At 46.7% G+C, this 144179-nt stretch overlaps 1 protein-coding gene across 1 annotated transcript; it reads right to left on the reverse strand.

Annotated features, from left to right (window-relative positions):
* Nucleotides 1–21308: 21308 nt before the first annotated feature.
* On the reverse strand, nucleotides 21309–105956 carry LOC125436231 (transducin-like enhancer protein 4). The gene is made up of 16 exons (XM_048503066.1): nucleotides 105935–105956; nucleotides 104735–104939; nucleotides 103727–103743; nucleotides 46419–46538; nucleotides 46167–46220; nucleotides 45389–45541; nucleotides 43575–43707; nucleotides 41257–41450; nucleotides 33475–33551; nucleotides 31413–31662; nucleotides 29408–29655; nucleotides 28419–28566; nucleotides 26809–26959; nucleotides 26481–26557; nucleotides 23022–23469; nucleotides 21309–22118 (listed from the first exon to the last, which is right to left on the reverse strand). Exons 1-15 carry the CDS (start codon nucleotides 105935–105937, stop codon nucleotides 23362–23364), a joined length of 1938 nt encoding a protein of 645 aa, XP_048359023.1. The 5' UTR covers nucleotides 105938–105956; the 3' UTR covers nucleotides 21309–22118; nucleotides 23022–23361.
* Nucleotides 105957–144179: the final 38223 nt, after the last annotated feature.

Consider the following 144179-nt stretch of genomic DNA (forward strand, 5'->3'; position numbering starts at 1 on the left):
TATGGGGGGATCCGACCCCATACATCCGAATTGGGCCCGAATCCGAACCGGGGCCGAATTTTTTTCCCATTTACCAACCCTATCTATGGTTGCTAGAAATTAAACTAGATCTTGAGAGACAAAATTAAATGTGACTGTATCAAAGAGTTTCAGTAAGGAACATAAAGGTCCCCCACTAGCAATTTTTTTCATAGACACACTTAATGATTCAGCAAACTTTTGGGTTATGTGTCACATGCATGTTGAGCCATTCTGCTATTAAGATTTTATTCCTCCTTTGAATGGTTGCTTCTACTATCTTTAATTCGTGTTATGTTAGTTTATCCTGTATCTCAGCCTACACAAATATATTAATAACCATATCTGCAAAAACTCATTCCTGAATACATTCCCTATATTATTTTTGGCTGCTGATATGTATATTTAAGAGCTCACGTAAATAGTTGGTTTATGACAGCATTCAATTTAGGGGGAGGGAACATATATAATACCATCTAACTAATTCCAGGGAGTATTCAGCAAGACTGAACAGCCCAGAAAGAGAGAATTTAGGAAGTATACCTGCAATGTTGCCTGGATTCTCTCCTGTTGGGCTGTGTATGAAATCAAGTCAATAAGCCTAAATGAAGTTCAAATGATTTAGAAGGATGTAATTCCGCTGAGGATTGCACTGTTAAATAAGTTAAATATGTGTATTAGTGAACAAAGGTAATGTAATAGAGAACAGATTCACACATGCACATACTTCCTTTGGTATTTCAGCAGGTTCGCACCACTTTGGTTGTTAAATGATTTGAATCCCACCACTGGATATAGCCCTATCTCATCAGCTAAGCAGGGTTAGTACTTGGAAAGGAGACCATTAAGGAAAACTCTGCAGAGGAAGGCAATGACAAACCAACTCTGCTTTTTACTTCCTGGAGTTGACATAAGTCAGCTGTGAATTGACAACACTTTATACACACAATACTTACTGTATTTGACACTTGTATTACTTTTAAAACATCTTGAATTAGAAAACCATTGTACTTGCAGCTGTACATGAACAAATATGAAAGCATTATCTGGGTGATTTGATTTGTGATATGTATCTAATGTTTCTGCTAAATATGATGTTGCATGTATTTTGTGGTGAGCATGAATGTCTGGATAATGCTTTCGGTAATCCTACAGCACTTTTTTGGTCTCTGTGCTGTTCCATATTTGCTCCAGATTAACATGGCTGGCTATAACAGAACTCCACTCGTTCTTTCTAAAATTTTGTTCTCACACACACCCATACTCACTATCTCTGTTGAGACTTATAATTTGTTATGACAATGTTGCTAATAATTATGACAAATCCCTTAATTTTTTGTAAGAGATCAGAATGGCACTCAAAAGGCTTTTTGCAGTAGTTTGAAAAATGGTTCTGTTTGTTTCTTTTGGGGGGATTTAAAAGTCAAATTAGCAAAGTTTTATAACAGGAATGTGGTTTGTAACAGAATAGCAGAAATGAGGAATTTTAGATTGTTATGATTAAGTGGTATATTGTAGTTTCCAAAGTACCAAGGTGGTTGACATACACATGTTTAAATTTTGTTCCTCCCGAGAATGGTTTCCTTGGCGGTCACTGGTTTGTTTCTTAACCTTTAGTTTCTTTTACAGTTGTTCTTTAGTTGGAGGAATTAGAAACATTAACATGCTTTCCCAGTTTCTTTTTTTATACTGGCGTGGGATCACACCTTTCACTGGAACTATTTCCAATTACATTCTTAGGAATCACTCTATCAATCTTAGAGGTATTTTGCTAGATAACTGGTTATGCATTTTCCCTGACCCAGAACTCAGATAAGTTCCTTTTCACTCCAGAGGACAATTCACCACGCAGCTTGTAGTTTACAGTGTATTTATTTATTTTGATTTGGTAAATGAGAATACCCAAAGCACATAATCATGTAACTGAATAAATTGCTTTGGCATAACTTTTCTATCAGTCACTATTGGAAACTAGTAACCGTCTAACAAACACTGAGGTAACTCCATAAGCTACAAGAGAGGTAGTTGGAAGAGACCACATAAAAGTTCATGCCGCTGGTCCTCAAAGTATAGTGTATCTATTCAATTGAAGGAGAGCAGGTCAAAGCAGACACATTGCCTTCTGATCATTTCCTCTTAACATCAGTTTCAGTATTTTAATTATCTGCTTTCTCTTATTAGCTTACCTTTTCTATATCTCATGATTCATCTGGTTCTGTACATGAATTGCAACATTAAGTAACAATGGGGAAAATAGGTCTATCCTCGCAATTTCTTTGTTCTCTATATATTTGGATCTAGTTCACACTTCCAGAAAGAATTGAGCTTCACATTTTCTTAAGTTCTGAGAGTCTTTTTGAGACTTTTTGCATAAGCATCCTATATTAATAACTTATATGCTAACCTCCACTGAATGGGGCTCAGAAAACTTCAGCAAAACTATAACAATAAACCATATTTACACCATGAAAACAGCAGTAAGTCAGTGCTGAAGTCAGTGAAACCGTATTGATGCAAGCACCTGAGCGAAGTTTTTCTCCCCTGCTATGTACTTGTGAAAAATAGCAGCCATCGAGTCACTGGTGGCAGCCATTGCGACAGAGGTGAGCAGCACAAGGCAAAAGGAATGGGGCAGCCAGCTCTGAGGGCGCAGTTGCAGGGAGCTGCAACGATTGGCCCGAGCTGCAAAGGCGGGAACAGCAGAGCGCTTATAAGCGCCACGCCCCGAGCCTCGGCCTTCTTGGCTAGCCGAGGCTCAAGAGCGACGTGACAGTGTTCTAGGAGCGAGTCGCGGCCTAGCTTCGGCACTGGGAGGAATTGCCTCCGCGAGGCGCTTGAATAGAAGTCGTCGTTTCATCGTGCAGTTAAGGCTATGGTCCTGCGTGAGGGGAACCAGCTGCAGTATGAGAGTGGGAACAGCCGCGAAGCTGAAACCCCCCCCCTCTCTGCAGAGAGGGGCGTTAGAATTTGGCAAGTGGCTTTCCCGTGGGAACAAGGGGATTTACCCGGACTTACAATGCCCCCCAAGCGTTCCAGAAGCAAAGGTCCAGCCCCGGGAGATTGGAGGGCTTCAGGCAGGGGCAGAGTCCTGTTGAACAGGGTGCATGCCCAGACAGACCCGTCCGTGAAGCTGACCCAATAGTGGGTAGGCTTGGCGCTAGGGCTCAGTCAGCATAGCACAAGGCGGCGCCATGGCGGGCTCCTGTCCCCACCCCGTCAGCCCGGCTGAGGGATTCCAGCGTCCTGGCCCAGGAATGGAGTTCCGAGGCGCAGCCTAGCACCTCTGCGGGCGCGACAGCCTCGGAGCCGGGACCCAGCAGCAGCTTGATGAAAAGTTTGGCTGACACCTTGCTGCATTTATCCCAAGCACTGGGAGGGTCCCTTCTGGTACAGTTGGACTTTGCCGACCTTACAGGAGCGGGCGGCAGCACCCCATCTCCTCCAGCGGCTGTGGCTTCCTTGGTGGCTCAGAGTGGTATCGGCTACGCGTCTTCCACTTCCCAGCTATCTCCTCCCGCCAGTGGATCGACGTCAGTCGATTTGTCCATGGGCACTACAGAAAGAGGGGCGCAGATGGAAGCAATCTTCATGGTCCTCTCGGTCCTCTCGGAGGTCACCCAGTTCTTTGACTTCGAGTGAGTCTTCCGATGACGATGCAATGCAGGCATTGGGAGAATTCTGGTTTCAGGGTGAAAAGATGCCTTCTTTCCCCCTTTGGTTAGCAAAACGTAGAAAACTGAGCGGCCAGGAGGTGGCACCCTTTGAAGCCATCTCAGATGACGCCGGGAATCCTCCCGGGTCGCATCTACCTAGGAAACTCAGGGAAAGGGCCTTAGACAGTTATTATACTGACGTATTTAAATGTCTACGTCAGGAAGGGGAGCAAGGCTTGGCAGGCGGCCACACAGATAAGACAAAGAGGGATAGTCAGGCAGCAGTCAGGTCCTTTGAAAACTGGTTGAGGGGGTTCGGGGAGTACCTGGCCCTTATAGCCGCTGCATACCCCATTCGAGCCTGGCATTTGATTGCTCACATGACCCATGTCCTTTGGGCTCGGGTTCTAGCTGGTGACGCGGCAGCCATAGCCTATGACGAGGTGGTCAGAAAGAACGCTTCACACAAAAGCCGCTTCCATTGGGACTTGATCCATGACCAGACATGGATGGTGGTGGTGCACCCCTCCATAAAAGGAGCCAGTGACAACAGCTTAAGTGATAAAGCACTGAAGGGTGCCCTGGCCGGAAAGGTCCCGTTAAAAGGGACATGTTGGGATTTTAACAGAGGTTCCTGTCAGCGGCCAAGGTGCAAATACGAGCACATCTGTTCCAGTTGCTCTGGCTCACAAGCCAAGGCTCAATGCATGAGGGGAACCTCTCGGCAGCCCTTTCGTCAGGGCCGGAACCCTGGCTCCGGCCCCATCTGAAGAGACAACAGCAGCCAGGGAGGATCAGCCACGTCCCAGAAGAATTGAGGCTCCAAATCCACTTCAGTCCATGGCCCCTTCACCGTTGGGGAGCCTTCAAGGTCTATGTGCATCCTCACTTATCGCTTTAATCCCCCTCTGCAGTCTCGCCAGCATCACTGCAGACTGCCCGCCGGCAGGTGTGGATCATGGGGCACAGCATCGTCGAGAGAGCTCGGGCATACGCAGCTTCTTCTGGCTGGGGCCCAAACCTCGGGCTGGACCCGGTGATGGAGTTCCGGTGGCTGGGACAAAGTGGCATGAGATGGGCCGAGTTACAATGGGCGGTGTGCTTGGCCATCATCCACAAGGGCCGCCCAGACGTGCTGGTCTTGCAGTTGGGCGAGAACGACCTGCCGGCCATGAAAGGCCTTGAACTGTCCCTGAAAATGGCCAGCAACCTTCAACAACTCCATCACTGTTTGCCCGACACCAAACTGGTCTTGTCCAGGCTGCTGCAGCAGATCCTGTGGAGGGATGCTGAGCGCCCAGGTAAGGTGGATTGTGCCAGGCGAAAGGTGGACAAGGCAGCTGCACAGCTCGTCCTTTCACTGGGTGGTGCTGTGGTAGACCACCCCAGCATCAATTATGACCAGCATGCGCTCTTCTGCTTGGATGGCGTCCACCTTTCAAGGTGGGGGATGGACATGTGGCATCATGCCATCCGGCACACCCTTCTCCAGTTGATTCAGGCTTGAGAAGCTGGGGTGGGAGCTGCGGGCAGCTCGTTGGCGGGTTGGCAACGGAATCGCAATATCTGTGGGGAGAAGCCAAGCTGGACGGCCGGTCTTCTCCATGGTTGGTGCCCTTAAGGAAGGGCCTGGGGGTGGGGCAGGCTGGTAAGCAAGCCGGTAGGCTTAGCTGGTGCCCGCCACCCCAGCAGGAAGGGTTGACACCAAGGGTATCCACCCCGGTGGCTCCCGGCTTCCTGCCAATGCCCCAATAGGGATTGAGGACAGCATGGTCGGGTCAGCAACGGTGCTGACCTGCTGATGTTGCGATCTGTTTGTCTCCCAGCTTCTTGAGTGTATGTTTGTTAATTAATAAATTGGGCTGCGGCCCAGTCCTTGTTGTGTTTTATTTGCTGGGGAAGGGTCTATACCATCTGCACGCAATGCATTTTATTACAAAATAAGAGTTTGTGATTGTCAATGAATCTCTGACAATCTTCTAATTTTTGTTCTACCATGGATTTTTTGGGATGTTGCTAGGCCTGGGTTTCTTTATACAATTAACAGCATCATCTTAAGCAGAGTAATAGCTTTCAAAGTCCATTGACTTCAGTGCTTCAGTTACAGTGCTTGGATAGCATTGTAGAGTTTAGCCTGAAGGTTAAGTTTTAGAGAATCCTTACTGAGGAGCTAAGACAGCTCAATGTCTAAAAGCTTCCCTGTCGTGAGTTTACAAGTTTGGGTATACACTTTATATTTGGGTTTGGATATACTTTATTTTTAGGTTTGAGTATATGTTACTTTTAGAATAATGTTGCATGTGGACTAATGGAGGGGAAGCAATCAGCCTTCCAAAGCTCATCTGTCATTTGTAGCATTTCACTCTAAGCAAGCCAACCAGCACCTCAATGGATCCTGGGAAGTTGTTTAAGTAAGGCCAGGCCTGGAAGAAAAAAATGCTGAAGTGACCCTACTGTGTGCCTTTCATGTTCCAGACCCCCACAATTTCTGCTTAGAATAGGCCTGTAAAATGAGGAATGTCTGTAATGTGGCACAGATGAACCTTTGATATTTTAGTTGTGGAAAACTTTTACCACACTAGAAGAGTGGGAATGATTAGAGCTGGATGTGTGCTTTTCATTGCTTCTACAACAGGGATGCTTTCCTTGTCTACCGGATGCTTGAAATGGAATCTCCTTTTGTCAGATAAGCAATGTATGGGAATTTCACCTAAATTGGGGAAGAAAAAAAATTACACATCTCCCACTGACATCCATGGGAGTGATTACCACATTGATTAACTAAATGGAACACAAGCCATTAAAACAAAACAAAACATATCTGGATCATTGTAAAATGATCTGATAAATCAGTCATTCAGCTATATCCTCTTGTAAAAAGTATTCTGAGAATTATAACACCTGAGAGAAGAGTAGCCAGCAGCTTTCCCCTTAATATATAAATTGACAACATTAGGCGATTACAAGACATATGTGACCATAGTATTATAATGAAAAATGATGTGTTATTGGGAGCTCAAAGAAAGATAGTTTAAGAGCTGGCTTCCCCTCCCATAATAACCTTTCTCTTCCTAGAGCACACCTCAAATGCCCTTTCCCCCAGTAAACACAAGCAGAACCTGCTGGTTCTTGATTCATTTGAGTCAGAAACACTGGAATGCTAGTCAGAAATGCAGAGGGTGTGCAGGAAGTAGGTTCTCTTCCAAAGTGGTGAGAGACAGCATGATGTAGTGGTTACGAGTAGTGGACTGTATCTGGAGAACTGGGTTTGATTCCCCACTCCTCCACATAAACAGCAAACTCTTATCTGAATTTGTTTCCCTGCTCCTACACAGGAAGCCTGGTGGGTGACCTTGGGTTAGTCACAGTTCTTTAGAACTCTCTCAGCCCAACCTACCTCATAAGGTGTCTGCTGTGGGGCAAAGAAAGGAAAATAGTTTGTAAAACATTTGAGTCTCCTTAGATGAGAGAAAGGTAGGGTATAAATCAAAACTCCTCTTCTTCCTTCCTGTCACTTACTCCTTCCCTCTACCACATACTCAGACAAATTCTCCTTATGTAGTGCAATCTAGGACTTCTCTACAGTAGTGAGGTTTACAGCATTCACATTTTCTCTTTTATCAAGGAAAACCATTCACTTCCGTAACATTTATATTCCCAAGCAACTTTTCATTACCAATTTCCTCCAGGATGCCTTTGTCTGCCATATCATATAAACTTTAACAAGGTCTATAGAGTTTGGGATAGAATTGTGCAAATAGCTGTAAGAGGAGGGATGGGACTGGACATGTGTGTTGGATGGTAGGATCACTAAAGCACTGAAGGCTGCTGTAATGGAGAGAGAATCACCACTCTAAGTCACCACTGGTAAAGGTGGCCTAGAGCGGAGAGTGAGCAGGCACACACCTAAGCTCTTCAGGAGATCCTGTCAGGCTTATTCTAGCTGCCAGAGAATATTGTTAGCACTGTGAGGGGATTTTACTTTCCCCTCCAAAACTGGCTATCCTTATTGGGCCGGTTTGGGCACTATCAAATGACTCCTTGAGGCTTACTGACAAGTAAATAAAGATGGAATGTTTATTTACAGATTTACAAGAGTATAAGTTTCAGAGATAGTTAGACTTTTCTTTTTCTTAGGCAGGAATACTTCAATAAATCTTTTAGTTGTTACAGACAAGATCTTTGACTCAGTTTTAATAAGACTTCCTTCACTAAACTACTTTCTTCAGGGAAAATCTTCCTTTCATAGATGTAAATACTTAAATCTCCCACTCCTTTCATTAAAGAAGAGGCACACTAGGCTTCACAGAGCAGACTCTGGGGTATCCCACTTGGAACCCAGTCCTGACTCTGTTAATTAAATAACACACACCCTCACAGATTTCACTGCCCTGTATCTAGGTGCTTTCTCTGCAGAGACTTATAACCAGGCCCTCCATGTGTTATAAGTATTGCCTTTGTTATGATGTTTTCCTTTGGACTTAGGCACATGTATCTCACACCCTTTCCCAGTCCTTCACTACAACTGGCTATACAGCCTCCTGAGCAGCAAAGCGCTATCTCAGCTCTCTGGCTTTCTTTCTGGTCTCCCCTTTGCCTCTGCCTCACACACACACATCCTCTGGCCTTTTATAGACAGCTGCAGTGCGAGCCAGTTAATCAGGTGGAGCTCTGTTTAACTCACTACATTCTTTTTTGCTGTCAGAACTTCTCTTTAAAATTAACCCTTCTTCTGTACTCCGTCACAGCTTCTTTGAAGAGTATGTTAGGTATACAGTTCCAGAATGAAAGGGCACTTGGTAGACACTGGTTCCAGGGTCTCCAGAACATCCTACTTTCTTCTTTCTCAGTATTCTCTCTTTTGTGAATGGAAAAGCGGAAAAATAACTGAAGACACAAATGAAGAAAAATTAACATACTTTTTTAATAATCAGAAAAACAAGATGGAGGAACAGAACAAGGAGAACTAGTCAGGAGAACATGAACTTGCTATTTTTACAGGATCTCTGAGCAGCCTTTTATATTATTGACCATGGTATCCTACTGAGCCTCCTCTCTGTACTGGTATTAAGTGCTACAGCAATAACATTGGCTACCAATCCACTACCAAGCCCAATTCAAGGTGCCAGTTTTGTCCTATATGTCTTGAGACCAGGATATCTGAAGCAATATCTTCTTCAATATGTTCAACTAACCATAGCCCATAGCAGGAGACCCTAGGCAGGTCTACTGAGCCCTAGTACAGCTTTGTTCAATTAATGGTAATAATCTATGCATTTGTCTCTACTGTAACCATGTTGTGGTTGCAAAGAAATTTAACACAGTTCTCTACCCACTCCACAGCTATAATGTGCTTTCATTTCATTTTTCTAATACCACTTTAACATTTACAGCTCTTGAACATATAAAGCATGATCAGTGGCATGAAAGGATTAGTTCATCCTGGGAAAAATACATTTTTTTTGTTTTATTCTTAGAAACGTTGTTAATACAATTAATGCAGGGAAAAAAAGCCATGCCAGACGGGATCAGTGATTGTGTTTAATTGGGTTTCCACGCAGCAGGATTTATATTTCCCAAGCCTAGTGTTATGTGTCTTGTGGTAACAGACTTTCTTTTGTGGATCTCTTTTTCAGAGCTGCCAAGAAACATTTGTCCCCTGGCAAGCAGCCAACATAGATATCAGACCAAATGTAGGAGGCAGCTTTCTAGTGTAGTTTTTTGCTAAGAAAGAAAAATCGAAAAATGTTCACCTAGAACAGTGGTAGTGATTATACTTAGTTTGCATAGCAGGGTCTTGATTAAAAGCAGGATGTGTCAAGAAACCTTGCCTATTCCACTATGACCCACCTGTTTTGATATGTAAAAGATGAACTGTAGATGATATATAAATGGACAACTAAGATGATCAGGATGGAATAACCTCATGTGAAGAAGGCTGAAGAGTCTAATATACTTGATAGAGAAAACTAGTTGATGGGATAAAAATTACAAATCGTGGAAAGGGAGTTAATAGTATACAGATTGACATAAAAAAAATCTGGAGTTCTATTACAATGTTAAAGTGGGTAAGAGATTAGATGTTTGGTTTGGCCACAAGAGAAACTCTTGTTGCACTAGAACTTGTTTTTGTAGGGGTTCTGTCATCACATTTCTCCTTTGCCCCAAATCCCCTTCTTTAGGGTTACTGTCTAGTCATCTGTGACATGTCCATAAACAGGCTATCTCTCTGGGTCTCCATCACAGGAACTAACCAGAGCCAGGGTCAAATCCTGTATTTCAGTACATAGCTGCATCCAGACCCTTAGTTATGCCACCAGGGGCTATGCTGACATCTAACCATTGATTAGTCTCACCCAGTCACCTCAGGGGTTAAGACCTACCTGAGGCTAGTCAATGTGTTGGGACCAGAGCTATTGAGTTTGGTCCTTCCTCCCCCCCCCCCCAGTATTCCTTGGGGCTTTCTATCTTCCTTTACTCACCTGACTCTTCCTTTACTCCCCCTGATGTAGTTGCAAGTGTAAAAACCCCTCCCCACAGCCAAAGATAGTTTTGAATTTCTCTTAGTATCAGAACATTAATTTCATTTATTTATTGGGAGATGGAGAATATCTCACTTGCACAGTTGACTGGATCTAAAATGCCATGCAAAATACCATCATTATAGCTGTACAGACAAAACAAAGCTTTCGGCCTCACACCTTTCATTGAAGTTTACCACACTCTCCCAAATACTGCTGCTGATGGAGAGAACATCATAGACACTAAAGGGGAGAGGCATTGGTGAAAATTATCCCTTCTTCCATCAGCACCCTTAAATCCAATCCAATACAAGGACAGCAAGTGAAAACTTCTTTTCATGTGTCTGAAAACTCTGCAATAGTTTAATACTTCTTAAGATATATTGCTTCTAGAAGCTGTTTTGGTCCACTTAGCCTAGTACAGGGATAGGGAACCTGCGGCTCTCCAGATGTTCAGGAACTACAATTCCCATCAGCCCCTACCAGCATGGCCAATTGGCCATGCTGACAGAGGCTGGTGGGAATTGTAGTTCCTGAACATCTGGAGAGCCACAGGTTCCCTATCCCTGGCCTAGTATTATCAACTCTGACTGGGTCTCCAAGTTTTCAGGCATGGATCCAGAGGTGTACCAGGGGAAAATGGTGCCCAGGGTAACACCTATTAAAGTGCCTCCCGGCCCTGTGCCCTCTCACTCCCCACCTACCAGGGCGACTCAGGTGGGCAGCTGAGGCTGGTGCTGTGGCGGCAGGCTGGCTCCTGCCTCCCTGGCCTCCCTGCCAACCAGCTCCTGCCTTCCCCGGCCTCCCCTGTTTCGGGGGGCCTCCCAGCTGCATGGCAGGGCTTGGCCTCAGTGGCGTGGCTGGCATGATCCCCGGCCTCAGGCACCACCAGCGTAGCCATACAACACTAGCACAATCCCCCAGTGGGGGAGAGACCTCCTGGTCACATGGCTGGACCCAGCCTTGGGTGCCAGTAAGATTCCCCAGTTGGGGAGGGTCCTTCCCCGCTGCGGCTTGCCACAATCCACTCCAGGGGAGCAGGAGGATAGCTCTGGTTGCATGGGGGGCTAGGGTGGCAACTGCAGCCTGCCACGATCTGCGCCAGGGGGTGGCGCTCCTCCATCCCTTGCCTTCCTGCTGACAGTGAGGCTGGGGAGGGCAGGAGCTGGCATGCTGCTGTGGCGCCCGCCTGAGCTGCTGCAGCCATGGTGTGGAGGAACCTGCTGGGCGCCAGTCATGTTGCCATCCCCAGTGCCCCCCCATGGATCCTGCATGGATCTTTCCTAAATCTGTTAAATGAGTTCCTATTAACTAAAACAAGAATTGAAGCTGGGATCTTTTAAGTATAAATCATTGGCTCTGCTCAGAAATTTGTCCTCTTTACCCAGCTACTTCATAACTGAATCAGACCTTGGGATACCCTTTGATGGATAATATACTTTTCAAAATGCTTGAGTTATGTGTAATGCCCTGGAAGTATCATATGATGAGACCTGGAGCCACATCTTCTCATAAGCAAGAAAGAAGAAAATATGCCATGAAAGCAACCAGTCGTGCCTATTTGTAAAATTCTCTTCTAGGCTAATTTGCACTACCACTGTGTGGTATCAGAAAGCAACAATTAAGGTTACTACTAAAGAACTGATTAGGAAGAGAACCATACAAAACAAAATGGCAAAAGATGAAAGGCTGATAAGTCTGCTCCTCATTGAAAATGACCTCGAGTTCAAATCCCAGTTTAACAAATTAGTAATGACAAATTACTAATTTTTAATCTCAGTTCTCTACTTGCAAATTGGGAATAGAGCTGATCAAACTCAGAGAAATAATGAGACAAAGACTGGAAAACACTGTACGTATTGAAAGTGCTATACATATTTTTAATAGACAAAGATTTGCTCATCAAATCAGAACAATTCTAATGAGATTCTTCTAGTTCATCAAGCCGATGATAGTTGCAGATTTTTTTAAAAAAACTAGGAATCATGGCACATTCTCCTAGTCTATACTGTTTTGATCCACAATGATGCAGAAGCCATTACACGAATCTGAGCAAATAATTTTCATGAACAATTTAGATTCTAACCTCACTTCTAACTACTCATTGTTCATATTTTCCTGAACCATCAGATTAATCATCATCATCTTGAATTTTTTCTAATTCTAACTCCAATAAAAACATCCAAACAAAGGAGAATTCCATCTCATTTGTATGAATACACTTTGCTGATGATATTCCCTCTGTCATGCAAGTAAGGGATGAGACAGAAAAATATTACCTTGATAGCTAAATTCTATTTTCCTGGCAGGGCAGATAGATACATTTGGTCTTTTTTATAGCTTGCAATAATTATGGACCCATTTCAATAGATAAGCTAGTTTTAAAGGCTTACATTTCTACTGGTGCAGATATTCAGAGATTTGACCTAATGAATAAATTGGCTTCCAAACGAAGGAAAATGTTATACTCAGAAAAAAATTAAGTTAATTCCATTCCATGCCCCCCCCCCTTCTGCTTCTGCTCTTTAAAATACCTACAGGAAAAGTGACCTTGAGCTTGTGTTCCCCTTTAATCACAATCACCAAAATAAAATTGCTGACTCTATTCTAACAGAATGAACATATATTTTCATTGATTTAACCCACAGTGGCTTTAAGAGAATTTTCATACATGTAATACAATGAAGGATATTACCTACTACATTGAAAGAGGTTCATCTTCAGTCATCATAACTGGAGTTAGGCATTGATACATAAAATTTTGAAATATCACATAGCCACAGAAACAACAGAAGTCTCAGAGATAATTGAAATATATGCAGAACTTACTTTTCAGACCTAAAGTCATTTAGAGCACTGCCAGCTGGAAATAACCAAATGAAAGTCCACTTGCAGACACAGAAGGCTCACTCTTTGAAGGCGCACCCAGTTGTGATCCACTGTTGTGACCCTTTGACTTTCTAGATCAGAGTTTACGAAAGCCATTTCGAATCCTGCCTAAATATGACTAAAGAGTTTGTAGAGGAAGAACAGCAGTTCACAGTTGCTGTTTGTAAGGTATCTATGGCCACTGCAACAAACTGGTAATCTTTGGTGCAGACAATGACATAAACTAAAACTGTGACTGTGCATACAAAAATATTTAAGGAAATTACCAAGTTTCCTTTTATCTTGGCAGCAGTAAGAGTTTTATGGTAAACTTTCATATTCTGAAAAACCGTACACAATTTGTCACCCACAGAAAGTTTGAACCACTTTCATGTTAACAAATCATAGCTTTTCTTCATAAACTTACTAAAAGGCTGAGACCTTTTGTAACTGGCAGAGAATCACAGTGGAGACTTTATCCAGTCAATCTCACACCTTGCTTCCCACCGGCAAACCTCAGTTATACATTGGTTCCAACTTTGAAACCTTAATATTCTCATATTTGCTAATTGACAGCATCTGACACACAAATCTGTAGATAAACAAAGCCTGTGATAAATCCCAACAAAGCCACATAAAAAACCTCAACGGAAGTAGGCAGTCAAAGGTAGTCATCGATTGTATTAAGAAAAGCATCATGGAACTCCTACAGCTTGTGTGTAACAATGTTTTCATTCAAGTGCTGCTTTAATATTAATTCACTGAGCTGGAATTTTAATGGACTGCAAAAGTCATTTGATCAGCAGAAATTTAGAGTTTACAAAACCTATTATTATAAGTGATGAGCATAGACCAGATTGGAGAAGAGACAGGATAATAAATTTGGTTTACACTCACTGTCCTTGTACTCAGACTTCATTAGAGCAGAAATATCTAAATAACGAGCCCATGTAACTTACAAGTCTATATACATTATTCAAGTGATAGCCCATCTGTGATAATGTCTGATAATCCCATACACATTTGTGTGGAAGTGAAATCTGTTGAACTCTGGGGAACTCACTTCATAATGCTTAGAATCTATGTAGCATATTTCAGAGTGTTCATATAAAATGCCTGAAACAGTTCTGTATGGCAGATAAACAGTGTTATCCTCCTACTGCAAATGAGTATCCTTGGCTGAGAGGCTGGGCCCTGCTTAAGGCCATCTAAATGTTGCTTCTAGTTAACAATGTTACCTTCATTACTGATCGTACTACTAAACACCCAGAAACACAATTAGAAATCTTGGGGTTGAAATATATTTTCAGTTGGTAAAGCCTTTCTGAAGTGTGCCACTTCAGGTTGCAGTTGAGCAATTGCTATTCCTTCTCCCCCAGTTTTGCAAAGAAATCTTGCATGTCAGGGAGATTGTTCTAGACTGTTTTTCTCCCTATTGTGCTAGCTTTCTGTGTGCAAGCTGTTTTGCTTGCACACAGGGCATATCCCTACTATCAAGGAGCCCCAGTCTCCTTCTCGGACTGTCGGGTGTTTTTTTTTTTTTCCACTCGTTAAAACCCAACTGATTGCAAATTGGTACTGTATTTACGCAATTTCCTACCGGATCTCCCACATGAATGGTGGCAGAATTGTCCAACTGCACCAGGAACTTCTTGTTGTGCAGGACATCTGCAAAGGAGGTAAGGGCAAATTGTACTGCTTGTAGTTGCAGGATGTTGATATGGAGTGCCAACGCACAAACATCCCAAACCCCTTGAATTAAGAAGTCCATACAGAGGCATAGCTGGGCCAGAGTGCGCCCGGTGCACACTCTGGCTCCCCCCCCCCGCCTGTTCTGTTCTGCAGCCTGCTCGGTTTCCTACAGTAAGTGTGGGGGGCGCCGCATGGGGGCCACTGTGTGGGGGTAATCACGCCGCCCCCCCCCCGCGGCGCCCCCCCACAGCTACCCCACCCACTCCCACTCACTTTAGAAAACCGAGCAGGCTGGAGAACAGGCCTTCCTGTTCTGTTCTCAGGAAGTTCTGTTCTCTTCCTGTTCTTCCTGTTCTCAGGGTCTCCTGGCAAATGTAGTTCCCACCAGAACAGGAAGGCCTGTTCTCCAGCCTGCTTGGTTTCCTAAAGTAAGTGTGGGGGGTGCCAAAGAGGGGGGGTCGCTAGGGAATCACAATCATTCCCAATGGTGTTCTCGGTGGCACTCCCCCCCTGACACATTTCATTTTAGAAAACTGAACAGGCTGCAGAACAGGCCTTCCTGTTCTGGTGGGGGACTACATTTCCCAGGAGACCCTGAGAAATGTAGTTCCCACCAGAACAGGAAGGCCTGTTCTCCAGCCTGCTCAGTTTTCTAAAGTGAGTGGGAGTGGGGGGGGCAGCTGTGGGGGTGCACTGCGGGGGGCCGGCGTGATTACTCCCCACACACAGTGGCCCCCTTGCAGCGCCCCCCCACACTCACTTTAGGAAACTGAGCAGGCTGCAGAACAGGCCTTCCTGAGAACAGGAAGAACAGGAAGAGAACAGAACAGAACTTCCTGAGAAGAGAACAGAACTTCCTGAGAAGAGAACAGGAAGGCCTATTCTCCAGCCTGCTTGGTTTTCTAAAATAAGTGTGTGGGGGAGGCACCGCAGGGGGAGGCGGAGAAAGGGGGAGGGGCCGGGGGGATTTTGCACCCCCACATGACCCAAATTCGTGAGCCCAGTGCATCGCGTCCCCCCGCTCCTTGGGAGCTTCGCCGCTGAGTCCATACAGTGAGCGAACCAGCCCTGTTGAGAGGCATCAATAGTGACCATGGCCTCTGCCACCCACTAACAGAAGAGAATGTCTCTGGAGAGTTTGTCAGCATCCTCTCCTCAGGCAAGGGCCCTGAGGAGAGAAAAGGGAATAAAGAAATGCTGTCTCTGACTCATATTGTATCAGTTGCACCAATGGTTAAACCAACCCTGCAACTTTCACATGTTTAGTCTGACCCATCAATCCCAACATTCTCTGACAGACTACTGAAAAGGACCTGAGGATAGATTCAATCCCTGCTCCCTGATCCTCAGGGAGCACAGCCTTGGGCTGTGAGGAATCTAGCTGGGTCCCGATGAGCTGTACCCGCTTGGTAGGTTTCAACTTTATTTGGCCCAGTTGATGATAAAGCCCAGGGAGGTGCAAAGTGAGGTCACCAGTTGCACTTGTTCTAGCAACATCTCCCTGGACTGGACCGCGAGGTGCCAGTCATCAAGATAGAGGAAAACAGAGCTACCCTGGGTCCGAATGTATGCTACCACAGCTGTCATGCACTTCATAAAAACCCTGGGCACCTTAGCCAGTCAAAAGGGTGAGGAGGCATACTAGAATATTTCATTGCCATAATAGACACACATCTTCGATGACTGCAGTGAATGGAAACATGGAAATAAGCATCTTTCAGTTTGACCACAGCAAACCAGACACGCTTAGGGAGAGCTCTAAGACTACTGGAAAAGTGAATGGTTTGCTGGGGATTTGGCCATCTGCGAGGTCACTATGGCCCGTACTGATATAACTGATGCAGCTTCAGGGGTCTAAGTATTGGGGTGGAGAGAAGTGGCTGCCAGGGTATGCTCCCAAAGGGCTGCTTTAAGTCAGCCCTCACTTTGTAATTAAAGCTCATGCAGATTTTACAGGCCTGCACATTGTGTGTCTCACTGAGACACAGGAGACAGCAGTCATGGCTGTCAGATTTAGTCATCTTTGTACCATAAATGGTACATTTCTTAAAGCCTGACTTGGAGGCCATTTCAAGTGGGAAAACCTGAAGAAGAAAGTAAATTGTAGAAGCATGCAGACAATAGATAGAGTAGAGCTGAACTGCAGAGTAGAGCTGAACTGCAAACTAAGGTGGCAAGAAAGGAACAGAGGGTAGAGGGGACACCCCACCGAGTAGTGATGGAACTCAGCAGGTTTGCACCACTTCGGCAGAACCGGTTGTTAAAATGATGCTTGTAAACAACCAGTTGTTAAATTATTTGAATCCCACCACCAGAACCGGTTGTTAAATTATTTGAATCCCACCACTGCCACCCAGTATATGTGACTCTGAGTGGGAAAATCTCCCACATTTCCTGACTGGGAGAGAGAGGCATCCCCTCCATAGTGCTAGAGCTAGATGGAGATCTGCCAATTGGCTGGCATGCATGCAGGTGCAGTCCCACATGTGTGGCTGCACTGGAAGGCTGAAAATGAAGGTTATTTGGTGTCTTGTTGTCTGAACCTGTTCTGTCTAGTTACTTGTACTCTACTTAAATAAATTAATCAGTCATAAGCCTCGCACTATTTTGTGGCTTCCATACTTGTTCAAGAACCCTTGAGGATCACACTACCCAGTAACTGATCAAGTCTTCCTATTCTAAGTAAGCCTTCCTGATGAGAGACTCTGGTTGCCAACTTTGGGGCAGAGATGGAGTTTTGGCAGCCAAGGAGTTCCGTTTGGTTTAAAGGAACTTCTTGACATTATGCACACACTTACCTTCCTTCCACTTATCCATCAGCCAGGCAAAGAGCTTTCCACTTCAGTTCCAGTCTCTCTTGGCAAATTACCTATTAGTAGAATGACCCTAGATACTTCAAATCAAAAGTGCACTACATATCTAATTTTTCAAAAGCAACCAGTGATTTTGGGTGTACATTAGAGAGAGGTATTAAAAGGCAGTTTTCCAAAAGCACAGGGATCCATAATTGGGGAGTGGGGGGGGCAGGGCACTCTCTTCATATCTAGGTTTAGATGCTATCCACCTCTTGCTCTGAAACGGGCCAATGCTAGGCAACTGAGCACACTTCAGATGATTTAGACTCTGTAAAATTACATACTTGCATAGCACTCTTGAGACATTACATAGTTCTCGTAATGTACTTTTAGGAACTGATTTTTTTAAAATCAAAGGGTTTTTTAAAGTATTGTACTGACTGGTTTTTTTCTTTTGAAAAGGGTTCCATATGAAGACCTTAACTGCTTCATATTAGTAACACAAAGAAAACACTCTTTTTTAAAAAAACTGACTTTTAGTTTCATTTCATTAGTTGGATATTTTTTAAAGTTTTAATTTTTCATTCTCTCTCTCTAAAAAGTGAAGGGCAGTGCATATTTTTTTTTCTTTCATTTCATCTCCATAGCCACCTTTCTGAGGTAAATTAGGCTGAGAATAAACAGTGGGCTTCCTCAAAGAATGGAGGTTTAAACCCTACTTCCCACGGGCACGTCTACTCTCTAAAACAACCTTGAACATTAACATACATAGTGTACAAAAGAGTTTGCTAAAATTAGATTTGTTGACATTGGATATCTTTAAGATTAAATGATAATGATTACCCATTAAATGATGAAAATTTACTGCCTCCACAAGTTACACTGAATGCAACACTTTATCTGTTAAGTGATTGAAGCCCTATTAATATGTTATATTTGCTGTACTAATCATAGCATCCAAGTTGGTCCAAAACTTACAATACTATTTTTCTAATATATTGTAATCTCTGAATACTAGTTTCATATCTTAGAGGGATTCAAAAAAGCTCTTGAGTGATCATATAACTTTACTGTCCTCCACAAAACACATAACAAAATACAAAAACACATAAAAATTAAAAATGCAACCAATGTTTTTCAGCTGGACCCACACGGAGACAGACTTGCTTCACTGTGATTAACAGCAATTTTATGGGCATGTTGTAAATGTCAGGTTATGCCTTTTTTAATAATAAAAAAGACATCATAATACTATTTCCTTGTAACCAAGACAGAAAATCATTGGGTAAAAGTAAAAACATTTACTGGTTTTGACATTAGAAAAAAAAATCACACTGTGAGGTGAAGATGCAGTACTCCAAATACCAGAAGAAATATGTATTCTCAAGGGCTATGTTCACTAACTCAGTTCAAAAGCAGATGTGGCAAGTGCATTATTTAAGAGCTTGTCAAAGATTATCTTCTGCAACACATTTCTTCAAGCTTCAACTCTCCTAGTGAATGTGAAGGGAAACTTTGGAAAATATGGGACTTGCTATTGCCTGACCATTCTGTCCCCATTCCATCACTTCAATACCACCCTGATTACTGTCCTAAACCATATTACACAACCAACAATTAATCAACCCTCCAAACATTAGTGACCAGGATCTTTTACAACTCACTTTCTAATCTGAAAGACTCCTCCCCCTCCAATTATGACTATACACTAGTTACTCTGTATGGTACACAGTATATGAACTGTACAGAGCACAAACATTCACTGGCAATTACTGATGTCATCATAGAGCTTTTGATCTGAGCACATTCATTTGAAATATCTGACTAGATTAAATAAATGGCTCCTCAAATAAAGATACATGAGTCAATAAACCATATTTTATCTCACACTGAAACAAATACTGTCCCCAAAGAAAGGCATCTGAAAGAAAGCAGCAGCATTAATGCTTCGAACAATGCTACTTACTTAAAACATGGCTTAAATTAAGCTATCATAGGCATACACCATCAGTCGGGCAAGATGGACAGCTGACTGCTTTTCATTAAGGGCTGATTAAGACAATCCTGTAGTGCATGGTGGGCTGCTTCATGCTGGCTTCAAGCCCAGATTCAAGTGTGGTAGCATAGGGATTGTATGAGCTTGCATAGCTGATTATGATGTTATTCAGTGTGTCATTTTGAACAGCCCTAAACCAGGGTCAGCCATTGCAAGCCAAATCAGAGCATCCAGATTTTTCGTCACAAGCACATTGCAACCTAGGTGGGAAAAAGAGGCTCATCATTATTAAAGACCTGGTGACCGAGGACTAAGGCTTTTGAAGTCAAGAGAAAGAAGCTCTAAAACATAGCACCATGGTACCCACGGAAACCTTCCCTGTTACCCACCATGTATTTTTAGAAAATGGGGTGGGCCAGGTAGGCTTCTGATAGGCTGAGCAAATTAGAAAAAAAAATGCTTCCAGCAGTAGCTTCCTCTGCCACAGCACAACAGTCTTCACTCTGGCACTGAAGGGAAGCTGTGCACATGTAAGAGAATATTTGTAAACCATACATTAATTTTAAGAAGCTTTCTGAAATGTTTAAGCACGCTGCTAGAATTTTGCATCGCCTCACTCACTGACATATTGTGGTTGACTTTTCCTCTTGTCATAGTCATTTGGTGATTTTGCCTATAGCCCTGTCAGAATCCCAAAGGTGTCCACAGGCTCAAAAAGGAGGGCGCCTGCTCCACATTGGATTCAACACTAAGTATTACTTCCCTCCCTGCAACTGGGGAAAAAAGAAAGAATGAACAGATGAGAATTCTTTCTGACTAAAGGAAAAGTAGTATCAAATCTTGAAGTAAAGCCTAGACAGTTGCATCAACCATATTTGATCAAGGGGTTGCTCTTAAGGGCTTCTAAAAACTATACACATCTTCTGTGTCTTTGTAATGACAGGAAATAAGTCTTGTCAGTGATGAAGAGGAATCCTGTATGCTACTTTTCAAACTAGAGGTAAATATGTAGTTTGAGTAAAAATCTATGCATTTATGTCTTTTAAGTCTTGGAACTTGCAAAACAGCCTAATTGGAAAATAAATGAAACAGAGAGATAAAGTCTAAGGACATATCTACACCCTACATCAGTTTTATATTCCACAAAGCTATGACTATTCCTGAGAATTGTAACTTTTCAAGAATGCTGTGAATTCTCTGGTAGGTACTCCTAGACCACCCGCTCAAACCACTGAACTACAATTCCCAGTGTTTCTTGAGGAAAAAATATATGACTTCTTTAAACATGAAACAAGATAGTTCTGAAAAAGACATGAGTGGGAGATGAGTGCTGAACTGAAATCTTACTTGGCTCTAACAAAGGATCCAGAAAATGCACTTACCATGATAATACACCAGATGTACCTTGTATGGTGCCCATGGAGGCTTTTAAAAAACTGCTTTGTCAGTAGCTGCTGCCCCAGCTCAAAGATCAGTCACTGTGTGGCTGGGTTGACCTCTTGAGGTAGCCATTTTGTGGCAGCCATTTTTTTGGCTATGCCTGCCATGATGTGACAGAACTCCAAAGGTGCCTGCAGGCTCAAAGGTTTGGGGTCTTGTCATATTTGGTTTCTACTAATAAAGCTAGCTGAAAACATACAGATGGATGAAAAAGTGACCTTTACCTACACATTGTTCACTTTGAAGTTTGAAAAAACCTTTACATCTGTCAGGTATTCTAAACTTGCAATGCAGCTGGGAAGGGGTAAATAAGGAAAATGACATCTTACAAGTTACTTATGTTTAATGCTTAAAAGTTTGAATGCACAAACAATAATCTACCATTATAGAAGTACTTGTGGTCAATACAATGCATTAGAACTATGTACAATGACACAGTTTAGTATCAAAATCTTTCTACACTGTAGAGTATTACGAAACTGTTAATGACATCAAACACTGAGCACTTAAAACACTTTTTTTGCTACCACATTTGGAACTTCAATGAACAGTCCATTTCAACTTGCAGCATTAACCCATTTCTAGTATGAAATTAAGTAATTTTCTACTTACACAATAAAGGTTTATCTACACAGTTCTTTTGATTTTGATCCATAGCAGCAAAGGCACTGTACATCAGCAGATCCACAGACTTAAAGATTTTTTTAAAGCATTCAAAAAATATGTCACAGGTCATAGTTTAACAGCAACAACAACAACATAAAAAGATATCACAATGTTTCTGGCACAATGGCTCAGCCTGCGTCCGTTTCAGGGACGTTCAACTAAGACTTGGATAGAACTGGCGGTAAATAAAGAAAGTCCTTCTCCCAAGTGAAAATCCATTCTGTTCCGCACTTCAGAATGAGTGCTCTTCTAAATCCTACCTCTAAGGTCCCCGCTTTTATAGTTTGTACACTTGTAGAAATCCATTCCCTTCTCAGTGCCATTTCCAATGAATATATCAAATATTTTTCTGTAATCTTTGTAACTGCAAAATTGCCCAAAGACACACATCTCCCTTTTCAAAGAAATGTGGTAAAAATGTCCAGGAGGGATGAAGGTGATTCTTTGAGACAGGTTATTGTACTTCTTGCTGAAACACACAAAAGAAAAGTGATATTAAAAAACCTGAACCACGCACTGTATTTATAGGTGTCAAAAGCATAACATTGTATGTAGCTCTGTTTATAAACCACTGTAAATGACAGATTATTATAGAAGTTAAGAACAGCTTTGTGTGAATTTGGTATTCAAGTATTTGGTAACTTCGTTAGATGCATTTATGTGTACATGTGAATTTGGCAACAGTTAAACTTGCCACTGATAGCAAATGCAGTAATCATATTTGCCCCCAAACATGGGCCTCAATAAGTGGGAGGGGAAATATCTTGCACCATCATTGTGCTTTATCTTCATTTCCTGAAGAAATTGCTCAATCAGGCCATGAACTTGTACAGTAATGACTTATTGGGTAAAAAGGAACAGTGCACAGCATAACAGTACAAAAAAGTTTACTGTTATCATTTTTCCTTTGAATTTCCATTCACCGCATGGGTGTTACACTATGTATAACCTACTCATTGGGAAAAGTCTGTATGAGTGGCGCCTATCAGTGTTGGACTTTTTGAAGTCCTGTACATTTTGTTTATTTATTTATTACATTTATACCCTGCCATATCTCAACAACTCAAGCTGACTTACAATAAAAAGTCCATCTTTTAAGTCCAACTTTAGATACTTAGAAGGTTCAGAGACAAGACAGGCAAGCCTAGTGCATAAAGTCAAATAAGATGCTCTTCTTCTGTCATGTACAGCCTTTGCCACTCTAGAGGTTCATGCAAATCAGCCATTTGCCTTTGACATTTATGTATTATTTTTCAAAAAGCACCACTCAAAGCTGGTAAATAGTCTATGTGCACCCTCCTTTTATAATACATTGTAATTTTTCCCACAACCAGCCTTCCCAACACTATAAAAATAAAAAAAACGAACGCACCTTTAAATCCAAGGCAGAAGCAGACTACTTTATTTAGTCAGTTCCTTGTTAAAAATATTTCTTTTAACCAAAATAAATACATTACATCTATAATACATAGTTAAAAGAGTCAGTTCCCTGTTAAGTATGCTTATTCCATCTTCTTCCATGTAGACTGCTGGAGATTTGGTATTATAAGTTCTTAATGAATATTTGTTACTAAATATCAAATTTGGTGGGGAAAATTCCAGGTTTATGATGAATGTTTTCAGTCCTCGGTTTGTGAAGGAGTGAGAGAAAATTCAGCAAATTTTCAGCAAAGTGCTACAAGGAGGAGAACGATTTTCATTCAGATTTGTCTCTAATAAATAACTTCATAGACTGTAGCTTTCTTGTCCCCAGAGCCAGTGACAATGTATTTGTCATCCACAGAGATATCGCAGCTAAGCACAGAAGAGGACTCTTTGGACTATATAATCAGAATGAAAAAAGAGAAAAAGGAGTGTTTTATTAACCATTCTTTGACACATCTGTTCCAATATTTCAACCATTATATACATACTGAAATCTAAGATGATTTAGACACCTTCTGTACTAAAACAAATTCTATCAACTCCATGTCCTCTTCCATAACTGTGTTGCCACTAGGTGCATACCCCCCCCCCCCACCCCCATTATTTTTCAGCTTTGGGCATACTGGATCTAAAAAATATTTCTATCCCCAAGATTCCTGAAAACTAATTACTGGTATGATATTCAGATTTGAGTTTTGTTTTCTGATTTTCAGGTTTATTATTCCCTATGGGAATTTTTTCTGGATAGCTGGGAGTTGTTTTTAAAGGTATAGACTCCAAAATTACACTGGAACCCAAGGAGTCCATTCTATGGACCCCTGAATTAAACCAAGGTGTCCCCAGCCAGCCTCCATGATTTCTTATGGCATGGGGGGGGGGGGGGAAACACAAAACCTGTTTCAAAGGCAAAAGCCATGCCTGAAAGCAGCAATCACTGGTCAAATGTCTCCCATGGAAAAATGAACAACAAACCTAATAGAACCACTGTAGAACCCAGTAATCCCAGAAAAACCACAAGCTTTATGTGCCAAGCCAAACAGAACCAAAATCAAATCAGAGAAAATCTGCAGTGAAAAATTGAGGTGTGGGAGGATATTCTGCAGCCCTGCAGAACCAACTGCAATGTGCAGAGGCCAGAAGAACTCAGGGATACTACAGCAACGCGAACCAAGAAAAAAAAAGTCCTCAGGAGCCTGCAAATGCTGGCTCCTGATCTGGTACAACGTGCAACAGCTTAAAAGTGATTTTGTGATATTTGCATTCAGGAACCACAGTGAAAGCAACCAGAGTTAATTATCACACCGTAAGAACTGGGCAGGAACACAAAGGAATGGGTGTGAAAACATTTCTGCTCAAGAAAAGGTTGGTTCATGGTGCCAAAAGAAGTTCCAGAGGGGTCTCAACTAGCACATGTAGTTTCTGATGTGAGACTGCACAGTGGTCCCAAAAAGTAGTAAGGAAGATCCATTCGGAAAAAGTAACTGAAGGATGTTCAAATGACCTAAGTATTATTGTTATTTTTGACTTGGCTCAAAGTCTGATGGATTTCTTCCATATTCAATGTTCAGCATCAACAGTACAAATTCCTCTCAATATTGCTTTTTAATGTGTACATATCCCAACAGAGAGTTTGCCATTCTACAAAGATTCTATCTGGCTAGATTCTCTCCATATTTTACAAGCAAGACATGAGCGAAATACCTAGCAACATTACTACTCTTGGCTAGTTGCTGGAATAGGTAATTGATTCAGCTCAAAAGTTGGAACCCTCAGAGGTTTGTGAAATTTTAAATATTCCCTAAAAATACCTAAGAATAAATATTGCAACACTGGTTGGAGAAAGATTTAGTTACAGATTACAGCTTTGAGATGGTAAATTGCCACAATCCAAGACAAGCTGCAGGCTTTTTGTAACTTTTCACAGCCTTCATCACAGATCAGGTTGTTAGTCTGACACCCACAGAACCACTATTCTAGTATCATTCTCCAAACTTACTCACTACAAATTGAATCAAACCCAAGTAATAAACACATTGTGGGAAAAGACAGTTCAACATTCCGGCTCAGATTCAAATAAGTTCACCAACCACAATAAATCAATTTCTTTCAACTTCTATATTGGCTGTTAGAGAATACCGGTTTAGCTATGCCCGCTGATTGTGTCATATATCATACATTTGTCCTGCATCCTTCTTCAAGGAATATAGGTTGAGGCACATGAACAAATCCCCATTTTATCTTTGCAATACCCTTGTGAGTAGATAAAACTGGTAACTGGTCAAAGGTCACCCAGAGATCTTAAAGATGGTAGATTTGAGAATAGTTGAAATACATCACTGTCAAGTGCTGTGTGTCTAATAGCACTGTATGCATACAGTAACAAACTAAGTAAAAATCTGTGTGATCTTATAGCTTTCCCAACGGAAAGTTGAAAGTCAACACAAGGCTTAAAGACTTCTTGGCAGCAAAAATTAGTAAAATGCATTGAATATAGCAAAATACATTGAGTTCCTTGTTTGTTTTGTCAGTCTGATTAATCGTGACTGTCTCAAGAACACTCAGCACACAGTCTGGAACCCATTGCATCATGCTAGCTTCATATTTTGTATACAACATTCAAGTGATACTATTCAATGAAACAAGACATTTATCCTAAGGAGGGGGGAACTATGTAGTGAGCATCACTTTGATCATATTAACACATCACATTTTTGTTTTTATTTGCACATATTACATCTTCTATAGATGTATGAACAGAAAGTGGGCATCTTTTCTACCTACATGTACCATGCAAATACATGTGCCAAGGAGCCATGATTATGTACAGCTTTCTGCCACATCTTTTTTTGTCAGTGCAAAGAAAACTGTGTTAAGCATGAAAGCATTTATTTATCTGAAATGGACTAGCTAGGCCTGCTCAAGTTAATATTATTAAGATCTTTGCTTGAGGGTCCACTCCATTTCCTTCCACTATTGAAGATACTATTAGACTGTTTTTAATGTATAATCATATTTTTATTGCACAGCTGTTTTGGTTTGTAAGCTAATTCAAAAGCCTGCATGGACTGAAGAATGCAAGATATACATTTTAAATATATGTATAATAGAACAGGCAACAAAAATCACAATTGTAGTTGTTAATTGAAAATAAACATGATATTTGATGCTTGAACTTGTGAAACTGGGAAATAGCTACGCAACTGCCACCTCACATGGAAAACCATCGAGGCAGTTTTTAGATAGATGGCATTTCTGAAGCACAAACATATATTTCTGATGCACAATGGTGTAGATTGCACAGACTGACCTATTGGAAAGGCTGATGATAGGTACATCTGATCTTAGGTGAGATGGATGGGATGGGGGAACAGTTAATGTTTGAGCTCCCCTGCTTCTATAATTTTACCTGAAATATACTTGCTCCATAAGGTGTTCTCCACGCATTCAGAAGATTATCTTTTCCAGTGCTTACAAACCACTTGCCTGAAATCAGATATTACCATTAGAAGCTGTTGGAAAACAGAGTTTTATATCCTCAGAATAGATTCTCTCTATTCCCCTTCTTGGTGAAAACCACCATATGCACCAGGCCCCTTTATTAAAATATGAGGTATTAAAATTGAATCATGCCTCAAAAATTATACTACATCAAACACCTGGTTCCCACTTCCTATTTTCAGGTGAAACATGTTTGACAAATGAAAGAAACTATTGGTGTATATTCAATTGCTTACCACAGTGAGCAAATTTCAGGGACAACACACAACTCTCATGAAGATGCAATTGATACTTGTCCGGTTTAGTGACATGCAGAACCTCAACATTGCTGTTTTCCATCCCTACAGCCAACCATTCTCCAGTTGGACAATAACCCAAAGAGAAGATCTGGAAATAAAAAGACAATAGCTTAATGATTAAAAGGGGAACATGAGATGCTTTCTAAACAGCCTGTTTTGATACTACTGGAAATGACAAAACTCATTTTTGTCTACCACATAAAATTTCAAAAATGTAAATCAGACTTCTGTAGTATATTAAGATGCAGCAGCTGACATACAAAACTTATCAATTAATGATATTTAACATACGGTATTAACGAAGATGTCAAATTTATTTCAGACTTGAGCAAGATTACCGTATATACTCGCATATAAGTCGACCCGCATATAAGTCGAGGCACCTAATTTTACCACAAAAAACTGGGAAAACTTATTGACTCGCGTATAAGTCGAGGGTGGGAAATGCAGCAGCTGCTGGTAAATTTCAAAAATAGAAATAGATGCCAATAAAATTACATCAATTGAGGCATCAGTAGGTTAAATGTTTTTGAATATTTATTTCAAAGAAAAACAGTAAACTGGCTCTGTAAGTGGAAAAGAGGGTCAACAAGAACAATATGGTCTCAACAATAACTTTAAAAGTACAAAAACCTTAGCTCAACCAGCAACCAAGCTAAAACACAAGAGTTAAAATCCTCCAAAACTGGATTCCTCATCATCATCTGAATGTCCAAATGTAACCCAACTTAGATTTTAAGAGGGATATTATCAGAAATGGAAAATCTACTATTAGCTTCCATTGTAAACAATGGGGGATGGGGCATCCCCTTTGGGGATCAATAACTTTGGATCCCCTGACTCAAACTTCACCAAACCTGGCTGGTGTCATAAAGAGACTCTCCTGATGAGACCAGCCAGGTTTGGTGAAGTTTGGTTGAGAGGGTCCAAAGTTATGGACCCTCAAAAGGGTAGACCCATCTACTAATAGCTCCCATTGAAAACAATGGGGTATGGGGGAACCTCCTTTGGGGGTCCATAACTTTGGACTCTCTGAACCAAACTTTACCAAACTTGGCTGGTATCATCAGGAGTGTCTTCTGAGGGTACCCTGAAATTTTGGTGATGCTAGCATAAAAACTGCGCCCCCTACTGGCCGGCAAAGTAAAAACACACAAAAAATTTTAATGACCCGCATATAAGTCGAGGGGAGCTTTTTCAGCATTAAAAATGTGCTGAAAAATTCGACTTATACATGAGTATATACGGTAGTTGTTTTTAGACATTAGCTTGGAGACAGATCTACAGACAGGACAACTTATCATCAATAGTTGTCATGTAGTTTGACAACCACATTATATTATTAAAAGGCTGTGGCTCCTTACAGAGGTGGTGGGAAAGACTTGGGTTTTTCCAAGCTTGTGATGCTTTTGGGTGGAGATTATTTTTATCCCTTATGAAAATCAGTGAATAAAACAAAAGAAAAGATTCTTCTGTGGATGCCCTTCTTGATCTTTCTATAAAAACAAACACTGTCTAACATGTTATGGTTTTTAGTGGGAAAGCACCTGTGATGTGAAGTCATGCTGCTGTAGCTGTCTTCCTTCCCTCAGATCCCAGGACCTCACTGTATTGTCCAGACCTCCTGTCCAGAGCTTAGTGCCATCATTAGAAATGTCAATGCAGCTGGCTCCATCTGTATGGCCTTGGAATTGCCTGAAAATGCCAAGTTAGGAGAAAAGTGGAATATGGTACAAACACGGCAGTTTAGAAATACATCTGCTTTGAGATGGGCATTTGAAAGTGCTTCAGGTGCAGCAAGGTGTTCAGAAATCAAAACACAAGGGAGAAAGACAATGCTTTCAGAAAACCAAATTAATTTTCTATTTGCTGGGAATAAGCTTTTGAATTACAACAAACCCTTTTTCACAAGCTTAAGTATTGTTCTTGGCACAGGGTCTTAAATTTACCTTCTTACAGCTACTTTAGTTCAGAACAGCCTGCACAGGATTATTAGTCTATGATGTTCCAAACATTCATATACAATTACTGTTCAAATTCTTTACAGGTTATTAGTTTCAACTTTGGGTTTCTTTCCACTGGAGGTAATTGCAAACCAATGTGTAGCTAAGAATTCCCAGTATCGAGCTGCTTTACATCTTATCTGTGTTTAATTAGGTTCAAAGCCTAGTGACCTATCCATGGCTCTCAGAAGTAAGTTACACTTACACATACATACATTGCAACAATAATGGGAAAACAGGGTAAGAAAGTATAAGGCCCAGATCACTATGGGTAGTAATTCCTCATTGCCGTTGGTAGATTACACCTAATCAGGAAATGGTCTCTTCATAGAATGGAAAGAATCCAAGAAAACAAGAGACTACAAAAAATATCACTGGCCCAATAGCACGGTGAGTTCGAAATACTGCATGTAGGCACTCAATTTCTGGCTGCTTTTTATGTATGGCTCTATTGAAGTGGCCCTAGAAAAGCAAATACAGGCTATAGTCAAGAAATTCATCACAGCCAAAGAATCCAAGCTTGGTTGACCTACCTAACTAGAGTCTGATTGTGCAGATCCCACACGGCAATGTTCCCATCACTGCAGCAGGAGAAGCAGACCTTGGAGTCAGGGCTGATTGCTAGAGCATAGCAGGCTGGAGCGGAGGACGTCAATTCCGCTTTGATACGTGGAGTTGGAGCTGCCAGGTCCCAAATGGATAAAGTGCTGGCTTCCCCACCGACAATCAGGGTGCGGCCGTCTGGGAGCAATCTGCAGGAGCGGATGTAGTTATCTCTGTTCTGTGGAGACAGAATCCATCAAACAATTACTCATGAGGAAAGGAAAACAGCATTAACATGAGAGCAGAAATCCATAAAAGTATTGTATTCCCTCTTGGCTTTAATGAGCCATTTATACTTATGACAATGATAAAGTGGATTAATGCCAGAAAATTACATGACATTAGGGAAGTACTTAAACTTGATCTACAAAATTCAGCAGTGAGAGATATTTAATCTTAATTAGCATCAAAAAGCACAGACCCACACCAAGCCCCAAACAGTTTGAAGCTCATGTAGCTGAACGCTTATGTAGCCAGTTACATTGAAAAATAAAAACACAGAACTCACTGCTAACATTCTGTTAGTTTAACCCCTTGAAGGAGATTAATACAGTTTTCAGTAGACAATCCCTTTTTAAGATTTGCTGCCAATGCCAAAGAAAACTCTGAGCATTTAGACTAAGATCAGCAAGTATTATTACTTTATAATATTTTATTTTCCAAAGATTGTCTAACAAACCACTTTGCAGATTACAGCAGAAGATGTTGTACCACAGGGCAAATGACACGGAGAAAAGTTTGTAACAAATGGTGGCTCCGGTAGGCATACACAAATAATTCATATGTTCCTATATAAAACCTTTATGGAGATTTTTGCCTGATCACATGCTAAGAGGGGAGGATAGTGAACCAAGCTTCAGGCTCTCATGCTAGGATAGGATGGTATGTGGGGTTAGAGCTATAAAACCATAATGGCTACAACATAGCTATAAACCAAACAGTCCTGGATTCAAATATTATCTCTGAACTGATTAGTAAGCCTTTGGGAAGTCATTAAAATTCACTTGAGTACCTCACCGCCAATAGGGGGAAAATAATTCTGCCCTTTACAGGACTATCACAAGCAAAACTGAAATAACATAGACAAAGTGCTTGGAACTCTTTGAATAGGTATATAATGGCTAAGCATTGCCCTCATCCTTGGATACATGCTTATCATTTCAGGATTATTGCAAGGGTCTTCCCTAACCTCCAAGCCTGAAAAGAGTCCCATGATTATCCCTCGGGGATAGGGCGGTATAAAAATCTAATAAATAAATAAATAAATAAATAAAATTATTCAGTTATTGAGGCGGGGAAGAGAGAAGAGAAGTAAGAAAGGGGGAGAGTGTACTATATCATTCCATGGAAGCTTACTCAATAAGACTGGAACATCAAAAATGGGTTTGTCAACACTAGCTAAGCCAGCACATTTAAGTCAGTGTAGCCTCACTAAGTTAATGGAAATATGCTGTCAAGAATCAAAATGCTCCAGCTTGATGAAAACTTCCCTGGAGCACTTGCCTGCCTTTAAGTAGTACAGATTTTTGATTCAGGCAACAATTTCAATCTCTATCACAATACGTTATTTTCTCTTGGCTACACGCAAAGCTAAACAATTTTTTTAAATTTAAAAACACACACAGTATATTGCCTAAATTGACATATTCACAAATTATGCCATCAATGCTGAAACCTCTTATCAAAAGGGACAGGTTCCACTGAAACAATTAAATTAAATTCTACAGTTTAAAATAGGTGATAAATGGATTAAGCAGTTGGTAAAATGGAATAATAAATGTTTTTAAGTCCTACTGTAAAAAAAATCACCTATACACAGAAGCATCGAAGTGAGCATGTCATTTACAGCTTCTACAACCACCAATGATGACTAAGCCCTTCTAGGACTGTCTTGTTACCATCACACCTTCTACCTTGATCTGTCTCTTTACTTACCAGACAATCCAATTGAGACACAGGGCTTTTGTTTCCTGGATGGCTGATATCCCAGACCTTGACGCAGCCTTTCCCACCAGTATACACATGTCTTGTAGGATTGCTGATAGTCACTGCACACACCACTTCCCCATGGTTCAAGGTGTTAATCTGCCGAGCATGGCGTGGGATCCCTGGCCCAATAAGGGCATCCGGAGGGAAAGGTACAGGTTGCATTTGCCCATCAGCACTAACATGAAATGAATAAGCTCTAAGAGGAAAAAAAGAGAAAAACATATTTTAATGAGTCACCCCGAAGAACACTATGGCATGTATTAAGGGCATTCTCAAATATTAACTGAGAAAAAACATCCATAGTGATGTATAACTTCTTTAGCCACATGCCACATTTTTATAGCCCTGCATTTACTTTTTCACACAGACTCCAAGGAATTATATTTGTTTCAGAACGGCAGACCAATCAATGCTGAACTGACATGGCAACAGTCAGCCTCACCAAGAAGAACATGTTGTATGAGACTGCCAGTTGGCCACTTGTGAATAACCTATCAACAACTTCATCTCAAACACTCTGCTAGGGAGAGCACTACAGGGGTCAAATTTTTGTTCTAAAATGTGATGTGCTAGAGCACTTTTGTAACCAAGCACAACTTTATTGAAGACACAGCCAGAACATATTATATGGCCATAGATGCAGAGAAACTAGTCTTTTTGTAGCAGTAGTACTCATGTGGAAAACTCACACAGGCCTCTGAAGATAGCTTACAAATCTCTCGGAAGAGATCTGCTGCTGCTATATTTGTAGCATGAAGTTGATGACTGAGCAGCAAGCTTTATTTAAATACATTCTAGCATTTTTAGCAGTACAAAAAATGGCATTTTCTCTTTTTTGTGTATTTTTGCATATACTAGGCTTTTGAACAGGCAAAGCCAACCTGTAAAAATTGGCATACTTATGTTCCATAAAATCATGCCAGAGAACAGAAAACTACGGATTTACTTCATGGCCCTGAAGGTCATTCTTAAATTGGATCCCCTTTAATATCTTGCAACTTTTGTATCTTGCGATAGTTGTGAATAACAGCGTTTGTAATAGTTGTGAATAACCGTGTGTGTAATAGTTGTGAATAGTAGTGAATAGAACTGGAACTACCTTCTCTCTCCTAACCCATGCCAAAATTTTACTGCACCATTAGGGACATAAGAACTCTGCTTCCATTTAACATAACTTCAACTTCCAGGCATGTAAGACAGAAACAGCAAAAAAATTAAACAAAACAAAAGTTCAAAATGTGCAGAAAAAAGAGAAATCAGTATTCCACCTCATGTCAGATTTCTTAGAGGGAGAATTCTGAATAGTTTTCCACTATTCTCAACAGCTCTGTGACTTTATTGAATTATTTCTTTTTTGCTTGCAAAAGGAAGTGTAGTGCCACAAATACACAAACAAATGTCCTGGATCACCATGTTATTTTCTCTTCATTTAAAGGGAAGAGAGAATAAAAACTTCTTCCTTTTAGTTCCATAATACTTTTCTTCCTTGCTCTTAGGGGTCCTGCAAAGCTTGTTACAGTATGTCATGTTTTCCGGTCTATCAAGGATGTATTTGTACATTATGATACCATAATTATTTTCAGTATTTTCAATCAAACAGAACAATTCAATGTTCCTTTCTTTGCACAATGCTGTTTCTGGAATCCACTAAGTCTGCAATTGATTACAGGGCTTGTTTTGTGCACAAAAGAATTATTTTTAAACCAAGAAGCAGAATAGAAGACATGCACACCAGAGACCCATTTGCAATTTGCATTTCTGTGCCAAGTCATGCTACCTTAGTCCAACATGTCCAAGTGTAGAAGTTTAACCCCATCCCCATCCCCTCTTTTATCCACAGCATCTGATACCCTTGGCGAACACTCACCTATGGGAATAACTGCCAAATAGGCTTTTAAGATTAAAACAAGGATTAACCACCCTCTGCCTCTCATGGAATTGAGTATCGGAGGAAAGAAAAAGGAACAAAGCTTAATAACGTGATAGCGTCAGTATGTTTAACACTCACGGTTTTCCTCCTGGGATGCCTGTCAGGTTCGGAGGGATGCCTGGGACTCGCATATGATGATGTGGATCAAAACCAACCTAAAGTTTTTGCACAACAGAAAAAAGTTCACAGCATTAATGGAAAAAGCTGTAATTTCTACATGCTCCTCTTAAATGAGGCCCTGGCAAATGAGCCCCCCCAACATAAGAACACCAGAAGGGTTATGCTAAGAGTCTAGCAGTGCTCAACCCTTTCCATCTCAAAGACCTACAAGCAAGGTATAAAGCCTTCCCCTCATGCATGTTCCAAGCATCTGAAATTCAGAAGCATACTGTCTTTGGGAAGTTTACCTTCTAAAATGGCAACCTGTTCCCCACATATAACTATTCAAATACCTCAAAGTATCAGCTAACAGAGACAATATTTGATAACACCCACTTTCTATTCAATCTGGGAGCAAGCATACAAAGAAACAGAAAGAATGTGACATTGTAAGATCATAGCACAATTTAACATACCAAAATGAAGAGAGGGATGAAAATAATTTTTAAAAAGTACAAAAGAATCTACTCATTTGTTTAATTTATATAAAAATATAGGCAGGACAAAGGGCTAGTCTCCAATACAGTTCTTATACAAACAAAACAAACAACACTTCCCCAACAAAACAAAACAACCCTCCCTCAAAATGCTTTTACACTGTGGTGTTCCTATTCAAGAATCACAATGTAAGGTTGGGGGTTAGTTTCGGCTCCTTCGTCTTGTCCTTGGTGCATTCCACAGTCTGGGCTTCATGCCCGGAATGGTTTCTGCCTTAACCTTGCTACGTTTATCTTGTGTGTTTGAAGCTTGTTTTCACCCTGTCGTGAGAATTCTGCTTGGGAGTTTGGGGAGGGGCCCGGATTGTCCGTAAAAGCGACACCTTAAGCCCGGGAAAGCCAGAATCCGCATTCGGTGTATTGCGATCGTTGAAGTTAATGAAATAAACGAACTGAACTCAGTTACTTTGTTTCGAGTCCTTTGAGGTTCCTTACATTATGCGGATTCTGCCTATTCTATCTTCAGATTGATTTTGGTCAAATACCATCTTTCATCCGTTTTGTGGATTCCTGATGTCTACCAACATGCAGGGATTGAACCCCGAGACTTCGTCGCAAATGGAAGGCGAAAAGACTGTGGTAGCCCCCAAAGAGGGTTCCCTGTCTTCCTTCCATATGACTGTCTCTCTGGAGGAGCCAGCGGAACCAATCTCCCTGGTGACCCTCTCCAAGCCCTGGTTAAGCAGGAGCTTAGCCTTCCTCCAACTGCAGGAGCAGGTGGAAGAAGCCCCCCTGATGGCTCGGCGCACGGTCTCAACCGGATGCCTGGAAGTGCGTCAGGATTTCTATGATCCTGGTGGCGGGGTGTCGATGGATCATGCTCCCCTGGAGCGGCACTTCACCACCCGGCAACATATGGATTACAAACCAGTGATGCAAAGGGTGGAGGAGGAAATCGGGGTGTCGACCATCCATGGGGACACCCAGGAATCCCTGGCAAGATTTCTGGATCAATACCTCGAAGACCCCCCTCCCGAAGATCACTGGCAAAGCACCGGAGCGCGCCCTAAGGGTTCAGGCCAGTCCTCCTTCAACATCCTGGGACTCTGAGGGGTGAAGTGCCGGGAACTACCTACACGTTCCCGAGTCGGAGGCTTACATTCGCGGAGGGATGCCCGCCGCTTCCGCGCAACCCCTCGGACATAGCAGAACTTGAGGGGGCAACTGCCATGCCTCTTGGGGGTGCTCGGGGCCGGGATCCTTCGGACCAGCATGAACCTGGGGGGGCAACTACCCTGTCGACCGCGGATGAGCGGCGTCCCCCCGTTACGGATCTTTGGGAACAGCTCGAAGCCCTTGAGAGGACCAAACGTGACTGGGAACAGGAACGGGAGGCCCTTGAGAGAGAGCGCGAGGCCCTAGAACTGGAACGTGAGCAGGAGCGGGAAGCCTTCGAAAATGAGCGGCTTGCTTTCGAACTGGAACGTGAACAGCAGCGTCGAGCCGTGGAAGCGGAATTATCACGAGAGAAGGGTGTTCTTAGAGACCAATTCCTCAAAGACCTCTCTTCCCGGGACCATGTCCTGGAACACTCCCGGCTCGAGCTCCAGCGCCAACGCGAGTGCCTTAAAGCACTGGAGAGTCAAGGTGAAATCGAAGCGGCATTGCAACGCAGGGAATGCGATAGACTGCAACGCGACCGGGAAGCTCTCACGCGTCAGGAGAGGGAGTTGGCGGCAAGGGAAGCGTTGCTCCAGAGGGATCTCGGAGCGCTGCAAGCGACCCTACCCAGCGCCGGCGGCGCGGCTCGCCCGCCCATTGTCCCTAATCGACCCGCTCCACGAACGGAGGCTCCGTTGTTGCAACATAGAGTCCTACTCCCAGTGCAACCTCCGCCGCCAGTCGCGGTGCAACCTCTGCCGCCGATTCCAGCGGCACAACCACTGCCTGTACAGGTTCCTGCCCCGGCTCCACGAGGGGTGCCGATAGCCAGAAGGGGCTATCCTCGCCCTCACATTCCCGCACGTTTCGATGGGACGGCTTCAAGACTGCCATATTTCATCCTACAACTGGACGCCCACATGCTCGAATTTGACGATCTCTATAGATCCGAGGCTGAGAAAGTGTGAGACATCGGCTCCGTGCTGGACGGGGATGCGGCGGAATGGTTTGTGGAATTACACGAACTGGAAGGGGCCCCTGAACTTCAGAACGTAGCGGCCTTACTCCAAGGTCTGAGACTACACTTTCAGGACCCCGAGGAGGTGAACAAAGCCATTAAAACTATCAAAACACTCAAGCAGGGCAATAAAACCTTTGCAGAATTTGCCCGAGAGTTCCGGTAACAAACTCCCAGACTGGCCCGAATGCATGAAATGCGAATACTTCCACGACGCTATCGATTTTGAAATCTGCACCTGGGCAGATATGGTGCGGGAACCACAAACCATTGCTGAATGGATCACGACCGGCAACCTCATCGCGGCCCGACTCACCCGTTCCAAGACGGGAAAACCCGCAGCCGCCAAACCTCCTGCCAAACCTGCAGCAGCGGCCGCCGCCCCGCCAAAGAAGGCGGGTGCAGGACCGACTACAACCGAATCCACCTCCGATCGCCGACGCCGTCTTGGCTTATGCCTGTATTGCGGGGGCCCAGGCCACATGGCGCCCAATTGCCCAAAAAAACAAAAGGCGCCGGTCCCCACTTCCCGCAAGTCGATGGCGCGAACCCCTCGCAAACCTGGCCCTCGGGGACCCCAAGGAGCTGCGCAAGCCACCTGCGAAGACGAGCCCGAAAATGTCGATGACACCCGAACCAGAAGGGGTGACCTTTTCGCTCTGGGTCCCGGCGGAGGAGATCCCCTGCACCAAATGCGGTGGAGTGAAGCGGGTGCCCCTCATACACCATTCTATGACTCACTCTTGACCAATACCGTCCAGAAGCATACTCATATTATAGCCACGAGCACTTTCGTGGATTCAGGTTGCTCCCACTGGTCCTTATGAGACCCCAAAGTGGCAGAGCAATTAGGAGAGCTGCTTGAACGAGTATAGCACTGGCCAAACCCATCCCTTCACTCAAAATGGACTGACAGCCCATTAGGTACCCGATGGCGATCCGGCTCATTTTCCTTTTCAAAACCCAACCAGTGCTCCTGCGGTGCGCCGAACACTGGGAGAGACGTAGTTTCATTTTGGCTCCAGTCGCCAAACACCCCATAATGTTGGGGACGCCCTGGCTTCTCTCCCATGAACCCACCATCTTCTGGAGGCAACGCATAGTCCGATTCACAGACCCCCCTTGTGGGGATCACATGCACGAGGGTGAGCCACCGGCGGAACCCAAGGAGAACGCCAATGAGCTCCAGCCAATGGCTCTCGACACCGCCCCAAGCCCGGAACTGGCCGGGGTTCCCAAACAGTACTGGGATTTAGCCAAAGTCTTTGAAGAACAGGAGTGTGACCAACTTCCCCCCCATAGGGACACAGACTGTAAAATCCTTTTGGTCCCAGGGGCACAACTTCCCAAGGGTAGAATATACAGGATGAGCCCGACTGAGGAGAAGGAGCTTCGTGCCTTCCTCGATTGAAGAAATCTGGCCTCAAGCATGGTTTTATTCGCCGGGCCACCAAGAGCACTCACACAGCCCCTGCTTTTGTTTGTTATAGGAGAAAAGAAAGATGGGACCGCCTTCTGCCTGCAGGCACTGGATTATACGTGGTCTCTTAAGCAGCTTGTCTCTCTTTTCAATATATACCCCTTACCCCTAATTAAGGACCTCTTCTTCGATGCATTGGGAAGGGGCATTATCTTCACCAAGTTGGATTTGAGGGAAGCCTATTACCGAGTACGAATTGCCGAGGGTTTTGAACATTTAACAGCATTCAACACTAAATTTGGCCAATATGAATACTGTGTAATGCCCTTCGTATTATCCGGAGCCCCAGGGGCTTTCATTTCACTCATTAATGATGTTCTACAGGACTTCCTGTTCAAAGGGGTGGTGGTGTATTTGGATGATGTCCTTATCTATTCCCAAACGGTGGAAGAGCACGAGCGACTGGTCAGGGCAGTGTTGCAACGTCTGCTCGACAATTCCTTGTTTGCAAAACTGTCCAAATGTGCCTTCCATCAGACCTCCATGGATTATTTGGGATATCGGATCTCTCCAGAGGGCCTGGAAATGGATCCGGCAAAAGTGGCAGCAGTGGTGAATTGACCGGTTCCCACCAACCACAAAGAACTTCAATCCTTTTTAGGCTTTGCTAACTTCTATCGAGACTTCTTTATTCCCAGTTTGCCAAACTTCGCCCCAATACCACTCCACAGACTCTACTCAAGCGTACCAAGGGCGAAGGGACCCCCCAGGCATCAAAATCCTTCAGGGGCTTCCCTCTCCCTGGCTATCCCCAGAATGCCAAAATTCGCTTTCCAAGCGCTTAAAAACTGCTTTCACCACAGAGCCCATTTTGAAACACTCGGCAGACCCCACTCTGCCTTTTCATCGCTCATGCGTCGGTAACGCACAATTTCGGATAAAGCCTTGGGGGCTGCTCTCATTGCAGAAAAATAAAAGATAACAAACTTGTGCCGTGGTGCTTATTTGTCTAAAAAACTGTCAGGCCCCTGAACTCAACTGGACAGTTGGGGATAAAGAAACAGCAGCCATCAAGGGAAGCTCTTAGTGCGACGTGGCGACATTGGCTGGAGGGTGTCATGCACGCCCCTTCCAAGTTTGGTCGGATCATAAAAACCTGGCGGCTTTGTCTACTCTGCTCAAAATGTCGGCCAAGCAATTAAGGTGGGCTGATTTCTTCTCCAGATTCAACTTTACGGTCCATTTTTTCCCTGGTAATAGCAACAAGCTGGCTTCAACGCGCTTGTCCCGCCTTGCCTAAGGGGAGGATACCTCCCTTATGCGCCATGCCCTCGCGACCATCCTAACACTCTCTCAATTTGGGCTTGGCGGTAACCCGATCCCAGACAGCTGCATTCCCCGACACCCCTTTATGAACAGTACCAGACATTTGTATCGCCAGTTTCTTCGCTTTATATTGGAGGAGGCGTGGATGACAGAGGAGGTTCCGAAGGAGGAATCCGACCCCCCTTCTACACAATTGCAGGGGGGAGTTTGGAGGAAGGGTGACTGCTGGTACGTCCCACCGGCCCTACGTAAGCAGGTTCTCTTAACCGAGCCATGACCGGCACCGACAAAGCGGGACATTTGGGATTCTTGGAAAAACACTACACTTGCTCAGGAGGCAGTTTTGGTGGTGCACCATGCGCAAGGAGACATTGAAGCCGATACATATTAAGGGGTGCCCGACGTCGCGCAGAGGCTGCTGTAAAGCCATCCCTGAAGTAAGCCCCTAACGGACTGTTACACCCCATCCCTCAGGCTGCCAAACCTTTTGGCAAGTGATTTCTATGGATTTCATCACAGATCTCCCCGAGAGCCATGGGAATACAGTTTTCATGGGTGGTGGTAGTGACCTTTTTTTTTTTCCAAGCAGGCACACTTTGTTCCGTGGTCTCCACCATCCCACCGGTGCCTAAGTTATGCCAAATTGTTTATCCAACATGTCTACCGTCTTCGCACTCGCCGCCGGAGCCAGAAAGTGATTCTCCGTAATCGGGGGCCACAGTTCATATCTAAGTTTTGGAAGGCGTTCCTGGAGATGTTGGGAACAACCTCGGCTGTTGCTGCTCCGTACCACGTGCAAAGTGACAGCCAGACCGAGAAACCGGACCAACAGAACAGTAGAGAGCAGTATCTCACGTTTGCTACGCCAACTATCATCAAGATAACTGGGTGGAACTTCTTCCCTTCGCTGGAGTACACCTATAACGAAGTACGGTTCATAGTAGTACCAATAAAACTCCGTTTGAGGTGGTGTCGAATTGATTCGTTTCCCCCGTTACCCCAACTCCCCGATCATGCGCTCCAACCCCCTGACTTTGGTGACTGGATCCAGTCTCTGGCAGAAGGCTGGAAGCGTTTCTTGCTAACCCGCTTTCACAAGCGCGGGAAGCTCAAAAAACCAAAGCCGGACAAACATATGGGAATGAATTTTCCCCTGCACGTGGGGGCTTTGTTTTACTTGTCCACCAAAAACCTTAGAGATGTGCATGAATATTCCAAGCTAGGCAAGAAATTCATAGGCCCGTTTCGGATCACTCAGGTGATCAACGATGTGACGGCTTCGTTTGGAATTATTACCCAATTCACTCAGTAACATTCACCCTGTGTTTCATTCTAAGCTTACTCAAGTGGGCTCCAGATTCAGATGCCTGTACGCGACCCAGCGGAGGTTCCCATGCCTGTGATGGGTTGGTAGTACAAAGCGTTCACGAGATGCGATGCTATTTTGGACTCTCGCTACATTATAGCGTTTGCAATATTTGGTTTCCTGGGGGGGCTACCCCTCGGGCCATAATCAAGGGGGGTAGGTGGAAAGTGTTGATGCCCCCCCCCCCGATTTCTGCTTTTCATAAGGCTTTCCCTCCTAAGCGGCGGGTGGGGAGGGGGCGTTAAGTAGGAGGAAGGCCAGTGTAAGGTTGGGGGTTAGTTTCGGCTCCTTCGTTTTGTCCTTGGTGCATTCCACAGTCTGGGCTTCGTGCCCGGAATGGTTTCTGCCTTAACCTTGCTACGTTTATCTTGTGTGTTTGAAGCTTGTTTTCACCCTGTTGTGGGAATTCTGCTTGGGAGTTTGGGGAGGGGCCCGGATTGTCCGTAAAAGCGACACCTTAAGCCCGGGAAAGCCAGAATCCGCATTCGGTGTATTGCGATCGTTGAAGTTAATGAAATAAACCAACTGAACTCAGTTACTTTGTTTCGAGTCCTTTGAGGTTCCTTACACACAATGAACAAGTTTCTCACTTTGTGCATTCTCTCCATTGCCTATAATAGGGATTCAAAATCCATGGGGTAAATCCTGCTCCCAAATACTTACAATGCTGACCCACCAGTTGTCAACCTAAAAAAAGGACAGCAGTTGCAGCAACAGGACTTTGGGATTGTCTCTGGAAGTCCCTTCAAAGGTTCCCTCTTTAACTAGGGGTGTGAAACTGTTTATCCCAACAAACATAAAAGAACAGTGTGAGAACAGATTACTGGACAGTAGAAGGGCCCCAAAGGAAACTGATCACCACTGAAACCATTTCTTGTTCCCTAGGTGGGCCTTTCCTCACACTTTGAACACTATCTTGAATGAAAATAAGACCTGACCCATTTAAAACAAGAGAGAGAGCACAAGCACTTACCACAGGAGACCGCCCATAAGCTGCAGCCGCTGCTGCAGCAGCAGCTGCTGCACTCATTTGAGGAGAGATGTTATGCAGGCCAGCATATGCTGCTCCAGGGCTAGTCAGCTCACCATTCATTCCAGCATGTGGTACTATTCCAAATGGGGCTGGATAAGGACAAGGTACTGCCATGGGTGTTCTTAGGCCTGAAGCTATGAAGGAAAAGACAATAGGCTCAAGAATACCAAACAAGGAATTTAAACAATAAGGTTTATAGAATATTCATGGGGAAGGAAATAACAAATACTGTGGCCATGGTCTGTTAGTTTCAGCTCCCAACGTTTCACTCGTATCTATTGCTGGCATCTTCAAAGGCATGTCTGCTCATGACATGGCACTGAAGATGCCAGCCATAGATGCAGGTGAAACGTTAGGAACTAAAATTACCAGGCCATGGCCATTCAGTCCAGAAAACCCTTAACAGCCAGTTGATTCCAGCTGTGAAAGCCTTCAGCAATACAGCAGTAATATACAGCAAGATACTTCAGTTGAACAACTGTAACTTGATGATACCATTTCAGACCACTACTGGGAAACTGTGTGAGAATGCTGCCCACATTTAAACTGCGGAGAGTTCAAATGTGGAACTTCACCAGTAATCGGAACTGGAACAATCTAGGCAAGACTATGGTATGAATCTTCTGGTAATTTCCATGCGTGGAAGAGATTTCCATCTGTGGTATGACTTGGTCATCTCTCCTTTCTCATGCAGCCCAAAATGTCCACTTAAATGCTATTTCTGCTGCAAAGGGAACAGCATGAGGGGAAAGGGCAGAGGTCTTCAGCAGATGGGTAGCTGGCAAAAAAAATCCACCTCCATCCATGGATATATCCTGGTTAATCCAAGCCTAATATACTACTGTTTCTGTTTTTGTTTATTTAAATAATCTTTAACAGAAACAAACTATAACAGAAACTTCAGAGATGACGACTCTATGTAGCTCACTTCTAATGTGCTTCACTCGATGCATTACTTTTAGTTTCACCACAGCTTTGTGAGATGGACTCCACAGTGTTATGTACCCCTTCCACCCCACATCTTAAATCATGCATCCAAGCCATGATATTTATGAATACAAGGTGTATGTGAATATACTGCTGAGTGATATTAAGGCTAACAAATATATATGGTGTGGCGCAGGATAAAATGGGCCAACAGCAAGCCCAAAGAATAGCAAACAGTCAGTAGGAAATAAAACTACTCATTTGCTCCTTGATGTCCACACCCAAGCCAGAGCTACAGTCAATAGAGTTGCAAATGTGAAATATCCCTTGAACTGAGATGCTGCAACCTTCCTTCCCTTCAGCTGTTCCTAAAAGCTCCTAAGTGCTCCCATCCCTGATTTAATCTTGCTGCCTCAGCTAAATTACAATAGCCAGAAACTCGCTCTTCCGACCACCTATTCATGGTGTTGCTAATGTAATCAAGGAAACAATTGGCTACCAACCCCTGGGTTTAGGACAATAGACAGAGCTACTGATTAGCTCAGCCCCTGCAAACCAGCACAGCTGTAAGAAACAAAACCTAATGCAAAGGGTCTCTTTTCCTGCCAAACTAGCGATCCATCCTATAAAAACCCTGCTCACCTTAAGCTCATTGCTCATTTCTAACTTGAACATCCCTTGGTCAAGTTGGTGTGAGACACAATATCATCCTTCTACTGGATCTCTGTGCTGGCATAGAGTCCCTGCCTGCTACTTCATCTGCTGCATTGGAACCATTAGGTAACGTATCACCCTGCTGCCTTCCCAATTCCCTCTCTATCATCCAAACCTATTTTTCTCGGATTTTTATATCCCTAGGAACTTGTGTGTATGTGTCTCCATATCTTCCTGTATGTGTTTTTGAAACCAAATTTATATAAACATTTTAAACTCAATTTGGACTCCTTGTGTTACTCTGCGGAACGTTCCATGCTATATTTCCCCGTATACATCGTCTCAAAGATACCCTCCCAGTCTGCCTCTCGCATAGCCAAGTGAGCCATTTCCCCAAAGCATTGACAAGCCGAGCTATTATCCCCATCGCCATTTTAAAGATATTTGTGTGCTGTTACACTCTTAGCAGCTGGTGGAGATTCCCTTAAAAATACGTTCTTCTACTGTTAAACTGCGTAACAACAGTGATAGACAGAAAATGACTTGCCCAAGATCATCTAGCTTGGTCTAGGACAGCAGGCCCAGACTGTATCCATTGAAAACTTAGTGGCTGTCAGAGGGCAGCACAGCAGGACCCCATTAAAAAAACCCCACCCAGGCATCCAATCTTTACTAACCTAATGGGTCAACTCCTGGAAGCTTGCCAGGTACAGGCCTCAATCCAGGTGTAGAATTACTGCCTGGAGTAGGAGCGTCAGTCCGTGGAGTGGGAGTACTTGATTTAGAAACAGGCGTGGTGGATTTCTCATTCTAAAATGGAAACAGAAAAAAAAATCTTCAGCTATCATACGGGAGGGTTGCCTGACTTGCACAATCATCAAGTGGTGACTCATGAAGAAGCCATAATAATGCAATTAGTATTCAAAGTCTGCTTGCCTGTGGGTCATCGAAACAATTGCAGCAAAAGTAAAATTGCTTATTGACAAACTTGTGTACTAATTCAGTCATTCTTACACAGACTGAGGGACAAATTAGAATGCTATGAGATATCCTTACCCGGATGCTCCCACTCTTACAATGCTAACAGAATTTTTTCCAGAAACCTATTTATGTTAGGACTACATGATGTACAAGGCGAAGGATGGCATGTTTTGGGCCCTTTGATAACTATAATAACATAGGGGATGAGTCAGTTTCAGAAGTTACACAGGAGGAAAAGACTTAAAAGCTTCTTTTCTCATCGGTTATTATTCAAATCAGATCTTCACACAGCTCCTGTTATTATTTTAAGTATGAAGAAGCCAACAAGCTTAAAATATATCTTGTAATAATGATATAAGAAAGGATTTCAGCCAGTTACCATGTTTCAAAATTTTGGATTCAGACAAATGCCTCCTTTTCCCAGCCAAACCAAATAGCAAAAAGTTCTTAATGGAACATAAAGCAGGTATTGGCTTCTTGAATGAACCCAGCACGCAATGGATCCCACAATCAATGCTCATTAAAGAAGCTACACAATTATTAACTGACTTGGTGTTTATGTAAAAGGTGTCTTAAGATAACATATTTAATCTTTATGTCTATCTTACTATGACTTTAAAAATCAATACATGTTTATGAAGAAGAACACTTCTCATCTGAATTCACCCTTTCTATAGCAGGAATCTTCAAACTTTCCTGAGACCCATGGAGCTTAAGTACAGGTAGAATGAATTTGAGATAAGCCTAGGAAGTCTGGATAACTAAGATTTAGATAATACAAATGACCACTATAGGAGACTATTTTCATCACTTCTAAGGGCTTGTGAATAAATTTTGAAAAATATCTGAAAGCTACCATTCCTAATGCTAAATGTACATTTCATTTCTACCATTCCCTAAATAACGGCTTAAAAATTGCAATTGTCCTGAAGAGAAGAGTATGAAAAAGCCATGGAACTTTTAGTCCAGAAAGATGATGAGTTATAGTCACAAAAAGAAAGAAAATAAGGCAGCTAACACCACTCTGGGCATACAAGCAGTCTTTCCTTCTCTGAATTGTGACTAGCTATGCAAGTCAAGAAATGCTCTTATAAATGACAGATTATTTTTTAGATAGAAAGTGATTGCAGTTGAACATAGCCCAGGAATACAAATAAAGCTAAGAACCAAATCAAGTCCAAGAAGGCAGCTGAATTTACTGTCAACTGCCACATAAAAAAATATTCCAAGAACCCCTGTGTGCTCTTATTTATTTACAGAATGGCAAGCTTCCTGATGCCAAAAAACAAAGAAAACACAAAAAAGGTATGTACATCATTTCAGACACTGCTACCTGAACAAACCCTCCTTAATGCCCCAAATATTCTGAATTTCAATTGTATCTTTTTGTACTAAAAGTAGATTTGTATCAAGAAGTGCAACTGGGACTTATCTCATTATTTTCTCTTTTTAGACACCCAATGGTGCATACTGACATATGAAGACAGATGTAGATCATACAGTCACTTACAAGGCTAAGTTCTTTGGATTTGGAGGATGGTGTGCTGCTGGAAGATGCTATTGAGGCTGGGCTAATTGGTGCATCTTTCTTGAGTAGACGAGTCTTGTCCAAGCCATTCTCCCTTGGAGAATGTGCTGGGCTTCCTCGTGGAGAGGAAGGATCCTGAAAACAAATCGCAATTATTATCAAGGTGTGCTGCTTGCTGTGGGGTGGGTGAGAAACCTACATCTCCTTTGGACATTATATTTGCAATAAAACCTACACATGACATCATCGTTTATGGCCACGGAGAGCCAGTGTAGTGGTTAAGAGCAGGTGTACTCTAATCTGGAGGACTGGGTTTGATTCCCTGCTCTGCCACTTGAGCTGTGGAGCTGGTGAACCAGATTAGCTTGTGCACTCCAACACATGCCAGCTGGGTGACTTTGAGATAGTCACAGTTCTTTGGAGCTCCCTCAGCCCCACGCATCTCACAGGGTGGTTTTTTTTGGAGGGGGGGAAGGAAAAGGAGATTGTAAGCCCCTTTAAATCTCCTTACAGGAGAGAAAGGGGGGATATAAATCCAAACTCTTCTTCTTCATTAACAATGGCTAACCATTACAGACATGTTCCTACTCCATAGACAATAGGAACAGCATTGTCACTGGGTTCACTGGAAAAACAACTGATTCTTTCTGTAAATTAACCACACTAACAGCAAATATTATCCAACATATGCACCCAAATTCAGCCATAAACAAGTAGTATGCCCAATAAAGAATAGTACTGAAAGCCCCATGACACAAACCTCATTGGAAACATCAACCACCAAGTTGTCATCACTCTTCTCACCATCACTGTCCTGCATTGAGGAACAAGAAAACGTAAGCATCTCTGTGACAGATCCATTCCAAGCCCACATAAAATTATTGCAAACAAAAGAGGGCAGTTCAGGAGATCTTTAAGAACATGGATTTCCAAAAGATGCTTAGTTATTGAAGTTACTCAGATTGGAATCTAAATTCAAACTAGAAACATTCAACAGAAATCCTTTACTCACGTAACGAGTTGCTATTTCTTTTTCCTCTGTTTTCTGTTTTTTGCTGTCAGAGGAGTAGTCTGTTGAGTTTCTGTGTTTCTCTGAAGCTCTGAAACTGGCTGAGGGAGATACAGATGAGCTCTGAAATGAAACATTAAGGGAGAAGTGATTGTTAGTACAATTATCCTTTGCTTCTGGTAGACCTTTAGTGCTTATACCTTAAGGAGATGATCTACAAGCTGCATGAACAGCTTTATATTTACCTCTGAGGAAAAGAGATACAAGCCCTCTCCCCTGTGCAGTGTCCAATCACAGACCAGAACAAAAATTACTAGGGAATGTGCTGTCTATCACACCAAGCACCAAACTATAGAAAATTACAAAAATATGTGCTCTGTGTGTAGATTTTCATTCAAGTAAGCAAGAATTGTAGTATCTCTCTATGAATAAACTGAACATGTGAATCAGAGAAGATAAAAGTACCCTACATAAAACAAACAACTTTAAAGCTGAATTGGAATGATCTGTTACTTAATCTTTGATACCTGAACAGACACTTGAAGCAAACACCATTGAAATCAGTGACACTTGATTCCAAAATAAAGACAAATAGCCCAGTAAAATAAATTGATTAAGGAAGCAGGTTTTAAGCACATTTTAACTCAGTCAGACTTAAGTATAATCAGGAACCAAATCACTGATTTTATAAGGAAAAAAAACAGAACTATGGAGTACTCATATTGCAGAATAAAAATAGAACATTAATATTGTACTATTTCACATAACACAAATATAAAATAAACATAGGAACTGCAATTCTGAACACACATTCACACTATGATTCATTCATTGCTGTTACTATAGTTTGGTACTGTACAGCTGTGGCTTCCATGTGGTCTGAAGAAATACACTATGGGGTCCCACATGGTTCCATCTTGCACCTCTTGAAATTTAAAACCTATATGACACCACTGGGAGAGTTCACCCAAGGATTTGGCAGTAATAGGCAGATGACACCTACCTCTATTTGTCCTTAACAACTAAGCCAGGTGAATCTGTCAGCTCAATCCATACATGATTAAGGTGTTGCTCCTAAGGAGAAGCTGCTCCTGAAACAGGCGGCTCTCCTCTGAAGCTGCTTGGGAGTGCTACTGAATCCTGACCCATGTTACATACTCAGGTCTCCTCTGTGGGATACAGCACTTTTTATCAACTCTGGCTGGTTCACCAGCTGTGATAATCCCCTGTATAAAAATGATCTGAACCTCATTAGTGATCCTCATTAGCTCACTGTAATGCACTCTACATGTGGATGCCTTTGAAAATGGCCTGGAAACATCAAGTGGTCCAAAATGCAGCAGCCAGGCTATCATCAAAGGTTTATTACAGGGGTTGTATCTCTTCTGCTGCACTGGTTATCCATCTGTTTCTGGAATAACTGAAAGTGCTGGTTTCCACTTCAAGGCTTGGGATCAGGGTATCTCAAGGACTATCTCTTCTCATACTAACAAGCCCTACCATTAAGATCTGCTTCTTAAGCCTTTTTCTTCAGAGGCAAGATAGAAGTTTCTTGAAAGTGGACATTTTCTGTCATGGCACCTAGTCTCTGGAACATACTCTCCCCCTTTCCCTTGGAGGCTTGCCTGATGATTACCTTTTCATTTTTTAAAGACACCAGGCCTAAGCACATCTTCTAATCCTGACTATTAATCAGGGTTTTATCTTATCAACTCTTAAATGGTCAGTTTCTGTTTTATGGATAGTTGTTATGCTGTTTATGTCCAATGGCTTGTGTTGACATTGTGATCTAGCTTTAATACTAAGTAACCTTGAGCAAGACTCTGAAGAGACAGCATAGAAACCTAAATAAATAGTAACATCTGTAAAAAGGAATGTGTGGATCTGGTGTAGGATGCTATCACCTCAGCAATCTATGCATGTGATGTAAGCCTTACTGTACAGACTCACTCCTCAGTTCTTTCATCCTCTTAGACAGCTTCATTGTTTCAATCATTCAATTATGGGATTTATCTTTTGTGAAGGATTCAAGACTGAAAAGAGGGCAGGGCCAATACAAAGTCAACAAAACTCAGAACATAAATTTTTGTGTGTTTCTTGAAGACCCGGAGTGTCAAACTCATTTGTCACAGGGGCCATTAATGTGGCTTGCTTGGGCAGAGCCTGGAGGTGGAGTGGCTGTCTTGGCCAGAAGCATAGCTAGGGGAAATGGAGCCTGGTGAAAAATTGGAGTTTTGCTCTGATGTTCCTTTGTGGGTTTTGTATTTTTAGTGTTTTTTCAGTTTTCGGCCTGCAGGGGGCATAGTTTTTGGCTAGCAGCATCAAAATTTCAGCGTATCTTTAGGAGACTCTCCTGGTGATATCTCCCAGGTTTGGTGAAGTTTGGTTAGGGGGGTCCAAAGTTATGGACCCTCAAAAGGGTAGCCCCATCTACTATTAGCTCCCTATGGAAACAATGAGAGATGGGAGCACCCCCTTTGGGGGTCCATAACTCTGAACCCCACCCCATATTCACCAAACCTGGCTGGTATCAGCAGGAGATTATCCTGATTATACCACCTAAGTTTAGTGAAGTTTGGTTCAGGGGGTCCAAAGTTATGGACCCTCAAAAGGTAGCCCCATCTACTATTAGCTCTCATTGGAAACAATGGGGATGGGGCACCTTCTTTGGGGATCCATAACTTTGGATCCCCTGAACCAAACTTCATCAAACTTGGCTGGTATCATCAGGAATGTCGCCGGACGATATCCTGAAATTTCGGTGCTGCTATCCTAAAAACTGGGCCCTGCTGGCCGACAAAGTAAAAACACTAAAAATATCAAAAATACATTTTTGCTGCCCCTCCCCCCCGGCATGCACCCAGTGTGAAGCACACACCCCTGTCCCGTGGTAGCTATGCCACTGGTCTTGGCTGGCCCCAGAACTGGGGGTGGCATGGCTATCCTGAGAAGGCTTATTGGGCCCACAAGCTGGATGAGGCAACTGCCCTCACTCCCAATCAGGTCAGGTTTGCCTGGCCAGATCAGGAGCAAGTTGAGATTGTCTCAGCTGGCTTATAGGGCTGTAAAGCCCTCTCAAAGGGTCAGATCCAGCCTCTGGGTCACATATTTGAAATCCCTGCTATAGACTTCTTCCCTGTATCCCAGTACTAGTAAAAACTAGCGTTTATTTATTGGATTTATTTATTGGATTTGTTCAACACACAAAATCTTATGTATATCTTAAGAATAACTTATCTCTATTTATATTCATTCCACAAATGATTCTAATTTGAATTCAATTCAGTAGGACTCATCTTTTTTTTAAGTAATTGGCTGCAATAAAGGGGGGAACTAATTACTGAATGACAATTAGAATGATGGCTAAAGAGCCAAACGTAAACCACTGCACTGACTTAAACCAAAGTATTTATTTTCATAAATTCAAAACCACACGGATTCATTTTTCTCAATCTAGTTAGCCTCAGTGCCATAAATACCCTTTTAATCTTTGATTTTGGTGCTTAATAAAGTTATAATTTAGAGCACCCCACTAGCACGAGAAAGAAGCTAATTATGACTAGCTCTTTAAAGGATGATCTGCACTCTGGGACAATGTATACTGCTTAACAGCTAAGTGGCTTTCTAGGGTATAATCAGGTACATGCATACTTGTAATTATCTATCTAGCTGACCCCCATACTGTAGAACCTAATGCCTAATTTTTAAAGAATAATATGCACACTTGTATTTCCTAGAAGAAATAGAGTAACAGCCTATCTATTACTTCAAACAATTGGTTGCACAGCTAACTCCTCTTCCCAGGGAATTATAATCCAACAGATAGGAAAATTCTCAGCACATTCATGAAATGACGAATTCTTGGATTTGGGAGCAACATCATGACAATGTTATCTTTTAAAAACAGATATATGAATGATCTTAAAATGAATTATCTTAAAATAATATCACCTGTTATGTGATTTATCTAGCTTGGGTAATAACGTTTCTTTACGAAGGCACGCTGGAAGCAATTTGCAAAAACTTGAGGACAGTCATCAATCACAAAAAATAACTGTGGCTGTGTTGTTGTCATTAGCTGGTTCATGCTTACAGTTTTCTACATGCTCATGTACATGACTTTTCACAAGGCTCCATCTCAAATGGTTTTAAGGAAAGTACGTAAATATGCAAAATACAAAGTCTTGCCTTAGAAACAGAACAGGATGCCAGATGTTCAGTGACTCCCATGTCTGGAAACACTAAAGACTTCTGAACCTGAGAAGTCTGTTAAGTTTCCAAGAAGTTAACAAGCAGCAGATCTGTATCCCACTAAGCAGATCATCCAACCCTTCCCATGCTTTTTCCAGCCTAACAATTTTGTGTTTCGTGAACTCATGCAGGAAGAGGAAAGGAAATACAGCAAGACAGGCAACCTAACACTGAGAAAAACATGACTGTAAAATTGTCAGAGTATTATCTTTTAATGAATCAGTGCCCATTGGTGTAGGAGTATATAAGCTTTGCAGTTACAATGCATCTTCAACAGACAGTTGGAAGGCTAGCTGAAATCCAGTCTAAATGTTATACCTGCCAAGGGGATTGGCATTCCTTTAGCTAGGCAAGTTTCCTCCCCTGTTATTTCAATACAGCTAAAATTCACATCTTGAGTTTTTCCACTCCATCTGGCTCAAACAATTGACAAAGACATCTACAAGATGATGGTATCACTAAATAATAGCTGGGATTGTGTGTGTGTGTGTGTGTGTGTGTGTGTGTGTGTGTGTGCGTGTGTGAAATAAGCACAAGATATCGACACTCATAGTGAGTGTGGCAGTTTCAGGTATTTAAGGTTAACCTAATAAAAATTAACTGGGATAAAGAAGCAACAACTGTCCACATAAAATAATATTAGTGGAAAAATATTTCAGTTGTGTTGTATATGTGTGGTCATCACAAATATTAGATCATACCTATATGTATAATTGTTTAGGATATTTCTGATGATGTTGCATGTTTCAAGAATTAGTGTCTTTTAGAGTAGAGCTGAAATTTCTTTGAAATGTATACTTTTTCCAACATTGTTCCACACTATTGTGATAAGAAGTTTGAAACTATTTAGATACTGCCTTATTGGCTGCTATAATATTTGCAACTTCAAAGACTAATGCTGTATACCCCTAGGTGTTTCTTCCTTTGTTATCTCAACAAAATCTACTGCTGTATCAGTGACAGCTGCTAATTGTTTCTACATTCTATCAATACAAATATATAATATATTTGCCTTATTAAGAGTTTTCCCACATATTACAGATGAGGAGCCCAGACTGAAAGACACCAGTTCCTTCAGATCCACATGATAATCTTAGCAGCAATTCAAACTTGCTCAATTTTCTACCCACAAGATTTGGGGTATTTGCCTTTGCCTGAAAGTCTTACAGCACATTATATCTACATTTTTACAAATGCACACCAAATACATCCCTATTACAAATTATAGACACAAAACTTAGCCAGCCATTTAAAGTCCATATAAAGACTTTCATTCATCCAACAATATGACTGGAACAGTTTGTAGGCAATGAAGCACAAATGGTGATTTGACTCTGGCCCATTCTGCATGGGCCAATAAACACAGGTTAAGGATGGTAAAAAAAACCATTTTGGGGGGAGGGACTTCACATGAATATGTGAATCTGCCCTGTGTTATTTTCCCCAAACCAGGTTTTTCGAGAATTGCACTATCCATGAGCCTTTTCAAAAGACTCTTTTCAAAAGTTCACTGCTTGCAATTGAACAATTGGGCAGGAGGCCCATTATTTGGCTGCATTTTCCTTTTTTTTTCAAAAAAAATCCAGCTTACATCTGCATAGCCACGCAGGTGAAAACAGTAATATTGTGGTATTGTGAGACATCAGCATGGCTGTAGGGTTTCATTTGTGCTTGCCTGCATAGTTACGATGGGAGGTAAATAAATAAAGACATGCCGATGTGCTAAGGTGCGACATCAACCAGCATTGTGTCCATGGGCTCCAATCACTGCCTGCAAGGACTTGGATAAGGGGGAGTTCTCGGGTTCAACGCCCCCATTCATGTCCAAAGCTCCGCCCACCCGTTTGTGGGTTTTAAAACATTTTTAGTGTTTTTTGGTTTTTGGCCTGCAGGGGGTGCATTGTTTAGGCTAGCAGCACCAAACTTTCAGGGATTGTTTGGGGGAATTGTTAAGCTAGCAGCACCAAACTTTTAGGGTATCTTTAGGAGACTCTCTTAATGACATCACCCAGGTTTGGTGAAGTTTGGGTCAGGGGGTCCAAAGTTATGGACTCCCAAAGGGGGTGACCCCATCCTCCATTGTTTCCAATGGGAGGTAATAGAAGATGGGGGCTACACCTTTGAGGGTCCATAACTTTGGACACTCTGAACTAAATTTCACCAAACCTGGGAGGTATCATCAGGAGAGTCTCTTACTGATACCACTCAGGTTTTGTGAAGTTTGGTCCAGGGGGTCCAAAGCTATGGACTTCCAAAGTGGTGCCCCCATCCCCCATTGTTCCCAATGTGAGGTAATAGGAGATGGGGCTATACCTTTGAAGGTCCATAACTTTGGACCCCCTGAACCAAACTTCACCAAACCTGGGTGGTATCATTAAGAGAGTCTCCTAAAGATACCCTGAAAGTTTGGTGCTGCTAGCTTAACAATTGCACCCCTGACAGCAGGCACCCCCCAAATTTCTCCAGATTCTCTTTTAAATCCACCCCTTTCGGCATGGCTTTAAAGGGAGAATATGAGGTCCTCAATTTAGAAGAAGAAGAAGTGTTTGGATTTATATCCTCCCTTTCTCTCCTGTAGGAGACTCAAAGGAGCTTACAATCTCCTTGACCTTCCCCCCCACAACAAACACCCTGAGTGGGGCTGAGAGAGCTCCAAAAAGCTGTGACTAGCCCAAGGTCACCCAGCTGGCGCATGTGGGAGTGCACAGGCTAATCTGAATTCCCCAGATAAGCCTCCACAGCTCAAGTGGCAGAGCAGGGAATCAAACCTGGTTCCTCCAGATTAGAATGCACCTGCTCTTAACCACTACGCCATATTGAAAGTGATGCTGTTTCACGGTGGGGGATAATCCACGCCAAAACAGCATCACTTTCAATGTTGTTTAACTGGGGACCCCAGATTCTCCCTTTAAGATGGATTTAAAAGGAGAATTTGGGCTCTCTAGTTTAAACACCATTGAAAGTGATGCTGTTTGGGGGTAGATTCCAGCATCACAGCGGCTGCCCCCCCCCCAAAAAAACTCAGATTTTTCACCGGGCTCCATTTTCCCTCTATGCCTCTGCCCAGAGGGGAGGGCAGAAGGAACTGCCAGCTGCCAGCTTGGAGCTCAGCTGGTGGGGGGGCAGGGGAGGGCAGGGCAGGGGAGTCTGCTGTCCCCTGCCTTGGAGAGCTGCTTTTATAAGCGCTGGCCGGGAATGGGGCTTGGGGAGGCGTGGCCATGCCCTAGGAGTGGGTGGGGGTGTGGCCCCATCCCCGAACCCCCCCCCCATAAAAAATCTATACCTACGTCCCTGACTGCCTGCATGGATGCATGCGAACGCGTAAACAGGAATGCGGGTTCATTTATCCCAACTGCAACCCGCTATACATTTGCTATGTGGAAAGGGCATCTGTTGTGTAGTATGCTAAATATTCAGATGGAAACTTTCACTTCACCCTTAACTGGTGTATGAACAACCATGTTGGGAAAGATGAAAAGAGACTCTATGAAATATCATGACCAATATCTGAGAGAAAGCTGGCTTAATTATGTTAGGTTGACTACCACTACTGGAAGTAGGTGCCAGACATGGCATGAAATATCTTCCCTGTCAATGAACAAATTAACTGACCATAAAGAAGATAATAGAAACCATCTCAGAAAGCCATAAATATGTGGCCAGCAAGAGGGCAGCATCAGTGTGCTGTCTTCTTGCAGTAATTAGTACTTCACATGACTTCAACAAGGCAAGAATTATTATTACCCTTCAACCCCCTAGCCATTGAGGATTACTTAAATTAGCATGTGTGGCTCCAAACGCAACAACGGAGGAAAAAGCAATGAAGTAAAGAACAAGCAGAAGCCTTTCCCAAGTTATGCTGCTGTTCAACTAACTGACACAGCACCTTAGATTGCTGACCTCAGATGGGCAAAGAACAAAAAGTAACTCAATGAAATTAGCAGTAGACATAATAACTAAAGACAGCCAAGAACCCTCCCACACAATAAGGCTAAAAACTCTTGAAACCTTTGCAAAATGCAATCGTTCTCTTGTGAAACTTTATAACACTGGGACAATTATATATTTTGAGTGCCATAATTGAAACAATAATTCCCAACAAAGTGGGATTTATGAGATAATTGACCATCCTAAGGTCTTAAGCAAGCTGCAGAAAAAGCTAAGGATGCTCAGAACTAAGGTCAATTATAATACAATTATCTGAATGACATTATTGCCATGATAAAGTCTGCTCAAAGTACAAAAGAAACAATAAAAATGAATAATATAGGAACAGCAGGAAAATGACCTTAGAAGAAAACTACTTGGCTGACTTTGAACCAGTTTTGAGCTCTGCCAGGTATATGAGTGAAATGTGTATTCATTTTCATCCTGAAGAAATTCTGGAAGATAACATACAAACAATTTTGGAATGCTTGGGTGTGACAGTTCAGCATAGCTAACATCACATAGGCACCTATGTACAGCTTATGTAGTTTCCACATCTGTGCTCAAGTCTACCTAGAACCTGGCCATTCAGTACTAATAATAATCATGTAGTACACATGATAATTTTTAGGTTTTTGAACAACATAAAGTGGGTCAAGCCAACAAGTTGGGGGGGGGGGCCTGGGGGAGAGAGGTAGCAAATGCTAATAGTGAGCCTTAAAAAATTCAGGCACAAACTACTTCCAATCACATGGGCCTTCTCAAATAATTAGATTGTTAATATTCCAAGGGTCTGATCACTTCTTTTTAAAGGAAATAATGGTTCTAAAAGGGAATGTTTGATGTTTTTATTGCATTTTACCCACTAATTAACTTCACTAATTGTTGATTAAATGAAGTTAATTAACATCACCCTTATAAAACACAGCATAGCATACATGTGGTTAATAGTGAACAGTCAAAAATGTACGACATAAAAACTATGAGATGTTGCTTTTAAAAAAAACACATAAAATTAAGTCACTGTCAAAATGGATGTATTAGCAGCATTACGTAAAAGAAAACATGGCAAGGACCTGACAAGCTATGCATTCTAATTCTTCTACACAGAAAAGGGGATATCTGCCTATTATTATTTGGATAGGTATTGGAGTAGAATACAGTGGTTAAAGTATTGGAACAGATTAACAAAGTCCTTCTTGAGTTTTAAAAAGGGAATCATCCTCAGAAGGCTATGTTTTCAGTGGAAAGGAGAGGCAGGTACATGCACTTAACCCCCTTTTGTTTACTGTTCAATAATTTCTGCTCAGTGGTGAAGTGTCTGTCTGGGATCAATGCAATTAACTTTGTCTTTGCATTCCTTGTTTATTTTGCCTGTCTGTCGCTGTACATTTATTGTTCCTCCTTGCAGTCTCTCACTTAACACTGTCTCTTCCACACTGCAATTTTAAGAAGAGCTCCATCCCTACATCTTAGGCTGATGACTCTTATCCAGGAGCTGCTGGATCAAATGGTTCCTGCCTATTCCAAAAGTCTTCTAAGAGGCACAGCAGGAGCTGCTAGCCTAGTTTCTTAAGTAGCATTCCTTGCCCCTCAGGCAAACTGTTAGGAAAACCATGCTTAAAAGACAAGGGGTGCAGTACTACCTTAAAGGATGTACTGGCAACTCCAATTTGGTTTTCAAGAATGGATCTAGCCCTGCCTCTGAAGAATGGCTTTTGGCATATGGGAGCTAGATCTATCAGGCCATGGGAAAGGCTGGGAAAAATTGTAGGCACCATGGCAATTGTCCAGATGCCATGGCTTTTGGATTTTTCAACACTTGGTATGAAAACCTGAAAATACACACACACACATACACACGTCACTTTTTGAGCATGGATCGCCCAGAGGGTTTCCCTGCCACAGCGTGTATTCCCTCTTCACAAATTAGTATGTATTCCCTCTTCACAAAGATACACATTATGGGGATAGACAAGCCATCCTGTATACTCTTGAACAGCAAATTAAACTAATGAGACTATTCTTATCTAAAACTAGCGTGGCCCGGCCACGCGTTGCTGTGGCTTATTGTGGTGAAATGGGAAAGGAACAGTAGCAGCAAATCAATTGCAGAGGCCAGCAGTACATGCTCATGCAAACATGCAGCCTGATACTGTGCGATGTCAATGATGTGTATGCCCACATTCCTTGGGGGGGGGGAATGGAAAGGCACCCCTCCCACACATCTAGGCTGGCTGGTCATGATCCTTTACCTGGGAGTAAGTTTGGTTGGTGGCAATGGGTGTCGCTTCTGAGGAAACCCTCTGACGGGTGCGACGCAGCCATTCAAAGTATGTCATGGTTGCTGTACTGAGCTTACTCCTGAGTAATGCATGCCTGGTTTTCTTAACTGTAACTGCAGTATTCAGGGAATCTAGGGTGCCTGGCCCCTCCTTCCCGTCCCTTCCAAGTTGCCCCTCACTCTCTTCCCTCCATCCCTTCTCTTCCTTTGCATGCCACCCCTCCCCCTCCCTCCCTTCCCTTTCCCTCCGCTAGGGTGGGTGGGTCATATCAAGATGCTGGGCCCCTGCCTCCCCTCCCTTGCATGCAACCCCTCACTGTCTCCCCTCCCTCACTTCTCTTCCCTTGCATGCCACCCCCCCCCCTCCCCCCCTTCCCCTTCCCCCCGCTAGGGTGGGTGGGTCATATCAAGATGCTGGGCCCCTGCCTCCCCTCCCTTGCATGCCACCCCTCACTCTCTTCCCTCCCTCACTTCTCTTCCCTTGCATGCCACCCCTCCCTTCCCTTTCTCTCCGCTAGGGTGGGTGGGTCATATCAAGATGTAGGGCCCCCTGCCTCCCCTCCCTTGCATGCCACAGCTCACTGTCTCCCCTCTCTCACTTCTCCTCCCTTGCATGCCTCCCCCACCATCCCTTTCCTCTCCCTCCCTCTCTTCCCTTGCATGCCACCCAGTGGTGGGATCCAAAAATTTTAGTAACAGGTTCCCATGGTGGCGGGATTCAAACTGTGGCGTAGCACCAATGGGGCTGGGCGGGGCACGGCGGGGGCGTGGCCGGCCATTCCAGGGGTGGGGCATTCCTGGGCGGGGCTGTGGCAAGGACGCAGCCGCTTTGCCGGTCCTTGGGTGGGAAACGAATGCACGCAGGCGCAGGCTTCCACGCACGCTGGTGCACCTCCTGCCAGACTGCTTCAAGTTCTGCGCGCTACTTCTGAGAGAAGGGGCGTAACTAAGGCAAAAATCACATGACAAAATCACCAATTAGTAACCCCCTCTCGGCACACACAAATAATTAGTAACCTACTCTCGGGAACCTGTGAGAAACTGCTGGATCCCATCTCTGATGCCACCCCTCCCTCTCAGTGGCAGTGGAGGTTAAGAGCTCGTGTATCTAATCTGAAGGAACTGGGTTTGATTCTCCGTTCTGCCGCCTGAGCTGTGGAGGCTTATCTGGGGAATTCAGAGTAGCCTGTACACTCCCACACACGCCAGCTGGGTGACCTTGGGCTAGTCACAGCTTCTCGGAGCTCTCTCAGTCCCACCTACCTCACAGGGTGTTTGTTGTGAGGGGGGAAGGGCAAGGAGATTGTCAGCCCCTTTGAGTCTCCTACAGGAGAGAAAGGGGGGATATAAATCCAAACTCCTCCTCCTCCTCTTCTTCTCCTCCTCCTCCTCCTCCTCCCCTCTCCCTCATGTGTATGTGTGTGTGTATGTGTTTCACTTCCACTCGAGCTACTGCCTATGTGCTGTTTCCACTGCTCATCTTTGGCCATCTGAGTGAACATTCTAAGGGCACGAACATTCTAAGGGTGACAGTTACACACAGGCCCCTCCCTGTCCTTCACCAGGGAGCGCCAGGAAAAAGGCGTTTTTACCTGGGCCAGGTATGAAATTTCAGGTATGTGAACATCTGAAAACACTCTCGCCTGACTGACTATAGTGGCTGGGAATTTTCAGAGGAATTGGCCCAGCAGTTACTGAGGTACCCTGTCATCAACACATACACGGTTAGCTTTTTATATATATAGATGAGGCAGAGGACTGTGAAAAAAAGCTAGAAGTGTAAATAATTAACCATACGTAAGAATAGCGATATATAAACATTTAGCTCATTTGAAGGGTCTTGCTAAAATTTCTGTAGGTTTATTTCTGTGCCTTGAGGTTAAGAAATATGTGAGTAGACACCAATCATGCTAGCCTTTGTAAAGACATATCAGGTTTCACAGCAGAAGTCAAAGATACTAGCAATTTTGAAGCATAATTCTGTCAGCATGGGCTGCTCAGTTCCTGGTCCCTCCTGATGCACAAGTGTACAAAGGCCCACTTAACAGGAATTTAAAATAATGGAAAGGGCTGCTGCTTACTGCCACACAGGTGGATGTTTAAACTTAATCCTGTCACTTAGAGTGCCCTCTGCAAATCACTGACTGAGGAAGTGTAACAAAGGGAAGGCCTTGCTGCTACTGAACTCACAAGGGTCAATGGAGAGAAAAAGTAACCAGCCATGCTGAAGTACAACCACTGCAAGTTATTGAGAAGCACAACACATATAGTAAGAGGAAGTATAAGCTCAGAAAGAAAGATCACTGGAATGCCATCCTGGGAAGGCATATGAAAATGAAGGCCCACGGCACAACAACAGGCAGCAGGAATATAGAGAGGATGACACAAATGTAGGGATACTTCAGGTCCACAGTTAACAGAAATGAAACATCACTGGAAGTTTATAAGTCAAGAGTCACAGTTCAGGTCCCAATGCAAACAAGTGCTAGAAGACTCCCTCTTCTATTCACGAAGGAGCCAGTACTCTCCATGCATACACCTAAAGCAGGTTTTTCAATGCCTATACTTTGGTGATAAAAGGCTATTTCCTCTCTGAAAGTCTGACAAATGAAGGCAATAAACTCATTAGTCACTAGAGGGTTGGCTATTGAACTTTCTCTACTGGCAAGTAAGGGAGCATGACAGGGATGTAGGTATAGATTTTCTATGGGGGGCTTGGGGGGGCATGGCCACGCCCCCACCTGCTCAAGGGGCCCTGGCCACACCTCCCCAAGCCCCACCCCAGCCTCAGTGCTTATAAAAGCACTTCTCCGAGGCCAGGGATGACAGACTCCCCTGCCCCACCCCCCACCCCCAGCTGGGCTCCCAGCCAGCAGTCCCTTCTGCCCTCTCCTCCAGGCAGAGGTGTAGCTAGGGAAAATGGAGCCCGGTGCAAATTCTGAGTTTTGTCAACTCCCCACCCCCCAGTGGGCTGCTACTGTGATGCTGGAATCCACCCCCAAACAGCATCACTTTCAATGGTGTTTAAACTAGGGAGCCCAGATTCTCCTTTTAAATCCACCTTAAAGGGAGAATCTGGTGTCCCCAGTTAAAACCAAGTTTAAAGTGATGCTGTTTTGGGGTGGATTATTCCCCATCCTTAAACCTCATCACTTTCAATATTTAAACTGGGGTCCTCAGATTCTCCCTTTAAATCCATGCTGACGGGGGTGGATTTAAAAGGAGACTCTGGGGAAATTTGGGGGGAGGTGTCTGCTGTCAGGGGTGAAATTGTTAAGCTAGCAGCACCAAACTTTCAGGGTATCTTTAGGAGATCCTCCTAATGATACTCCCCAGGTTTGGTGAAGTTTGGTTCATGGTGGCCAAAGTTATAGACCCTCAAATGTGTAGTCCCCATCTCCTGTTAGCTTCCACTGGAAACAATGGGGGATGGGGAATGCCCTTTGGGTGTCCATAACTTTGGATCCCCTGAGCCAAACCTCACCAAACCTGGGTGGTATTATCAGGAGAGTCTCCCAACAAATCCCTAAAATTTTGGTGCTGCTAGCTTAAAACTGCATCCCCTGCAGGCCAAAAATAGAAAAAACACTTAAAAATACCAAAAACCCACAAACGGGGGGCGGAGCTTCATACATGTAATGGGGGGGGGGGTTGAACCCGAGAACTCTCTCCTTACCTATTTCCTTGGAGGTCTCCTTACCTAAGTCCTTGAATGTTTGGAGGTTGCCATTACTGCAGGTAGGAGCAGGGCAGAGGTATTCTCAACCTTATTGATTGTTGCCAGGATTTGCTCATTAGAGGAGCCTGCAGCTGCCTGAGTTAAATTGTTGCTGCTTAATCCTACCATGCCATCTCCTGACCTTGTCGGTCTAGGGAAAAGAACCTCTTTCTGACATCTCCCCTGACCTTTCTCACTCAGCTTCAGGATAGACCAGACGGGTTCCCAGGTGAGATTGACCACCTTCACCATCCTCGTAGCTGTTATAAGTAGTCAGAGGGGTACTGCTAGCTCTGACTCGAGAGAAAGCTGTCTCTCATGCCATTCCTGGCCAGGAGAAAAAACACAGACAAGAAGGCTGCCACAGCTGAGGGCTCTGAAGTCTTCTTTGCCCTAACAATCTCCCTGGCTCCAAAATAAGCAGAAGAGGAAGAAAAGATATAGGACAGAGGTATATCTACAAGAAGGGAAGGAGGAGGTAGATAAGCAAGAAAAAGCAAGAATTTAGAACAGAATAACAGATTTAGGTAACAGTCTAATCCTAGCTCTGCCTTAAATGACTGAGGCAGGAACAGAAATGAAATGGGCTGACTGCCACCAAGGTGACAGGAAGTGGATGAATTTTGTTTCCTGCCTTCATGAAAGGAGGGGTGGGAATCACCCATACAAGATGTCCTCCTGCTTCAGAGGGAGAAAGAAAGATGTCACAGAATCCCCCACAATGAGGTTTTGAAGAATTTATTTAAATTGGAGAAGAGAAAATAATGTAAAATAATTTCAATGGTCTTGCTTGAACCAGTATTAATAGTGGTAAATAACAGAGGACCAGATTTCTTTTGATCCTTATATGAAAGGGATAATCAAATATTTCACAAGGGGAAGTTTTAGTATCTTTTACTTCTATGTCAAACTCTGACTTAGCAACCTTTTTAATAATTTCATCACCAAAGATGTCTCAATTTGTGAAAGAAGACTTCTTAATTATATTGGTAAAAACCTGACATAAGGGCCTCTACATATTAAGACTTGAAAAGAAGGAAGCTTAAAACTTGTATTGCTCACCTCATTTGAAGTTTGGTGATGACAAGGAAAATACATTACAGAGGCTGAGGAAACAGTTGCCTGTGGAGGTATTTAACAAGTATCTGTGGCAACCAACTAACTTACAGCTGGATTGGCAACAGTTACAAATTACCCAATACCAAGGTGCCTAGCAATACTGTATTAATCTAAGAACTGCTGCTTACACTGGCTGAAGAAAGATGTGCAAAAGTGCAAATGTGCAAAAGAACGTTACTGTTTTCAGACGAAATAGCTAGTGAAGAACAAGAATATGAGAAGGAAAGAATGAGGCAGGGAAAGGGGAGGAGATGTGGGGTGTTGTTAGAAGAAGGGAAAATAATGTGAGCAGGAGGATATGGGGAAAGTGATGTGCCCCCTACAAGTCCTGGAGGGTCCCCTGCCATGCAAGTGGGTCTGGTCCAGTGGCTGATACCACACATCTGTACCATAGTTTTCCTAGACTGGGGCTGGGGTGGGTAGGAGGAGTGAAGCTGAAGACAGGATAGGGAAAGGTAGGTTTGGTGGGAAATGTCAAGCAGTGGCAAATTTCAAGCACTGGCATAAGTGATAGTCATAGGTAGATCCACCCATAGTCAGGGTAAGCAACTATGGTAAATGTGAGAACAACCATTTGGCAATTGTTAGTGCCATAGACTCTTACACTTCTAAACATTTTCCTCTCTGAAGCTTTATTTCTCTCTCCTTATTCTGGTAAAAGATGGGGTACTCCATTAAATCTTCAGATGTTAAAAGCATGATCAAGACTGTCTGGCTAGAAATGTTTTAATGTCAGCAACAAGCAGCCAATAAATTTTTAATCCAAGCTAGAGCAGCTGAAAAGTAGGCTTCGTTGTCTAGTGCTCTCTCACATTCTGCCAACATGTAAAGTGTGATAACTGATATTCAAACATGTAACCTTCTGTTCTATTCAAATGAGTTATCTTCAGATACACTGGGAAGCCTTTTTTGTCAGTACTTCATAATAGAATCTGTATTTCATTTTGTTTTTTGTTAAAGACAGACTACAACAATCCTTCCAAAACAGTGTTCTGGCATACACTTCTAAATTATGTAATTCACCAGGGTCAACTCAGCTGTTACAATCACTTTCAAGGAAAAGGGGTATAATACATTATCATTACTGCTATACAATCTGAATTGAGCTTTCCTTGGCTCTATTCCTAACATTTTCATGCTGAAATTTATCTGTTTTAAAAACATCAACTGAAAGGTTTTTAACACTATACATGTTCAAGCTCTTCATTTTAAATGGTTTAGAAATAAAATGATATAAACGGAAGGAGGAAAAAACACTTCTTTTCTCTAATCTCGCATTAAGCACCATTTTAAAGAACAACAGGCATGTTTCCAAACAAACTATTGCAGTGTACAAATTACCCAGCAGGGATGGAGATAACAATGTCTCTGGTGTCGGTTTAGATCTTTGCGAAAGCTAACATTTCATCAAGGTTGTCTAGGAAACCACATCTTTAGATATCTATCTTCAGATGTGAGCAGTATTATCCTAGTTTGGGATGCTTCTTGTGAGGATACTGACTACAATAGGAATTTAAGGTTGGTTATTAGTTATAATGCAAAAAAGATGCCAGTGTTTAATTACCGGGAAAGAAGACTCTATCAATATGTTGATCTTCTGAAAGATTCATATCCCAAAATTTCCTTTATACCTACCCAGATGACACAAAGAGAAATTGTAAATTTCTGTCCAGCTTTTTACAAAAAGAAGCATTTGAAAGGTGGAACTCAGGATTAAACCGGTCAAGTAAGCCTATTGGTTAGTAAATACCATTTCAATGAATCATGTTAATGAGACTTCAACAGCCTAACAGGAATGCAATTTCCAACCTAAAGCTGGTTTAGCCAGGAGATGGTGGTCCTAATGGCTGATAGGCAGAAGTAGCCCTGCACTAAACAGCAATTCTACCATATTGCATTAAACAGCAATATCTGGATTTAAGGCTTATGGGTGAAAATAAGGTGGAAGAACATTACTGGAGAAATCTGTAACATAAGAAAAAGATAAATTCACAAGATCAAGGGGTGGGAAGGCTACAAATAGGACTCATCAATTGATATTTGCTGTACTTGAGCTGCATTTCGGCTACCATCACCTGTTCTGAAATACTGTGAGAATTTGTACAAAGCAACAAGCGCTTGTGAAAGCCATCTCTAGGCTTCACAAAATCTTGATAGAAATCAAGATGTCGTCAATGTAATGACAATCTCTACATTGACACTTCAGTGCAGAATCAACGAACATGTATGTGAGGGTTTTAAGTGCTTTTTTACACCATGTAATGTTGTGGGGCGGGGGAGGTTTAACAACCTACCAGCAGACCATTTAAAAAAACTTTAGGCTTAGCCTAGCAATTTCACACACACATTTCTATGGCTCCCTGCCATCACTGTGCTGTTTGGAACAGACACAGTTGAAAAAGATCAACAATCTCAGGGGAGTATTCCTTTGTGTTATGAATGTGCGTCCAAATGTGTTTGATATATCCTTTCTCTGAAGCACTATTTTTTCTGTTTGAAATCCACCAGGTCTACCAATTTTCCCAACAGACTACCACTCTGAGCCTTTTCAGCAGGTCCCTGGAGAAAACCTGACTAATCTTGAACAGGTTTTGTACTAGTCCCCTCTGACTTTGTGAAGTGTATAAGATAGGAGGGCAAATGAGAGGGGAACAAATTTCCCTCTCTTTAGAGAGCCTAAATGAAATCATCATGCAGAAAGACGACAGCCACTTCCTCGTATTCAGTCATTCACAGTCACACTGTGTTGTCTAGTAACTTGCATTGATAATTCCTCATGAATAAAAATACCAGTATTATCATCCACAGCTACGTTGTTGACATGGTTTTTTGCTATTTCACTAAAAATACCATTAATTTTCTGGCTTCACAACAGCTGAGCTGCTCCATATTTGAATATACAAAAGAGCATTTTGTTTAAACCAAATTAAAAGTGTTCCAGTAAATGACTTCAATTTTGCTGGCTATACTTTTCCAGTGGATACTAGTTTTAATCCTGCAACACTCCCCCCTACATACACACAATCCTCCAGCTCCTCCTTCACTTTCCCAATTTTTTCCTCTTGCTTCTGCTTAACCCTTTCTTGTCAGTAATCCAACTTCCCCAGGATGGCAGCTATAGCAGAGACTCCATTAAAGCAAAACAAACATTCAGTGCTAAACAGTTAAGATGAAGTAGAATCACTTCTTTGTTTTAGTAACACCTTTGTTTGCAAACAGCAATTGAAACTGGGGGGGGGGGGGAACATTCTGAGGCACCTTCTAGATATTTTCCCAGCCAGATAAGTGTCGACAGCCCTCATTTCAGTCAGCCTGTAAACCACCATGTCTGCCAAGTCCTCCTGGCACCTCACTGCTTTATTTGTTCCCATTTGTATCTAATGCTTTTGTCAACAGTTCAACACAAGGCAAAGTAAACAACGCACTACAAACACTGGGGGTAACAGTGAGGAGCTTGAATCCTTCATAATTATCCAACCCCAGCTGCTCAAGGCCTGTCCAGGCTGCTTTCATTTACAACAATGTAAACAAAAGACTGAAACCCAATAACTAGGGGTAGGTCAATACTACCACTGTAAAACCCTCTGGAGGAGGAAATGCTCTTCTCCCGCTTTACTGCTTCAGCAAACATGCAGAATAATTCAGCCAGATAGACGAGGGCTTGTCTAATCATTTGTTGTGCATGAATTATTCAAGGCTCGTCACGTAAACTGTTTAAAGGATGGCTCCTCAAATATTTCAGAGGAAGTACCAGCTGTCCAATTTGTTAAACGGAAGATGCATTAGGCAAGTCCTGACACAGAGGACAGAACTAAACTTAGGTCGGAAAAAAAAAGACTAATGCCATAATGTTCAATTGATTGATTCTATTTTTACCCAAAGGGTTCTGGCACAATCACACAAAGAGAATTCTAATACATGCTACAATAATGAATAACTAAGACAGCAGCTCATGCCTCTGAGATCATAGTGATATGTTACAGTTACGTGAGAAAAACGTATGTGTTGTTGCAGTTATAGAAATGCTAAATCTATAAAAATTACTCCTCATATATTTATACCAGTTTCTAGGATTTAAAGAAGAATGTATTAATTGATATTAACTTACCATTTCTACAACTGTGACTTACATCAACACATATTAAGATGAGATATAGGCTACCTATTCAGTCAGGATATGACAGAAAATATAAAACAGTATGATTGGCAGTGGAGGAACTTAACAATAAACATTACTTAGGCAAGAAGTGTTCACACATTGCATAGAAGAGTTGGCAATTATAGACATTCAGTGAAAAGTAAATACATGGCATAAGACTTACCTATGCCACTGTTACTGCCCAGAGGGCTGCCCCTCCCCTCCCCCAGCCACGTGCAGCCCAGAAGGACAGGTCATTAGAGGCTGGCCGGTGTGGAGTGGTGAGTCAGCTGAGGTGGGTGGAGCCTGGGTACACAGCCAAATATGGTTGTATGGAGTGGACCTCTGCCTCTCTTTTTGGCTTGGATATAACTGACCATGGCATGCACAATCACAGAAGTTAAGAAGCAATCGATGAGAACCGAATAAATTATCTAATGCCTTCAGAAGACAGAATAAAATGAAACTTGACTATCGAGACAACTAGGTGTTTGCAAAGCCGGGTGTCTGTAACATCTCCATAAGTGAGGCAGACTCACATGCAATTAGAAATACATGAATCAAAACAGCAGGAAAATGCTCATCACCACTTAGTAAGATGTTACAAATGAACTTCCAGTGCACTCATCTGGACACCACAAAAATAACCACTTGCTAAATAGTCACCAATCAGTTTTTTTACCAAAAAGGAAAAACCATTATAATCAATATTGGAGGTCAGTCATTTGTATCATTTGCCCAAGTTCATCACTCTAGTATTTTTTAAATTCCTAACTGGGTGCAGTCATTTGCTAAAAATTTTCCCTTACACATGGGATGAAGCTATAGCCAGCTTCTCATTTTGATGTGTGCTCAATATAACAAGTTACTAATTTTGTTACCTGTAGTGAATTTAAAATTAGCACAAATATGTAGAAAAATATTAATATTTTGAAATGTAGCATCACAAACTATTCATTCCAAAGGGTGTACATACTGAAGGTTTTCATGCAGTACAATATTTTGTTTTCCTTAAAAGTCATAATGTGAAAAGTACAACTATGGACACATGTGCACATGTGTGACATATTCTCATAAACATAAAATTCCCTTCAATACTTCCTGTGACACTGACTTGGATCAGAAAATTCTCCAACCATGGTTTGGACTTTGGAGGATTGTAAGCAAGTCCTGGATCTGCATGTTCTCTCCTCCTTCCCTCCTCAATACAGTTTGCCTTTCAATTTCCTTTTAAGTGCTAATAACCACAGTTTGCTGTAGTGCCTAAACTGGCTGCCTTACATACTGCTGACTTAAATATAAAATATAAAATATAAATATTTTAATAAAATAAACAGTGTTAGCTAAATATAAAATATAAATATTTTAATAAAATAAACAGTGTTAGCTGAATTACAAGGTGGTTTCGGTTATGTTTTGGAAAGAAATCACTAATCCTAGTTTTCAACATGGCAAACTGCTGTCAGTGCCAAAAAGGGTCTCCAGTGCCTTTAAGAAATATATTTCTTGGATGAGCATCTGGAGGAATGGCATTAGATAAAAGCAACCAGCCAATGCCATGGTGCTGGGGTTACATACAACAAAGCCTCCCCTCTTCCAGTCCTGTGGTGAGGAAAGTGCAAAAGCAGCCTGCATTGGGGCTTGGGAGGAGTGTCTGAAGCTGGTGAATGGAAGGAGCTGCAAATTACTGGTGAAGAATTCGGGAAAGGGATGCAGCCAAGGCCTTGCTGAACACATGCATGCACATGCCTGCATGCTGCACCACATTCTTGAGAAAGAGGTAAGGGCAACCTGGCCTTCCCTTCCCCTGTGCAGGCATGGGGTTTTCCCCACACACATACACACTGTAGAATGTCCTCTGACCTCTAGGTGAGTGGTGACTGATCACACTGCAACAGGTGAAGATAGCCTCACAATGACCTATCCAAAGCCCTGGTCTCATGTAAAAAATGAGGGGAAGAAGTGGAAACACATATGGAAAGTTGCATTCACCTGCAACAACCATCTGGAGTGTGAAAATGTAGTAGGCAGCAGCACAAGCAGCATTTCACACAAAATGTCATGGTGTGTCATTTTTGACACATGGGCCACAGGTTCTCCATCACTGACCTAAGTCATAACATGCATTGTGCAACGTCCAATGAAGTATAGTGGTATGACATTTCAGGTATTTAATAAATATTCGATATACAATAAGTGACCAAGTGCTTAGTAGGTATCATTTGAAGGGTTACACGGATTTCTAAGTCTTGTACTTAAGGCAATCCTGTACTGGCAATCCTGTATTTCTATTTCACTTCAACATATTCTTTACAAAGACATCATATTAAATAACCAAAGAGAAGACACTACATACCTTGATTATTTGGATATTATACAAAGAAAAAGCCTAGCTACCACTTGAAGCCACTGCATTTGCTTTATTGGCAGCTAATCTAATTCTCCATTTGACCTAGACATTTTCATATATTTGCTTGTAAGTTCATATGCATTTTCCTATCTGAGTTGACCTTAAGGCTGCTTTAATGCATCTCACTGATGGCAACATAAGAGCAACATAGATCATCACATTGTGATTCTTCACTGTAAGACAGTTAATCAGGGTATAATAATTTAAGTTTCATCTGGAGGTAAAATTCGATGTATGGGATTTTATATGCAACAGTTGAATTCCTATATACTGTAAACACATTCTGTAGGCATGTATATCATTGGTGATTACAGAGAAAAAGAAGCAAAGCCATACTAATGGAAAAGTAAGAACAATGCAGAGTACTGATGTAATGGAGAGAGATTAATATAATGGTACAATAATGTCTCTCACTGAAAACTACCTATATCACCCACCTACCTCACAGGGTGTTTGTTGTGAGGGGGAAGGGCAAGGAGATTGTAAGCCCCTTTGAGTCTCCTATAGGAGAGAAGGGGGGATATAAATCCAAACTCTTCTTCTTCTTTACTCTTCAAGATGTATCATGGTATAGACCAGGGGTAGGGAACCTGCGGCTCTCCAGATGTTCAGGAACTACAATTCCCATCAGCCCCTGTCAGCATGGCCAATTGGCCATGCTGGCAGGGGCTGATGGGAATTGTAGTTCCTGAACATCTGGAGAGCCGCAGGTTCCCTACCCCTGGTATAGACAGTGGGATGAGGAATGTGAAGACTGGAGTTTAAGCCCCCCCCCCCCCGAAACTCACTGGATAACTTTGTCCTAGTAATTTTAACCTAAAATGTCCAACTACAAGGTGTTGTGAGGGTAAAATAGGAGGGGGAAGGGAAGAAAAAACTACGTATGTTGCCCTGAGTTACAAGATGATATAAAACTCAAACACATAATCCCGAAGACTAAAGTTTTTGAGACATTGAACATCATTGCAGATTTTCAGTTTGTACACCAATAAAATGGCCTATGCACTTTCAGTATTCTATTTGAGGGAAGTAGGAGTGACAGGTTAACTGATTGCCATCTAGAAGAGGGGAAGAGAAGACACTCAGAGATGATACAGGCATTTGGGAGAGCAACTGAAAACCTATTCTGAGGGAGAAAGTGTCAAGCCCTGGATCTGAGACCAAACAAGACTCTGAAACCGCTGGTTCAAAAGACTTTATTGGAAAGCATCAGTGGCTAGCAGAAGAAAAGTCAGTTCTAAATTGTCTTTTCCCAAACCCCAATATATCAACTCCAGTGCTCATCCCCCCTCCCCCCTTTTCCCACGCTACCCAACTACAAAGGAAAGATGTGAAATGGTGAGACAGAACTCCAAGGCGAAGGAAGAGATAAGCAGCCATCTGGCCTGGGCACCCCTACTTGTTTCAGTGAAACAGAAAAGAAAGTAACTTTCCATCCAGATTCCTCGCTCCCTCTCCCAGTTGCAAACAGGTTTCCCCAATGCCAGGCTCCCACCTGCCATTCCGCCCTCTAAGGCCTTCTTCCCCCCTGAGGCCGATCGGGATAGGCATGATGAAAGGTTTTCACCAGGCGAGGGGGCATTAACATGTTGAGCGTCCACCCATTCATTAAACCCAGCTGGTTGGTTAGTCCAGGAAACCAAGTGCTGCAACTTCTTGCGGTGCAAACGAGAGTCCAGAATGGCATCGACCTCCTGGTACCATTCACCCCGGATTGGGATGGCTGGTGGAACCTCGACCAGCGGGTGCCACTCGTCCAGGGGTGGAGCCTTTTTTAGCAAGCTGCAATGAAACACAGGGTGGATTTTTCATAAGTTCTTAGGGAAGTCTAATTCTACAGTCACTTCATTGATCTTACAAACTATTTCAAACGGTCTAATAAACTTCTGCCCTGGTTTTTTCCACCCTTATAACCCTCTCAAGTGCTTGGTAGACAAATACACTTGCTCCCCTACTTCCAAAGTGATAGCACGTCATTTCTTATCCACTTGTGCTTTCTGAGAAACTTTGGCTCGCTGCAAAGCTTTCTGGATGGGGGACCATGCTTGATGAATGGAAGCCATCCACTCTTGCAACTTCTTGGACTCCGATACTTCCTGGTCCCCAAAGGGGAAGGGTTTAGCCGATTTATCTGACAAATTTCAAAAGAGCTCTGCCCCATGCTGCTATGAACTGCATTATTGTAGGCATACTCTGCAAGCGGCAAGAGGTCTACCCAATCATCCTGGTGGTAATTAATATAGCAACACAAGTACTGTGCCACGACAGCATTAGTCCTCTCATACTGACCGTCCATTGCCGCATGGCAAGCCAAGGATAAGGCTTGCTCCACACTGAGCAACTTCAAAAAATGCCTCCAAAATTGAGAAACAAACTGGCTACCCCTATCAGAGATAGTCTTCTCAGGAATGAAATGTAGCCAATATATGTGTTACAAACATGTGGGCCAATTTGGCTGCTGAAGGGAGAGAAGAGCAGGGAATGAAATGGGCCTGCTTAGAGAAAAGATCCACAACAATCTTCACGCAACGTGTGATTGGTATTTGGAATATGCTGCCACAGGAGGTGGTGATGGCCACTAACCTGGATAGCTTTAAAAAGGGCTTGGACAGATTTATGGAGGAGAAGTCGATCTATGGCTACCAATCTTGATCCTCCTTGATCTCAGATTGCAAATGCCTTAGCAGACCAGGTGCTCAGGAGCAGCAGCAGCAGCAGAAGGCCATTGCTTTCACATCCTGCATGTGAGCTCCCAAAGGCACCTGGTGGGCCATTGCGAGTAGCAGAGTGCTGGACTAGATGGACTCTGGTGTGATCCAGCAGGCTAGTTCTTATGTTCTTAACAACCCAAATCACTAATTTGCTTTTACTGGATGGGAAATCCATAATGAAATCAATTTAAATCGCCTTCCAAAGGGCTGCAAGGGCTGGCAAAGGCTGAAAGAGGCCAGGGGCCTTTTCAGGGGCCTTCTTGGCCATATGACAAATGGGGTACCCCTTCCATGTCCTTACACAACAAGCACCACCAAAACTGCCTGAGCAACAGGTACAGTCTTAACAAAGCTAAAATGGTCAGCCAATCGGGCATCATGGGCCCCCTTGAGGATTTCAGAGTGAAGAGCAGGTGGTGCATACAATTTCTCACCTTTCCACACACACACACCCCATTCCAAGTCAGGAGAACTCTCCAAGAAATCAACAGGGTGTTTTCCCGCCTCAAGCACAGCGGATTCCAAGGAAGGGGGAAGCGGAGGGAGCGGAGGTTTAGGAGCAGCCTGCAGAAGTGACTGAAGGTGGGCAGTGACACCCAACCCCAACTGGGTGGGACTGAAGATCGTGCATGGAGAAGAGGGCATCCCACCCCCAGGGTGGGGAAGTCAGGAAAGAGTGTCCGCCAAACAGGTTTACCTTTGAAAAATGGAGGGTAAAATCAAACTTCATTAAAAAGTCTGCCTACTGCAACTGCTTGGTAAACAGTTTCCCTGGTGCTTTAAGGGCTGCCAAATTCTTGTGATCAGTCCAGGCTTCAAACTGTAGGGGTGATCTTTCCAGCCAATGATGTCAAGTGGCCAAAGCTCTCTAAATAGCACCAGTCTCTTTATCCCCCACTGTCCAGTTCAATGCAGAGCCTGTAAATTTTCATGACAAATAGGCACAGGGGTGGAATTTACTGTCTTCTCCTTTCTGCAGGAGAGCAGCTCCAAGGCATCAACATGGACCACAAAATAGTTAGAGGGGTTGGCATGACAAAATACTGGATCAGAGGTAAAAGCCTCCCTTAATTTCAGAAAAGCAGTGTCACACTGAGAATCCCACTTCAGTGGAGTGCTGGGCTTACTGGCCGCTGCCCCTTTATCCTTAGTACGGAAGACGCTGGTGATGGGGAGGACCAACTCTGCAAAATTTGGAATGTAGTCACAGTAAAAATTAGCAAATCCGAGAAACAATTGCAATTGTTTACACATTTTGAGGGCTTGCCAAGCTAAGACATCATTGACCTTATTTGGGTCCATTTCAATCCCCATTCCCAATACTCGATATCCCAAAAAGGTCAAGTTTATTTTTGTGAAATTCACACTTGAATAATTTTACATATAAGTCATTGTCCAAAAGCCTCTGTAGCACCTTCTGGACCAGCAATATATGCTCCTCTATGGACTCCAAGTAAATCAAGACATATCCAAGTACACTACCACTCCTCCAAACAGTAAGTCCTGGAGGACCTCATTGATCAGATTCATAAAAACTCCTGGGGCCCCATTGAGGGCATGACCCAGTACTCAAACTGACCACAGTGAGGGGTTGAAAGTCGTCATCCACTACATTCTCCAGGCTCATGGTTTTCTGCAGTATTAGGTTCATCTCACACCTCCAGATAGGAACTGCGGGGGTGTCTTAGAAGCGAATATGTGATGACCACTCGATCGAAGGATTGTGGTTCACTTACCAGGGTATTCCCAAAACCACTGGATATTTGACAGCATTGGCAATAATGAAACTCTGCCGCTTCCTGTGTTGGCCACATTTCAGCAACATCTTTTCCATTTTGTGTGTGGCTGAGGCACCCCCCTTCACTTTGCCATCCATCTGTTCGAACTGGATTGGTTGTTTCAGCAGGATTCTTGTTAATCCCAAGCTATCCACTACAGTAGGATGCACTTGGAGCAACCAGTTCAAGCAATTAGGGCTTGAACTAGCATGCAGGTCTCCGCTGCCCGGTTCATCAACATTAAGGGGAGATGTCCAGAGTGACTCACCCTTTTCTGTGTGACCTTCTGAGGGACCTGTCTGTGGGCACTATCTAGACCAGATCACTGTTGTTTCCTGCCAGCTGTGCCCTGGAATCACTATCTGATGCCTCCTCAGAGGTGGATATATCCTCAGCTACCTCCAGGCTCAACCCTGTCCCCTTGTGAACTCTCTTCAAGCCCGATTTCTTAGAGGGAACCTTCTTCAGGTTATGTTCCTTGGGAGCCGAGGCAGGCTGACTCTTTTTCTCTGGGCAATTGGCAACCATATGTTCCACTTCTCCGCAATGCAGACACAGCCCTAAATGTCGGCGCCTCACATATTGGGACTCGGGTGCCTCACGTTTTTGGACACTTCTCTGGGCTGCCTGATATGTCAGTGGCAACTTTCATTTGGAGCTGGTCCTGCTCTTATATTTCTGTATCAAATGTAAGCACGCCTCAGTCTCCAGCTAGAACCCCATAGAAGTATCGTGGTTATCCGTAACTATAGCCCAATGGGCTATCTCTGGATCCAACAACTCCTTAAACATATACACCAAAACATGCTTGAGTTAGTCATTGATGCAACTGGCAAGCTGCCAGAATTTTGCTGCAAATTCAGCCATCGAGCAATTATCTTGCTTAATACGTTGTAGTTGCTGCTTAGTCTTCTCAGCTAAGAAGGGGTCCTCGAACCTCCTGCGCAGTCCCATCATGAATCAGTGGAATGACTGCAGCTCTGAGGAATCTGCAGCTCTGGGGAATTGGTGAAATGACTGCAGCTCTGGATTCCAAAACAGGCCCACATACCAGTAAGGCCACCACATAGTGTATTTGATCTGCCTCCCGATCATACTCTGCAGTATTACTCTGCATATAGGTTTCCATATGCACCAAGAAATATGGGCGGGTCTCAGGGTCCCCATCAAATTTCACTTTCAACTTTCTGCGCTGCCAGAGCAGGCGTGGACCCCGGTATCGGTGACCCTGACAGTGGTGGTGGCGGCCCTGGAACTGGGGGAATGGGAGGTGCTGGGATTCCACCAGCCCCAGACCTTGGACCTCTAAGAGGAACCCTTCCTGGTGCCAGCCCTGGTACTCCCGTACCTTCCTGTGGTGGAACAGGTGTGTGGGGTAGTTCCATGGTGCTCACCAGCAGCAACTCCACCTGTTGTTGGAGGACCCAGATCTCTTCCTGCCTCTTCTCCCTCTCATGCCTTCAGAGGTCATGTTCCCTCTGTGGTGCTTGGAATCCCGGATGGTCGAGCTCGCTGTCTGACTCGTAACCCGCCCGGCTGAACCAGTTGGACTCTCTGCGGTCAGCATGGGAGGGTCTTAAGTCCTCCCGCCTCGCTTTGAGGTAGATGGGCAGAAGCGAGGAGACCAACATCAGTGATCTGGTGAGGCTGGGGAGAGAGCTCTTGATTCATCTCTCTCCTGCTGGGTCTGTTGGTCCAACTGGCTTGTTGACACTACCATCAGGCTGACCAGGGTCGCTCGGCGTTGAGCTGTCATTCTTCTGATCATCATTCAAGGGGTCTGAGGGTTGGAGGAGTCCCCCAGCTCCATTGGTTCTGCCTGTGGCTCCATCTGCTGAGGTGGACATGGAAGCAACTGCAGAACTTAGGGAAAATTGACTTAATATCAAGCCCTGGATCTGAGACCAAACAAGACTCTGAAACAGTCAGTTCAAAAGACTTTATTAGAAAGCATCAGTGGCTAGCAGAAGAAAAGCCAATTCTAAATTGTCTTTTCCCAAACCCCAATATATCAACCCCAATGCTCATCCCCCCTCCCACCTTTTCCTGTACCCAACTACAAAGGTAAGCTGTGAAATGGTGAGACAGAACTCCAAGGTCGAAGGAAGAGATAAGCAGCCATCTGGTCTCGCAACCCTACTTGTTTCAGCTAAGCAGAAAAGAAAGTAACTTTCCATCCAGACTCCTCGCTGGAAGAGATATAGCCTCCCCAAAATCTACTCTCCTGAGGAATTGCTCCTGCAAATTTCCTAGCATTGATCACAAAAATAGAAAAAGGGAGAACCACACATGTTGATTTCAGCGCCTTGGATATAATAGACAAGTAAAGCAATTGTGTCACACCAACATGGGTACATTTCCTTGTCAATGGTGAGTGACATAACCCAACCTACTTTCGGGGTGGAGAGGGGAACAGCTCACTTTTAATCGTTTTGTGCCACTGTAGTTACAAGTCCAAGTGAGTGGAGTTACATCAGTAAATACAACTACAATCATTGGTATTAGAATCTGGGTTCTGCACCATTGTGGGCAGCGCTACTGACAGGGATATATGCAGAGGTCGGATCCAACCAGTTCTCACCACTTCTCTAGAAGTGGTTACTAATTTTTTCTGAGTGCTGAGAAGGGGTTACTAAAGCAACCTCCCTGCCCAATAGGGACTGGAGGTTCGTGTGTGCAGCGGCACCACTGTTTGAATCCCACCACCATCGGAACCTGTTATTAAAAATTTTGGATCCCACCACAGGATATATGGAAATATCCCAGATATAATCTCTGGCAAAAGAATTTATTGATATTTTACCAGATATGGCTGGGACAAGATTTTCAGCCTATGGCCGGAAAGGTATGGGTTTGGATTCAGCAGAAGAGTTGACAGAATGAGTTAGTGTCTGATTCTCCTCATGCATTCCCACAGCATCTAAAAACGCATCTCCTGATGGGAAACAAGCAAAATGTGCAACAAGATGGAGTGCTACTGCTAAGAGTAGCAACTGGGAAAAATGGCCTCTTTGTCTTCCATTTGTGGCCTGTACCGATGATCCCCACTCTCTCTATGCTATAGCACCCTGTCCTATAATTTGTACTTTGTTATCCCAATCGTCAGAGGAGTTTTGGAACAAACTAAGGTGCTTCGAGAAGAAAGGGAAAGATTCACTGTGCCAACTGCATCTGTTAAATCTTCTGATGGATCCAGCCCATTTACTCTAACGTTAAAATTATTTAAATTGTTTCATGATTGTCAAACCTATAGTCTATGATCTTCAGGGGCCTGTCATATAGTTCAACTATGACCATGGACGTAGGTAAGGGTTTTTTTTCCTCAGGTTCGAACCCCCCCCCCATTCATGTCCGAAGCTCCGCCCCTCCGTTTGTGGGTTTTAAAAACATTTTAGTACTTTTTCGGTTTTTGGCCTGCAGGGGGTGCATTGTTTGGGCTAGCAGCACCAATCTTTCAGGGATTGTTTGGGGGGAGTTCCTGATGATACTACCTGGGTTTGGTGAGGTTTGGTTCAGGGGGTCCAAAGTTATAGACTCCCAAAGGGGGTGCCCCCATTCTCCATTGTTTCCAATGGGAGCTGATAGAAGATGGGGGCTACACTTTTGAGGGTCCATAACTTCAGACCCCTGAACCAAACTTCACCAAACCTGGGATGTATTATCAGGAGAATCTCTTATTGATACCACCCAGGTTTTGTGAAGTTTGGTCCAGCTTTGGACCCCCAAAGGGAGTGCCCCATCCTCCATTTTTTTCAATGGGAGCTAATAGAAGATGAAGGCTACATCTTTGAGGGTCCATAACTTTGGACCCCCTGAACCAAACTTCACCAAACCTGGGAGGTATCATTAGGAGAGACTCCTAAAGATACCCTGAAAGTTTGGTGCTGCTAGCTTAACAATTGCACCCCTGACAGCAGGCAACCCCCAAATTTCCCCAGATTCTCCTTTTAAATCCACCCCCATCGGCATGGATTTAAAGGGAGAATCTGAGGTCCTCAGTTTAGAAGAAGAAGAAGAGTTGGGATTTATATCCCCCCTTTCTCTCCTGTAGGAGACTCAAAGGGGCTTACAATCTCCTTGCCCTTGCTCCCTCACAACAAACACCCTGTGAGGTGGGTGGGACTGAGAGAGCTCTGAAAAGCTGTGACTAGCCCAAGGTCACCCAGCTGGCGTGTGTGGGAGTGCACAGGCTAATCTGAATTCCCCAGATAAGCCTCCACAGCTCAAGTGGCAGAGCAGGGAATCAAACCCGGTTCCTCCAGATTAGAATGCACCTGCTCTTAACCACTACGCCACATTGAAAGTGATGCTGTTTCAGGGTGGGGGATAATCCACCCCAAAACAGCATCACTTTCAATGTTGTTTAACTAGGGACCCCATATTCTTTCTTTAAGGTGGATTTAAAAGGAGAATTTGGGCTCTCTAATTTAAACACCATTGGAAATGATGCTGTTTGGAGGTGGATTCCAGCATCACAGTGGCTGCCCGGGGAGGGAGGGTGCAAAACTCAGATTTTGCACCAGGCTCCCATTTTCCCTCTATGCCTCTGCCCAGAGGGGAGGGGCAGGGGAGGGCAAGGCAGGGGAGTTTGCGATCCCCAACCTCGGAGAGCTGCTTTTATAAGCACTAGGCCAGTGGCGGGGCTTGGGGAGGCGTGGCAATGCCCTAGGGGCGGGTGGGGGTGTGGCCCCCCAACCCCCCCCCCATAAAAAATCTATACCTACGTCCCTGAATATGACAAGAAATTAAGTAGCCAATGTGATGTGGTTGGCAGGTTAACTTAAATCTATGGAGACCTAGATTCAAATCCCTATTTAACAAGCAACTCATCCAGTGATCTTGGCCCTCATCAGGTGATCTTACCTCAAGATTGTTGTGAGCTACATGGAAAACGAAATAATTATATATGTTACTCTAAGCTCCTTGAAGGAGATGGAGGATAATGATAAACATACACATACATCTCTTACGCACTTGCCCCACCCCCCTTCATATTCTATAATATGGGCTTAGTGAGCATTTGTACAAACTTACCATGGTCAGAAAAACCAAGAAGTGCAGCTGTAATCACTTAATATTTGGATACAAAAAAGAAATGGTTGACTGGATGCAACATGCATAATTTAAGAGCACCTCAGTATTCTTTGATAAGCATATAGCTCTAAAGGAAGGAAGAAAAATGGAGCAATCTATTTTCTTCTTAATGCAATTAGCAGATTAAAGCAGTATTTCACTTCATTATGATACTGACTGCATGTAGCATTAACTGATTATATGATGTACACAGTGTTCCCCCTACAGTCCTCTCAGAGACACAGTGGAAAACAACAAGGGTAAGCCAAGCAGTTTACAAGTGAGCATCTGGTATTGACATTAGGAGCTGAACACAAAATCTACGCTGTAGTTTGCCCAAGGGGTGCAGTGAAAGAAACACTACATATCAACAGTCAAATTCATCAGTGAGAACCGAAGTCCAACTGATTTTGCTACCGTGTCATAATTACTGAATGTTACATTATAGTTTTCACCTCCCCTCCCAAATCTCCACTATTTCAGCTCACAAATTACAGATACAACAAAATATCTTACAAGTCGATTAGTGCTACAATACTGGTCCTTGCCCTTCATGTTTTCCATTTGGATTTGTTCTAAATCTTTTTTCCTCTCTCCATAACCCAATGAGAGCCAAACAGAGAACTGTAAGGTCCAGTAAACTGTGGTATAAACAAAAGCGATTATTTCAATTTTCTCCTCAGATAATTCTTTCGTGGCAGACCAATAAACCCAATAATGCCTAGATTTACTAGAAAATTTTTTATTCATTTCCCCAACGTAGCAGAAAGTAAGCTAATAACGTCCCACCGAGAGGGCTGTCAGACTAAATCCCTCAACTACTGAAAGCACTGCCTGGATAAATCTCACTTCACTTTCCATTCTGCCAACCACTTAGGGCAGGGCCCAGGGGAACTCTTCAGCTTATCCGTCCTCACGCAATGTCACAAGCGCAAGCCAGAGTGGCCCAATCAGTGCCAAGAAAAGAACAAACTAAAAAAGATTAATTCACAGATGTTCATGCATTTCACATACACTATGCCCTATGGCCCGTTGCTAGGGCAACAGGAGACCACCAGTGTGCGCTTTATTGGCTTTATGAAGTGCGTCTCAGGGACTATAGTCCGAGAAATGCTGCATGATAATAGCAAGGCTTTTCAGAAGCCTTGTTTTGTGTTTATCCACATTTAACCCTCGGAGTATTATTAAGCACATTGCTATGCACAGCCATGGTGTGTGTGAGTGCACCCCCTCCCCCAGCCAGCACCACAAAAGCAAGGTGGGAAAGATGATTAGCTTCCAGTTCTAAAATGTGCAGACATATTTCCTAAGATCTGGCTTCAGACAGGTTTAGGATAAAATTCAGCTGCAAGCTAATAAACTCTTATGAAATTATGTTGTCTCAAGATTCACTCAATGTTCCTCTTATTGCATATCTCCCTCAGCCCTCCAAGTCCTCTAACCTTAACCAGGTAATAATTAATCCAAAATTGAGGGGGGGGGGGAGGTGCCAATTTTCTTGAAAATTGGTTCTCTGTATACAGCAGGGGAAAAAGTGGGGTTTCCCTAAAGTCTTGCATGAACAGTGTTAAAAATACAATAAACTCTACAAATTCACACAAACCTAACATCATACGTTTATTCAGAACCCCCTACTGTGCTTCATTTGCCCTTTCATTTCAACATCTCTCTTAGTTCAAGTTTGTTCATACTCAACAAATGCGTAAGGGTTTTTTTTTCCTTTTCTTTTTTTGGTTAGGATCCTTTCCCCTCCTTGAGGGGATGGGGGTCAAAATCACCAAGTGTCACAAGTCTCAGAGCAGTAATACATATCAAGTGTTAATCTAAAATGATAGTGGGGGGGGGGGGGCACTAGCAAAATAGATCAATAGAAGAAACAGTTTACATTCAGATTCACAGGAGAAATAACAGGCCAAAACAATCATTTCCTGGGAAAGCTGAAGCCTAATGAGAATTTACTCTGTCTCTTTTCTTCAGACAACCAGCCCTATTGTGGCAAGGGCTTCCTGACTGACAGGAACTCAGGGCCCCTTAATAGGATTTCCATATTATTTCCAACACCTGCCTAGAAGTTATTTGTTTACGTTGAAGGAGGCAAATTCTCAAATCAGACATCTGCTTCTAGTTCAGGCATATCTTAGGAAGTCATCTAGAAAGCAGCTTTGTTACCATGGTGACATTTTTATTTTTCTTCCCTTAGTTGGCTGAAAAAACATAGCATTTGCAATTTTATTTTGTTCTTCAAAAGGCCAAATGTTGCTTAAGAAAACACAGAATTTCCAAAATTGCCACACTCAGACGGTCATCCAAGGTCTATGTGTTTATTTAGTTAATTGAAAGAATCAGGCATAAAAAGGTGAAAGAACAGCAGCTTAATTTCCTTGAAACATTTCAATAATTGGTTGATATCCACAAACTTAAAAAAAACAGATAATGTATTTTGAACATATTTGTTCTGAAAAGCAACATACAAGCAAAATATTAACTCATGCCAGAACTCCACCTGGCATAGTCTTAACAACTATTTATCTATAATTTACAGTAAGAAGAAGAGTTTGGATTTATATTCCCCCTTTCTCTCATGTAAGGAGACTCAAAGGGGTTTACAATCTCCTTTTCTTCCCCCCTCACAACAAACAGCCTGTGAGGTACATGGGGCTGAAAGAGCTCCAAAGAACTGTGACTAGTCCCAGGTCACCCAGCTGGCATGTGTTGGAGTGCACAGGCTAATCTAGTTCACTAGATAAGCCTCTACAGCCCAAGTGGTAAAGCAGGGAATCAAACCCAGTTCCCCAGATTAGAGTGCACCTGCTTTTAACCACTATACCACGCTGGCTCTCTTTGGTTTAAAAGAGAATATACAAAGTAAAGGGAAAAAAAATTCTTGCAATTTGGAACATTTTATATGTTGAGTAGGAAATTTTACAACTTTAAATTGCATCATAAAATCCTCCTTTGACAACTCATTTGCCATTGCAGGACCAAGAAGAATCAAAAACCTATCTGAGGAATAACGTACGATCACCCCAGCCCCAGTCCAAAAAACCATAATATCGTTGTGCCACAGATAGCAGAGGCACTAAATGTACAAGGTGCCTGAAAAACTAAACAACTCAAGCATTGGAGATAAGTCATATGCCTTAGAGAGTATCATCCCTCAAATCACAAGTTCATAAACCAATGCAAACTAGGAGCAAATTATTTCATATTGAAATAGATCAAGAGAACAAGCAAAACCAATTCACTAAATCCTTTGAAGGGCAACTGAGTAGCATACTATTGCCACAATCATACCAATATCTCATTAAAATATTCTACAATAGCCCCCGAGTGAGCAAGAAGGTGATAACTCAAAAACATGTATGCAAAAACAATGCTTTCTAACCCAATGGGTCACACAACTGAGGTCAATCTACATATGGTGTAAAAAAGCAATATTCAGATCTCCTGAGGCATTTTAAACCTTTAAAAAAGCAGTCCGGTGACAAACCTAAATTGGGGCCATGCTGCTGGGGAAGAAGGCAAATTCTTCCCCTTTTCTTTTACAGAAGTTTATGTCCCAGGTTTTGGTTTAAAAGAATGGGAAATATTAAAAAAGGGAAAAGCCGAACCTCTAAACCACTATGGGCTGTTTTCCCAGCCTTTTCTGATTTTTTTTAAGTTTAGGGGAAGAGGTCTATTAAACCTAATCCCCCCCAAAAATTCAAGCCTCTGAAGTCCATGTGGGTTTTGGAGGCATGGATGTCGGAGGTGGGACCAACGTGGAATTTCGAGGCAGCGGGGCAGAGTTGCATACTGGACTTGGATTGCCCAAGCCCAGCATTCAGCTCTGTGCTGCATCTGAAATCCATGTGTCCTTTAGAGGCAGCAGTACAGAGATGAATGTTGAGCCTGGCTTGGCTGAGTTCAGGATTCAACTCTCTACCATTTCCGAGTCCATATGGAGTCCGGCAGAGATCAGTGGGTAAGTAAGGGGGAGGAAAAAAGAGGGAGAATTGTTCCCCATGTTCTAAATATTTTTGTTAATTGCAAGAGGGCCAAAGCAGTCCAAAATATGCTACCATTTCTGGAGGAAGAAAAAAAAAACTCCTTGAAAAATACCAATAATGTATTGGGGTGGGTCGATTCAGCTTTGCTGAATTCACAACACCACAGAAGACCCTATATTTTGCCAAAGTACCATATATACTCGTGTATAAGTCGACCCACATATAAGTTCAGGCACCTAATTTTACCACAAAAAACTGGGAAAACTTATTGACTCATGTATGTCAAGGGTGGGAAATGCAGTAGCTACTGGGAAATTTCAAAAATAAAAATAGATACCAATAAAATTACATTAATTGAGGCATCAGTAGGTTAAATGTTTTTAAATATTTATTTCAAAGAAAAACAGTAAACTAGCTCTGTAAGTGGAAAAGAGGGTCAACAAAAACAATATGGTCTCAACAATAACTTTAAAAGTACAAAAAACTTAGCTCAACCAGCAACCAAGCTAAAACACAAGAGTTAAAATCCTTCAAAACTGGATTTTTGGTCAGGGGAGGAATGTTTATGTTAGCAGTACTAACATTTCACAGTATCTTTAGGAGACCCTCCTGATGATACCACCCAGGTTTGGTGAAGTTTGGTTCAGGGGGTCCAAAGTTATTGATCCTCAAAATGTAGCCCCATCTACTATTAGCTTCCATTGGAAACAATAGGGGCTGGGGCACCTCCTTTGGGGGTCCATAACTTTGGCCCCTCTAAACCAAACATCACCAAACCTGGCTGGTATCAGAAAGAGATTATCCTGATGATACCACCCAGGTTTGGTGAAGTTTGGTTCAAAGGGAGATTTGATAAGAGATAATCCTGGAGATTTGGAGGTGGTTCTGAGGAAGATGGAGTTTGGGGAGAAGAAGGTGGTCAGTGAGAATGTGAAGCTGCCTACTTCTACAGGGGAACTGAACTCTGCATTGTGGAGATGTCGTAATTATATGACAACTCCAGGCCCAATTAGGGTCGATTCCGCATGGTCCAAACATCCCAGGTTGAGCAAGGGAAATACCATGGTTTGGCCAAGAAGTTTGCATGGCTCCCGATCCTAAAGCGGGTTTGTCCTGCAATATTTCCCTCAACCTGGGTTTTTCAAAAAGTGCTTAAATGTCAATCTTTTCCATAAATCCTGCATTGAATCACTAAGGCCACAGGAGCAAAACCAATTTATTTTTCCACGCAGCTGCCTGATCTCCCCACCTTACACCATGTCAGTTTCATTTCTGCTGAGTTGCAGCTCGCTCTTTCCAAAACATTCCCCAAACAAGTTTTCTGCCCTATGATAGCTCTTCCAGGAACCAAGCAATGGGGGGGGGGGGGGTTTGGAGAGCCAATCAGAATGCAGCACACTGGGGATGTTCGAGCATGCGTGATGCATCTGTGCTGTAAAAAAAAAGCCTGGCGCACACAAAACAAATCAGAGCATTTCCTCCCAGTCTTAACTCGATTCCTTCACAGAAACGGGCACCCATGCGAAGGGAGAAACCGGGATAAAACAGACCTGGATTTTTAAATACTAAATGTATCCTGGTATAATTATGCTGTGCCGAATTGACCTAAGAGGCTGGCAACCCTAATTAGTAGTGTTGAATCCAAGGAAATAAGGCAGAAGACAGAGTATGCAGGAACAGACAAATGCAGCTCAAATCTCATTGGATGGATATGGGCATGTTACAGTGTCTTGGCCAAACCTACCTGACAGGACTGTTGAGATAATAAAACAGGGAAACTGTAAGTATTCCATCTACACTGTGTTCTTCAGATATGTGATAAATGTATCACACAAATCAGGCTCAAGCAATTAGTAACATATGGCACCTTGTTCAAATATTTTAAGTGACAAGTTCTTTAAATATCTGAATCTGAAGCAGTGCTATGCTAACCTAGAATACATTACTCAAAACTAGTTACAGTTTTGAATACTCTTTACAATTAAAGTTTATCAACTTTTTTTTGGGGGGGGGGGGAAGAGAAGAATCTGCAGCACAGTTAATGAAATGGGAACAGTAAAGATATTCTCCAACCCCCCACCCCTGGTAAAGTTTAATATAATAAAGTTTAATCCACAGTCCCTTCCTCTTGCTCTAACCCTTAGGCTAGAAATTTTGAAGCTGATATAATGTGTGTATTATGTAAGTATGCTATTTTCATGCCATTTTCGTTCACTATGAATAAAATGTAGCACTTCTTAATATCATCACATAAAAAACTAATTGTGACAGTAAAACTATATGACAGCTTGGGAAATCACAAGCACACAGTTCTGTAATTTCTTTCCCAATGTTTTTAATGTAAGATACTGATGAACAATATGGAGAGATCTGGGATACATCACAGCTTAAGACAGCTCTTTTTGTTTTTTTAACCAAGCCCCTGTTTTTACTTTGTGGCATAGAATATCTGGTTCTCACTCCGATAGTAAAACTGTACCTGGGCAATTCCTCTACAGAATGCATAATAGAATGCTTCTCCATAGGAAAAAAACTTCTGCACTTAAAAAACCAACATGTCAGGGAGAAAGCAAGGGTAGTTTTCTATATGGAAGGATATTTTTTGACAGAGGTCCATTCAGTAATGTGAACCTCCACTTGTGATCTGACTAGTTCGGTCTAGGCAGATTTATCATCTCTATGAAAATTAGGCCCAAGTCTCTTACACACAACGTCATGATCTGTTCCCACAAAATTATTTTGACAAGGCAGCTCAGTGTTAGAATTTATAATCAATGTAAGATTTTTGCTTTCTGAGTGTGACTAGAACATCTGGAAAAAAGTGCAAGTGTAAGTTTAACAGTTAAAAATGTAGTACAATAAGCAATGGAAAATTTTACAAGGTTACATAAAACAAATCAAGTAAACTTAGCAGAAGATACTTTTGCAGCACAGAACCAGAGGGGCAACAAAATGTATCTGGTATGCAAAGCCATCAAGACAGACAGAAAAACTAATTTTTTGAAACAAGAATACATGCTGTAATTTTTAAATGAGCACTTCACACTGATTGAAAATGTACAGAATGGCTTCATTAAAAAGGAAATGATAAACAAAAGATAAACAAAACTTAAGAATGAGTTCATCATAAAGCATTTACCAGTATATAGTGCATGTTATATACAAGAATATAACATATTTAGATAATTAAAATACAAGGAAGAAGAGTATTGTACAGTGCTAAACATCAACCAGTTAAGATCAACAAAGGCAAAAATGGAGTTCTGCTAATGAATGTTTCTTTCGCTTCAGCCATGACTAGATGAGATTGCAACAAGCAAGCTCGTCTCACCCAATCAAATCAACTATCCACTCATGTTCTAACATCCAAGGACTGGTTGTGCCCGCCCCCCCCCCCCCAATATTTATTCATCTGATTCACAATTACAACATTTTCTGGAATTAGAGCATCTGTTAACATTCACTACAGCTTACATAGCCAAAGATAGAATAAAAGAATCACAGAGTTGGAAGAGACCACAAGGGCCATCAAGTCCAACCCCCTGCAATGCAGGAACACACAATTAAAGCACTCCCAACATATGCTGATCCAGCCTTTGTTTAAAAACCTACAAAGAAGGAGACTCCACCACTCTCCGAGGCAGTGAATTCCACTGTCGAACAGCCTGACGGTCAGGAAGTTCTTCCTGATGTTTAGGTGGAATCTCCTTTCCTTCACCTTGAATCCATTACTCTGTGTCCTAGTCTCTGAGGCAGCAGAAAACAAGCTTGCTCCCTCTTCGACATGACATCCCTTCAAATATTTAAACATGGTTATCATGTCACCCCTTAACCTACAGTTCTCCCGACTAAACATCCCCAGCTCCCCAAGCCTCTCTTCGTAGGGTATGGACTCCAGACCCTTTACCATTTTGGTTGCTCTCCTCTGGACCCGCTCCAGCCGGTCAATATCCCTCCTGAACTGCAGTGCTCAGAACTGTACAGAAGTCTAACCAATGCAGAATAGAGAGGTACAATTACATCCTTTGATCGTGACACTATACTCCTATTGATACAACCCAGAATCGCATTGGCTTTCTTGGCCGCCGCATCACACTGCTGACTCATATTTAGTTTATGGTCTACTAAGACTCCCAGATCTCTTTTGCATGTAGTGTTGTCAAGCCAGGTGTCACCCATCCTATATCTGTGCATTTCATTTTTTCTGCCTATGTGTAGTATCTTACATTTATCTCTGTTGAAACTCATTTTGTTTGTTTTGGCCCAGCTGCCTAATCTGTCTAGGTCATTTTGAATTCTGACTCTGTCCTCTGGGGTATTAGCTACCCCTCCTAATTTGGTGTCATCTGCAAATTTTATTAGCATGCCCTCTATTCCATTATTCAAGTTGTTGATAAAAAAAATATTGAATAGCGTTGGGTGTTGGGCCCAGGACAGAACCCTGTGGCAGCTCACTCGTCACTTCTTTCCAAGATGAAGATGAGCCATTAATTAGCATTCTTTGAGTTCGATCAGACAACCAATTAGAAATCCATCTAATAGTAGCATTGTCTAGTCCACATTTCACTAGCTTACTTGTGAGAATATTATGGGGCACCTTGTCAAAAGCTTTATTAAAATCCAGGTATGCTACATCCACAGCATTCCCTTGGTCTACCAAGCTCGTCACTTTATCAAAAAAAGAGATAAGATTGGTCTGGCATGACTTATTTTTCAGAAGGTAGGTAATCAATTAATTGTGTATTACCAAGCCTACACAAGTTCCTAATTAAACTGCAATAAGCCTTTGTCTCTTGCTAAGGACTCCTGGGAAAATAAGCACACTTCAATAAAGTGTAACTCACATTAAGCTTCTTTACAAAAATCCATGGTCCTGACATAACTACCTGTAAGCTAAAACCGGGGAAAGCCCATGGCCCACACAATGTCTCCTTAGCAAATATAAAAACAGGCATTCTCTGATAGTCACAAACTCTAAGAACCCTAAACTTTTCTGGCAGCTAGTTTCCAGTGAGCCCCAATCAAATGCAAAATCCATCACCGCCGTCATCATTGCAGATACTTGGTGGTCCCATTTCCATAATATTGGCTATGATCCATCAGTACTCCCAGCGTTAATCAACGTGCCACTGTTAAAGGACATCCCCAAGTGGCCACCGGTGAATCTGTCTAAAAGGCAGACTATTTAAATGCCTAGAGCAGTCTGCCCCTCAAAATTGTTAACTTACTGAAATAAGCAGTGGCACAGATCAGCCATTTAAGCAAACTGAATACATTCGGATAAATAAATTAGTTAATGCTTGGTTGTCTTGTGTCATAATTTGGGGGTGTCGAGGCAATCATAAAGCATGGCAACAGTGAATGGAGTCTGTAAGCTCCATGTGTTCCATAGACTGTGTGAAGGAATAAGCTGATGAAGAGTGGCCATGTACCAAATGATTATCAATCCCACATTATATACCTTAAAACAGGAAGTCCAGGACTGAATTGAACTGATCTCATCAATCACTGCTGAAATGAAGGGTTTTTGAGGTATTTCTCTTTCACCTAAAATGTGATTGTGGTTATACAAACTGAGTTGTCTGTTTCTCAACAGAAATATGTTTGGAATATAGAACTATTAACAAATTCTCCTATACTCTGGAAAATATAACAATATTCATTTTTTTTAAAAAAAACTGGCAGGTTGCCTACAAAATTAATGTGCTGAATAAATATGCACAGATTCAGACAAGTCTATAATTATGCATACATGTACCTTTTAACCTGTGTGCAGTTACTTTCTTCTATTGCTTCTCATTTCAGATCAGCCCCCAAGTCCTGCTTCTGATTTCTCAATACAAAAATTTTTGGGATTTAAATTAGAGTACCAGTGAGGGAAGCCTACAGAGAGATTGTGTTAGTTCTAAACTATGCAAACAAAACAAAGTGAAATATCATTGAAAGTGTAAAGGATTCAATGGTGTTGATGAGCGGGTCAGCCGCCTGGCCTTGACTACATTCCACAACCCGGGCGATGGGCCAGCTTCTGCAGCGGAGACCTTATCTCTGCGAGGGAGATGAGACCTCCGTTCCCATGGGAATCCGGGAGGGGGGATGGGATGGACAGAGTTATAACCTGTGTTTCTGGCGGGAGACTTTATTCCTGCCACGTCGTGTACGTGAGCTTTCTAAGATGTCTGAATAAACGGTCTTTTACACCAAAAAAGCCTTTTATTTCTGCTTCTATGGAATTCCTTACATTGTGGCAGGAATCTTAGTTCATCTATCTTCCTAGTGCAGTGGACCTCTGGTGTCTCGGCATGGAGAGGTTGAATATTTCTGTGGAAGGTGCGGTAGCCCCCAAAGAGGGCTCCGAGCTTTCCCTTCTGGATTTGGAGGAACCCGGCGGAGAGCGGGTCTCGCTGGTAACTCTTTCCCGTCCTCGATATCAACACGAGTCTTCCCTTACTTCGTTGGGACCGAGGGGCGAGGAGACGACCATGGGGACTTACATGAGTCGTTTGGGGCGCTGTCTATGGATCGGCGCCTGTGGATCGGATATCTGCCCGTTTCCGTATGGATTACAAACCTCAGGTGCAACCTGTCACGGAAGAGACGGGCCTGACCACCTTTCATGCGGCAACACAGGAGGCCATTGACCGATTCCTGGACTCGTATTTTGGTGATGCTCCCAAGAATCCACCGTGGCATAGCACTGGGGCCCGTCCGAAGACCACCGTTGAAACCGGGACTATATCGGGGATTGGGAGGGGTATCCGTTACCAGATTCGATCAGACCCCCCAGATCCCGGATCAGCAGCGGCACCTGAGGTGCCCGATGGAGCCACGGTGGACACGATGTCCCTACGTTCAGATGAAGAGGAATCCGAGGAAAGCCTGCATTCCCATCCGGATCTATTCCCCCTCCCATCAAAAGAGAGCTGGGATGAGGAAGTGGGCCGACTGCGAGATGCCCAAGAAGCATGGGCCCGTGAACGCCAGCTATGGGAAGAGGAACGAGAGCAGCTGCAGCAAGAGCGTGAAAACCTGCAAAGGGACCGGGAACAGCAGCGCAAGGAAATCCAACTCGAATTGGACCGTGCCAAAGACGCGCTGCAACGACAATATGTGCAGAACCTGTCAGTCCACGATAAAGTCCTGGAACACTCCAAACTGGACTTACAGCGTCAACGCGAAAGCGTTCAGGCCTATGCGTCGCCAAAGTGAACTAACTGCAGCTGTTCAACGAGACGAACTGGCCAAACTGGAGCGAGAGAAAGCAGCTTTGCATGCGCACCAGGATGCATTGACTCGCAAGGAGAGAGAGCTAGCCGCCTTGGAGAGGGAACTGAAGAAGCAGCAGAACAGGATGCCCCAGGTTGGAGTCTACGCTGTCACTGGTACAGCCAACGCCAGAGGGACGACGCTGCTGGGTCCTGCTACCACCTTCCAAGGACCGGCTCCCACCGGAACACCAGCAGCGCCGGCGTTGGTACCCCCACCTCCACCGATTCCGGCCCCCCCTGCGCCGCTGCCTCAACCTGCGCAGCCGCCCCCCCAGCGGGCGCCAAGGGCCGTGGAGAGAGGATATTACAGACCTCCAATACCTGCCCGTTTCGATGGGACCGCTTCCAAAATTCCCTACTTCATCCTACAACTCGATGCCCACATGGAGGACTATGACGATTTATACCGGTCTGAACGCGAAAAAATACGGGACATCGGTTCCGTCTTGGATGGGGCGGCAGCCGACTGGTTTGTGACTCTTTTGAATCTGCAAGATGAGGATATTTTCGCCGCGGTGCGGTGTTCCTCCAAGCCTTAAGGGCTCGCTTCCAAGATCCGGGTGCTGAAAATGAAGCCATCCGCACCATCAAATCCATTCAGCAAGGCAACCGCTCGTTTGCAGAATTTGCCCGTGAATTTCGTGCGGCGGCTGCTCGACTCCCTCCTGAGTGGCCTGAGCGTATGTACTGTGAATACTTCCCGGATGCTGTCGACGGCAAACTGCGTGAAACGGTGTTTCTATTGCGGATTTCCCGCACTATTGCTGATTGGATCGACTTGGGGTCCCAGGTGGCGTCTCGTTTGGAATGCGGCTTCGTGCGGCCGCCCATGCGCCCCAAACCCGCCCTTCGACTCCCAAGCCAAGCCCAGCAGCCTCTACCGAGACCACCTCCGGCGCCCGTCGCCGTCTGGGATTGTGTCTTTACTGCGGAGGACCGGGTCATCTAGCCGCCAACTGCCCGAAAAAACAGAAGCCAACCGCTCGACGCCGCGACGCACCCCATCTGCCAAGCCACCACGCAAATCCGGGCCGCCCCCAACGGGCTCGTCTAAGGGAGTTACCGAAGGCAACCCAGAGGAGGATATGGGTTCGACTCCAGATGCGGTGAGTGAAGGCAGCTTCCCATTACGATTCAAGCGTTTCTGGCCAACCCCGCTAAACATACTCGGATTATAGCCTCAGCCCTTGTAGATTCTGGGTGCTCCCATTGTTTAATGCGGCCCCAGGTGGCGGAGGAACTAGGTCTAGACCGAGTCCCCCTGGCTAAGCCCATACCATTCACCCAAATGGACGGCAGTCCTCTCGGGATCGAAGGACCGGCCCAGTTCAAAACGCAACCGGTTCTCCTCTGCTGCGCTGACCATTGGGAGAAAATTAGTTTTATTCTGGCGCCAGTGGCCAAACACTCCATAGTTCTGGGCATGCCATGGTTGTTGTTGCATGGACCAAAATTCATTTGGAAAGAAAGGATCTTAGAATTCACTGACCCTCCCTGCGGGGAACACATGAATTGGGGGAAACTTCGGCTTCTCTGACATACCCCGGGCTTCATCAGCGATGCGGCTCTAATTGCTCTCGATTCTACCGGCATTCCACCGGCTTACCAGGATTTAGCCAGAGCATTCCAGGAGCAAGAATGCGATCAATTGCCACCCCATAGAGACACTGACTGCAAAATCGTAATACAGCCAGAGCAACTGCCCAAAGGTAGAACCTACCGCATGAGCCCCAACGAGGAGAAGGAACCTCGTGCCTTCTTAGACAAGACCCTCGCCGCTGGTTCATACGGTGGGCTACCAAACACACGCATGCTGCTCCTGTATTGTTTGTGAAAAAAAAGGATGGGTCTTTACGGCTCTGCACAGATTACCGAGGACTCAATGCGGTCTCCCTGTCCAATAAATACCCTTTGCCATTAATCAAGGACCTTTTAGATGCATTGGGCAAGGGACGCATTTTTACTAAGTTGGACTTGAGAGAAGCTTACTACAGAGTCAGAATTGCGGAAGGCTATGAACATTTGACTGCATTTAACACGAAATTTGGACAGTTTGAATACTTAATAATGCCATTCGGGTTAAGTGGGGCCCCTGGAGCTTTTATGGCCCTTATCAACGAAGTCCTCCATGATTTATTATACAAGGGAGTAGTGGTGTACTTAGATGACGTTTTAATTTATTCACAAACCATGGAAGAGCATGAAGCATTGGTTCGGGAAGTATTAAAACGCTTGCTCAACAACTCCCTCTTTGCCAAACTTTCTAAATGCTGTTTCCACCAAACCTCTATCGACTATTTGGGTTACCGGATCTCTCGAGGGGGCTAAAAATGGATCCTGCTAAGGTTGATGCAGTCCTCCAATGGCCTGCCCCTACCAATCGAAAGGAACTCCAATCTTTCCTAGGGTTTGCTAATTTCTATCGTGACTTTATACCCCAATTCGCTGAACTCCTGCTCACAGACCTCTTACGCACTAAGGGTAAAGATCCTCAGGCTGCCAAGCCCGGGACCCCCCTTTCCTGGTCTAAAGAATGTCAGACAGCCTTTCAGCTTTTAAAATCAGCGTTTACTACCGAACCTATCCTGAAACACCCTGACCCAGATCTCCCGTTTGTGGTTCACATGGATGCCTCGGACAAAGCGCTTGGGGCAGCCCTGTTGCAGAGAAATAAAGATGATAGGCTGGTTCCGTGTGCTTATTTATCAAAGAAATTCTCCGGTGCTGAACTCAACTGGACTGTAGGGGATAAAGAGACTGCGGCCATCAAAGTAGCACTTTCCACTTGGCGCCACTGGTTGGAGGGGGCTAAACACCCCTTTCAAGTTTGGTCGGATCACAAGAACTTGGCCGCCCTCTCCACCCCCCCTCAAGATGTCCGCGAAGCAACTCCGTTGGGCCGATTTCTTTTCTCGTTTCTCTTTCACTGTCCATTTTTTCCCCGGAAAAACCAATAAACTGGCTGATGCGCTCAGCCTACCCGAGGAGGGTGGAGCTGCCTTACGGGATATTCCGCGCACTGTTCTCTCCCCTCCCAATTGGGGCTGGCTGTCACCCGATCTCAGGCGTCCACTCCTCCTTCTCCACCCATTCCCAGCCTGGTCTCTCCTTTCCTACGGGAACTTCGAAGAGGCGGGGCTGCGCGAGCCACCAGCGGAGGAAGGTGACTCCCAATTGCGCCTGGAGAATGGTGTTTGGCGGCGGGGGGATTGTTGGTACAATGCCTCCCCTCCGTAGCAAGGTTCTCGAGGCCTGTCATGATGCCCGCTCGGCTGGACATTTTGGCTTCCTAAAAACTCTGCATTTGGCCCGCCGTCCATTTTGGTGGCGCGCGATGCGCAAGGAGCTTGAGGCATAGATTAAAGGGTGCTCTGTTTTTGCGGGAGCCAAGAGCGTTCGGGGAAAACCCCATGGTCTGTTGAAACCTCTCGGTGGCCTCCCGCCCTGGGAAGTCATCTCCATGGATTTTATTACGGATTTGCCAGAAAGTCAGGGCAACACGGTCTTGTGGGTGGTGGTGGACTTATTTTCTAAACAAGCCCATTTCATCCCATGTGCTTCCATCCCCTCCGCTCCTAAGTTAAGCGCGTCTGTTCATTCAGCATATTTATCGTCTACACTCCGCCCCGTTAAGGTGGTTCTCCGACCGCTTGGGCCCCAATTCATTTCAAAGTTCTGGAAAGCTTTTCTGGGTTTGTTGGGGGCCGCCCGGCGGTTGCCGCCCTACCACGTTCAAAGTGACGGTGAGTCAGAGAGAACGAACAGAACCCTGGAGCAGTATTTACGTTGTTACACCAACTACCACCAAGACAATTGGTGCGAAGCTAATTCCGTTTGCAGAATACGCCTATAATAATGCGGTTCATAGTAGTACAAAAAAAGACCCTTCGAAATTGTGTCTGGTCGGTCCTTCCCTCCGTTGCCGCAACTACCTGCGGAAGCGTTGAATCCCCGGAGTTTCAGCAGTGGATTTCATCTCTGGCCGAGGGGTGGAAAACGGTCCAGACTGCCTTACAGCAGGCTAAAGACTCCCAAAAACTTCAAAGCGGATAAGCACCGCCGGATTTCCCTTTGCGTGTGGGCGCCTGGGTGTATTTGTCTACCAAAAATCTCAGAGACGTGCATAAATTTTCAAAACTAGGCAAAAGATTCGTGGGACCTTTTCAGATTACTAAAGTGATTAATGATGTCACTGCCCGATTGGATTTGCCTAATTCTCTAAGTAATATCCATCCTGTCTTCCATTCCAGTTTGCTCAAGGAGGCTCCCGTTTCCGATGCCTGGCACGACCCGCCGGAGAGACCCCCACCGACTATAATTGATGGCCACAAGCATTACGAAATTGACGCCATCCTGGACTCTCGTTTTAATCGCAAACGCTTGCAATATTTAGTCTCTTGGGAGGGGTATTCCTCTGGGTATAATCAATGGGTTTATTCCGAAAATATTGACGCCCCCGCCCTCATTTCTGCTTTCCATCGCACCTTTCCGCACAAACCTGGGGGGGAGAAGTCTTTTTTAAGGGAGGCAGAGTGTAAAGGATTCAATGGTGTTGATGAGCGGGTCAGCCGCCTGGCCTTGACTACATTCCACAACCCAGGCGATGGGCCAGCTTCTGCAGCGGAGACCTTATCTCTGCGAGGGAGATGAGACCTCCGTTCCCATGGGAATCCGGGAGGGGGGATGGGATGGACAGAGTTATAACCTGTGTTTCTGGCGGGAGACTTTATTCCTGCCACGTCGTGTACGTGAGCTTTCTAAGATGTCTGAATAAACGGTCTTTTACACCAAAAAAGCCTTTTATTTCTGCTTCTATGGAATTCCTTACAGAAAGTCCTAGTAGGTGAAACTATTCCGACCTAACTATGAGGGTTGCTAGTGAGCCAAGAAAAAGCCAATATAGTGCCTGTAAAGGGCATAATTTCAACCTTATAAATGGGGCATACTTGACATAGAAAGGCAGAAATGGGGCACACCCCATCCTCATTCTAGCCCACCAGATACAAGAATTCTGTATCTTATAGTTGCCCTCAAAAAGTCTGGATGCCTTGATCCAGCAGCACTCTACCTATACCTCTCTGCCTATCCATTCTTTTTCACACACAGTCTTCTTTCATCTGATACCTGAATAGTTTTTCCACAGCTTTGAAGAGCAGCAGAACACCAGTCCCCTTGTTAGAAACAACAAACTATGGTCATTTGCAAAATGTGTATTATTTAACTTTTGATCATTTAGGTTTTTTAATAGTTTACAAAAGTATTCCAACAAAGTTGTTCTCAGTACCAGCGTTGGGTGAATTCCATGCTTTTTAATTATTTGTATGCTGCTTCTTAATATCTAATTCAGGTGAAGATCTTCCATTCCAGAACACTATTTTTCTAAGTCTGATGTCCACACTAGGCTTTGTAACAGCCCTCTGTAACAGCCCTCCTGCACTAGCCATTTGTATGTGTACTGAATGTATGTTATCACCACATGATGCTAACACCCCTTGCTTTTTGCTGACCCTAACCCACAGGTGTCAAACTCGCGGCCCTCCAGATGTTATAGACTACAGTTCCCATCATCCCCTGCCAGCATGATAATGGCAGGGGATTATGGTAATGGTAGTCCATAACATCTGGAGGGCCAAGAGTCTGACACCTATGCCCTAACCCCTCTACCTATCACTGCCTGCCTATCCAATCTTGCTCCAGTTTCCATTAGCATCTACCCTTTAAAAACACCTAGAGAATGAGAATGAAAGAACAGTTGGGCACTCCAGCTCCTGAGCGGGGAGTAGGCAGTGCCTGGCAACTGGTGGAAGAGTTGTGTGTTTGGGAGGTGGGGTAGCAAGGTCCCAGGGAAAAAAATTAGAAAGAGAACTAAGGCGTGGTCTACTTACAGGAAGTTCTTTCTATACAGTTCTAAGAGTCTTAGAACTACCCAGATGTGACAAAAGGTAACTCTAGGAATTGCCAGAAACTCTATGATAAGAACTTCCTGTAAGTTGACAAAACCTTATTTTATTTTTTAAAAAATTATTCTGCCACCAATTCTAGCAGAAGTAGGCAATGGGATCTAGGGGGCCGGGGATTACCCATCCACACTGAGGCTTAACAGTTGTAAGGAGAAGTGTGATGAAGGCAATGATGGGGATTAGGAGATAGAAGGGGCATCTCCTCCCAAATCCACTAAGAGCCACAATCTCACACAGCCTTATTGTAAAGCCAGCCATGGCTACTTGCACATCAATAGGAAAGTGACAATTTATGATACACCATATTTTCTGCACTGCAGTTAAAATGGAACCATTTTATCAGTTCTATGAACAAAGTACAAATACAAAATACAAGATGATCTGAATCCACAGGGCTGAATACTAATTTCATTAATCCATTTTAGAAGTGCTTTAAATAAAAAAAGGGAGGGGGTTGTTTTTTCAGCACAAAACATCCAGGGCAATGTTATACCTCATCTCCCCAATGCAAAAAGGATCCTTCCAAATGGCATTTAGTTCTATGAATTTACTTAATCCTTTCATCTCAGAGAACTAAAAGGGGAGAATAAGGATGCAGTCAGTGTAATTGTGTCAGAAAATAAGGAAGACAGAATGATGAAATCTACACTACCTGGAAGCAACAGCACTTTTTTCAAAATGGGAATAAAAATACTATTGGACATATTTCTTTTCTCTTCACAACAATGAGTTGGTTGCCTTAATTATCTCATTCTTACAGCGACACCTACATTTACATTTTATGAGCTATTCTAAAATCTGCCCTGCTTAATAATCTGTATCTTCAAGAAAACACTTGAAAGCGTCTCTCACAATTAAACCCAGCCACAACCTTGTATAAATCAAACTTTTGCTACCATATCAAAACGTTACACTGGGGCTACATAACGTTGCCCACATCCTCATTACATGGTACACTAATTACTACTAGCAGATTCAGAATTTTCTGCACATTAGAGGCTTTTAGAGGAGCTATAAAAAATTTCAGGCACCATTAATTTAAATTTGTATTGAAATTTCCTTTTGACAGATGGCCAAAAATTACTTATTATTTAGAGCACCAGAGCTGCCTGTTTGCACATTAGAAGAGGAAAGGGAAAAATTAAAAGCATGGAGGACATTTATGTCACATTCATTACCTGTTAAATGTTAAGGAGCATTATCTTGCATGAATAAATTATTATATACAAGCACAGTCTCCAGCTGCTGGCAACTGGTATTCTAGCTGATAAAAACCATCTCAAGTCACACAGCAGACAATCATAAAAAGCCACTGTTAACCAGGAGCCACTTAAGAGAGGGCAGATCAATAGAACAAGCAACTAACTGCTTCTCTGGGCATCACGGATAACATTTAAGGAAATTAGCAAACCATTTCACCTTGCAAAGCTGGCAAAAAGCCCTAGATGCTGACACAATTCGACTTGCGACTCAATGACTGTACAAGACAAACATTTATAGCCACCACCATCTAATAAATTAGTGCAAAAGAGTTGCACCTTGCATGCTGTTATCCCAGATGCATACTTAATGGTTTAGAAAAAAGCAAACCCCCAAATAATTGCACAAAATTAGTCTCCTCTGCTGAAAAATGACATACCTTACTGGTTACTCCGTATTGCCCTTTCCTCCATTTTTTAAGCAGTGTAGCAGAATACCGCACTGGTGTACAAGATGTTTACACATGTTCATAACCCCTAGGACTTCCTTAGCATTGGGCCTCAAAAGCATCGAGGTCTCTCTGTGTTCACACGGTGTTTTTAAAAAATCCCAATTTCCCCCCGAAATAAAGACTGCAACAGAGTTTGAGATTCTAATAAGGAAGTCATATAAATAATATTATGAGAAAGAACAGCATGTTCATATGGAAGCAAACATTGTTAACATATCATAAACCACCACCACAACTGCAGAATCTGAGATCTATCAAATCTGATACATCCCACTAGCGATTTATTGCAAGCCGCCTGACTGCTGCTCAAACAGCCCTGCGGTCCCAAGCAGACATAAAAAACAACAGGCTCGTCAAGCCCCTAAAGGACCATTAGTGGCTACCTTGGCCAGCAATCTAAACCTGTATGATGTGTCACAAGAATTCAGCCATAACATATGATTTATGCTAGAATATACCCAAGGGAAAAATAAAGAGGCACTGAGACTGATGGCATAATGCTAAATAGATTTTAAGAAATGGCTGAATACTCATGGGAAATTCTAGATAAATGCATGCAATTCCCATTATACATTTCCATTCATTTTACAGTTTATACTCTGCCTTCTAGATGAAGTAGATCTTTGATACAGTTTACAGTCATATAAGAAAACACAGCTGAGAAGTAATTAGATTAAGTGTTGTTCTCCCAAACAGAGCAACAAAAACATGAAGACATTCCTGAAATCATGTAAGCTCACTACTCCCAAAGACATCTAAAATTTAAAAATATGCTTGATAGTTTCCTAAAGACCAAAGCAAAATGAATCCAGGGAAGGGGTCCCATAAAATTTAGAAAGGGACCATGGCTCAGCCATTTGCTTTGTATGCAGAGGGTCCCAAGTTCAATCCCAGACATCTCCAATTAAAAGGATCAGGTAGAAAATTACAATATCTCTATATGGAGAGCTGCCACCAGTTAAAGTAGACACTACTGATCTTGATCAGTGGTTTAACTCAGTATAAAGCATCATCATCATTCATGCGTGTTTATTTCTTGTATCCAGAAGTCTGCCTTCATAAAACGAAAGCACTAAAAAGCAGGGTCTCATCAGATGAACTGAGCATATGAGAACACACATCGGGAAGAAAGCTGTTCCTAAGCCTTTTTTAAAAAAAGAAACAGGGCAGGATCAATCTAATTACTGTGATTCCAAAGGGGAGTAGGGAAATATGTCAAGAGGGTTAGCACCAATTTACACAGATTCTAAATGGCTGCCTAAAAGGAGCTGCAAGTTTCTAAGTCTTTTTGTTTGGAAACTTGAACCAAGTGTAAATTGATTTAGAACTGGCTCTTCAGTCTACGGAAAGGTAGTTCTACTATCTCTGCTGCATACAGGGAAAATTACAGAAGATGGGAAACTGACAGTTCTTGTCATTTTGCAGCTGTTATTAGGAACCCTGAGGGTAACTGTGAAACTGACAAGAACAAGGTCAATTTCACTGTGTTGTGCTATGACAAAGCCAGAAGCAACTCCAGCCCAAGACAAGAGTAGGGTTCAGGCTTAAGAATATTCCCATTGCAGGAGGGAGCTAAGGATGGTTTTAAATATGAAGCCATCCAATGCATTTGACTACATGTGTGAGTGTTCATGTCCACAGCTGCAGTATTGCCCAGGGCACATTCCCAAGACAGAGGTGCAATGGTCTCATTTATAGGACAATATGAAAAATACTGCTTTTTATGTTATATATTCTGCTAGTAGGAAAGACATATTTGGATACCTTTCTCTATGCACAACAGGACTATTGCTTTTGCAGGACAAAGCCACAGATATAGCTGATCAAATGCAAACTTGAAACTATCATGGTACTCTCTAAAGTCCCAGAGGTAAACAAAATAACTCTGGGATGGAGAGAAAGAATGTGAAATATATGCCTGGCAGGGAACACAAAGTAGAAGTTTTGCAAACAGAAAACCTATGACTAAAATTAAATAGGTTGATATAACTTGTGAATGGTGCAATGGCTGCCATTACTTGGTGCCCTTCCCACCATCATAGGTTCATATCCTCAAAGTGCTCACTATTGTATCAAGATCCTCAGGCTGTAGGTATGATCTGGAGTATTCTTCTCCATGTTTATTTCTGGATGAACACATCAACCATCATACATAACTTACAAATTTGATTGGTTTTGACTGGAACAGTGATTTGCAATGCAGAAGAGAGTACACTGCTATGGGAAATGACAGCTCCAAAATTGCAGTTGTCCCCACTACCCCAAGGCTAATTTACCCAGGACTGTAACATTATTGTGAGTACAGTTAAAAATGCTGGTTTCAACCCATCGCTTATAATATATTTAGGATTTTATCTCAATGCTTATGTACTGTCACAATCTCAACTGAAAGGAGCACTTTTATTGCGTTCTTTGTACATCAAATACAAACAACAAGAGATGCTATGAATGGCTGTTCTTCAAGTTAGGAACTGACATCTCTGTATGTTTAATGGAGCTTTTGCATCTTCTAAAAGCAATGATCTTTTTGTTGAGTGGACACTGAGTGGGCCCAGCAATGTGCATTATTTTAAGAATGGAATTAGTGAAGTTGCCTTGTCTCCATACTATATCACTACAATATGCTCTACATGAAGCCACTTGGAAGAGTGTTTGGAAATCAGCTTGCCTAGAATAAAGCAGTCAGATCATTAACACAAGTTGACCCTGAGAGAACATATTCCACTCACATTGAGAGAGCTGCACTGCTTCCACTGAATGCTCAAGCCCAATTCTAATTATCTTTTTTGACCTTTAAAATCCTAACGCAGGATATCAGAACTTGAACCTTTTCCCCATATATGCCTGCTGGGCAATGAAATAAGTGGAGGAGGAGGGGGACTGCATACTGGGTGCTATAACCATCTGAGCAAAGGTAAGTAGGGATATCAGAACTTGAACCTTTTCCCCATATATACCTGCTGGGCAATGAAATAAGTGGAGGAGGAGGGGGACTGCATACTGGGTGCTATAACCATCTGATCAAAGGTAAGTAGGGCTGAGGAATCAAGCCTGTCTCTAAGATGGCCGTTTCCTTCTGGAACCTCCTGTCATTGGGTTTGAACTCTATGCCACACCAACAATCAGAATCTGGCTTGAAACCAAGCTTACCAAGAAGCAAATCCAGAACTTTCTGCTTTCCAATAGATTTTTGGCCCTTCCTAAAAAAACACATGAGCAATTAGTGGTGCAATATGGCCTGGACCTCGTCTTGTATTTCTGAGGCCTTTGATGGCAAGAAGCAAGGACATAGGTGGGGGGGGGGGTTCTCAGGTTCAACCCCCCCCATTCATGTCCGAAGCTCCGCTCACCTGTTTGTGGGATTTTAAAATATTTTTAGTGTTTTTTTGGTTTAGGCTAGTAGCACCAAACTTTCAGGGATTGTTTGGGGGAATCTCCTGATGATATTACCCAGGTTTGGTGAGGTTTGAGTCAGGGGGTCCAAAGTTATGGACTCTCAAAGGGGGTGACCCCATCCTCCATTGTTTCCAATGGGAGGTAATAGAAGATGGGGGCTACACCTTTGAGGGTCCATAACTTTGGACACTCTGAACTAAATTTCACCAAACCTGGGAGGTATCATCAGGAGAGTCTCTTACTGATACCACTCAGGTTTTGTGAAGTTTGGTCTAAGGGGTCCAAAGCTATGGACTCCCAAAGGGGGTGCCCCCATCCCCCATTGTTTCCAATGTGAGGTAATAGGAGATGGGGCTACACTTTTGAAGGTCCATAACTTTGGACCCCCTGAACCAAACTTCACCAAACCTGGGTGGTGTCATTAGGAGAGTCTCCTAAAGATATCCTAAAAGTTTGGTGCTGCTAGCTTAACAATTGCACCCCTGACAGCAGGCACCCCCCAAATTTCCCCAGATTCTCCTTTTAAATCCACCCCCTTCAGCATGGATTTAAAGGGAGAATATGTGGTCCTCAGTTTAAAAGAAGAAGAAGAGTTGGGATTTATATCATTCCTTTCTCTCCTGTAGGAGACTCAAAGGAGCTTACAATCTCCTTGACCTTCCCCTCTCACAACAAACACTCTGTGAGGTGGGTGGGGCTGAGAGAGCTCCAAAAAGCTGTGACTAGCTCAAGGTCACCCAGCTGGCATGTGTGGGAGTGCACAGGCTAATCTGAATTCACCAGATAAGCCTCCACAGCTCAGGCGGCAGAGCAGGGAATCAAACCTGGTTGCTCCAGATTAGAATGCACCTGCTCTTAACCACTACGCCACATTGAAAGTGATGCTGTTTCAGGGTGGGGGATAATCCACCACAAAACAGCATCACTTTCAATGTTGTTTAACTGGGGACCCCAGATTCTCCCTTTAAGGTGGATTTAAAAGGAGAATTTGGGCTCTCTAGTTTAAACACCATTGAAAGTGATGCTGTTTGGGGGTGGATTCCAGCATCACAGCGGCTGCCCGGGGAGGGGGCGCCCGCAAAACTCAGATTCTGCCCAGAGGGGAGGGCAGAAGAAACTGCCAGCTGCCGGCTGGAAGCCCAGCTGGTGGGGGGCAGGGGAGGGCAGGGCGGGGGAGGCTGTCGTCCCTGGCCTTGGAGAACTGCTTTTATAAGCACTAGGCCGGGGGCGGGGCTTGGGGAGGCATGGCCATGTCCTAGGGGTGGGGGCGGGTGTGGCTCCACCCCCAACCCCCCCCATAAAAAATCTATACCTACGTCCCAGGCAGGAAGGCGGTGATATTGTGCCTTTGGAATCTCAAGAGGTATTTGGACTGTCTGAGGCAGGTTGGAGAATCCATCCCAAAGTACGGCAGCATAGATTTGTTTTGCGCATTATATTGCAGAACACTGTTCCACTTATTCTTAGATCACTTGCCGGCTTTTTTGCATCTCCTTGAAAATGATATGTTGATGGGTTCTGACTAGTTACTAGTATGCTAGTTTTAAAATGAGATATGATATACTGAAGCCTATTTGACTACCTTCAGTATTTTATAACTTACAGAATACCAGCCCGTACAATAAATAATTACACTTTTCTTTTTCCCATTTACAATGTGCTCACTGTTGTACATGGTTTTCCTTGTCATAAGTCCATCCTGGGTCTATGTCCATTTACATGTGTGCGACATGTTTATGTGCATGTAAGGCACAATCCTTTCTTTTGCTGCAATTATTCCAAGTTAAAATCCAGCTTCCTATGTTACTGAGTGAGTTGGGGTATACTAATCAAGGTTGCCCCTGAGCAAATACAAAGGGCAGAATTTCTCAGTTACTTCAACCCTTATCCTCTCTGTATATGTGTGTGAACATGAGTGAGGGGCTATGGTGCACAAGGAGGAGTTTGAAAAATGGTCTGGTCTCTTTAACAGAAAAAAAACTTTATAGCTACCGGTTATCAAACTAAAAACAGAAAAAAATAACTACCATGCCTACTCGTTTACAGTAGCAAAAAGATCAGGAAGAAATCTTCTCACTTAGCTAAACTAACAATACAGAAGATTTACTTCTAATATTCCTCTCTGGATGCCTGTGGAGCAAATGCAAATCCTGACCCCATTTGCTCCATGCAGGGGAATCTGAGCTTTTGAATTAGTGGTGTAACAAGGATGGGGAATGATTGGGGGTGTGTGGAGTTCCAGGCACCACTTTAGTAGCTCATGTGGGGGTACTTTCCACGGGCCACCTTCCTCACTTCCCCTGAACTTCATAGCCAGCATTCAACTGGCTTTCCCCATTCCTAACTCCACATGAAGTTCAGGAGCAGTAGGTATGTTTGGGCTGGGCCTGGTCCAGCTTTAAATTGCAGTTTTGAGCCTGCAGTTTAAAGCTGGACCCAGCCAGGCTGAGCCCAGCCTCAATCTGAGCATTCGGTCCGACCAGCTTCAGATCTATACTGCTTGCTCTGCCCTGCAAGCTCCACCTCCTGACAGGTGGAGCTTCAGGGACAGAATCAACAGTATAAAGGACACTTATGAAAGCATATGAATTGGTGATAAAGGAGTCTGTCAGCCCTGCCTGCAAGAGAGCCTGCTTACCTGCCAACAGAACAAGACCTGTTGAGCTGTGGCCTGCACCTGTGGCCAGGTCCAAGATAGTGGCAGCAATGGAGCAGAGCTAAGATGCTTGCTCCAAGTAATATTAATGTAACAACCTGAACCTGCTTACTATAGTTTATTATAGCTTCTTAGTAGTAGTTAGTTAGACAGTCTTAGTTAAGATAGCTGCAAGTTTGGGTTAGTCTAATCCTCAAAGAGTTGTTTAACATTGTACTATTAGGTTGTCATAGGAATTTTCTACTGTAAGAGGGGAAGAGAAGGATAAATAAGGGATTAGTAGTAGTTATGATTAATTCAGTTGATGTGCTAGAGTGTGGCTCCTGCTTGATAACAGATGAACATTCAGAGGTTGCCTCTGAGACCCAAGGATCTGAAAGGTCATGTTTTTGCACTTCATGGTGCAAGCATTAACTCTCTAAAAAATCCAATACTAGACTCATAACTCAGATAACAGTTTAACAGAAGGATGAAAAGCCCACTGTGCATCCCTTCTGCCACATCAAACTTTAGAAAAGTATAAAATGGAATAGAAAGTTACTTGGGAATTTCAAGTTGGAAACATCCCAGATGTGATATTTCCCATTTCAACCAAAACTTCTTGCAAAACGGCCTGCATATACCATCAAATCTCTTTGTCCTATTTTATTATGAGATCCTAATTCTGAGGAATCATACCTCAAGAATGTGAATTTAAACAATATTCGCTAGTTGATTCATCATCTAGCAGCAGTTGACATTTTTATTAGAAACTGTCTTTACATAACACCTTTGCAAAAATCTACTACTCGTGATGTCAGTCAATCAATATGAATGTCACCAACTAGTTACAGTTAGCACAACATTCTTACTCATCAGCACAACTGCAATAAAAAGCACTGAAAGTAGCTGAGGCTACTCTACCAGTGGAATGGAGTCTTACCTTTATAGAGTCTCTGTCTTCATGCAGAACAGCAGCAACATGAGAAGGAGAGAGAACATGGGAAACAGAACAGTTAATTTATATAAGACGCACACACTTCTTACCATTACAAAAAACACATTATCCCCATTAAATAATACAGTCATTCTGGTGGGACTCAGAAGTAGTCTAGGTGGGACACAGGGTTTTCATAACAGTTACATAGAATTCACTCACCCTGAATTCCTATGATCATGTGTAAGCTTGACATGTCTTCTCCCACTGACTCTACTTGCCATGGATAATCCATTTGCAAATTTTTGGAATGCTTGTAGTAACCTTGAACACTCGCTTTTCTCCTAATACTCTCTTTTCCCCTTGCCCAAAGCAAGAGGCTTTGATGTGCTGCTTACTGCCAACCCACTGGGTTTCTGCAATTCTTTATGTCCTTAAAACTTACTACACAGGGTAAACAGAATGCTTAGAAACATATAAATGCCCCTCTTGGGAAAAGTGGGCTTTTAATGTGTTATCAGGTGGTATTCAGGTTATTTGATAGAACAATTTTTGGAATGTATGATACAAAAGATTGAGAACCACTAAAATAATCAATTGCACAGGTGTTGATTTTAAAGTACAAGTAGCTTTATATACTTGAAATTATCATTTGAATGTGTTCTTTAACTACAGTAACTGCAGATAAACAATAATCAGTCTAGCAGTTACCTTGAGTCTGTGGTGCAAGACACAGCAGAACTTTTTTTTTCTCCCAAGGTGGACGCAGTTGTGAAGTTTTTAACTGTTGCTTTCCATTATGGTCCCTGATCATTATGCTCTGCTGCAATCTCCACATTTTACCATAGGTACCTTCCTTACCATGCTATTCTTGCACATTTAGAAAGTAAGGCTATGAAATATGTGTTCTGAGTGAGCTGCCCATGAATCTGAAATGCCAGCGTTTTGGAAACTATGTAAATCTTTTGCTACCCACTCCCTCCTGTACCTTTAGATCAGTGAAAGTTCTCATACCTCTTTGGTGATCATTATCATGATGCTTCTTTTCATCTTTAATAGGGAGATGGGACTGTCCCCCAAGGGCGCTTGACAAGGCTAGGAGGCCGGCACTGCTGCCAATAGGTGGGATGGCTGGTGGTTGCAGTCCTGAAGGGTGTGGAGTGAGAGGCACTGGGAGACCATGACCATGTGATAAATGCTGGGCCTGGAGTTGCTGCTGCTGTGAAAAATCAAACACAGATATTGAACTTGTTCTGAGAAAGATGTGCTTTGGGCATGCTTAACTGCATGCTGGATTGCACTTGCATATTTTCAAGGCCTGTCACACCAATCAACAGCCTTGCTTTCTCAAAATTAATCTACCAATACAAATGGGACCAGTTAAAAATGATATACCCAATCTCAGTTATAGGTGATAATGTCTGATGAATGTTTCTCTTGGCTGAAGTGCACAATTGTTTATTATTTGGAAACCATTTTCTTAACACATAGATCAAGCACTAACTGTAAGTCAAAAAGGGGAAGAAGTTGCACACTGTACAGACTTTATTAAATCTCGTTTTTACTGCAATGTTAATAAGACAAAAAATCTGGATAGCAAGGGCAGCAACTCCAGTATTAAATTTCTGGAACAGTTACACCCAGATACACATGTCTAATCAAAACATATGAGTTAACTATAAACGCAGTAATAAAGGTTTTTTTAAAAAAAGAAGAAAGCTGAAAATTGAGGAAAATTAGCGTTAAACAGTTCTCCCAGAGCTACTGCACAGCATGCAGCAAGAGTTAATTTGAAAGAGGAAACCTGAATTAACAATCCAGAAAAGGAAACTGGTTGCAGCCACCGTTTTAAGTCCTTTAAGTGTCCTCAGCGGTACTTGAGCAAATTACTAAAGAAAATCTAATGTAGCAAGGCTTGGGTCCTCCTGTAGGCTTGCTCAATAATGCTGAAATAATTGGGCACTCTGTGCACGTTTAGTGATGCTCGAATGAAAAGCTAGAGGCCTGCCCTCGTACTCTTCTCTAGCTGCTGACTCTGTGTTGTGACAGGTTTATTTGAGTGGGACTGTGATGCATGCACCAGTAACTGCACTGACAAGAGTTTAAAGTCATTTTTACCAGAACACTGGCAACACATACAGAAAGCCCTTGAGAGGTTAGTATTGGAGTGCTTGACCTCAGCCAAGGCTGCATCAAGCTTTCTGCTATACTAACCATTGTGGGGTAGATGGTTTGTTGATGCTGTTGAATGAGGGGGGAGGGAGATGAGGTGGTAAGAGGGAGGGGGAGAGAGAGGAAATGTGTCATGTTCAATCTATCCCAATAGGGAACTGTTTCACTTCACACTTGCACCAGAAACAGACCAATTTTCCCCCTCCCGCCTTACAGAGAATTCACAAACTGACTCTGAAGCTTTTATTTTCACCAACCAGAACAATCTCCTTTCGAGCAAATTAAAATATTATTTTACCGCTTGCTTCTTCTTTATATGTACATTTTTTTAAAGTATAGGAGCAATATGGTTCCTAAATATCTCCTTTAAAGTTTTCTCTTTGCCTGCTTTCTCAATTGCAGCTCTACATTGCGTAAACCTTGCTCTTATATATATAACATAATATATATAATTACGTACATGTAATTAGCTTTCACTTTGTCTCTGGGGCAAAACCATGCACAAGAGTGATTTTATTTACAATTGTGTAATCTGAACAAAGCACATCTAGTTTTAAAAACTAATGGTCAACATCTAGTGTCCGTTTAAACTAAAATTAACATTTTAATCAGGAAAGTGTATAAATCAAAATTTCAATATTAACTTTTATTTGGGTTCTTCACAAGCTAAACTTAAAGCTACAGTAGGTTTACCAACATAAAAGTCAAAATAAGGACTCTTCCTTACACTTTAGTCAGAGACAGTCTTTTAAATAAAAAGTGTGATCCAACAATTCAGATCCAACAATCCTGCACCCCCAAACTTTGGTGGGGAAGTGTTAATTTGCCACAAACAGCAACGTAAGGTCAACTCATGAAAATTCTGTACCACAGTCAAGGTTCTCAGGACAGGCAATAAAATAAAGAAATGTACAGCCTTCTACAGAGAGCTTAACACTTTTCTCACCTGAGACCACTTCAAGCTCAAACCTTGATTTTAACCCATAACTAAAGAAGGTCAGAAGAATCTCCCCACACCTCTTCTGATAACTCAGCCAGTAAACTTTTCCAAATGTTATGAGCAATAAGACAGTGAGATAAGAGTTCTGATCACCTACAGTGCCTTTTTAATTCTCTTCCCTAACTTGTGAAGTGAAAGAATGCCAAAACAAATTTCAGTTTATGTGACCATTAACTGCCTAATTTAAGGACACTTGCTTTATTAAAAAAAATTGGGGAATGCTAAAACTGTATCAACACCTTAACTGAGCCACACATTGGTGCAAGAATTTGAGACTCTCCTGCAGCCTAGCCCCATCCTACCCTTGGGTAAAGGCTATCACTCAGCAGAAGAGCCACTCTTAGAACTCAGAAGGTTCTAGGATCAACCTCTGGAATCTCCAGTTAAAAAATCCAGGCATCAGATGATGTGAAAGAACTCAGCCTGAGACTCTGGACAGCCACTGCCAGTCTGAGTAGATAATCTTGATCTTGTTGGACCAAGGGTCTACTTCAGAATAAGGAAGCTTCACGTGTATTTAGGTGCCTGCCACATGGAAAGTAACACAGGATAAGAGGATATACTGGGCAATGTTGAGCAACATAGTATGTAGGAAGGACTGTGTGGTCCAGCATGCTCCTGATGGGTTCTGGATCAAATTCCTCTGAAAATTCAAATTACTTCAGAATCTGCGACAAGCAGATATGAGAGTGTATGTGAGAATAACACAACCATAGCCAGAAGTCGCTGACTTTAAAAAAAAGTAACGTTGACCTGAGCAATGTAGTCATTCCTGTTCTCTAACCCTCCAGTTCATTGATACAACTTCTGCAAATTATATCAGAACTGAAGTACCCAGTAATAGGGGTACTTCATTATGGCATTACAATTTCAGGAGCTTCACACGCTTTGCAACTATGCTACTTTATATATATAAAATCCTATTCAGTGGCTCACCCAATGAACATTTCTGGATCCCAACCCTGCAGTTATGTTGAAGCAAAGGGCATTGATATATTATATTGCAAAAGCACTCTCTTTTAAAAAGGCAAGTGAAAAAAATGAGGCAGCCATTTACAAACTAGTTTTCTGGAATCAATGACAGTGACCAAGGGGGTTGTGGGTTTTCCAGGTTGTATGGCTGTGTTCCAGTAGCATTTTATCCTGATGTTTCGCCTGCATCTGTGGCTGGCATCCTCAGAGCATCTGGTGGTAGTACTGACAGTACTGACAGATCTGACATTGACCAAGTTTTGTGAATGTGACCAAGTTTTGTGATGGCCCTTGCTTTGAAATGGATATTGGTGCCTCTCCTCAAATAGAAAGTACATGCATGTTTAAAATGTGCCATCTTTCCTTTAAAGTTCAATCCAGTCTCTCCCTGGTGAGAAACACATCAAAAGTGACATACATGCATCCTTGACATTTGACAAGGGGTGTGTGTGTCAGTACTTTGCATTTGATTACATTTTTTGTACCTAGCCATAAATAAAGTAAGAATCAACCTGAGTTTACATTTAACAAAAAAAGAGGAGTGGGACATGAGCTGTCACACTGATCTCATTGCCCTTTCCCAACAGCAAGATCTCACACATTGATGGCAAAATGAAATCTCCTCCCTACATATCTAAAAAGTATCAAAAAACACAATGTGCTTAAATACGATGGACAAATTAGCTACTTCAGTTAGAATCAGCACATTCAGAAGACTATTTTCCTGGAAAGGATCCAGGTTTCTACTGAGTGTAGCTCAAGCAGTGCCCATGCCAGAGTAATCTAGCATTTTCCCCTTACGGACCTTGAAAAATCACTGCCATTATCCAAACAGCCCTAACATCCTCCTCCAACTCCAAGAGATTTCTAATGTTAACTGACAAATCAGTTTCTCACAGACCTTGCTTTATATTTCAGCCCGCATGTATGCTCTGTGTACTTCCTTTCCAAACTGCGCCCCCCCCCCCCCCCGGAAAAAAATAGAATCAAGATCCAAATAAAGTATTCTCATTAGTGTTACTGTTGAAATCACATGAGAAGAAGAATGGGAGGGGAAGAGACAACTAAGCAGTTAAAATGCAAGGGAGAAAAGCAGCAAGTCTTATGGGTGGATTAGAATGAATAATACACACTACACTACTAAACACACTAACTTAATATGTCTAATATGAAACAAAATTAAAATGCTAGTTAAGACTCATTTTTCTTACTCTACCCACCTCATTTTCTGTGGCCATTTCCACACAGCACAATTATACTGGGTTACAATCAGTATCTTACAATCTGGATCTATTTTATCCCAGTTTCTCCCTTTGCATGGCTGCCCATTTCTGTGAAGGAATTGAGTGAAGACTGGGAGGAAATACTCCAGTTTGTTTCACATGAGCCCAAGGCTCTTGTATTTACACCACAAGCATATATGCGCATGTGCAAACACCCCAGGTGTCCCATGTTCTGATTGGCTGTTGTTTTAGGCTGGCAGATTGAATGAATGCCTCTGCCTTGCCTTTTGAATTGCTGGGGCCCATCTTTACACCTGCTCTGCGTTTTTCAGGTAGGAGCATGTTTTGTGAGCTGGGAGATCTGAACCTATTGAGCATGGATCCGGATCCAGAGGTGGCACAGCTGCTGGGTGTGTTTGTGGTGCTGGTGGCGCACCTCCTCAGCCTCATGCACAGTGCCCTCGCTGCGTGTGCCCATATTCCTATCAGGAATCCTTCCGATGTGCCGAGGCAGTACATGAATCAGAAAAGCTTTAACTCCATTGTACTGATGATGGTCTGCGACCACAAGGGATGGTTCTTCAAAGTCGAGGTTGGACATCCAGGAAGGAGTCATGATACCCACATCTTCAGGGAATGCTCCTTCACCCATGCCATGGACAGGGAATGCCATTCCACCCACGTCATGGACAGGGGTGTGTTTACTCCAGGGAATCTGACACTGACCGTGGAGGGGGTCGCCAGTGCCCCACTAGTTGTGGCTGATGGTGTGTTTCCCGGCTTGCGAACCCGTATGCTCCCCCACATGATGCGAGAGAGTGTAAATTCAATTACAGACTTTCCAAGGCAAGGAATGTGGTGGAGCAGGCATTTGGGAGACTGGAGGCCAGGTGGCATTGCCTTCTTATGAGGTTCCAGGTGATGCCTCGTAGTGTCAACCTGGTCATGGGAGCATGTGTTGTGCTGCACAACATATGTGAGATTGAGGGTCATGATGCTCCAGAGAGGAAGGCCTGGGCTGGAGTGCTGCAGATGTAGTTGGAAGAGCAGTGGGATATTTCAGTGAGGGCACAGAAAAGGAGGCAATACAGCGCCTGTGGTAAGATCAACCTTGCAGAGGGCAGGGCTGTGCATGGCCTTTGGCGACCTACCTGCACAGGAGTGAGAGCCAATGACACCTCCTCCAACTGTGGGAAATGGCTGTAAATTGATAGGATTGGGAACATGATCATTGACTGCCTCATCCAAGGTTACTTCTTGCTCCTACCTCTTAACGTTTTGGATGCGGTCTCCTGTCTGTACAGGCACTTTTTATTCTCGTCATATCCAGTGTTGAGTCAACAAATGGGAAAAACTGTTCTTCAAAAGAGTGTTTTGAAACTGCATAAATAAAAAACAGTGTTTTCTGGAACAATGGAAACATTCACTTTTCTTCCTCAACAGTCCCTTGGTTGGTGGGTAGGGTGGTTCAGGCTGCAAGGGGACAGGCCCCCTCAATGGCCTGCCAGCCACCTCCTGTTGAACCAAGGGCTGGGGGTGGCTGCTTATGTACTGCCTGGCTGTATGGGAGCTTCCACCATTTGGTGGCTGTTCTTTCTTTCACAACATTGGGTGGGAAACAGTTCTCTCAGAACCAGGTAATTATTGCTGTGCCAGCAATGGGGTGCAATGTTCAAATGTTTGTTTAAAAGCCGAGCAGGATGCACGCCTTTCGCTACGAGCCCGTGGTTGGGGATTTAGCCTCGTGTGTCCCACTCTGGACCATGAATTGTCAGTGCTGATAATTATCCATAGCCTACATTGCCTTGCCTCACACTAATGAGCTGATCTAGCCGGCATGACCATCCTTGGCTACATGCTTCCCTGGCTGCCTATAAGTCCTGGAAGCCCTTGGCAAGACTTGTGGGAGAGAGCGGAGTAGACCGGGGGGGGGGGGGGAATCAGGTGGCTTGGTGGGAAAAATAAACTGGTTCTGCTCCCATGGTGTTTTCATGGTAGCAGGTTCAAAGCAGAATTTTTGAAAAGAATCGCCAAATTGGTGATTTTTGAAAATCCCGGGATGAGGAAATACCGTGGGACAAACCCGCTTTAGGACCAGTGGCTGTGCAAACTTCTTGGTCAAACCGGGATATCTCGCTTGCTCAACCCAGGATATTTGGGCCATGCAGAAATGACCCATGACTCCTTCCTAAAAGAAGCCAGAACTATTCAATACAATGTTGGATATTGGGAACATCAGTCATTTGAAGGACTCTATAAATGTGATCCACTAAATAATAAAAACTGTCCTCTCCATTCTGAAGCAGAAAGGCAACTTTAGGAATTATGAAGATTTATACATTTTTTTCCTACTACAGTCATATTTCTCAAGGATCCTCTTTTTAATCATGTGAACTGGCTAAAATACAGTCTTGGGGAAGGCCCCTTCCCTATGGTCTCCCTTGACTCGGTTTAAAGGGATTGTCTTCATCTTTCCTTGCTTGACTCTTCCAGCCTTTTTTCCTGTTCATTAAGCTGTAGCTTTCTTTAACTGGCTTTAGTTTCCTTTACTATGGAAACACAATCACTGTTAATCACAGCTAAGATGAGAATTTTACTTTGCTGCTAATGGGCTGTCAGGTGTTCAGTGCTGCTCTCAGAAAATGACACCTGTTTCTTCTTAACCCTGCAGGTGGGAGGGTGGGGAACTTACAACTGCTCACTGTATTTATTATTTCTGTAACTCTGCTATGTCACAAATGGGTTGGCACTCGAAAAAGGTCCACAACTATAAGACGGGTGGAATGAGACTCATAGACACTTACAACCTCTACCCAGGGGGGTCGCGGCAGCTAGAAGTGTCCAAACCAGAAGAAGGCTGATGAATCCACCTGGTTTCCTGACATTTATTGGAATTTTCTGGTTGGCAAGGATGGTGTCTTGTCGCAGCCCTGGTTAATTGGTAGAATACTGAGATGATCCAGGTTATGGACACAATCATTCTGGAGTATCCTATACCTCATGTAGAGTTCAGATTGTTCCTTGGTTCACTGAAAAGTTTGGAGTAATGAAGTGGTTGGGCAGATAGTTGTGGTGCTATCAGAGGGAACTCAAAGTGAATGTGACCAACCACAGGTAAGAGTACTTTATTGTCCCTACTCTGTGGCAGTGAAGGTAGCAAAGGAAGCTCATTTCTCTGTCTTTTTTCCTTTATGTAATGCCAACCAGAAGAACTTTTCTAGGTTGTGAAGGGGTCTTATCCAAGGCACCTGAAAACGAATACCTGGGGGGAAAAAATATCCCCCCCCCCCGGTCAGGCTTTTGTGATGTATTTTGTAGATAATATTGCTTTCATCTGCTGTGATTTAGACTGCACATTTGGCGCAGTTCATTTTCAAGGTGCCAGTGGAATGCATAGAATTCTAGTTATATGGATGAGTTTTAGTCAGCAAGGATTGTGATAAATGTCTCACTGCAGGATGATATAGGCCCACCCACCTTTAAAGAGGCACTCATGCATCCCCTCCTGAAGAAGGGATCCTTGGACCCCAATGCCCTGAACAGCTACTGCCTTACTGGCCTAAATCCCATTTTCAGCAAGCTGCTGAAGTAGGTAATGGCCATGCAGCTTCAGGTACTCATGGAAGAGATGGACTATCTAGACCCATTTCAATATGAATTCAGCCCTCAATTTGGGACACAAATGGTCTTAGTCACTCTGACAGATGATCTCTGCTGACCCAATGATGGAGTGTGTCCCTGTTGATTTTTCTGGACCTCTCTGTGGTATCTGATACCATCAACCATGGAATCCTTCTGGAGAAGCTGACTGTGTGGGGAATAGTGTGCTTTTGTGGTTCTGCTCTTATTTGATTGGCTGATTCTAGAAAATGGTGCTGGGAGACTACTACTAAGCCTTATGATATTTATGCTATAGGACCCCACAAGGCTTTTCTTGACATGCAGCTTAGGTGAGTTCTACATAAAACCACTGGGAGAGATAACTTGTGGATTAGGAGTAAGGTGCCACCATTTTATATGTGTGTGGGTGTTGGTGTGAGTGTGTGTAAAGTGCTGTCAAGTCACAGCTGACTTATGATGACCCTATAGGATTTTGAAGACAGCAGACTGACAGAGGTGGTTTGCCACTGCCGCCTTCTGCATAGAAACTCTTGGTGGTTTCCCATACAACAACTAACTAGGGCTATGTCCATAACATGAGTCCTGTAAACAACAATAAGATAGATGAGGGCTGATAAACTGAAGCTCGAAGCAGACAAGTCTGAGGTGCTGCTGGTCAATGAAAAAGTTGCTCAAAGACTGAGCCTATTTATTTATTTATTTAATAAATATTCTGGGGAGGGTTGTATTCCCCATGAAGGAACAGGTTCATAGCTTAAGGGTAGGGCTGGATCCTGACCTCTAGTTGGAGGCCCAAATTTTCTTTGTGGCGTATAATGCCTTTTATTAGATTCGGCTGAAATGACAACTGTGGATGTTCACCAAAAAGCATGATCTGGCCACATGATCCATGCTCTGACTACATCTACAGTAGATGACTATAATGAACTTTACATAGGGCTGCCTTTGGAAACAGTCTGGAAACTTGAGTTCATACAAAATGCAGCAGTAAGGTTATGTTCAAAGGTGGGATACACTCTCATCACCCCAGTGCTGAAGCATCTGCATGAGCTTTTCATTCATTTCTAGGGAAAAAAAATCAAAGTACTGGTTCTTACCTTCCAAGCCCTAAATAGTTTAGGGCCAGGAGTCTTGAAGAGCCATATTGTCCAGCCTGCCAGTGAAGGTCTGACCCACATGCCCTGCTCTCTGTACCTCTCTCTTCAGAACTGAGGTGGGAGACACCCAGATACAGGATGTTTTCACTAGTAGCACCTTGCTTGTGGAATACCCTTCTCCTTGATGGTTCACCAGGCTCCTACATTGCTTTCTTTTTAACCACAAAGTCAAACCAATTTTGTTGACTCAGGCTTTTAATTAAGATGTTGATTTTTAAACACTATTTTAGCCTGTTTTAACCTGCCTGTGAGCTGTATTTATGATGTATGTTTTTAAGTTTGGTTGGGGCTTTTTTAACACAGGATTTTAATTAATATCTTTTAATGTTTAGTTTCTATTCTGTAAGCTGCCTTGAGTGGACTCCTGGAGAAGCAGCATAAATGTTTTAAATGAACAAGTAAATAATGTCTGCCATATGTACAGCAAAGCAAGAGAAATTCTCCAGCCCATAGCCATCACCTTCAGATTGATAAAGCAGAATCAGGGGAAGAAATTGTCACAGCCTGTGCTAAGATTTAGCAAGAATAATTGAAGACCATTTAGATGGGTCCTGAGCTTTTACATGAAGTGAAATAATAACTTAATTCAAATGGTCAAAAATGGATAACATACCAAAAAAGTTCAGACTATTTGAGCCAAGCCATCTTGCATGTTTGGTACATAAATAAATGCAGTGATTAAGATGTAGCATTTCTTGCTACTCTTGTAAGATGCAAGCAAAGGCAACGTGAAACAAACACACCACAGAGCGAGCCTGCTCTTCCACCTTCCCACCATAACAATTTGTGTATAGTATACAGCAGGTGGCCAATTTGTTGAACAGCCTTTAAGCTCCAAGCACAGCTTAATATAGGCAGAGCCTTTGATCAAATAATAAAAAGCCACAAAAATAAATGATGGCTGCACAGAGGTCACAGTCTATTACTAATTTATACAACACCCCACCCTGGCTCTCAGAGGTTGGCAGCTCTAACACAGCATACATTTGGGTGGAAATGACTTGACTTTACTAAGCAAACTGAAATGGCTACCATCCATAATTTACAAAGAAAACGCTCCTCTTCCCTTCATGGGCATTAAATCAAAATGTTCAGAATTGAGGGGGACAGCCAAGTCTTCTCCCCCAGTACAGAGTCAGAAGCAGACACTCGCAGCTGGCATAAATCAAGGTGTCAACCAAGATCAGTGGAGCTGCGCCAAATTATGCCAGGCGAAAGCATAGCTCTTGTTTCTTAACCTTTGTTTCAGATCAAAGACCCAAAGAGTAAACTCATTTGAAAGGCAAAAAGCAGCCCCTTCACACACAATTCCTCCCTGCGTTAAGCACCAGTGCAAAAATGCATTAGCATTTAGCAGCATGAGCCACGGACCAGTGGCGCCATGGGGATAATAGCATGCACTGATGCTAAATTTTTATTAGAAGTTGTATGTACTTATCTATACCACATGGCTATCCAGAGAATTCTCAACATCTTCCAAACTCCCAAATATTTCATGATTTTTTTAAATTGACAGTTTGTACAACTGGCACACCTTGTTATGAAAGCTGTGGCCCATGGACTCCAAAATGGAAATGCCAGTCTTTTCAATCTCACCGTGTAACAAAAAATTTGACACCCAGCATATTAATGATACAAATTTAAGGGCAGTTAATAATACACTACTCCGAAGGAGCTCCCCTCCCCCCAAAAGCTTCTTGTTTGTTTTTAACAACTTCTTATTTTTTTCAAAGCAAATATTATAAACATCCTCATTCAAATGCTTAAAAATTAACCAGCTCTGTATGCCTGGAGTATACTTGAATGTATATGTGTTGTGTGTGTGTGTGTATGTGTATGTGTGTGTTTGTGTGTGTGTTATACAGACACATCTGTGTGTGAGAGAGAGAAAGAGAAAGTTCAGGCAAAATCATTTAAATCATTTTCTTAGTAATACAAGTAATATTTAAATATATTTAATAGTACTGCTCCAAACCAGTGAATTATGAGTTTAAAACCTATTAAAATGTAATGTTTTTTTTCCAGAGCTGAGGGGAGAGAGATTTAAATCCACTGAATTTTAATATTTCAGCTTGAGCTGCAGGAGGTAGAGAAAGTCCAAATGAACTATTCCATCAGCACCATTCAAGCATGAACATTTTAATCAGTTTTACTTCCTTGGAGTTCTCTAACACAGTTTACGCTGTCATTCTGAAAGCACTTAACACAGAGAGTGTGAAAAACCACCAAGGCTTGTTATTGCCTTCACAATTGATAGCAAATAATTTTGCAGGCTTCCTATCATTAAAGTGTCACTGCTAAAAATTGAGGTTCAGCATTTCTTGTGCTAAACTGTATTTTTGGAACATCACTGCACACCTGGTTTGTACATTTTTGCTACATTTCTTACTGCGATAAAGAGGCACACAAGTCCTATCTATTTGTATGCCATAACGTAAACACTGCCATGCATTAATACTGCATGGGATGTACATACAAAACATGCCCATTTAAATATATACATTTAAAGATGAGTGATAATAAAAATCAAATAATTAGGGACATGAATTAATTATCTTTTTTTAATGGTAATGCATCTTTTCCCTAAAACTGCCACAAGAAACAGTCCATGTCATTGTGTTGTCCTGAACCAGATTAAAAAAGGTTCCTTGAAAACCAATCAGCATATTCTGGATACCTATCAAATATTAGGGTGTATTAATAAAATGCAGAATTTGTACCTATTCTACAATTCTATTTGAGGAATCTGTGTCACAAAGATATTCTGTTCTTATGAATTCCAGCATATGAATAAACTCAGTGAAGTCCAACACTTTTGCTTACATGCTGAAATTTAACCTTACATTAATCACTAGTGCAATTACTGAATCATACTTTCTGCGGCTTGTGGTGGCTGAGGTCCAAAGACCTAATGCTGATGTAACCAAAGGAACAGGTATGCCCACAGTCATTGTGGACTTATTTCCTTTGAAAAACAGATCCTAATATTGGGTCACAAATAGCTTTTGAAACTTCCTCTGACTTTCAAAAGTAATTTGCTGATTAGGTACAGGAAGTCCAGATTTCAGAAAATTCAGAAGCTCCCTGAACATGCAGAACTACTTGTGTGGCTCCTTAAATCCAGGCCAGTACTGGCAAACAAAACCTGTTATCTTCCATTTTCACATCTAACCACCCCCTGTATTATCCTCATTATTTGTCTAAATCTTACCCCTTTTCCCATCTTTTCATATAGTATTTTTTAAAGGCAAAATACTTCTATGCCTAAATATTTTTACTTTAAGAGAGTACCATTTTGATACATATATTTTGAAAATGTCAGTTAATTGTGTTTCATTTCTACTCCAACACAGAAAAGAAAATATAGTTATTTCTGAATGTGATCCTAGACAAAGAAACCAAGAAGGAGCTATTTCCTAAATATAAGGTGACCAGATTGTCACCTTTGTAAGCCGGGACCCGGGTGGGCAGCTGCGTGCCAAGACAAGAGATTGGTGTGAGTCGCAGACAGCCTTGGCGCTCCCGTTTCCCGCCCTGTGACAGGGTGGGAAACGGGAGCACCCCAGAAGGCAGTACGCTCCTGCGGCCATGTGCGGAGGAGGCTGCCGCACTGCCTTCTGGGGCGTGCCCCAGAAGGCAGTGTGGCAGCCTTCCAAAAACCGGGACAGTTCAAAAAACCCGCGGGACGTGGGACAAATTGTTTTAAGGCAGGACTGTCCCGCCAAAAGCGGGATGTCTTGTCACCATACTTAAATAGAGTCTTCTCTGCCAACTCCAGCACATTGGATGGCATCTCTCCTTGATTATATTACCTGTTCCTACCACACATACAGATAAAAAGAAAGGAATTATTTCTCTGAGTGCTCAAAATACTCATCCACTACCTACAGTAGCTGGCTCCACTAGTTATAATCTCTCACAAGTACACACTTAACTTATTTGACTCTATGCACAGTGTTCTGGGCCTTTAGCCTTCATTTCTGTACCCATTTCCTGACCTAAAATGCCATTTCCTGAGCTAAAAATGCCACTATTTGGCCTCTTAGGGGAACTCACCTCTACACATGGGTAACCTAAAAGGCCACACAGTATGTGTACCCCAGGCCAATTTCAGGTCAGGAAAATGTCATAGGGGGTTAATGCCTTCTCTCACATGAACCACAACTGCAATACAAATCAGGCACTGCATGCCTGGAAATTAAGGCAAGCCTGCAAGATCCAACTGAGGTACTTTTATGATGTGTCAGTTGGCTGAGATAGCTAGCATTACCAAGCCTTTGCTTTCCTGGCTTTGTACCCTGGTGTCGAGGAAAATATTTCCATCCCACCCATCTCTCCTAAACTCATCATAAAATTTCTGTTCTCAGACAAGCAAGCATTCAAGGCAGAAAGGACTTCATTCCTGGGTAGGCAGGCAGATTGGTCAGCTTCAATCTGAATGTTCAAAGCAAACCATACCCTATCTGATCTCAGGTGTTTTTTTTAAAAAATAACATAAATAGGTTCCAATCTTTTCCAGCAATCCACCAGAAATCTGAAAAATGTTCAGACTGGTTTTCTTCCCCACTGTTGGATAGGCATCCCATTTATCCCAGGCAGAGTGGCCTTTTCCGCTCAGTAAAGCAGCAAAAAAAATGCTTAGGTTTCTAGCTCCAAGTAGGAGACTTCTATTATGTGCACAGAAGAGAGTGAAGAAAGCAAGATCATTCCGTTCTAAAACAGACCATATTTCAGATTTAAGACAAACATTTGTATATTATTCCAACAAAATGTTCATGTTTTCCCATGGGCATAATTCAGACTAAGATACAGCTTAGCTGGTGTTGGCCTATTTTCTGTTATTCCTGTTTTGATGGCATTGGTCTGCTTTTTAGTCCTGTGTTTTCATTTCTTGTTTGTTTAATGTTGTGTTTTTAATTAGTTTTATTTTACTAGTTTTTAGTAAAATAAAAAATGATGTGTTTTTAATTAGTTTTATTTTACTAGTTGTAAGTCAACTTGAGCAAGTCTCCTGAAAGGCAGCTTGTAAACTTTCTAAATATCATTTTTAAAAAGATGAAGTATCAGATCAAGTTAGGTACAAATAACCTTTTTCTCCTGGGTCGTGAGTGTAATATTTGAAGTCCAACAGATTTACCCACTAGAGACATGAAATGACACCTTTATATTGGAGGGCCTTCTAAAAAGGTACAAACAGTTTGGAAGAGTAGACATTAAATGCTGCCATATGAGAAACTTAAGAACTCTGGAGGATATGCCATTATACATTGTATATTTTATTTTATTTTAATTCAAATATTAAATTTGAATTACATTATTTTAATTCAAATAGTTTGTTACAGTTAGGATAGTAAAGCATTTTCCATCAGCTTCATCCTTCCCACTCCCTCCTATCATTTTTTTCTTCAAACCAATTTTTTAAAAAAGACGGATAATATTTAACTTGTGTCAATCTGTAGGTAATTTTCAATGGATCATGACCTGTGAAAGAAGTCATTATAAGTGTTTCATTCCATTAAACACAACTAGTTTACTGTCAGGAAAACAACTCATCTTTCCATGTTTCAAGTTCATGCAGCATTCTGCATTTAAATGGCATGAATCAGTAGTTTTGTTCATTTACCAATGAAGGTAGAATACTGCAAAGTTAACAAGGTATTTCATGAGATTTCATGAAATTCTTGCTGGAGAATCTACTTGGTATCATATACATACATTCAAAGAGAAGAACTACATAGTAGTTCTTTTACTCAATCCTTGATCACTTTTAGTTATTGTGTATCCCCTGTGAACACTTCACAAAGAATCTCCCTTTATCGAGAAATTACTGATTTATTTCATCTCTTGAATGCATCCAGGATATTTACCTAAACAAAATAGTACAAAGGTGTGTGTGTGTTTAAATGGATGAAAATGGCCAGGAAGAGCTAGTGAAAGAAATTATGCTCTGAACTTCAAATTCAAGTGAAGATGGCTACTCAAACAGAGGTTAAGTACCTATTGTCTCATGTGATTAACTATTTATACCCTATCTTTCCCATAGCTCAAGGTGATCATTATTAAGATTTTTAAAATACAAAATGCAATAAAACTTCACAACCGTTTATTCATAAAAGTATATTATTTTTGTGTCATATTAGTTCCACATTTCTTTTTTCAAGTACATTTCCTTATTTAACTATACTCTTTTATGCTAACTTAAATAATACTAATTTAAAGGAGTTTAAATATATCAAAACAAGTGTGTTTAACAGTATAAGGCAGTATAAAGATGTAGCACAGACTACAACTATTGGCAATACGATTAATTTGAAACTGGATAATGTCTATCAGTGTCCCATTTCTACTTTCTTTTATTCAAGATGTCAAGATAGAAATATTCTAAATTAATAAAATAGAAATGCCTAAAGAAAACACTTATATGTTGAATCTTCTACACTTTGGTGGAAACTGTCATCATGCTACAGAAAACTTGCAGTGGCCACCAAGAGTTTTCAAGGCAGAAGACAAAAACGAGGTGGTTCACCATTGCCTCCTCACTAGCGACCCAGGACTTCCTTACTGATCTCCCATGCAAGTACTAACTAGGCCTGACATTGCTTAGCTTTTAAGATTTATTGAAGGTAGGCTAGCCTGGGCCATGCATTCTCCACTACACTGTAGACTTGTGGGATAGACTTCACTGTATAAGAGAGCCTAAAGGGCAAATCTATCTGTAGATAGAATGGGGAAATAAACTCCCTAGGAAGAACCCTGATTGGCACGTTAACTTATACTCTTATTGATGTAGCAACCAAATTACTCAGAGAGGTGGGAGGTTATCTCTCTAGCAGAAAGGGTTTTAAGAGGCCTTTGGATTTTGATTCCTAAGATTGAACATCTATTAACTGTGTGTCAAAACATATCTGTTCTGAAGGAGTATTTGAGCGCAAGCTGAAGAAGCAAATAATACCTAGATAAGGAGAACTGGTTGTTTTATTTAGTGATTAGGCTGAGGTAGTAGAGCAGTTATTTACCACAGGTGACATAAACATAAACAGGGATAGGAATGATCTTCTGGGATAGAAGAATTCCTGTACCAGTTAGTGTGGGATTATACACATTAGGTGGATCCCATCTGGTGTATTAGGGTTTTGCTTAAGTTTTATCTCAGGAGTGACATTTATGCTAGAAATGGGTAGCTAACAAAGTCAAGGCCATATATGTGTACTGTGAAAGGGTACCATTCTGTTAGGACCCAAGATGAATTTCAATCTATTAGCCAGTAGCATCAAACTGTAACATCTGAAGTAAAATCCCCCAAAACATCTAAACAAGTGAAACTTATAAAGCCTAATTAAGATCTGTGCCTGTGTCTGAAAACTGAAGTTGTATTTATTTATCTCCTGCCTCCTTTCCATCCATTTAAATTTTCTCCTATCCCATCTCATCTGTTTGATACAGTTTACTTCTGTTTGTAGAAACTGCATAATTATTCTTTAGTGCCTTGGTAAAAGGGAGTTGCCATTGGTTAAATAACAGGGTTCAGTCACCTCCTGAAGAGTTATACCACTGAGGAAAAGAGTTTCAAATCAGCTCATGCTACCATTCAAAACAGCTCAGTCACTAAGAAAAGATGGGAAATCTACCCAGCTCAATCAGAGTACGTTTAGCCTGCCTTGGAAAATTAGGAGGGTGAGGAGGTCCATTGCAACATGCATTGCGGGCTGAGGTGTGGACCCTTTCAGCTCCGGTTACCTAATCCATGACTAGAATAACAACACATCACACTCATTTATGGATTGAAAATTGGCCATAGCCTGAGGTTTATTGAAATGGAACAGAACAAAGCAAGTGGAACAGCACGGGAGGGGCGATCCAAGCCTCTGGGAAGCCTGAGTGCTTTCCCCGAGAGTCAACCATTAATTCCTCAAGCACTCCTGCTGGAGGAATAGACTGCAGCAGCAAAGTTAGAGAGCAGCAAAGTTAGACAAAGTTAGAGTAGAGTCTAGGAATAGACTGCAGCAGCAAGCCCTCCCTTGAATGCTATCCCTCACTCACTCCCTTCCTTCACTCCCCTTTCCTTGCATGCCACCCCTCCCTCCCCTCAGTGAGGGGATAAAACATCGATCCTATGCCAACCCCTCCCATACCAAAATCCAACCATGTCGATGTGCCCCTGTCTGATGCCCCTTTCCAACTGCCGCTAGGGGTGCAAGCCACCTTAGCCCCCCACGGGGCATTCCAACCACAGGCTTGCTCCACCCCTACCTCTTAAGGAGGTGTAATAACAGGGGAGCTCCCCCAGCTCCCCTTTCCCACTGGATCACCCCCCAGGCGCAACCCGCAACCAAACTATGACAAAGAATGCAATACAAAAATCTGAATTTTAATTAAAGGGATTCGGGCTGGTGGGTCACTGGCATCCCAAGGCAGAGTGGGCCTAGCCCACTTTGATGACATGCTCATTCCAGTCCTTACAAAAGCACGCCTCCAATCGGCTCATGGCCCTCGTGCATGAGCAAGCCGGGACCCAACACTGCTCCCTTGCCCTTAACCAGGCAAAATAGCCCTCGCTGGGGCCCACCCTCCCACAATGGCAGCCGCGGTGCAAGTGCAGCCGAGCTTTATATAAAAGAAGAAATTAAGTCAAAACAATAAGTGAATCTCAGACCACCAGAAAGCACACTTCTAATCTGCTGCAATTTAGTGGTCTAAAATAGAAAGTGAAATGTTTACCTAAGGGTTCTCAAAATAATTTAACAAACCTATACATTCTTACACAGAGAATGCTGGACCTTTGATTAAATCATTATTCAATCTTTAAAAAGACTACACACACATACTTACAATCAGAATAAAGGATAAATTTAAGTTACATAAACAGTGTGTGCTTTAAAAAAATTAAATCAGGCCTTTGTAATTTATTTCATCTGAAGAATATTTTAGACAGCAGTATTTTTTATTAGGTAATGAAAACTAATTGGGAAATTATTCATCTTCTAGTCTCCCCATTGGAGCATAAAAGACATACAACAAATGTTATTCATGATTGTGCACGATCCACTCTGTCTGATTCATCTCCTTCTTTCTAAGGGGCACTTCAGAGGAAATAAAGGTTGTTCTTTCCCATTTATATATTTTAATTGACTGCTGGTATTTTCTGTGGTCAGAAGGATAGGAAAGAGCACTCAGAATGCTAGCCCTGTGTGGGAGTTATAACTCACAATTCTTCCACTGCTTCTACTCTGGCTGTCTAAAGCAAATGATCAGTGAGTGCTCCTATTTTCCTTTAAGCTAAAGATAAAGACAGAAGCATAAATGAAGGAAGATCTTCACTACAGATTGATTATTCGGCAACCCTTATTCACAACTTCACTTAGCAATGTGAATTTTAATGACCATAAATGGAATAATTAGCATTTCAAAGTGTGTTTGATACACTGACTTTTAAGAAAGAGTATTATGTATATTCTATGCACAAAAAGGGAAAAAACATTTGGAAGTGGGCAGAAAAAGGGAAGGTGCATGGTGAGGTCTTCATTAGAGTAGCTTAAACAACTGTTTGTACTAACTGAATAATTACCGATGTGAATCATGAACTATTAGCAATTTTTCTCACCTTGATTTTATATGGTTCTGAACACCCAACTGTTTTATCAGCTTTTAGAAGTGAGTCATAACACGTTTTTTTTTAAAAAGAAGACTGCTATTAAATCTTTCAGGATTTTGGTGTTTTGTTTATTAAGTATTGTTTATTAAGTATTGTCTTGATACACAAGAAGTACATATATTTTAGTCAATGAGGAAAACATTAACATTTTGTAGAAAATTCAGCATGACTGGATGGACCAAATATTGTCCAAGTGAATGCCAGATTTTCAATGTTGAGTTTTTGCAACAATTAAAGACTATTAATGCTATGGCAAGCTAAAATGAAACTTTGCTCCTAAGCAGATGTGAACAGATGCAGGGTGATATCCAAAACTAGATCCTATACTTGAGAGCAAAGTACTTTCATAAATATACAAGGCAGTTTCCATTTGAGCGCAGCCTGTTTCACTACATCATTCTACAGGGTCTCCCAACCTCTGGAACCTCCTTGTAGAGGGCTACAACTACTTAGAAAGAATCCTCTTTCAGATTATTGTTCTAAACTGGATGTCATCCATTGTTGGCCAGTTTCTGAATAAAGCAATATAGGGATGGGAGTTCACATAGCTCATTTCAGTCTCTTCATGAGCCTTTTTAAAAGCACTCTGGCCAGTTCAAGAAGCACCACTATTGTTTTTCCATCTATTTCCATGCTGTGCTCTTTTTCAGCTGCAAAGACAAGCACTTTAATGGTACTGCTACAGCACTATAACACAAATCTTAGAATGTTTTTTTTTTAAGGCTGTTAAAGAATGCCACACAGAAAAAGGTGGAAAAAATAGTGGTCTTTTCAGAAGCATTCCAGACAATTCAAACAGCACATTGGAGCAATGCAGAGGTGCAAGGAAGAACTGAAAACAGGAAAAAGCAGTTTCCATAAAAGTGGCAGAAACCTGCGACACCAATGGGACACAGACAACTTTGAACAGGTTAAAAAATCTGTAAGCTGTTGAGAGTCAAAACAGTTGTTAGCAACCTGTTTCTCAACCAGATTATAAGGGCAGTTTGAAAGGGGGTACAGATTTATTTATTTTCTTTTCAATAAAGTTCAATGGCATACTTGGGTTAGTCACTCTCTCTACCTTACATATTTATAGTGTGAGGCAGGAAAGAAGAGGAGGCAGGGCAGAAATGTATTCAAGGAAAGGTGAATAATAGTGTATTAAAAATAAAATGAGAAATGAATGGGAAAATGCATAAGAACTATGTATTCTAGCTTCAGAGGAAAGAATGCAATTATTTTATGGCAACACATTTGTAAAGAAGTCAAAAGGTTTGTTGAATCGTAAGAGAAGATGACAAAGATTCATGCTATTTTGAGGAACAAATAAAATAGTCTCTGGCTTTATTCTACTGATTGATATATGAATATAATCATAAGTAGCAGAATAATTTCACACAGCATTATAGCAACTCAGCCTGGAATAACTCATTAGCATGCTTACAAGATATATGTATATGGCTGCAGCAGCATGTCAGTTTCTTGCTTGAAAGGTCCATTTTACTTATTCTTATACAGGGAATTCTTAAAATAGGGAATTCTTTAAAAGTGCACAGAGAAATGAACAAAGAACAAATTAGTCAGATAGAAATGATATGTGTCTGACCAGACACCTTTGAGAGCTTCATCTGGCACACATATGTGTGCTTGGGCAGATCCTACTTGTAGTCTCTTTCTTCATTCACAGAAGACAGCCATGGGCCATGGAGCACAGAAAACCCCCGGATCTATCAGGCAATTGGAATAGACTTACTGATGGCTCTTGGAAGTGTATTGTGTTTGTGTTTTCTAAGATTTCATATTGACATTTAATTGCCAACTATTTGAAGAGCTCTGGTTGACAGGTGGCTATAATTTTGACAAATAAGCTCAAAATATCAAATAAATGGTTTGCAGAACCACCCAAGACATGTGGCTTCAGCAAGCCCTACATCTTCTGCATTGTTTTGCTTGGTGTTCTGACACAGAAAATTCTGCATCTTTAGAAAGGCATGTTTTGGATTTTGGAAGTGCCTCAAGCTGTGACTGACAGAATCTCAGCTCACCCATTACATGAAGCAGGAGAAGAACCAAAGAAATTCAACATGACATGATATGCAGAGCCGAAGATGTGTACCTTATACCACTACAGTCTGCTTTCTGAACTTATTCTCATTTAAATAATGTCAATAGGGAAAATAAAAGTGAGTAGCGGCTGCATGGTCAATGAGAAGCCTGTGCACCAATGGTTATTAGGATGATTCAATAGTATTAAAGTATAGGAACAGTATGAGAGGGTAGGTTACAATGAAGGGCCATCTTGATCAGTTTGCAGTAGCACAGGCTAAGCAGAACAGCAAGGTTCACTGGGTACCTAATATGTTTTGACTAGCTGAAGAAACTAAACAAAAACAACAAAAGCCAAAGTTTGAAAAAGAAAAAAAGAAAAGAAAGCAAACTAAATGTTTTTTTAAAAAGAGACTATTAAAGCTAAAATGGAAAGACCACATACCCCAATGATTATGCCTAGTTCTGCTACATATGGTCACTTTGTTTGGCATCGCTCCTACAGCCTGCACCAATTTGTTAAGCCAAAGTAGCTATAAATGAAGATCAGAGACAGAATAAAATTATTTGCTTTCTAGTGAATTAAGCACAGAATTTCCTATTGGTTTTTCTGCTTTAAAAATAAACTTAAAAAACCCCTTCAGATAGCATGCAAGTTTGAAATAAAAGATGTCTTAAAGAACTAAGTTCCAGAACAGATGCAAAGGAAATTCAGGTGATGGTTTATTTTATCCAAAAACAATTAGTTACCTGGGAATCAACTTTGATTCATTGTTCCCACAGGAACAAAAATCCAGTCCAGAGCAACCCTGACTCCATAACAGCACTGCTGCTAAAAGTGCAGTATCTTTTTGGAGGTTTTAATCATCAGAATATTCTGAACACAATGATGTGGTGAGGTACCCACTCTGCTTCCTCACTAGACAAGCAAATGTTAGTTCCCATTTTCTGTTGACATGGTTGCTTACTTTGATGTAAATACCCTGCATTTGCTTGAGCACCATTTTTTTAATGCTATTAAAAAGATTCAGACAAGCTGAAGCAGCTTAATGCAAGGGAAAATAGACCAAGTAGACAGAGAAAGTGGCATATGCGTTGGCAGTGCACATACAGCTAAAATTAACTAAAGATAAGATTCAGGATTCCTGCCACCTGGTTGTAGAACTAAGAAGTTTGCCTATAGGAGGATGAAGGATGTGCATTTATGTATTAGCCAATCAAAAAATAGAAAAGTTCAACTTATATAATGAAAACAAACAAGACACAGGTTAACAGTCAGATGGTATCTCTAGAACCTGAGTGTCTAGTTTAGAAAGTTTAAGAACATTTCAGAATGAGAAAGGAGACAACAAAACTGTCAGGGACCTTTCAGATCATCAACTTAAGCTGATTTGGCAACATAACGGATTGATTCTGTTAGATCTTCAGTTCCACAGTATTTCCATCAACCATCAATAGCTTGGGGAGGATTTCTGCCATTTGTATAAGCAGCCTGCATGAATTATTCTATTCTTTTTGATAAAGTAGAAAAACCTTCATTCTCTTTCCTTTAGAACGGTAAAGATTAATGACCCATGGGGTGACATCACATTATGATGTTTACTCAGCAGACTATGTTTATGGGGTGGTTTGCCATTCCCTTTCCCAGTCACCTGCACTTTACCCCCCAGCAAGCTGGATACTCATTTTACTGACCTCAGAAGGATGGAAGGCTGCGTCAGCCTTGAGCTGGCTACCTGAAACTGACTTCTGACAGGATTGAAACACCGGTCATGAGCAGATCTTTGACTGCAATACTGCAGCTTACCACTTTGTGCCACAGTGCTTCTTTCCTTTTACTCATAGGTTAATACTAGGTTAAGATTCCCTAGGCTACAGAGGGATCCCAGAGGCAATTGTTTCACGTGCACTTTAGGATTCCAGGCAGCGCTGCAGACAGAGAAGGCACAGAAGAAAGTACCCCCTCCCAGATGACAACCAACACTGCAAGCTGGAAGGAAACCACAGAAGTAACCAAGCATCACATTTCCAACTCTGGATGCCGTTTCAGTTTATGCACATCCAGGCAGGCAGACAGACTCATAAATTACTAGAGTGCTACTATTTATTATTTATTTAATTAATTTAATATACCGCCCCATCCCAGGAGGGCTCTGGGCGGTGTACAGCATAAAATCACATAAAATCATCATAAGCATCCATAGTTACAATAAAAACAGCAGTTATTATATCCAAGATGGCGTCCCACCTGAACCTAATCCTCCTAGAAGGAGGAGGGAGGGGATAGTGGGTCCTGATGGCCAGGACCCATAAATTCCAATAATGGGTCCCCACTGATGTTAAGGACCCCTTAACCTGGGGAGGCGGGGGCACACCTCCAGCTGCTGGTTTCTCCCAAAAGCCCAGTGGGAACAATCTTCTGGTCTTACAGGCTCCCATGGAAATCACTCAAGGGTCCTGCAGGGCCCGGACAGTTGGAGGGAGAGTGTTCCACCAGGCAGGGGCCAGAGACGTAAAGGCCCTGGCCCGAGTGGAGGCCAGCCGCATCATTGAGGGGCCAGGGATCTCCAGTAAATTGGCCTCTGCCGAGCGCAGAGGCCAAGCTGGGACATATGGGATGAGTGATCAGAAGGTATAAAAAAAGTGAGCAGAAGGTATAAAAAAAAGGGGACAAGAATGGAAGAGAATCTCAGATACCCAGGTCACAATGCAGGCAAAGCTTTAATCCAAGAACTTCTCTGGGTCATGGTCTGCAACTGTTCATCATCTTCAACCACTGAGAAACATCACCAACACAATATGTAATCACCTTTCTATTATGCAGTTGGTTGCCTAGAGAATGTTGGCAGATGGATGATTCTAGTGAAGAACATGGACAAAGGTGGAATCCACTTTAACCCTGTCATCATCTTGTGAACTGTTCCTGAAGGATTCTTCCCTTTATTAGTATAGCTGTGCTTCCAACTTTCACCCTATGCTTAGATCCAGTACAGTGTTTAAAGGGATGTCTGTGGAGCACAACTTTTTACACTACCTTCCTCCTACTGAATCCTGAAAAGCCCCCTGAAATGCAGTTCCTTGGGGAAGGGGTGCTCCCCAGTAATAGCATTTTGGGAGTCAACTGGGGTCACAGCTGGCAGAGGAAGGGGAAAATTTACACTCCATCTACCTAACATGCTGCACTGAATCCATCTCTCCCTGTAATTTCACTCACTATCTCAAAAAAAAAACCCCCACCTCTGCCTCTGTATTGAAGAAACTGGGCTTACATGGATTATAGCGGAACCAAACACTACCACTTAAAATCAGAACATTGCACAGCAGCCTTAAGCCAACTTTTGGAAAGTCAGCAGGTGCTGAAAAGCCCTCCTAAAAATGCTGATCCATACACTCTATGATCTGAAAATGAAAACCAAAGTGGACAGGAATGATGCAGAAATGAACAAGAAATGGCTAACCTGACAAGTACAAAGGGGGGGGGGGAAGCTATTCACAGATTGAACATTTTAAAAGAGCAATATTTTATGCAAATTCCTCTCAGGCAAAATGAGTTGGCTCTACAGATTTATCCACCAATTCATTCTCACAAAAAACTCTTCACCTAAGAAGTCTCCTTGTAGAGAAGCAAGCAGAGAGAATATATAAGTTATTTGCAGAAATAAGCCAGTGGATAGACCTTCTGAACCCAATTCTTAACCAGTGCCTAAAACTGAAACAGATTACAGATACAGCAGACAAATCAGAACCCCAGTAGAACAGAGAAGATCAATGGGATACAGTTATCCCTGGATATAACAATCTGTAGGAGAGGAAGAATAGGCCATGAAGGGAGCACTGTACTGTATGTCAAAGGAAGAGATCCCATGAACTTCTGGAAAAATAGTTCTATCCACACAAACACTGTTGATAGAAAATCAAGCTAAAGAAGAGAAAAGCAATCCAAGGCTATTCCTGTCTTAAGATACCTGACAAAAATTATAACTGTGATCTTGCCATGCCAAGACAAGGAAGAAACAAAAGTAAAAAAATATTATAAAGGGTATCTTTAACCTGCAAGTCATGCTGAAGATAAATGTAATCCCAAGCTTTAAGGCAGACAAAACATGCCCAATATAGCCATTTATAAGCCTGCAGATGGAGAGGTACCTCTTGACTTAAGCCTCAGTAGTTTCAAGAATCTGAAGACAAACACTGTTAATTTTCTAAGAAACAATGTCCATAGCACTATAACATTAAACAGATGTGACCAGAAAACTTCCCAGAAAGCCAAACTCAGTCATATTTAATTTCCCTGGAGTAAATTCCTCAAAATCTACAAGACTAACTAATTGGTAGCTAGAGGATATTGTTAGGAAGGTCATCTCCCTTCAACAGTTGTGAAGGGTATTAAAAAGCCACTGTAACAAAGGATTGCATACAATACATACTGAATATTAGAAATGGGTTACTAATATACATGTGCCAAATATCAAAACAATGTGGTGGGGGGGGGGGAGGGGGGAAGGACTAGCAATCAAGAAGTGAATTCATTTGGAATGTATTTGCTTTCTATTATTTTACCATTTTTGTGCATGGTCAGAAAGATCACCTACAATTTTATAGGGGAATTGCCCACTTTTGATAACTTTTACACTTGGATTATATACTATTTTAATTTCTTGTATGAACCAGTTAAACACAACTGAGGCAAAAAGCAAGTGTCAGCAGCAAAACATTATCATTTATTTTAATGTGGCCACAAAACAGCATCACCACATCCTGAGTGTAACTTTAAACCATATAACTGTCAAGCTTTTGAGTGCACCAGAGTTGTAATTAGATTAGTTGAAGTTTTGTAACTGGAAACTGAAAAAAAACTGTACTTGGAAGCCTCTGCATGCAAATCAGGTATTCCAACACTGACCCAGTGTGCCTTCTTGAATCACTTCAAGTCTTGCACCCCTCCCCCACTCACTCCAGTGACTGTAAAGTGGATGGTGGCTGATGCAAGTGGAAGGGGTGACTGATGCAAATGGAAGGTTGGCCATATGAAGCAAGGGGGGTACCCTTTCTGCCCTTGTGGTAGTTTTTTAGGATTCTTTTATTTCCTTTTTTGTGAAATGCCTGTACCTGGATCAAGCTGTGAACTGCTGAGGAACACCAAGCTTCTGACAGGCTTCAGGAGGGAAGAAGAAGGTTTATATACAAAGTAACTATGGGCTTCTAAGCCACATGCATCCTACTCGATCCAGCCACCAGGAATCAGAGACATCAGGTATCATAAGGCTCACTTCACATGTACTGGTCAACTGCCCACTGGCAGTAGGAAGAAACAGAACACAAGTGTGTCTCCTCCCTAGAACTATGGTCCCATCCATCTGAGCTGTGTGACAAAAGAGCTCCACCCCAATCTATTAAGCCTGGCACTGAGTATAGTGCCACAGCTCAAGACAAAACCTCCCATCCACCCAGAGTCATGATACCAAGAGATGTAATTGTTCAAACTCTCCAGATATAGTGGCTGGGTCAATTGCTCATAGCCCAAGTATGAGGTTCTTTTGCCTTGTCCAGAAATGGTAAAACAGGCAGGCAGCAGTGCAATGGCTTAATCAAGATTCATCTTCCTGAATTATTATTAATAATGTATACACACAAACTTTTAATTGAAATTTCCCTTTATACCAGAAGCCAACTTAATAAACTTCAAAAAAAGCATCTAAGCATTCTGGTATAAGAACATAGTGAAAAATCTAACAGCTGTCCCAGACCCTTCTATATTTGAAAAACTATGTGCAGTTTGATCACCAAGCAAGCTGGAGAAGGGACTAAAGAAAAAAAATAACTCACAATCCACACATTAATCGGTTGTAGTGGTTAGTCTGATCTTAGAAACTCAAGGATGATCCCAACTCTGCCATGGAAGCCACTGTCTAGCATCATAGCTTCCCCAGGCTTATTGTCTTGGGGGACTTCAATGTCCATGTCGACACCGCCTCATGTGCAGTGGCTGCGGACCTGGTGTCATCCATGGCGGCACTGGGCCTCTCCTTGGTAAATTCTGGCCCCACTCATGAGGCCGGACACACATTGGACTTGGTCTTCGGGTCGGGGGTTAATATGGTCATGTCCTCTATAGATAGAGTGCCATGGTCTGACCATTATGCCCTGAAGGTTCGGATGGACGTGCCGCAACGCCCCTGTCTAGGCGACGGGCGTATTTTTGTCCGCCCGCGGAGACTCATGGATCCTATTGGTTTCCTGAATGCTCTGCGTGGACTCTGAACTCCACCGCACCTTTGATGAGCTAGTGGGAGACTGGAATTCCTGCCTCTCCGGCGCTATCGAGGAGATTGCAATCCGGCGCCCTCACGCTTCGGCGGCTAGCCCCTTGGTATACCGAGGAGCTACGCCATATGAAGCGGAACTTAGACGACCAGAGCGGTAGTGGTGGAGGAAAGTTCGTGGACGGTAACGGCCAATGGCTTAACATCTTATAGGATCGCTTTATGAAGGTTTCCTAGTGAGATGCATGCGACGGGCGGAGGCAAAGAGATATTTCTTCTCCTCCTCCCTCGCGTCTGCTAGCTCTCGCCCGCACAATTGTTCCGTGACATTATTCGGTCCTTGACCTCATTGTCTGAGTGGGTCTACCAAATTGTCAATTGGCTATTAGCTGTGGGAGAGTAGCATCTTCATGAGCTTTTTCGCTGACAAAGTCAAGTGTCAGCCCGCCAAGATTTACCTGCCACCTTAGAGACAATAAGCTTAACTGATAGTTCCCTTGCCGCCTTCTGGCCCTTTGTTTGGGCCCAAAGTTCTCCCTGCTCTCGGAAGCCGCTGTTGACAGGGCCCTGGCTGCTGTTAGACCTACTACCTCGTCCTTTCTGGATCCGCGGCCCTCCTGGCTTGTTAAAATGTACGCCGGGCGGAGTTACGACTCCCCACCTGTTGAAAGTATCATCAATAGCCCTTGAGCAAGGAGTTTTTCCTGGTGGGTTGGAAGGAGGTGCAGTGGTCCGCCCACTCTTAAAAAAAGACCATCGTTAGATCTCAGGATCTACGCCACCGCTTCCGCTTCTCGGAATCTTCGCTTCTGGGGAAGGTAATTCGGAGAGAGCGGTGGCATTGGAGCAGCTTCAGGGTTTCCTGGAGGACACATCGCTTTTGATCCCTTCCAGTCCGGGTTCCGTGCTGGGCATGGGACGGAGACCGTTCTCGCCGCCATGCCACAGATCAGCCTCCGCTTTACAACTAGACCGAAGTATGGATCGGCAAGGCTGCTGGTTTTGTTGATCTAACCGCAGCCGCCGGATGTGGCCGATCATGACCTTTTGACCCACCGCCTGGCCGCCTGCGGGGTACGAGGCACTGTCCTTAAATGGATTGCCTCGTTTCTCCGGGACCGGACACAGCAAGTGTGGTGTGGGGATCAAGCGCCCCGGAGGTGCTCACTTCATTGTGGGGTGCCTCAGGGAGCTTCGTTGTCCTGCCATTATTTAACATCTATATGCGACCCCTTGCTCAGCTAAGGTTGGGTGCTGGTTTTGGCTGATCGTGGCTACCACACGCTTGATGGACACTCAGCTCATTCTGTCGATGGAGGGGGGAGCGGCCGCTGCCTCCTGCTGCTCTCCAGCATTGTTTGGTAATGCCGTGGCTGGGTTGGTTGAAACAGAGCAGGCTGAAACTGAATCCAGCAAAGACGAGGATCCTCTGGCTGGGACGGGGAGCAGGTTGGGGATTTTCAGCCGCGGGTGGGGGAGGGGCCTATATTGGCACCAGCCCCCTCTGTCCGCTGACCTGGGGGTCCACCTGGATTTGTCTCTTTTCTATGGAGACCCATTGGGGGGGGGGGGGGGTGGGGGGGGGGGGGGGTGGGGGGGGGGGGGGGTGGGGGGGGGGGGGGGTGGGGGGGGGGGGGGGTGGGGGGGGGGGGGGGTGGGGGGGGGGGGGGGTGGGGGGGGGGGGGGGTGGGGGGGGGGGGGGGTGGGGGGGGGGGGGGGTGGGGGGGGGGGGGGGTGGGGGGGGGGGGGGGTGGGGGGGGGGGGGGGTGGGGGGGGGGGGGGGTGGGGGGGGGGGGGGGTGGGGGGGGGGGGGGGTGGGGGGGGGGGGGGGTGGGGGGGGGGGGGGGTGGGGGGGGGGGGGGGTGGGGGGGGGGGGGGGTGGGGGGGGGGGGGGGTGGGGGGGGGGGGGGGTGGGGGGGGGGGGGGGTGGGGGGGGGGGGGGGTGGGGGGGGGGGGGGGTGGGGGGGGGGGGGGGTGGGGGGGGGGGGGGGTGGGGGGGGGGGGGGGTGGGGGGGGGGGGGGGTGGGGGGGGGGGGGGGTGGGGGGGGGGGGGGGTGGGGGGGGGGGGGGGTGGGGGGGGGGGGGGGTGGGGGGGGGGGGGGGTGGGGGGGGGGGGGGGTGGGGGGGGGGGGGGGTGGGGGGGGGGGGGGGTGGGGGGGGGGGGGGGTGGGGGGGGGGGGGGGTGGGGGGGGGGGGGGGTGGGGGGGGGGGGGGGTGGGGGGGGGGGGGGGTGGGGGGGGGGGGGGGTGGGGGGGGGGGGGGGTGGGGGGGGGGGGGGGTGGGGGGGGGGGGGGGTGGGGGGGGGGGGGGGTGGGGGGGGGGGGGGGTGGGGGGGGGGGGGGGTGGGGGGGGGGGGGGGTGGGGGGGGGGGGGGGTGGGGGGGGGGGGGGGTGGGGGGGGGGGGGGGTGGGGGGGGGGGGGGGTGGGGGGGGGGGGGGGTGGGGGGGGGGGGGGGTGGGGGGGGGGGGGGGTGGGGGGGGGGGGGGGTGGGGGGGGGGGGGGGTGGGGGGGGGGGGGGGTGGGGGGGGGGGGGGGTGGGGGGGGGGGGGGGTGGGGGGGGGGGGGGGTGGGGGGGGGGGGGGGTGGGGGGGGGGGGGGGTGGGGGGGGGGGGGGGTGGGGGGGGGGGGGGGTGGGGGGGGGGGGGGGTGGGGGGGGGGGGGGGTGGGGGGGGGGGGGGGTGGGGGGGGGGGGGGGTGGGGGGGGGGGGGGGTGGGGGGGGGGGGGGGTGGGGGGGGGGGGGGGTGGGGGGGGGGGGGGGTGGGGGGGGGGGGGGGTGGGGGGGGGGGGGGGTGGGGGGGGGGGGGGGTGGGGGGGGGGGGGGGTGGGGGGGGGGGGGGGTGGGGGGGGGGGGGGGTGGGGGGGGGGGGGGGTGGGGGGGGGGGGGGGTGGGGGGGGGGGGGGGTGGGGGGGGGGGGGGGTGGGGGGGGGGGGGGGTGGGGGGGGGGGGGGGTGGGGGGGGGGGGGGGTGGGGGGGGGGGGGGGTGGGGGGGGGGGGGGGTGGGGGGGGGGGGGGGTGGGGGGGGGGGGGGGTGGGGGGGGGGGGGGGTGGGGGGGGGGGGGGGTGGGGGGGGGGGGGGGTGGGGGGGGGGGGGGGTGGGGGGGGGGGGGGGTGGGGGGGGGGGGGGGTGGGGGGGGGGGGGGGTGGGGGGGGGGGGGGGTGGGGGGGGGGGGGGGTGGGGGGGGGGGGGGGTGGGGGGGGGGGGGGGTGGGGGGGGGGGGGGGTGGGGGGGGGGGGGGGTGGGGGGGGGGGGGGGTGGGGGGGGGGGGGGGTGGGGGGGGGGGGGGGTGGGGGGGGGGGGGGGTGGGGGGGGGGGGGGGTGGGGGGGGGGGGGGGTGGGGGGGGGGGGGGGTGGGGGGGGGGGGGGGTGGGGGGGGGGGGGGGTGGGGGGGGGGGGGGGTGGGGGGGGGGGGGGGTGGGGGGGGGGGGGGGTGGGGGGGGGGGGGGGTGGGGGGGGGGGGGGGTGGGGGGGGGGGGGGGTGGGGGGGGGGGGGGGTGGGGGGGGGGGGGGGTGGGGGGGGGGGGGGGTGGGGGGGGGGGGGGGTGGGGGGGGGGGGGGGTGGGGGGGGGGGGGGGTGGGGGGGGGGGGGGGTGGGGGGGGGGGGGGGTGGGGGGGGGGGGGGGTGGGGGGGGGGGGGGGTGGGGGGGGGGGGGGGTGGGGGGGGGGGGGGGTGGGGGGGGGGGGGGGTGGGGGGGGGGGGGGGTGGGGGGGGGGGGGGGTGGGGGGGGGGGGGGGTGGGGGGGGGGGGGGGTGGGGGGGGGGGGGGGTGGGGGGGGGGGGGGGTGGGGGGGGGGGGGGGTGGGGGGGGGGGGGGGTGGGGGGGGGGGGGGGTGGGGGGGGGGGGGGGTGGGGGGGGGGGGGGGTGGGGGGGGGGGGGGGTGGGGGGGGGGGGGGGTGGGGGGGGGGGGGGGTGGGGGGGGGGGGGGGTGGGGGGGGGGGGGGGTGGGGGGGGGGGGGGGTGGGGGGGGGGGGGGGTGGGGGGGGGGGGGGGTGGGGGGGGGGGGGGGTGGGGGGGGGGGGGGGTGGGGGGGGGGGGGGGTGGGGGGGGGGGGGGGTGGGGGGGGGGGGGGGTGGGGGGGGGGGGGGGTGGGGGGGGGGGGGGGTGGGGGGGGGGGGGGGTGGGGGGGGGGGGGGGTGGGGGGGGGGGGGGGTGGGGGGGGGGGGGGGTGGGGGGGGGGGGGGGTGGGGGGGGGGGGGGGTGGGGGGGGGGGGGGGTGGGGGGGGGGGGGGGTGGGGGGGGGGGGGGGTGGGGGGGGGGGGGGGTGGGGGGGGGGGGGGGTGGGGGGGGGGGGGGGTGGGGGGGGGGGGGGGTGGGGGGGGGGGGGGGTGGGGGGGGGGGGGGGTGGGGGGGGGGGGGGGTGGGGGGGGGGGGGGGTGGGGGGGGGGGGGGGTGGGGGGGGGGGGGGGTGGGGGGGGGGGGGGGTGGGGGGGGGGGGGGGTGGGGGGGGGGGGGGGTGGGGGGGGGGGGGGGTGGGGGGGGGGGGGGGTGGGGGGGGGGGGGGGTGGGGGGGGGGGGGGGTGGGGGGGGGGGGGGGTGGGGGGGGGGGGGGGTGGGGGGGGGGGGGGGTGGGGGGGGGGGGGGGTGGGGGGGGGGGGGGGTGGGGGGGGGGGGGGGTGGGGGGGGGGGGGGGTGGGGGGGGGGGGGGGTGGGGGGGGGGGGGGGTGGGGGGGGGGGGGGGTGGGGGGGGGGGGGGGTGGGGGGGGGGGGGGGTGGGGGGGGGGGGGGGTGGGGGGGGGGGGGGGTGGGGGGGGGGGGGGGTGGGGGGGGGGGGGGGTGGGGGGGGGGGGGGGTGGGGGGGGGGGGGGGTGGGGGGGGGGGGGGGTGGGGGGGGGGGGGGGTGGGGGGGGGGGGGGGTGGGGGGGGGGGGGGGTGGGGGGGGGGGGGGGTGGGGGGGGGGGGGGGTGGGGGGGGGGGGGGGTGGGGGGGGGGGGGGGTGGGGGGGGGGGGGGGTGGGGGGGGGGGGGGGTGGGGGGGGGGGGGGGTGGGGGGGGGGGGGGGTGGGGGGGGGGGGGGGTGGGGGGGGGGGGGGGTGGGGGGGGGGGGGGGTGGGGGGGGGGGGGGGTGGGGGGGGGGGGGGGTGGGGGGGGGGGGGGGTGGGGGGGGGGGGGGGTGGGGGGGGGGGGGGGTGGGGGGGGGGGGGGGTGGGGGGGGGGGGGGGTGGGGGGGGGGGGGGGTGGGGGGGGGGGGGGGTGGGGGGGGGGGGGGGTGGGGGGGGGGGGGGGTGGGGGGGGGGGGGGGTGGGGGGGGGGGGGGGTGGGGGGGGGGGGGGGTGGGGGGGGGGGGGGGTGGGGGGGGGGGGGGGTGGGGGGGGGGGGGGGTGGGGGGGGGGGGGGGTGGGGGGGGGGGGGGGTGGGGGGGGGGGGGGGTGGGGGGGGGGGGGGGTGGGGGGGGGGGGGGGTGGGGGGGGGGGGGGGTGGGGGGGGGGGGGGGTGGGGGGGGGGGGGGGTGGGGGGGGGGGGGGGTGGGGGGGGGGGGGGGTGGGGGGGGGGGGGGGTGGGGGGGGGGGGGGGTGGGGGGGGGGGGGGGTGGGGGGGGGGGGGGGTGGGGGGGGGGGGGGGTGGGGGGGGGGGGGGGTGGGGGGGGGGGGGGGTGGGGGGGGGGGGGGGTGGGGGGGGGGGGGGGTGGGGGGGGGGGGGGGTGGGGGGGGGGGGGGGTGGGGGGGGGGGGGGGTGGGGGGGGGGGGGGGTGGGGGGGGGGGGGGGTGGGGGGGGGGGGGGGTGGGGGGGGGGGGGGGTGGGGGGGGGGGGGGGTGGGGGGGGGGGGGGGTGGGGGGGGGGGGGGGTGGGGGGGGGGGGGGGTGGGGGGGGGGGGGGGTGGGGGGGGGGGGGGGTGGGGGGGGGGGGGGGTGGGGGGGGGGGGGGGTGGGGGGGGGGGGGGGTGGGGGGGGGGGGGGGTGGGGGGGGGGGGGGGTGGGGGGGGGGGGGGGTGGGGGGGGGGGGGGGTGGGGGGGGGGGGGGGTGGGGGGGGGGGGGGGTGGGGGGGGGGGGGGGTGGGGGGGGGGGGGGGTGGGGGGGGGGGGGGGTGGGGGGGGGGGGGGGTGGGGGGGGGGGGGGGTGGGGGGGGGGGGGGGTGGGGGGGGGGGGGGGTGGGGGGGGGGGGGGGTGGGGGGGGGGGGGGGTGGGGGGGGGGGGGGGTGGGGGGGGGGGGGGGTGGGGGGGGGGGGGGGTGGGGGGGGGGGGGGGTGGGGGGGGGGGGGGGTGGGGGGGGGGGGGGGTGGGGGGGGGGGGGGGTGGGGGGGGGGGGGGGTGGGGGGGGGGGGGGGTGGGGGGGGGGGGGGGTGGGGGGGGGGGGGGGTGGGGGGGGGGGGGGGTGGGGGGGGGGGGGGGTGGGGGGGGGGGGGGGTGGGGGGGGGGGGGGGTGGGGGGGGGGGGGGGTGGGGGGGGGGGGGGGTGGGGGGGGGGGGGGGTGGGGGGGGGGGGGGGTGGGGGGGGGGGGGGGTGGGGGGGGGGGGGGGTGGGGGGGGGGGGGGGTGGGGGGGGGGGGGGGTGGGGGGGGGGGGGGGTGGGGGGGGGGGGGGGTGGGGGGGGGGGGGGGTGGGGGGGGGGGGGGGTGGGGGGGGGGGGGGGTGGGGGGGGGGGGGGGTGGGGGGGGGGGGGGGTGGGGGGGGGGGGGGGTGGGGGGGGGGGGGGGTGGGGGGGGGGGGGGGTGGGGGGGGGGGGGGGTGGGGGGGGGGGGGGGTGGGGGGGGGGGGGGGTGGGGGGGGGGGGGGGTGGGGGGGGGGGGGGGTGGGGGGGGGGGGGGGTGGGGGGGGGGGGGGGTGGGGGGGGGGGGGGGTGGGGGGGGGGGGGGGTGGGGGGGGGGGGGGGTGGGGGGGGGGGGGGGTGGGGGGGGGGGGGGGTGGGGGGGGGGGGGGGTGGGGGGGGGGGGGGGTGGGGGGGGGGGGGGGTGGGGGGGGGGGGGGGTGGGGGGGGGGGGGGGTGGGGGGGGGGGGGGGTGGGGGGGGGGGGGGGTGGGGGGGGGGGGGGGTGGGGGGGGGGGGGGGTGGGGGGGGGGGGGGGTGGGGGGGGGGGGGGGTGGGGGGGGGGGGGGGTGGGGGGGGGGGGGGGTGGGGGGGGGGGGGGGTGGGGGGGGGGGGGGGTGGGGGGGGGGGGGGGTGGGGGGGGGGGGGGGTGGGGGGGGGGGGGGGTGGGGGGGGGGGGGGGTGGGGGGGGGGGGGGGTGGGGGGGGGGGGGGGTGGGGGGGGGGGGGGGTGGGGGGGGGGGGGGGTGGGGGGGGGGGGGGGTGGGGGGGGGGGGGGGTGGGGGGGGGGGGGGGTGGGGGGGGGGGGGGGTGGGGGGGGGGGGGGGTGGGGGGGGGGGGGGGTGGGGGGGGGGGGGGGTGGGGGGGGGGGGGGGTGGGGGGGGGGGGGGGTGGGGGGGGGGGGGGGTGGGGGGGGGGGGGGGTGGGGGGGGGGGGGGGTGGGGGGGGGGGGGGGTGGGGGGGGGGGGGGGTGGGGGGGGGGGGGGGTGGGGGGGGGGGGGGGTGGGGGGGGGGGGGGGTGGGGGGGGGGGGGGGTGGGGGGGGGGGGGGGTGGGGGGGGGGGGGGGTGGGGGGGGGGGGGGGTGGGGGGGGGGGGGGGTGGGGGGGGGGGGGGGTGGGGGGGGGGGGGGGTGGGGGGGGGGGGGGGTGGGGGGGGGGGGGGGTGGGGGGGGGGGGGGGTGGGGGGGGGGGGGGGTGGGGGGGGGGGGGGGTGGGGGGGGGGGGGGGTGGGGGGGGGGGGGGGTGGGGGGGGGGGGGGGTGGGGGGGGGGGGGGGTGGGGGGGGGGGGGGGTGGGGGGGGGGGGGGGTGGGGGGGGGGGGGGGTGGGGGGGGGGGGGGGTGGGGGGGGGGGGGGGTGGGGGGGGGGGGGGGTGGGGGGGGGGGGGGGTGGGGGGGGGGGGGGGTGGGGGGGGGGGGGGGTGGGGGGGGGGGGGGGTGGGGGGGGGGGGGGGTGGGGGGGGGGGGGGGTGGGGGGGGGGGGGGGTGGGGGGGGGGGGGGGTGGGGGGGGGGGGGGGTGGGGGGGGGGGGGGGTGGGGGGGGGGGGGGGTGGGGGGGGGGGGGGGTGGGGGGGGGGGGGGGTGGGGGGGGGGGGGGGTGGGGGGGGGGGGGGGTGGGGGGGGGGGGGGGTGGGGGGGGGGGGGGGTGGGGGGGGGGGGGGGTGGGGGGGGGGGGGGGTGGGGGGGGGGGGGGGTGGGGGGGGGGGGGGGTGGGGGGGGGGGGGGGTGGGGGGGGGGGGGGGTGGGGGGGGGGGGGGGTGGGGGGGGGGGGGGGTGGGGGGGGGGGGGGGTGGGGGGGGGGGGGGGTGGGGGGGGGGGGGGGTGGGGGGGGGGGGGGGTGGGGGGGGGGGGGGGTGGGGGGGGGGGGGGGTGGGGGGGGGGGGGGGTGGGGGGGGGGGGGGGTGGGGGGGGGGGGGGGTGGGGGGGGGGGGGGGTGGGGGGGGGGGGGGGTGGGGGGGGGGGGGGGTGGGGGGGGGGGGGGGTGGGGGGGGGGGGGGGTGGGGGGGGGGGGGGGTGGGGGGGGGGGGGGGTGGGGGGGGGGGGGGGTGGGGGGGGGGGGGGGTGGGGGGGGGGGGGGGTGGGGGGGGGGGGGGGTGGGGGGGGGGGGGGGTGGGGGGGGGGGGGGGTGGGGGGGGGGGGGGGTGGGGGGGGGGGGGGGTGGGGGGGGGGGGGGGTGGGGGGGGGGGGGGGTGGGGGGGGGGGGGGGTGGGGGGGGGGGGGGGTGGGGGGGGGGGGGGGTGGGGGGGGGGGGGGGTGGGGGGGGGGGGGGGTGGGGGGGGGGGGGGGTGGGGGGGGGGGGGGGTGGGGGGGGGGGGGGGTGGGGGGGGGGGGGGGTGGGGGGGGGGGGGGGTGGGGGGGGGGGGGGGTGGGGGGGGGGGGGGGTGGGGGGGGGGGGGGGTGGGGGGGGGGGGGGGTGGGGGGGGGGGGGGGTGGGGGGGGGGGGGGGTGGGGGGGGGGGGGGGTGGGGGGGGGGGGGGGTGGGGGGGGGGGGGGGTGGGGGGGGGGGGGGGTGGGGGGGGGGGGGGGTGGGGGGGGGGGGGGGTGGGGGGGGGGGGGGGTGGGGGGGGGGGGGGGTGGGGGGGGGGGGGGGTGGGGGGGGGGGGGGGTGGGGGGGGGGGGGGGTGGGGGGGGGGGGGGGTGGGGGGGGGGGGGGGTGGGGGGGGGGGGGGGTGGGGGGGGGGGGGGGTGGGGGGGGGGGGGGGTGGGGGGGGGGGGGGGTGGGGGGGGGGGGGGGTGGGGGGGGGGGGGGGTGGGGGGGGGGGGGGGTGGGGGGGGGGGGGGGTGGGGGGGGGGGGGGGTGGGGGGGGGGGGGGGTGGGGGGGGGGGGGGGTGGGGGGGGGGGGGGGTGGGGGGGGGGGGGGGTGGGGGGGGGGGGGGGTGGGGGGGGGGGGGGGTGGGGGGGGGGGGGGGTGGGGGGGGGGGGGGGTGGGGGGGGGGGGGGGTGGGGGGGGGGGGGGGTGGGGGGGGGGGGGGGTGGGGGGGGGGGGGGGTGGGGGGGGGGGGGGGTGGGGGGGGGGGGGGGTGGGGGGGGGGGGGGGTGGGGGGGGGGGGGGGTGGGGGGGGGGGGGGGTGGGGGGGGGGGGGGGTGGGGGGGGGGGGGGGTGGGGGGGGGGGGGGGTGGGGGGGGGGGGGGGTGGGGGGGGGGGGGGGTGGGGGGGGGGGGGGGTGGGGGGGGGGGGGGGTGGGGGGGGGGGGGGGTGGGGGGGGGGGGGGGTGGGGGGGGGGGGGGGTGGGGGGGGGGGGGGGTGGGGGGGGGGGGGGGTGGGGGGGGGGGGGGGTGGGGGGGGGGGGGGGTGGGGGGGGGGGGGGGTGGGGGGGGGGGGGGGTGGGGGGGGGGGGGGGTGGGGGGGGGGGGGGGTGGGGGGGGGGGGGGGTGGGGGGGGGGGGGGGTGGGGGGGGGGGGGGGTGGGGGGGGGGGGGGGTGGGGGGGGGGGGGGGTGGGGGGGGGGGGGGGTGGGGGGGGGGGGGGGTGGGGGGGGGGGGGGGTGGGGGGGGGGGGGGGTGGGGGGGGGGGGGGGTGGGGGGGGGGGGGGGTGGGGGGGGGGGGGGGTGGGGGGGGGGGGGGGTGGGGGGGGGGGGGGGTGGGGGGGGGGGGGGGTGGGGGGGGGGGGGGGTGGGGGGGGGGGGGGGTGGGGGGGGGGGGGGGTGGGGGGGGGGGGGGGTGGGGGGGGGGGGGGGTGGGGGGGGGGGGGGGTGGGGGGGGGGGGGGGTGGGGGGGGGGGGGGGTGGGGGGGGGGGGGGGTGGGGGGGGGGGGGGGTGGGGGGGGGGGGGGGTGGGGGGGGGGGGGGGTGGGGGGGGGGGGGGGTGGGGGGGGGGGGGGGTGGGGGGGGGGGGGGGTGGGGGGGGGGGGGGGTGGGGGGGGGGGGGGGTGGGGGGGGGGGGGGGTGGGGGGGGGGGGGGGTGGGGGGGGGGGGGGGTGGGGGGGGGGGGGGGTGGGGGGGGGGGGGGGTGGGGGGGGGGGGGGGTGGGGGGGGGGGGGGGTGGGGGGGGGGGGGGGTGGGGGGGGGGGGGGGTGGGGGGGGGGGGGGGTGGGGGGGGGGGGGGGTGGGGGGGGGGGGGGGTGGGGGGGGGGGGGGGTGGGGGGGGGGGGGGGTGGGGGGGGGGGGGGGTGGGGGGGGGGGGGGGTGGGGGGGGGGGGGGGTGGGGGGGGGGGGGGGTGGGGGGGGGGGGGGGTGGGGGGGGGGGGGGGTGGGGGGGGGGGGGGGTGGGGGGGGGGGGGGGTGGGGGGGGGGGGGGGTGGGGGGGGGGGGGGGTGGGGGGGGGGGGGGGTGGGGGGGGGGGGGGGTGGGGGGGGGGGGGGGTGGGGGGGGGGGGGGGTGGGGGGGGGGGGGGGTGGGGGGGGGGGGGGGTGGGGGGGGGGGGGGGTGGGGGGGGGGGGGGGTGGGGGGGGGGGGGGGTGGGGGGGGGGGGGGGTGGGGGGGGGGGGGGGTGGGGGGGGGGGGGGGTGGGGGGGGGGGGGGGTGGGGGGGGGGGGGGGTGGGGGGGGGGGGGGGTGGGGGGGGGGGGGGGTGGGGGGGGGGGGGGGTGGGGGGGGGGGGGGGTGGGGGGGGGGGGGGGTGGGGGGGGGGGGGGGTGGGGGGGGGGGGGGGTGGGGGGGGGGGGGGGTGGGGGGGGGGGGGGGTGGGGGGGGGGGGGGGTGGGGGGGGGGGGGGGTGGGGGGGGGGGGGGGTGGGGGGGGGGGGGGGTGGGGGGGGGGGGGGGTGGGGGGGGGGGGGGGTGGGGGGGGGGGGGGGTGGGGGGGGGGGGGGGTGGGGGGGGGGGGGGGTGGGGGGGGGGGGGGGTGGGGGGGGGGGGGGGTGGGGGGGGGGGGGGGTGGGGGGGGGGGGGGGTGGGGGGGGGGGGGGGTGGGGGGGGGGGGGGGTGGGGGGGGGGGGGGGTGGGGGGGGGGGGGGGTGGGGGGGGGGGGGGGTGGGGGGGGGGGGGGGTGGGGGGGGGGGGGGGTGGGGGGGGGGGGGGGTGGGGGGGGGGGGGGGTGGGGGGGGGGGGGGGTGGGGGGGGGGGGGGGTGGGGGGGGGGGGGGGTGGGGGGGGGGGGGGGTGGGGGGGGGGGGGGGTGGGGGGGGGGGGGGGTGGGGGGGGGGGGGGGTGGGGGGGGGGGGGGGTGGGGGGGGGGGGGGGTGGGGGGGGGGGGGGGTGGGGGGGGGGGGGGGTGGGGGGGGGGGGGGGTGGGGGGGGGGGGGGGTGGGGGGGGGGGGGGGTGGGGGGGGGGGGGGGTGGGGGGGGGGGGGGGTGGGGGGGGGGGGGGGTGGGGGGGGGGGGGGGTGGGGGGGGGGGGGGGTGGGGGGGGGGGGGGGTGGGGGGGGGGGGGGGTGGGGGGGGGGGGGGGTGGGGGGGGGGGGGGGTGGGGGGGGGGGGGGGTGGGGGGGGGGGGGGGTGGGGGGGGGGGGGGGTGGGGGGGGGGGGGGGTGGGGGGGGGGGGGGGTGGGGGGGGGGGGGGGTGGGGGGGGGGGGGGGTGGGGGGGGGGGGGGGTGGGGGGGGGGGGGGGTGGGGGGGGGGGGGGGTGGGGGGGGGGGGGGGTGGGGGGGGGGGGGGGTGGGGGGGGGGGGGGGTGGGGGGGGGGGGGGGTGGGGGGGGGGGGGGGTGGGGGGGGGGGGGGGTGGGGGGGGGGGGGGGTGGGGGGGGGGGGGGGTGGGGGGGGGGGGGGGTGGGGGGGGGGGGGGGTGGGGGGGGGGGGGGGTGGGGGGGGGGGGGGGTGGGGGGGGGGGGGGGTGGGGGGGGGGGGGGGTGGGGGGGGGGGGGGGTGGGGGGGGGGGGGGGTGGGGGGGGGGGGGGGTGGGGGGGGGGGGGGGTGGGGGGGGGGGGGGGTGGGGGGGGGGGGGGGTGGGGGGGGGGGGGGGTGGGGGGGGGGGGGGGTGGGGGGGGGGGGGGGTGGGGGGGGGGGGGGGTGGGGGGGGGGGGGGGTGGGGGGGGGGG

The sequence above is a fragment of the Sphaerodactylus townsendi genome, linkage group LG07 (assembly GCF_021028975.2).
Source record: "Sphaerodactylus townsendi isolate TG3544 linkage group LG07, MPM_Stown_v2.3, whole genome shotgun sequence".
Lineage (NCBI taxonomy): Eukaryota > Metazoa > Chordata > Lepidosauria > Squamata > Sphaerodactylidae > Sphaerodactylus > Sphaerodactylus townsendi.

Bases quoted from the DNA above. Each gene is read 5' to 3' on its own strand.
- LOC125436231 (XM_048503066.1), bottom strand. The intron at 26,558-26,808 runs GTAAGCAATTGA...ATCTGATTTCAG, and splicing joins CCTGAAATTTGCTCACTGTG to GCAAGTGGTTTGTAAGCACT. The intron at 23,470-26,480 runs GTAAAATTATAG...CTGATTATATAG, and splicing joins ATGGAGCAAGTATATTTCAG to TCCAAAGAGTCCTCTTCTGT.